General features: G+C 35.1%; 2 long non-coding RNA genes and 1 other non-coding gene across 4 annotated transcripts; 2 read left to right on the plus strand and 1 right to left on the minus strand.

Moving 5' to 3' along the window:
* Positions 1-13,450: 13,450 nt before the first annotated feature.
* LOC134757096 (uncharacterized) lies at positions 13,451-32,648 on the minus strand. The gene is made up of 4 exons (XR_010130707.1): positions 32,456-32,648; positions 21,999-22,271; positions 19,192-19,276; positions 13,451-13,880 (listed from the first exon to the last, which is right to left on the minus strand). It is a non-coding gene; the product is annotated as an uncharacterized lncRNA (long non-coding RNA).
* LOC134757094 (uncharacterized) lies at positions 32,566-100,347 on the plus strand. 2 transcript variants are annotated; one of them, XR_010130706.1, is made up of 6 exons: positions 32,566-32,668; positions 38,986-39,053; positions 40,973-41,000; positions 48,270-48,380; positions 96,731-96,854; positions 99,993-100,347. It is a non-coding gene; the product is annotated as an uncharacterized lncRNA (long non-coding RNA). The 2 variants fall into 2 exon arrangements; XR_010130705.1 differs by lacking the exon at positions 40,973-41,000.
* On the plus strand, positions 80,013-80,119 carry LOC115932239 (U6 spliceosomal RNA). Its single transcript, XR_004068555.2, has one exon. It is a non-coding gene; the product is annotated as a U6 spliceosomal RNA (small nuclear RNA).
* Positions 100,348-144,179: the final 43,832 nt, after the last annotated feature.

A 144,179-nucleotide genomic window follows, 5' to 3' on the forward strand; every position in this document is an offset into this window, starting at 1 on the left:
CAATAAATATATATATAATGCATGCATGAATGCATATATATACACACAAGAAATACACAAAATATTAATTATGGTTATCTTTAAGTCATTGATGAATCAACAATTTTTTATATCATACCTTATATTTCAAATGTTCTTCAAAAAATATAATTCTGACCTCTAATTACACTGTAGAGCTATAGTAACCCAAACAGCATTGTACTGGCATGAAAACAGACACATAGACCAACAGAACAAATAAGGAACTTAGACACAAATCCATACTTCAAGAGTGAATTTATTTTTGACACAAGTGTTAAGAATGTACACTGAAGAAACTACAGTCTCTTCAATAAATGGTGCTGGGAAAACTGGATATCCACATGCAGAAAATGAAACTAGACCCCTAGATCTCTCACCATACATAAATGTCAAATCAAAATGGATTAAAGACTTAAATCTGAGACCTGAAATTATGAAACTTCTAAAAGAAAAATTAGAGAAATTCTTCAGGACATTGGTCTAGGCAAAGATTCTTGAATAATACCCCAAAAGCATAGACAATTAAAGAAAAAAATGGATAAATGGAATCACATCGAGTTAAAAATGTTCTGTACAGTAAAATAAACAGTCAACGAATTGAAGAGATAAGCCACAGAATGGGAGAAAATATTTGCAAACTATCCATCTGAATACGTAATAAGCTCAAACTTTACAGGAAGACAACTAATAATCCGATTTAAAAATGGGCAAAAGACCTGAACAGATATTTCTCAAAGAAGACATGCAAATGGCAAACAGATATATAAAAAGGTGCTCAACATTACTGATCGTCAGAAAAATGCAAACCGAAACTACAAAGAGATATCATCTCATGCCAGTTAAAATGGGTTTGAGCCAAAAGATATGTAATAATGAATGTTGGCGAGGGTGTGGATAAAAGGGAACCCTAGGACACTGTTGGTGGAAATGTACATTAGTACACCCACAATAGAAAACAGTATGGAGATTTCTCATGAAACTAAAAATAGAACTGCCATGTGATCCAGCAATCCCATTGCTAGGTATAGACTCAAAATAAAGGAAATCAATATATTAAAGAGATATCTGCCATTCCCATGGTTACTTTAGCACTATTCAAAATAGCCAAGATTTGGAACCAAATTAAGTGCCTTCGACAAATGAATGGATAAAGAAAATGGTGTATTTATACACAACGGAGTGCTACTCAGCCATAAAAAGAAAAAGATCCTGTCATTTGCAACAACAGATGGAACTGGAGGACATCATATTAAGTGAAATAAACATGGCACAGAAAGATAAACTTCTCATGCTCTCACTCATTTGTGGGAGTTAAAAATGAAAACAATTAAACTCATGGAGATAGAGAGTAGAAGGATGGTTACCAGAGTCTGGGAAGGGTAGTAGGGAGAGGGAAGTAAGGGGTATAGTTAATAAATGCAAAAATATAGTTAGATACAATTAATAAAATCTACTATTTGATAGCACAGCATGGTGACTATAGTTGACAAAAATTTACTGTACATTTAGGAATAACTAAAAGTACAATCGAAATGTTTGTAACACAAGGAAATGAATGCTCTTGGAGATACACACTTTATTTACCCTGATGTAATAATTATTATGAATTATATGTCTGTATCCAAATATCCCAAATATCTCATTTTCCCCCAAATATGTACACCCAGTGTGTACCCATGAAAATAAAAAATAAAAAAGTTCACTTTTATAACTAAACAATTTATAATCTTTTCCCTTGCCCACTAACGTTAGCAACTTAATATATAGACAATTGGCATCTCTTCTCTATGTCACTATAATTATCTTCAGACTATTAATAGACTTCTCCCTGACTCCCTGGTGCATATATATATATATTTGTGTGTGTGTGTGTGTGTGTGTGTTTGCATGTATACATACATGTATGTGTGTATATATGTGTGTGTATATATATGTGTGTGTGTGTGTGTGTGCGCGTGTGTGTGTGTATATATTCTCCCAAGTTTTGCCAGAGTTATTTTCCTAAAACATATCGGGTAATACTTCCAAATACTTCCATATTTTAAAATCTTCATTAGTTTTCTGAAAGGATCACTAATCTCTGTAATATTGTACAAAAGGTCCTTTAGAGTCTTCCTTTAGTGACCTATCCAGTTGCATATCCTGTTCCTGTCCATGTATGTACTCATAACTATGGTGCCAGTGCTTGTGCAAGACCCCACTTGCTTGGAAAATTATACCATCCTTCATAACTCTGGATATTGGCTTATACCATTCTAGACACTAAAATGTCTTTTAACCCCTTCCCAGCTTCCAAAACCTTAATAAAATATTTTCCACTCTAGGATGCTTTCCCCCAGTTCTCTGCCCCCTGGCAGACTTGGTCTTTCTTCTGCAATTTCTATGGAATTGCAGGTACTATAATCCTTATCCTGTATCCCACATGCACAACAGAGCAAAACACTATTAAATATTTGAGAGTGAATGATTAAAAGAGTACCTATAGTTTGAATGAAGTCACAAAATGCTTTGGGGACTCAAAGGAATTATATTATTAATTCCTTCTGAGAACTTAAACTACCATTAGATTATAGTACTTCTTAGGTACATCACCATTTGTTTCTTTTACTTTTGGCTTGTGCAACACCTATTCTCTCAGTTATTTACCTCCCTTTCTGTTGATTCCTATTTAGTGTTCTTCTATGTATTCCACACTTCCATTTGCAGACACATCCCAAAATCTACTTGTATTCTTCTTTACCCATCTTTTTCTCTGAAAGAATAATACAGTCCACAGTTTATTAGTAAACTCATATCATGATGGTTTACTAATTCCATTTTGACTCCAGATCCATATTTAACATTTTTCTGACAAATATGTATTAATTCAGAAGGTAAAACTCTCTTTGCCCACTGCTGAACTTATCATCATTATTCTTTTTGGTATGACCATCACCTTATTTAGCAATAAAGTATATCACTATCACAAATATTTTTCCCTAAATCTTTATTCCATACCAATAATTTTCATTTTCATTGATATCACTCCCATATTTTCATGTTTTGCACATCCTTTCAAATCCCTTTATCTAGTGCCTAATTCAAGTCTTATTTCTCTAAATGATACTATTAAAATATAACTGTCTTGCTCTTGTTTACTACTTTTTTTAAAAAAACCCACTTATTTATATATATGATTTTATCTACAGAAAGATGAATTTTATGCTAATGGTTATGCAACATGGGTTTGAATCTGATAATCCTCATTTTGTTTTTTTCCCAATCCATTTATAGTGACTTTGGGACATACTTAACTTCTCTAAGGTTCCTTTTTGCCGACTTTCAAACGCAGTAAATAAAACTTATCTCTTAGTTTGTAGAGAGGATTTAATTAAATGAGATATTAGATGTAAAGGCTTAATATTTTGCATCAAATATATAAAGGCATTTCTGTATGCATTGTGAAACTGATAAATGATGGGGCATTTGAAGAGGAAATACTCTTATTTCTCTCCCATGTTCAGGATCAATTCTTAAATTGTAAACACTTTAGTAGAAATATCATTATTATTATTATTTAGCTGATATTGTAAATTGTGGCTTATGTCAGTGGTCAAGTGGGCTTTCTAATCTTGAATCACAGAATTAAACAAATTCAGACTCTTGGTCACAAGAAATGCTGACTGAGAAAGCCCTCCTCATCAGGGCATAGTGCACTGCTATAGAAGGCATGGCTTGGAAGAGAGGAGAGAAATGTGTGCTCCCAGTAGGTGAGCATCTCCCTTCTGGGAAAGCATAGAGAGAACTGTAATTGGGCTACATTTGCCTAGTTTATTTGTAAACTCATCAATCAGATCAGGTATTTCCCATGAGAGAAGTGAGTGAATGAGAAAAGGGAAGATACTGTAGTAGAGCTGCATCCACATAAATGAAAACACTTGGACGGGGAGAGAAAGTTCCTCTATAAGGATGACAAAGCCATTAGTGTATGCTGGACCTAACAGACACCCATTTAATGGTAACTAATTTTAATACCATACACTTATCTTCCAAAAATAAGTTTTATATTACCATCAAACATTTCCAGATATCCCCAATAGCCTTAGAGGAAAAAAATTAAAACATAAAGATGCCCTCATATATTCAATTTCTTCTAGGCTAAACTCTTCTCACTTTTTCCCACACATACTCTGTCACTCCAAAGTATTTTCTAGAAATCCATATTTTATGGCCTTTTCTTACATTATTTCTTCAGCCTAAAATGTTCTTTGCTCTTCAGATCCTAAGTTAAATACCAATTCTTTTTTCCTCTTGTCCACCTTATGAGCCTACACTTTTACACAGCATTTACTCCATTCTTTAGGATATTAATTATTCAGCAAATCTCCACTATCTACTAGATTTTTACATTGCTCAAGGATTCTAAATTCTAAATTCTAAATTCCATATGTACTTCCATTCCCATCCCATCAACCAGATCTCATCACAATATATAGCATATAGGAAATGCTTAATATCTGTTCAATGAACATGAATTAGTTCACCTGTATTTCTATTTCCAGACAATGTATTAAAATTATTAAACAGGACTGATCCTAGTGCTTGCTATATTATATATTGCTAATTCATCTGGGATTCAAAAATGAAAGATTGGCAACTATTTTGCACTCCAACAAATAGTATTAGAATTTTAAAATCAGCTATCTTTGCTCTGTTATGACAATTCCCATGACTTTGACCTATAAAAGGAGTGTTGAGACAACTGCAGTTCAGAAAGTCAAAGGGTAGATTTTTATGAATTTGTAGCTCCTTCCCCGGAGAAATGCTGTAGAACTTTTATTAGCTCTATTCCCTCAAGCCTCAAGGAGTTAATAAAATCTGAATTCCTTATTCCCTCTATGGAATAATATTATCATAGACTTAACAGCCACTATAAATGAGAGCCTAGATAATGTACTGTATTTAGAAGTTACTTCTAACGGTAATAGAAACCACCTGGCCATCCACTACCTCATTCAGTTATGGCAGCCAGATTTATGAGCTTGTAGGCACAAGATCGCCTACATCTTGTGAGTAATTAGGGTTGGGGTGGGAGAGGACATGAGGAAACATACTTTAATTAATGGGGTACTTTCATCAGACACTGCTTCTTTAATCTTTGCAGTAGGCTTAAAATATAGGTAACTGTGAATCCCTCACAGGAACATTCCCTGAATGGGATGATGCAAATGTACTTAATTGTCTCTCATCCTTGGCCAAGCCCATTTTTTCAAAAAGAGAGGGTTAAAATTTTGTCTTCTGTTGGGACAAGTTTAAAATTGATGAATTCATAATGCATTGTGAATTTCTCAGTTTATAAACTGTTGGGAGCAGGCCCCCCAAAATCTGGCCATAAACTGGCCATAAACAAAATCTCTGCAGCACTGTAACATGTTCATAATGGCCCTAATGCCCATGCTGGAAAGTTGAGGGTTTACGGGAATGAGGGCAAGAAATACCTGGCCTGCCCAGGGTGGAGAACTGCTTAAAGGCATTCTTAAGCCACAAACAATAGCATGAGCTATCTGTGCCTTAAGGACATGCTCTTGCTGCAGTTAACTAGCACAACCTATTCCTTTAATTCGGCCCATCCCTTTGTTTCCCATAAGGGATATTTTTAGTTAATTTAATATCTATAGAAACAATGCTAATGACTGGCTCACTGTTAATAAATATGTGGGTAAATCTCTTTTCAGGGCTCTCAGCTCTGAAGGCTGTGAGTCCCCTGATTTCCCACTTCACATCTCTGTATTTCTGTGTGTGTGTCTTTAATTCTTCTTGCGCCACCGGGTTAGGGTCTCCTCGACCGAGCTGGTCTTGGCAATCAACAATTGCATGCATGTAGCTTTCACTGTCTTTGTTTTGTTTCTTATGCTATAGTACAGACTGAATGATAAAACTATTATTTGTAATTGATTTGGCAGTAAGAAAACCTTTTCACCTGGTATAAATTTTACATGGTAAAATCTTACTCTACTTTACTTGGTAAAATTTTTGCTATTATATTGTAAAAATCAGTTATTATATTGTGGCAGGGCTTTATTGAATTAAACTATTTGGGTCACCCCCTACAGAAAGAGAAATGTCTTCCCAACCCAAAATTTAATTCAGATGTCAAGACTGATGATGAGATACACACACCTCAAGAGGAAATGGAAAGGTTTATTGCTCCCATAATGAGCTTTTCTGGGAGAACAAGGCAAATCTCAAGCAAGTCCAAAGATGACTCGAGAAACAAGGAAAGAAAACTGGCTTGGGGTTTCTATGGTCAGGGATTGCAGCTGGGGTGACGGTTCCTACATGGTTTGACCTTCCTGTCCAAATGAAGGAAGAAGCAAGCAGGCTTTCTCATCAGCTTGTCTAGATGTGGGGCAGAATGTGAAGAGGGAGAGGTGGAGCATAAATGGTATCAACAGTTTAACATTAAAAATGCAGTCAGTCTACAAGAGAGCCCCATCTTACATATTGGGACATTTTCGATAAAGCTCCAACAGATAACTAGCTCAATATCACAAAATTATTGTCAGAACCAGAACCCATATTAGCAGGTGATTTCAAAGGATTCATTTTTTCCACCGTACCCACACTACCTTCCTCAGAAGAAAGGGACTCAATTACAAATTAATATGAGTTATTTGTGTATTTCCATTTGAAAATATTTCCTAAGACTTGCTCTGATTGGAATGGATCTAATGAACTATTGCAATGTATGTCCATTCCCTAACATAGAAACAATGTGTAAGATCAGAACCCGTTTTTGGAAAACATGGTCCCCTAAATGACAGGATTTTTTGAGATATGATAGTAAGACTCTAATAATCTAATTCCTTTCCTTGCCTGATTAAGTTCCACAGTTTTTATCAGCTGTGTTGCATGTTGTAACAAGGGGGCAAAACATATTTGTCAGGTCAATTTTACTTGTTCAGGAACAACAGGGATTCAAGATAGGGTCCACGTGGGTTCCAATGCCGATTGTTAGTTTACTTGCCTACTTCTCACTCCTGTTGCTTCGGTCCTCATTCTGGTACTTGCCTGTCTAAAATACTTAGCCCTTATCTCATTCCTGCTTTTTCTTTACTATATAATCCAAAATTGATGCTGGAGCACTGAATGCTTCTAGGTCTTTGCTTTTCTCCCACATGCTATCACAGATTATAGCATGGTATACCTAGTCTTCATTTTAGATCCTAGTTACGGCATCAAAGGAACCACTATAGAGTTTCTCTTGCCTGAAATAGTGTTCATTGGAGCTAACAGAGAGAACACCCACTTCTGGATGCCAGGCTCTCCCCTCCCCAAAGCTTGCCTGACTACTTCACAGGAGGCTTTCTTATCTGCCCTAAAAAGCCCATAATTCATTTATTTCATTTATTTTTTACTTAAAAATTTTTTTAGATGTTTCTTGGTATCTTTTAAATAACTCATTTTTTTAATTTTCATTTTTAAATTTTTGATATGGTTTGGCTGTGTCCCCACCCAAATCTCATCTTGAATTCCCACATGTTGTGGGAGGGACCTGGAGGGAGGTAATTGAATCATGGGGGCAGGTCTTCCCCATGCTGTTCTCATGATAGTGAGTACGTCTCATGAGATCTGATGGTTATCATAAGGGGGAGTTGGCCTGCACAGGCTTTCTGCTTGCTGCCATCCGTGTAAGATGTGACTTGCTCCTCCTTGCCTTCTGCCATTATTGGCTTTCCCAGCCATGTAGAACTCTAAGTCCAATTAGACCTCTCTCTCTTATACATAGCCCTAGCTAGGGTATGTCTTTATCAGCAGCTTGAAAACAGGCTAATACAATTTTTTTACCAGCACCTATTTTGTTAGTAACTTTTGTCTTTCATGTCTGCTAATTGATTTCCTTCTTGTCACATAGAATTTAAAATATTGTTTCTTGAGTTTTCAGAGTTCTGAAAGCTGAACCACTTAGAAAAGTTTTAAGAATCTGAAAACCAGCCAATTATAAAATTTCTGTTTTCTAGTATCTCATAACCTGGATTGGTTCTCTCTGATTCACTGTCAACTCACCCAGTAGTGTCTCATAACTAATAAGCACTATTCTTACTGTCTTGCTTTAATTTTAGAAAGTACATTGAGTATGTCCAATTCTACAAATCTTCTCATTTGATAGAAAAACTAAATCCATTTTTAGTCTGTATCGGTGATGGAAAATTTTCCAATTCTCTTTCTGTCCCAGGCCTCTCCTCAATGATAAAATGAATTCTGTTGTTATTATGGGGTTTAGATGCCTGAATGGAATCTATACGTTGTAATCTTGACCAACATAGTGGAAGACAGACAACCAAATATATATTTTTCCACTAAGTAGTGATTCTTTGAAGGTCCATCTATATGACTCTTAGGAGTTAAGGGCCAAGAATCCACCCATGTCAAACAGCACGTTGTTATTTTACTTATCTTCCTAAAAGGCAATGTTGGTTTAATGATATCCGAGTAAGTTCCATTTTAATCTCCCCAAATTTACCAAAAAGTTGACTTCAGAGCCATGAGGAAATCTACATTTTTCCTTGAAGAGAGGACTTTCTCCCAGCCATCATAATTCAAAATATAACACTATAATATAACACTAGGGTTTTTGTAGTATGATTGGTCCCACACCAGGTTACTTAAGGGTGTATATCTGCTGCTTGAACCATAAAGACCTCAGCAGGGCCATGGTGCCCAACTAAGGAGATGACCCTTAGAACCCAAACATCCCAGAGAGTGTCTGAGAACCTATCAAGAAAGACAGTCCCATCACATACACACAGTAGCAAACAATTAGCTTAAAAGTAGCTTAGAGATGGGATGCAGTGCCCATCTCTAAAGTTATCCTGCTGCCATTCAAGAGTGCCTTGTATTTAAGTCTCTTGACTCCCTCCTAGTTTGAGAGATAGTTTATCCTTATGATTCTCAGTTTTTCCCTTTACAGATTTGTGTTTATATCTGCACATTAATTTGAGGTAATCCTATACCAATTAATATGGACAGCAGAAACTGCTTGCCTAGTCGATGAATTTCTAATATAACCTAGTACCAGGACCCTTGAATCCTGGCAGGTCCTTAAGGGACTCAGGACTCTTGTGTCTTAAAAGCCACATCTCTATAAGTGAGGCAGTCTGCCTAGTAAAGAACACAGGATTTGTAATATCTCTGGATTCTAATTCTGGTCCTGACATTTGTAAACTATATGATATTGGACATGTTATTTTACCTTTTTTAAAGTCAGTTTCATCATCTATAAAAAGGGAACAATAATTTCTACCTCATCAAGATAATGCAAATGTTTGAGTGAATAAGGAATACCTCATCTATAGTGGCACCAATAACTTGTAGCTATTATTAGTAAAAGTAAAATATTTGGCCTCATGGTCCATCATTGGAAAGGAATGTTCTATTGCCTTCGGGTTTTTTTTTTCCATAGAAAGAAGCTGGTAAAATACCCCTATGTGTTCTTTTCAAGAGTTGCATGTCAATGACACTGATTCTCAGTTGACATTTAACAAACTATTGCTAAAACTTAGCAATAATTTTAACATCCCTAGTCGATGCTCCTATTCTTTCCTTCTTTTGTAGTGTCTGAACACCTCAGTCTTTATAGTCTCTTAATTAAAAGTATGATCACTTTTTAAATTGTGTGTGCTCTCAACTTTCCTTTCTTCTAACTGAATGTAGTTCTATGCCTTTACTTATGGTTGGCTACTATTCGTTGACCTTTATAGGTTGTATATGTTCACTAGGTTCTTTGAGCTCATCTGCTTTCAGGATCAGGCTCCATCAGTTCAGTCTTTCTTTCCACTGCACTTCCCCTCGTTTCCTTTTCACTAATTTCTTGTTAGTGTACTAGCTTGTACAACTCTACACCAAGAATCGTGATGTTCATTTTACCCCTTATCCTAATGTCCATTATCTATCTCTTTTATCTTCATTAAGCCATGAGTGTGTACTGTTCAGAAATACTTAATGAAAAAAATTGAGTGAAAAATAGTTCTATATGAAATAAAGTTTTAATATTATTGAATCTCAATTTCCTCTATCAAAGACAGAAAAAAAGTTATTTTTAAGTTAAAATATTTTAAATACGTTTTAAAATATATACATATAACAATATTTTAAAAAATATTAATACTGATCCAAAACGAAGGCAAAAAACAAGCATTTTTAAAAAAGGGGGGAATTAACTTTTGCTTTCTATGCATTACCTCTTCTTTTCTTCTTTAGCTGAACTAAAAAAATAATAATAATAAAAGCAATTGTGTTGCCAAAAGTTGTTGCGAATGTGAATGTGGTAAAAGATTTGAGGAGTAGAAATTGCATAAACCTTATTCCTTGGAAAACAGTAGTGATTCATTCAATCTGTGCAAAGGGATGTTCTAACCAAAGTATTTCATTTTGTGCTTTATATTTTATGATGGAAAGAGTAGATGAGAATCTGCTTGAATACCAAATGTTTGTTGTTATGCAAATGTTTCCATTTTCAACTGCCCTGCACATATAAATGTTTAAGAAAAGTAGATTTTACGTGAAGTTTAGATATCGTCTTCCTTTTTTAATTTCAATTTGGACCTCTAAGTGTATAGGCTTATTATTAATTGTGAGTACCTTAGATAATGATAGTGATGATTATCATCATGGTCACATGGTCATATTTATAACATTAAAGGCTCCTTTCATATTCGAGGTTACCTTTCAATGTAATGAAATGAAATCAAAAGTTGTTCCTGTAGGAGATGAACATAAGAATGTGACTACTGTATGCACCTCCAAAGTTTCACTCTAATAAATTATAGCTCTGTTCCACCTGACTTAGAAATTATAGAAATAAATTCGAACGACAGTAATAATCCAGGATCTATGTGGGAAAAAATGATATATCTTGTCTTTACTGAAAAAGGAAAAGATTCAATTAGCTACAGTTATGTAAAACTTATTTATCATCTCAGTCTTTAGAATACTTCTGAAAACATCCATTAAATACCTCAAGGACCAAGAAATTCATTATACATGGGTACCAATTCAGAATACAATATGCTAAACACCTGCTATCTTGTTGTCAACAATAAATGATTACGAACTACTATGTTAACATTTAGAACCTGTTAAAATAGGCCATTGTGAATACAAGTAAACAATGTCAATAGGAGTAAAATTGGTTTAAAAAGATGCTAATATTTTACTTTGGAGTGACATTAGCTACCAAGAATATATACACAAATCAAAACTGTTTAAAATAATTTTTATATGATCTTAGGAGAATATCAAGCTGAAAAATAGTAATATCATCTTAGATTTCACACGTGAAACATGTAGAATTAATATGTATGCATAATTTTTGCATAACATCTTTAATTATGAATATAGAAGTAAAGAATAACTCATACTTTTCTGCAAAAATAAATAAAATAATATTTAACAGAACTCTAGCTACTGAAGTATTATTTGAAAGAGTTTTAAAATCATTGTTGTGTGAGAGGAATATATGATTTTTTGAGTTTTTTTATAGTCTGCACAAGTACAATTGAAAAAGTAATCATAAGTATTTTGGTATTGCAAGGACTCAGTAGCTGAGCTATCTAATTAAAAATAAAAATCACTTATTTTGTTTTAACCTTTTAATGAAAATTATTTTCTCATAAAAGAATCAAAGTATGTTTAATACTTCCTTGGATTTTTAAAGAGGTAATGAGCAGTAAATTCACCAATTATTCATACAGATTACCAAATGTCATTTGCTGATGAGCAGCAAACTATGAAGGAAAGATATCATCTAATAAAGGGAGAGATTTTGGTCCGATTTCATACTCCATGAGTTCTCATTCTTCAATGAAATGCTTGAACAATTTTATGCACAGCATTGCAAATAAAGGTAGAAAATTCTTCAAGTTTGTTTGACTTTGGGCTTAATTGAAATGCCTCTTCTACAATCATGTGTGCTAATTCAACCAGCAAACTTGATGTGTTTTTAAATGATACAAAGCTAGATAGTATATCACATTTTGCAAATGATACATCCTGATGTTAAGAAAAATCTGTGTTGCTCTTACCAATCCACTGACTTGAGTTTCTGTAAATCTCTTTTATCTGCACCAATAATTACCGTACTTCAGCAAGGCAGTTTTAATTAAATGTCATCCTTCAAAATCAAGAAACACTTATAAGGTCAAGTAGGTCTAGGATAAAACAAAAGTGTGCTCTCAAATCATGGACTACTTGATATTCTGCTATAAAGAAAAATTGTAAATGGGGCATACATAATTCTCCTCATACAATTTTAATGAGATTTTGACCAGTTCAGAATTGTTTTTTCTGTATAATTTTGCAATTGTTCATTGAAGGATAATGCTTTCTTACATTAGAATATGAAAAATACTTCTATGGGAAAGCATTTCATGCAATAAGTGTTATGTTTTATATATTTTATGAAAATAATTTTATATGTATAAACTTTTTTGTGAAAAGAAGTGAAAGAACTATCCAGTTTACAATTCTTTAGCTGTATTGTAGAAGTTCAAAGATAATGCTGTTAACTTTTTCATTGTATTCATATGTGTATAATTAAATACATAAGGTATATAATATATGCTGTACTATTTCTAAGCCAGTAAGGGGATGAACTAGATTATATATATTGATTTCAATTGTTTGAGAAAAAAATATTCAGTCTCTAAATACTAGCTTTTCATACCATAAACCACACCTCCATTTTGTATACAATTACATTTTTTTAGTATCTACTACATATATACTGAAGGGAAGGCAAAAAGAAGTAAGCAAATAATTATCAGGAATAGTAAAAAAAACTTCATATAGGACCTGAAGTTTTAAGAAACTGTAATAATAATATTTATTAATTATGTTAATGCAAAAGCTACCTTATAGGATAAATGGACAAAGTGAAAAAAAGAAAATAAACCTGCCCCAGATTATGCAACTTGTTAGTGGCAACACTGGCATTTGAACCCAATGCTAAAAGGGGTCTATAATGTATAATCTTGTCTTTTAGACTCTTCAGCCTCTGATAGGTGAAATTTTACAGTTTGGACAAGAGAGGATTTGACAGACAGCCCAGTAAAACAGGACTATCGGAGCCAAGACTGAGGAATATAATAGCATTGTGTGTTTGGGCAGACAAAACTTTCTCTTATATGCAGTCCTGTCCAGTTCCCCTGCTTCATCTCAAGCTTTGTATTAAGAAACATGAAGAGCTTATGTGCATACTTTCTCATCTCTGTATCTTTGCATGTGCTATCACATCCATTTGGAAGCCCCTCCCAAAACTTCCAAAATGGGAAAAAGCTTCCTGTTTCCTTTAAAATTCAACTCAATGACCACCCCAATTTTAAGTCTATCTTCCATTTCTCCTCTGTCCTTTTATAGTCCCCTAGTATAGCATGTTATTTAATTTTACATGTTTTTAACTTATCTTTTTATTTGTCAGTAGTGTCTCACACAACTACTAGTCCATGGCAAATAATTAAAATTCTATTGAAATAAATTGAACTTGCATATGGATCTTGTCTTTTTATGGTGTTCCTCTCAACCTTTTACGTTATTCCTGATACATATTAGAAATTCAGCCTTCTAAAGACTAAATTGATGAGTTAATAGGCTATACAATATTACATACTTGACATGTGCCCATGACTTTGCATCTGCTAGGCCTGAGCTTAAATACCATTTCTGCCATTTAGTTGTCATTTAATTAGTCCAGATGTTCAGTCTTCTTGAACCTTCATTTCTTCATCTACAGACCAGGGAATATATACTCAGGAGGCCAAGGTTGGAGGATCACTCGAGTCCAGTAATTCAAGGCCAGCCTGAACAACATGGCAAGATCCCATCTACAACAACAACAAACAAACAAACAAGAAACAAAAGACAAGGAAACATAAAAACTACACACTACCTTCCCATGTGATGACCACCAATACAGAGTGAAATAATATATGTAACAAGATCACGACTAACCCAAAGGATAGTCAATGTTCTGTTGAACAGTGTTATACTGAATACGGTAGTTATTTTAATTGGTGTTAATGTTGTTATTATCATAACTATTCTTATTTTTATTCCTTAAATATATTTCAACCTGACCCTTCAACAATATTTTAGATAGGATATTGAATTAGAACATTTATAAACTAATGAATAGAGATAAAATAGGAGATGTGGAGTTGCAAGTTTTGAGTGCTTCAAAGGAAAAAAAAGACATTTTGAAAAACATAAAATTTTTAAAGGAGAGTGCAGAAAATTATATGTTGACCAAATTTTGACAAGTTTCATATGGCTACCAGGCTGCCTATGGATATTCATTTTATAGAGACTGCTGAATTGTTCCACAGTTCTGGAAAAAAAACATTGAAATTTCCATATAATTATGTATACTGCCTTTGAGATACTGGGGGACTTCCTAAAGAGACATAAAATAGGGGACTAAAATCATTTGAACCATTTACAGACTGAACATGAGTTATATTAGTGCAAAGTAAGACATTCTTATAAATGTTAAAGACTTTAAAACAGTTTTAACAATATCTCAAGGTTGCTCATATCTATTCTAGCCATGTAAAACTCCAAATTCAGGACTTTCTTAAGTCAAAGCAATCAATGATATGCTTTAGTTAATCACAGGTGAACTACTAAATTATGTTACTGGAACTGAAAATCAATTCAAATTAAACCTTCTGTGAAACTTCAACACAATTCAGGTCAATATTTTGGGCTACTTCTCTAGTTGCATTTAGTATCATTTGTTCAGGGATATCTTATAGTAAGTTAAAGGTCTATTTCTCAAAGTGCAAAAATTGCATTGCTTTAATAAACTCAGCCAATTCTCATTTTGGAAAACAAATATTCAGTAAAATCAAACAAAGTGTTTTGGACATCAGCTTTAATAAAAATTGTGCATTGTCGATTATATTTGCAAATCCAAGAATAACATTGCTCATGCTCAAAATATTCAAATTCACAAAGCAAACTAAAACTGCATATTCATTTTCTTGACTTTTACAATTAGCTATATTTAAAAATATTGATAACTATGCACAAGGACATTTTGGCAAACCCATTTAAAATCCACAAATATACTTGAATTTGATTCAGCATCTGATCATATTTGACTCAAATATGATTCAACTTTTTTTTACATTGGGAATTTTAATGTCTAAGGAGTATTTTTATTAAGTTTTCTTCAGTAAGAAACTCTTCCCTTCTTGTTTAGAGAACACAGGTAGTGATTTTCCTAATCATATATCTGAATCTCTGCTGAACCTTCTCCCAGCTTTTCTCCAAAAATTACTTTGACACTGTATAGTATGTATTTTTAATAAAGAAATTATTATAAAAACATTCTACTATTATTTGATTCACTATTTCATTTATTCATTCCAACATCTATTAAGATTTTACAATGTGCAAATCAGACTTTCCACTCATTAGGAATATATTATTTTTACAAAGATCAATTGCTTTGTAAATATTAATATAGCAGGGTTTATTATATAAGAACTGCATTAAAAAGTACAGTGAAGGCCGGGCGCGGTGGCTCACGCCTGTATTCCCAGCACTTTGGGAGGCTCAGGCAGGTGGATCACGAGGTCAGGAGATTGAGACCATCCTGGCTAACACAGTGAAACCCCGTCTCTGCTAAAAATACAAAAAATTAGCTGGGCTGGTGGCAGGCACCTGTACTCCCAGCTACTCAGGAGGCTGAGGCAGCAGAATGGCGTGAACCCAGGAGGCAGAGTTTGCAGTGAGTCGAGATGGCGCCACTGTACTCCAGCCTGGGTGATAGAGCGAGACTGGATCTCAAAAAAAAAATAAAAATAAAAATAAAAATACAGTGAAAGCCATTAGAAATTCTTGGAAGAAATAATTTTTAATCATGAGAGCTACAATTTCATAAAAACAGTGGCCTTTTAGCAAGAGCCCAAAAGATAACTGTGGTACCATAGATAGAGCCAGAGGGATGGAACTCTAGACCATAGGAATGACATCAGCCAAAGAAGCGATCTAGGAGAATGCAAAGCACATTTGAGGAACATTATACAGACAAGAGACTTCATTCATGGGAGAAGTGTGACACTAATGCTCAGATGATTGTTAACAATGTTTAGCAATAAAGCACATTTTAATTGAGGTATGTACATTGTTTTTTAGACATACTATTGCACACAATAAACTACAGTATAGTGTAAACATAACTTTTATATGCACTAGGAAATCACAAAGTTTCTGACTCATTTTATTGTGATATTCATTTTACAGTAGTGATGTGGATCCAGATCTGCAATATCTCTGAGGAATTCCTGCATTGAATTTGATAGTTTTATGAGCAGGAATATGATAAAATAATAATTAGTTTAGAGAAAGGAAATCTGGAAGTGGCATGGACAAGGGACAATGGGTCAGTGGAGGAGGATTCTAGGATCCTTGCCTGCCGTCTTCCTGGCTCCTATTTAGAAAGGAATTGATATAGTACATGTACAACTAAGGACCTGGTCAGGTTTTGGGGGCTGATAGCAGTCAGAATAAAAATGAAAAAATATAAATGACAGAGATAGTGAAAAGAATACATCAAAATAACTTAGACATTGAAAGAACTGAAACAAGTAAAGTAGTCAAGGCCAGAGAAATCTCTGCTAAAAATTGCTTAAGAAATATGAGCAAATATGTTGCCTTTCTGAAAAGTATTTTTTCTCTTCAAGTTTTTTTTTGGATATAGACCTGATGCAGGCACAGAGAATGAGGTTAAATATATAGCTTGTTTATTCTTTTTTTCCTTCATATATTGCAGATTGAAAATGGTCACAAATTCTTTATACTCAACCCCTTGTGATACAGTCTATTTTTCCTTGCCTTGAATCTGGGTTGACTTATGACTATTTTGATCAATGGAATATGGCTAAAGTAAAGCTATACAGATCTAGACCTAAAATTCAAAGAGACTGGTAGCCTTTGCTGTGGTTTCTAGGATCCCTGAACCATCCTATAAAAAGTCCAACTAGCCCACTGGAGAGGGCTTGAGTCTACATGGAGATGGAAGCAGCCCAGTTTAGCCCAGCCCAGTTATCAGATGAATATCACTAACTGGATCATAAGAATCACCCAGCTGAGTTCTGTGTAAATTCCTGACCAACAGAAATGCAGTTGTTGCTTTAAGCCACTAAGCGTTGTATAAATTGTTAAATAGAAACAGATGACTGGAATAATCTACTTCCCAATATTTCTTGTAGGAGAGATTATCCTACTTTCCATAGTTTCACATAAAATGAGTTCATGGATTCATTTATTGAACAATAAATATTAATATGTACTGAGACACTATATATGAAGCATTGTAATAGATGCTCAGAATATGCAAATGAAAAAGATACAGCTTCTGCTCTCTAGAGGTCACAATCCTGTAAAAAAGTAAGAGAGATTAGTAAAATAAACCAATAGGATACTTTTTACTATATCAGAAGTTTTCAGGGATTAGCCATGTGTAAAGGGGAAATAGGGGAAATGTAAGAAAAATTAAAAGAAAGAAAAATAAATTGACCTAATGATTTTTAAAAAGCTCATTGTTTAAATAAGCATGCAAACCGTAAATAAGACTTACAAAAGGAAACTTCCATATACATTTAAGGTCATAAGCAAATGAAAATTTTCAGTCCTGTAGAAAAAAGAAAATGATAATTTAGAATTTGAAATACTGGAATCTTTCCTCAAATTCTAGTGGTCACCCAATATCACCTTGGATAGTTCATGTATTGGTTTTATATCAATTATTCTAGAAGAAAGACTTTTTTATGTTGAGAGAATCTTTATTCTTAGTTTAATTTTCTGATGACCAAAAGGAAAAAAAAAATGTTTGCTACAGAGGTAATGGCTATCTTACATAATTTGGTACTAATAGTCTTCCTTCTTCCTGTTATGTTTTGGAGCAGCAGACTCGTGGTGAAATAATCATTCTGCTTTATTTTTAATTTTTTACTAAATCTAAATCTCCTCATTAATATTCCTGGTTCACTCATTAGTCCTCCATAGTTCCTTCCTACATGTTGGCAGAAAAAGTTTCTATTAGACTTCACCTCAGTTTCCCTTCCCCATTTTGCTTATTTTCCAAAAACTGGTCCCATTTCCAGGCTCAGTTCTTCCCCTGTAGAGAGACCATTTATAGCCAATTCTGAAAAACTTAAGCACCAAGAGCCTGACAAGGGGCTTATTTTTGAGTAGCCCTTCTAAGATAATTGGTCTTTGAGCACAAATGGCCAGTAGCTGCCGTTTGGACCCCATCTCTTTTTTCTGATCTTCTTCACTGTTAATCTAACCAAGATATAGCCAATGCTGAGCAGCAGATGTTACAATTTACTGAAGGCCACCTCCCTCCTGCCAAGACTCACAAGGCAGTGGTATCAGGAAATGGGGCCAGTTGGGAGGTAATTAGGTCATAAGGGTACAGCCCTCATGAATGGGGTTAATGCTCTTATAAAAGAGATCTCAGAGAGTTGCCAGTCCTTTCCACAGGCTGTGAGGATGCAGCAAAAAGATTGCCTTCTAGGAATTAGGAAACAATCCCTCACCAGATACCACATCTGTCAGTGCCTTGATCTTGGACTTCTCAGCTCCTAGAACTGTCAGAAATGGATTTCTGTTGTTTGTAAGCCACTTAGTCTATGGTATTTTATTATAGCCAACTTAATGAACTGACATCATAACACTGTGTAGGCAACTGGATGGGCAGGGAACAGCTATATGGACAAATAAGAAAGCACACAAGAGCTCTAATGACTTGTCAAGCATATTTGTCTTTGCTTAACCAAATTTAAGTCACAATTGGCTAGCTTAAATAAACTTGAAAAGTGCAATAAAAAAGGACAAAAAAGACCTTCTTTCAGAAACTGGGCACTAAGCCACCCCTTTTTTTTGAGATGTATATTGTTATCAAGCAGTAAGATACATTTCTCACACTCTTGTCACCAGTTTTTTTCTTTATATTCAGATGTCCTATTATTAAATTATTACTGACTACCTCACAGTAAAACCATATTTGCCACAGTAAGTACCATATTTGCCTCTTGGATTTTATTTAGTTTAAATGCACTGTTCTTTCTATGTTTTGTTCAAAGTGGATGTCAGAGTTAAGTGTAACTTTTAGTTTCAATCTACCTTACTGAAATTTTATAATGCCTTCTTTTCCATCCTGTGTTAAATTTCAGGATTGTGTTAAGTAGAGAAGCCCCATAAAAACATCCTGTAAGTAAAATGGAAAATAAGATAAAATATCAAAAATACAGAAGTTTGACTTGTATTATCACTATTAGGTAAGCAAATAACTGCATCAACCCCTAAGCCACTCAGTTATATTCTTTGCCCTAAATGGCTTCTAGCAGTGAAATCAACATTTCAAGCATAGTTTTCAGCAGCGTTGTCAGACATTTCTCAAGGTCTGAACCCTACACCATGGATGGAAGTTAAGTCTGGTAGGAAACATTTTTTTCCTTTCTCTCTGCTAATGAAGACATTTTCAAACAAAGATTTAACATGATTTTCTAGGTGGTAAAAATCTGATGTGTTTCTCTGCTTTTAAATTAAGGTAGTAATTTGGCAGTCACAAAAGTAATCTTGGCCATGTATCTAAAAACATAAAACCAAAACACTTGTAGCTGCCAGGTGTCTAATTTTCTGCTTGTCACACTCATGTGTATGAACTGAGAAGTCAGGCTGTTTTGTACAACGTCTGAAAGCCCAGTTCGTACTTCAGCTAAAATAAAATTTTACATGGCCCACTCAGCCTTCTGGACTTATAGCTGCTTTCATATTATATTAAAAAAAAGCACCCTTACCCAGAAGGATATAAAATTTCTCAACTTTTAACTGGGGAATGCAAATTATTTGAAAGTAGAGCTTTCCTTATAGGCTTTATCTGTCGATGAATGGATCAGGTGACCAGTGTAATAATGATTTAATGTAATCATTCATATAAAAATTAATAAAATGTGCTTATTTTTACACCAATTCAGTTAGTAATTTGACTAAATCCCTAGCTGAATAGATCAAAATAGTGAACATACTGTGTGTAAATAGCCAGCATACTCTCTGTCATCTCTGAAGGGAAATGATTTGATTTAAAGGGCACACAGTCTGCCTCCCATTCCAACCTAACAGGCACACTGACAAAACAGTTGGCAGAAACTAAGGCCAGGTCCTCTGCTGGGAATTCTATATATGTTATCTTGTTAAATGCTCATTATAAGCCTGTGAAGTAATGTTAAAGAAAAACAAATATTTATGACACTCGTTAAAGAGGATACAGAGGACTTTTATCTCAGTAGATATGGGGACCACTGCAATAGAGTCTTTAGGTAGAGGAGACAGATGGGGATCAATTTTAACTCCAACAACAACAAGTGGGGATTTACAGCTAAGGAGCAGGTTTAGGGGATGGGGGTGGTCACAGGGTGAATATTTACAAAGAGAAAATATCAGAGGTAAGGGATATTCTTGCTAGGCCAACTGAACAGAATTCTTGCTGAAGGGAAGCCAGGGTGAGAAGATGTTGAGTCTAGAGGATGAGGAATTTGATCAGGTGTAGAAGGTGGTCAGATACAAAGAAGGGGATTTTTTTTTTTTTCTAGCTTGACTAAGTAGGATTCTTGCTCAAACTGAATTCTACAAAGACAATAATGAAAGACCAAGGTAAGGCCTAGTCTAACAGAGGGTTCAGAGAAGCTAAAGTTAGGTCAAAGGCTGTGCTCATGTCTATAATCCCAGCACTTTGGGAAGCCAAGGTGGGAGAATCCCTTGAGGAGAACTTGAGTTTGAGATCCCGGTCTACAAAAAGCTTAAAAATAAGCTGGGCATGGTGGCACATACCCATAGTCCTAGTTACTCAGGACACTGAGGTGAGAAGATTGCTTGAGCCCAGGAGTTTGAGGTTACAGTGAACTATGATCGCACCACTGCACTCTAGCCTGGGCAATAGAGCGAGACTCAGTCTCTAAAAACAATTTTTTTAAAAAAAGTTAGATCAAGGGGAGACAGTCTTTGTCAGCAGATATTTTAAAATTTAATAACATAGATAAGGAATGTGATGCTCTTTTAAAATAGTGTGTTTATAACTATTAATTGATTTAATTCAATTTCCAAGCCTTCTTTGTTCTTCAGCACTACCATGATTTGTTAACCTGAGAATAGGATGAAAGCTTTCGTATTATTTGAAGAAGAATGCTGAAAGTTTCTAAAAAAAGGAGTATAAAATATAAAAATAACTAAACAAACAATTCATTTTGAGTAAGTAATTTTAAAATTGAGCAAATGGTAATCCCAAGGCCTTAAAAGTACAGGAATATTTTATTCATCAGGCAAGAGGAAAGTAAGCAAATCAAAAAGTACCTGCTTATTATTGCCTCAGTTCTACTAAAAGTTTGAGCAGACCCTGATTTACTAACATTTGCAGAGCTCTGAACAAAGAAGGACAGATCAGATTAATAATTAATTCACATTTGACAAAAATCATTAGGCTGCGGAGCTGTTCCTATGAATTGCAGATCCCATCTGACATTCACCATATTATTGCTCATACCAATGTAGATATGGGCAAATTAGCTGTGAGTTGCTGAAAACGGGTTAGCTGAAATACAGATCAATGCTGTTATTATAAAGACAAAACTAGCACACAAAAATGCTTTCCTCCCACTGTCTAACATCATCCATATTGATGTTTTCTGTCAATACATAATATACTGTCACACTTGATGGGACAGGAGGAACAGATTACATAGAAATTGCACTGGAACATGTTTTTATACATTGTTTCTCTGGAACAGTATAATCAAAATGATTATTGATACAGGAACTTTGACTGCTTATCCCAACATGGTGCATGAGGTATGGCAGGAGAAGTTACGTATTTTTATTCATTTTACAGTTGTGTTTAAAAGTGTTGGTTTAAAGAAAAAAAATCTGTAACTTACTCTTTATCTTCTTCCCTTGCTTCCACTTGCACAAGACAAAACCCATGGAGTGGTTCATGATTTTTCATGCTCTGTCTGCAAATACATTTCTCTCCTCAACAGTTCCAAATGAGCTTTTCTTAGCCAATTTTTTACCGTCTTAGATAGTGTTGCCATCATTTTTCACTGGCTTCCAGGTTGCTGTAGTATTCTCCTTCCTCGTTTCCATGCGGTCCCAGTAGAGTTAGTTGATATTACTCTTCTGATCAAAATTTGCTGTGGTTTCCCATATCACTGAATGAAACCAAGGTCTCCTTAAGACTCGCAGTTGCTCCTAAAGCTCAATGCTTCCTTACCCCTCGGATCTCTCATCACCCAATCTGCCCTGTTCCCTTTCTGACCCCATCTCCTGCTACTCTCCCTTATCCCTTGCACTGCTCAACAGCCATAGAGTCCAATTTGTTATTGTCAGAACCTGTTGGATACACATCTGACTTTCAGCCTTTTTATTTGTACCTTCCACCACCTAGATAGGTCACTTTCTCAGTGAGTCTTTCTTTGATACCACTGTATTCATAACTGTACCTTAATTCCTTTTTTCTCTTTTCTGCTATGTATTTCCTTTGAAATTATAATTAAAAATATGCTGCACATTTTACATATATTTTCTTCTTCATGAATCATTTAAATATAAGCTTTATCAAGGCACCGATTTTCTGTGAGTGTAGTGTTGATAGCATTTTTTTTTTTCACTATTGGTGTCTTTGGCATCTGGAATAGTTCTTGGCACGTGGTAGCTTTTCAATAAAATATTTCCTCAATGAATAAATGAATTATTCAATCAAGAAAAACATACTTCAGAGTCCTAATAATTTAAAATACTAAATATCTTCCAAAAGTAGGGGTTTATAGACAAAAAATCTAATTTTTATCTTATCAAACCAGTAAACTCCATTTTGTATTAGCCATTAAACAAATAACTACTGCGATGAATATTTTACTAATACTTTTCTATTTGCCAAAGCAAATCACTGTTAATAGACCTCACTGAAATGGTGAAGGGTTTCATTATTCTGAATTGTTTATTCACAGATTTAGTCACCATTTAATATAACTGAATAGAAATATAAAGTGTCTAAAACTTACTGCTAAAAGTCTGAGAGCCATATCCAATTGAAAATCAATGTGAAATACAGAGAAAACATTTTTAACATTACATGGGTAAATATTTGGAACAATTCAATGTATACACAGATCTCCAGAAGCAAGTCTATCAGTAAGTTGAAGTATCCCTGGTCTTAACCCATTTGTCTCATTTATAGAAGATGGCACCTCCCCAATTTAGATTGCTTCATTCTTCCCCAAAGATATGCTTTAGGAGTAACCTGGCATTATGACTCCTAGATAATTTAACAATAATAATTATTTTCTTAGAGATGAAAAAGATTATAGAGCTGGTAGAGTCAAAATCAATCAAAATACAACCGGAGGAAAACAGGCCCAAAACCTTATGCTCAGGATCAAACAGATCATTAATGGATGACCCAGACCAAAAGCCATGTCATCTGATTTGAGTCTTTCTGTTTTGATTATACTTGTATATTAGCATTAATTATATTACTTTATTCAATATAATACAAACATGAGAAAATGGGATACAAGACTTTTTGTTCTTTTAAAAATAAGTACCTCAGCCTGTAATCTCAGCACTTTGGGAGGCTGAGGCAGACGGATCACAATGTCAAGAGATCGAGACAATCCTGGCCACCATAGTTAAACCCCTTCTCTACTAAAAATACAAAAATTAGCCAGGCATGGTGGTGTGCACCTATAGTCCCAACTACTCAGGAGGCTGAGACAGGAGAATTGCTTGAACCAGGGAGGCGGAGGTTGCAGTGAGCTGAGATCACACCACTGCACTCCAGGCTGGTGACAGAGCTAGATCCCGTTTCAAAAATAAATAAATAAATTAAAAAAAAAACAAGTACCTTAGATTACAAAATAAATAGTTGTACATTGCTACAATTTTAGAAATTGGAAATGCACAAATAATAGATTTACCTACAGCCCCACAACCCATGTGTAATGCTCTTCTCATTTAATATATTTAACATTCTTTATTTTATCCATTGAGATGATGCATGTATTATTTGTTCATCCTTTCAATTTAATAATATATTTTAAATTGCATATTGTAAGTTGTTTTTTATTATAATTTTATAGTATCACACACAAAAAAAATCATGTGATATACCTTTGATATTTTCAATATGTATCCTCAGTTTTGAAGGTATTTCCAATTTCAAACTTACAGTGATTCAAATAAATCATTAGAATTGGAAGTATTACCACATTTCCTCCATACCTGTGATGACAACCTCATTGCTAGACATATAGAAGTTACCTGACACAATGTTCATTGAATAGATAGTTTTTGTCTTCACTGAATGAGGATTCATTACAATTACATTATTGCAGACTTTAATTAGCTAACAGAATTAATGATCTTAATATGTAAATAAAGAAATACAATGGAAGCTAATTGCCAACTGGATGTTACTCATTTTTATACTAATTTATATTTAATGATGGAGATCATAATGTTTGGGCACATTTTCTGTTATTAGTTCTTCAATTTTGTCTTTGTCATATGGCAGAACTGGTTTTTTGCAAGTTCCTTTCTTAATGACTTCCAACTAATTCCTTAACAATAGCTATATTTAAGTGATTGAAATATGAAATAAGCATGTTGAAGCATAGCCACTTGTTTCACTGCAGATGTTTTAAGAGTTCCAATCATAGATAATTACTATAATTAATAGAATTTTTTGATGCAACAATGACTTTTTTCACAGTTTTTACGTGTTATTTTATCTCTGGTTTTCTTTCTATAGAAGCCTGGAATTTAAGTATATTATAAGTTTTAGTCAAATGGGTTTTTTGCTTTTAATCAAAATACAGCAAGTGTCCAGATGGTTGGGCTAAAGAAAAGTCTCTATGGATGTTCCATTTATGTTCTTAACCAGTAGATTTAACAAAAATTCAACAGCCAAGCTTTCTGAATTGTGATATTAACATATTTTCTTTCTTTAAAATAAATTCACCAGAACCAATATCAAGCTGCTTTTACCTTAGGATGCAAAACACTGTATTTTCTATAACCTTCCTTTAAAAATTATATTAAAAATAACATACATTAAAATATTAACAATTATTTGTTCTATATGATGTAATTATAGCTTTTTTCTGTTTTTACTTTTGGTTTATTTTCAATTTATTTCTTAAATAAGTATGTGACTTTTACATGTATTCTATATTATGTTTTTATTTGTGTTCATTTTCTTTATGTGCCTCTGAATTTAGTTTCCAACTCTTTAAGAAATATTAAAAAATCATCAATTTATTTTATTAGGCCAGGTGCTAAATAATAGCTTTATTATTAATACAATAACATTTATTCATTATAATATATTTACATTATAGATATTATAATGTTCAAATAGTGAGCTTGTATTTTCTTTTCTGATCCTTCTGATTCCAAAGCCTATGTTCTTTTGAATTTGACAAAACAACTTCCCAGGAGCTGTTCAAACGTGATTTTTTATGATAGCCATGGAGGGTATATTTTGAATGATCCCAAGCAGAATTACTCCTACTCTGTGTGTTGTTACTGTGAATGGTCTGATATTTTATCTTACTTACAAGCTAACAAATTAGTCTGTCATATTTTCATAGATGCTAGTAGAAGACACAAGACTCCTAGGTGAGAGACAAAGGCCTGTATCACTCACTGCACAAAAGGTGGCATACACACTGGCATATTTGCTTGACTTCTTCTCACCCAACCTAAATGACATGGATGGGCACAGATGGATACCTGCTGCACAGGCTCTCAGGCAGCCCTGGGCTTAGGGAACCAGAATCTTCATAATGGTCAACAAGCATGTTTTTCTTTCACTCCACTGGGAAACAACACTATCTTCATCTTCCAAAGCTGTTATACTTACAAACAACTTTGGAAAGATAGTCCTTAACAAAGAGCAATTAGTGCCTAACTTGCTAGATGCACCAAAAAGATAAAAACAAACATGGAAAATTGTCTCTTAATAATATTCATCCTTAGTTTCAACACTCATTTGACTTTTGATGAAGTTTTCCATGATTATATCAATCTGTTGACCACTCTAATCTGACCAACAAAAGCTGAGACCATAACTATTCATTTTTTCTCATACAGTAACTAAGTTTAAAACAAATAGGACCATAATCAGCAAGATGAGGTTAATCTGCAGCATTGATCTCAGCCATGGCCTAGGGACCCAGCATAAGCCCGCTAATCAAATCTCATAATCCAGCAAGGTCTACTTGCAAATGCCAGGTGGCTGTCTCTCTATATTGAAATTACCTCTTGGTCTAAGGAATTAATTCACATGTAACAGGATGTGTTAACGAATGTGTGACTCCTCTTTGGCTTACAAGGAAGAAATCCAGGGCAATTCTATTATCCCTAACAACCCTTGTTCAGTGAGTAGAGTCAGGCCTGAATTATTTCCATGGTTCAAGTGGTGTCATTATTCACTTCAGTGAAAATCAGGAACACATTTTTTACCATCTTTTTATTCATTTGAAAAAAAATATGACCCCAGGGCCTGCAAAAATGTTGAGTCTATTATGCCTCTAGGAGATCTCCACAGTTATCCAGGATTACATGATATATTGTTGTTGTGTTCTTAAACCCTTGAAGGTCTCTTATGACCACCCCTATAGTGAAAGTTACTGTGTTTTGGCAAGAAAATGCCTGACTTCCACATAAGAAGTATAATCCGAGGAGCACACATGGTGTCTCTGGCAAGAAAGTATTGTTTAAAATTGTGAGGTCCCTCCGGGTGTGACTTACATCAGTCTGGGGATGCATTTGACTAGCTGGTTGTCCTTAGGCATCATAGTTACTTCAAATAATTGAGTTAACTTCTTGTTTGTATGAAGTGTCTTAGGTCAGTCTGTACAACCTGTCCTGTTTTTCCATGTCGCAAGCCAAGAAATTCCTCTGCCTCCTGAAATTACTAGCTATAGGAGTGGGAGAAGAAGACATCTGTAGGAGCTGTGGCATGTTTTGCCTGAAGGTACAAGAACTGGGACCACCGCCTCATCTTTTCTATTGACTCTTCAGTAATGTTCAGGAGAATGGCAATTAGAGCATGGTAAGAGGCATCTAGCAGGGGATGGTACACTATATCAGAGGACCTCAAGACCACCCCTGGGTTCAATGATTCACTATGATGACTCATAGAACTAAAGGAAAAGAAAAGAAACTTCTTATACTCAATGTTATTATTTTATTACAGTGAAAAGATAACAGTCAAAATCAGCAATGGGAAAAGGCTCATGGTGCAAGGTACAAAGGAAACAGGGCCAAGTTTTCAGATGTCCCCTCCCAGTAGAGTTTCATGAGGATGATCTTAATTCTTCCAGCAACATTGTCTAATGTTGCAAGTGTTGCCAACCCATGCCCTGCAGTAAAGGGATATTATTGGAGATCAGTCACACAGGCATACAGTGCTGTGCAACTAACCTCAGATACTCATCACCTCCAGAGAAGAAAGAGTCCTTCACTGTAAATCACAACGTTAGGACAACCTCAACTGATTAGGGCATACAAAAGCATTTCTATCAAGCAGAGTATTCCAAGGGCTTAGCAGTTATCGCTCAGGATCCTGCCAAAGGATCCTCTTGGACACAGGCGTTTCTTTGGAATGTGTAAGGTTTTGAGCCACCCAGGCCTTCTAAGTTAACCCTTTCTTGACCAGAAACCTAGCTACATTTAAGATGCTTTCAATAGTTTTGGAGAGCTACACAGTGTTTTATTTCATAAGGAAGGTTCGTAGAGAAGTTTTGAAAGGCAAACATTATAAATGTCTCTTCCCCCAACCCCAACAGCTTCCGGGATCTGAGATGCTCCCTCCTCAGGTTCCTAAGTTGTTATTTCTCCTCCATTACCAAAATCTAGGCACAGCTCTTTATAATAGCTATGACTATACTATATTTTTCAATCAGCCCTTCCTTACACTCAAAATTTACATTTGGATTTATCACATACAAGAGGAAAACAATTTTATAAAATTACAGAAATATATTATATTCCTGACTTTGCTCCATGTGGGTAACTTTGGTGAGCAGTGTACTCAACTAAGTGATTATTAGCCTTATGGCGAAGGACTATGTCAACCCAACTAAAAACTCTAGAAGCCTAAGTCAGAATTAAGCTTATCTGTCCTAGGACACATCTTGGATGGGCTGCCACAGTAAAACTGCATCCATCAGGCAAACCTGGATTTGCCATTAGAAGAAAGAATGAACCATCATACTCAGGAATGGTCAGGACAGAATCCTGAATTTTTAAAATAGGTCCATTTACCACTCTTTTTTATTTTATCATAACCCATGTATCAGCCAAGAGAAAATGATCTTTTTATGGAGGCATACACATTCAGTGAGCAAACTTCCTTACAAAGGAGTATGGACCTGGAATACTAAGTGAGGTGGACTCAGCCAACTTCGGCAAGACTCACAAATCTGGTATGCAATGGTTGCCCCTGCATCAGAAACAGAATCTTTTACTATTTCCCTAGTCTATAATTGTGAAGATATTTCCATGTTCTGTATGATGATGGATCCAGGCAACAATGGTGGCATTCTAGGTGTTGCAGTCTCCATCAGCAGCTTGATTTCAGTTAGTCTCATCAGGGAATGGACACTTACCATGAGCAACTGCATGAGTCATTCAGATAGTTTTACCTGTTTTCAATCTGCTAGTTTGTAGTTTTCTAAATTTAAAACAAAACAGGTTGCAGGAAATATCTCAGGAATAAGTAAAACAAACAAACTCCATCAAGGGAAGCACCAGCCAGAGTTATTAAAAATTACTTGAGTTCTACCCACTGAGTGAAGTTACCACATACCTTTTCAGTTTTGAACAGCAAGTGCTGAGTTACAGCTACAGTAACTTAGTACATGTAATCAGTTTTCAGCTTAGCTAATGCATCAGTGAACCAGCTCCAAACATTTAAGGAGACTTCTGTGAATTGGTGGTTTTACTGAATTGGCACTGTTGCTTCAGATGGCAGAATGGTTTAACGTTGTCCCTCAAAGACCTAACCATTACTTTTTCATGTAATGCTGTCATGCTACTGGAGGCCTGTTTATTCCTGAACTTCCATTTGACATGAGAAGTATTTTTGTCCTGTCTCATCTTGTTAGTCATTGAATTTCAGTTGGCCCACCCTAAATGGAGAACATCAGGTCACAGACTCATAAGACCCCTGTAAGTTAGGGATTCTGCTTTCTTTAATTATTAGCCATATAATATAGTATTATAATTACTGCTTTATTAGTGTTCTCCTTCAGTTCTACTTCAGTAGAAGTAGAACTACTACTTCTACTTCAGTAGAACACTAATAGGTGCTTTTCAGTTGGTGTATACCTTGTAGCCATGTTTAAGCAGTATGAAATTAATGAGTGCTTCCAGATTTGCCTCACTTTGTCATAGGTTCCAATCAGCAAAATCATCCATCACAGAGTCCTATATCTCAAAGCTCATTTGGGATGTGATGTGCTGATATTATTAGTACTATTCTCCATGCAACCTTTCCAGATCAGGATAATCGCCTCTGGGATTTTGAGCATTCATAGTAAAAGTATGCAAGCCAAAGCCAAATGTGCATTTAGCAGTGGAAGTCACAACAATATTACATTAAGTTGGCTGAAAGTTGGCTGTACTGACAACATCATATTTGCTTTCTTCCTGTATTGTGAAATTTGTCCAAATCCTATCAGTTGAATTCAGGTACCTCTGCTCCACAAGATGGGGATGTGTGTGCCTACATCAAACAGAGCCATACATGTTTGAGTGTCTCACCTCCCCCAAATTCCCCAGCTTATTCAGATGGATGTGTATGGCTGTCAGCCCTATTGGGGAAACAGGGATTTTGGCAAAACCCTTGATCTTTTTTCTTCAAGGGGCTAACTTTGGACTAGAGGGAAGAGAGAAATTAGGGGGCAAAGGAGAAACGATTACTCCACACCAGTGAGCAAAGCTTTGCATTCACTTTCAATTTTGAGTAATTGCTTATTTGAGGATCAACAGAATGAACTTCTAATATTTTCAAAACACTATTTCAGCTTTGGAGTTCACTTGACCCAGCAGCTACAGCTACGTTTTTTCTGACTAGGCTGTACTATTTATGCCTCATTGTCAGGACACCCTTGCTTCCTCTGCAGTCATGGATAAAAGTGAGCAAAAAAGTAGTCACCATTTGGACATGTTGTTCTGATACTACTTCTTTCTTTTTTTGTGATATAGACACTTTTACTTTCAAATATTTTCTATCTTGTGATTTAAAGTTTAACTTTACACTTAAACTTGCATACTAAGTTTTATGTTAGTTTATATGATTGTGAATAAAGATAGTTTTACCTCCCAATATGGATAGCTTTTTGATTTTTGAGGCGGATAAGGGTTAGGGGATACATTATTTTGCTGGCAAGAACTACCAGTGCCTTGATGAATAAAGGTAGTGAGGGTGGGCGTTACTGTCCTGTTCCTGGTCTTAAGGGAAAAGCATTCAGTCTTTCACCATTTACCATGATGTTAACTATGGGTTTTTCATGTTTTAGCTGGTTGATGGCGTTCCCTTCTCTTCCTAACTTCTAGAATCTTCTGATCCGTAGTCAGACATGTTATCCATTGAGCCACTGGGCCCCACTCATCTTCCTAAATTCTTGTGAGTTTTTATCATGACAAGATAATGGATTTTGATAATTTTTTTCTTTTGAGATGATTATGTTGTTTTCCTTTCTTCTTTCTCCTAGGATTGGCAAACACAAATCATGTTCCAAGTTCTGCCTTCCACCTGTGAGTAAATACTTTTGTAAACAAATATTTACTGGAACACAGACGTGCCCATTTATTTACTCAGCATAGCTGAATAATTTCTAACAGCTGTCACATGGACTGCAAAGTCTAAAATATTTACTATTTGGCTTATTATAGAAAAACATTTACCAAACATTATTTATTATATTAATATGATGAAGTCATTAATTAGTTTTCAGATGTTAATTAAACATCCATCCCTGAGAAATATCACAGTGTTATAGTGTACAATCTTTTTAACAATTAATTGATATTTTGCTGATATTATATCAAGAATTTTTCTTTTCTTTATTTTTAGTGTTTGTATTTTTTTTAGACAGGGCCTCACATTCTTACAGAGGCTGGAGTGCAGTGGTGCCATCGTAGCTAACTGCAGACAACATCCTGGGCTTAAGCAAATCTCCCACCTCAGCCTCTCAAGTATTTGGGACCACAGGCACACACCACCATGCCTGATTTGTTTTTTAAATGTTTTTGTAGAATAGGATCTTTCTATGTTGGCTAGGCTGGTCTCAAACTCTCGGCCTCAAGCTATCTTCTCACCTCTGTCTTAAAAGTGCTGCAATTACTGGCATGAGGTGCCACCCTAGTCCTTGTTAAGAATTTTCGTGTATTTTTTATGATGCATACTTATCTTTAGTTTCATTTTCTGTCATGTCTTTTGTCTAGATTTGGTCTCAGAATAATACTGACCTCCTAAAATAAGTTGGAAAGTAGTCCCCCCTCTTCAAAACTTTTGAAGACCAATTGTGTATTGTTTATTCTTTAAATATTTTATAAAATTTATGCATGAAACTACCTGAACCTGGGCTTATTTGAAGGGGACTATTTCTAATTACAAGTTTAATTTTGTTACTTATTTTATGAGTCTAACAGATTTTGTGCTTTGTGTTGAGTCATTTTGGTAGTTGGTACCTTCATAGGAATGTGTCTATTTTATCTAGGTTGTCCAATTTATTGTCATAAAGTTGTTAACTATATCCACCTTTATCCTTTTCAGTTGTGTAGGGTTGGTAGTGATGTCTCTAGCTTTATTTCTCCTTTTGGTAATTTGTGTTGTCAATCTTTTCTTCTTAGTCAGTCTAGCTAAGGTTTGTGAGTTTTGTTGACATATTCCAAAAACAATTTTTTTGTTTCATTAATTTTATATATTGTATTTTCTTAATTTCATGGATATCTGCTCTAATCTCTATTATTTCCTCTCTTCACCTTGCTCTGGTTTTACATTCTTTAATTGTTCACCACATAATATAGTATTGTAATTATTGCTTTAATCAGTCATATATTTTAAAGAAGTTAAGAGAAGAAATAAACAAATACATATGTATTGCCTTTTGTTAATCGACAAAATATATTTAACACTTCTGAGATAGTGTTAAATATAATCGACATATATTTAACACTTCTGAGATTTTTTTATTTATTTCTGTGGGTTCAAATTACTATCTGATATCAATTCCTTTTAGTCTCATGGATTTTAGTATTCAAAGGAAGGTCTGCTATGAACAAACTATCTTAGCCTTTGTTTATTTCTAAGTATCCTTACCTTGCCTTCATTTTTAAAGAAGAGTTTTGCTAGAGAGAGAATTCCTTGTTTTCAAAGTGGGTTTGTTTTGCTTTTAGAACTTTGAATATGTCATTTCACTGTTTTGTGTGCTCCATTGTTTCAGATGGTAATCCAATGTGTAAGCAATGGACTGTTTTATTCTTGGTGCTTTCAAGACCTGATGCTTTGTTTTGAACAGGTTGATACATCTAGGTATGTTTCTCTGTGTATTTATTCTACCAAGGATTTAGGGTTTATTTTTTATATTCAAAAGTATACAGAAATGTCTTCATTAATTTGGAAATTTGTCAGCTTTTTTTTTTCAAATTTTTTGTCTCTTTCTCTTCCTTTGTTATTTTCTTTATACATATATTGATATACTTTATGGTGTTTTACTGATTTCTAAGGCTTTGCTCATTTTTCTTTAATTTATTTATCTTCTGTGTTTTTTTCTTCAGTTGAATTGTTTGTATTGATCTACCTTCAAACTCACTAATTATTCTGCCACCTCAAATCTGCTGCTGAGTTCTTCTGAATTTTCTAAATTTCAATTGCATTTTTTTAAACTCCATAATTTCCATTTGGTCCTCTTCAAATAATTTATCTGTCCTTATTTTGTTTTGTGTTTGTTGATTCATTGTTATTACACTATTAACTCTTTAGGAATGATTTTCTTCTATTTTTAAACTTATTTTTCATAGCTTTTCTGAAGTCTTTATTTGATAAAATAAATATGTACTGACTGTTTCTCCCTCCTTAACTGTCCTGTATCTTTGGATGTCTCAATTTTTTTATAGACAGCTTATCATAGCAACTCTGAATTCTATTTTTCTCCTTATAAATTGATGTTTTGTTTTACCTTTTTATAAATTTGCTAGGATTGTTTGTTGGTTGGTTGTATTTTTTGTTTGTTTGTTTTAGGGTTCAGATTTACCTGAGCTAAATCTATGAAATCTGTCTCCTCCATAGTTTGTACTCCCTAATGTCCATGTTAAGTTTTTGTTTGTCTGTCCATGTTTTGTTCTGTTTTTAATTCTTGCTAAATGTAAGTCAAATTTTCTAGCAGTCACTTCTGTTTCTGTATAATTAGGTGGCAAGCTAATGATTTGAGAGAAATTGTGCTCAAGAGCCTTGAGCCAGTAAGGCTTTTGGTATATCTATTTGTATTTAGAGATATACATTCAAACCTCAGGGTATTTTTTTCCAATCTGATATCTCTTTTACTTTCCACTGGTTCTTTTCAAGTATCCTTCATGACTGCACACAGAGTTGAGTTAAGAGTATATGGAGAGCTTGGGCCCTGTATAGTTTCCACCTTGCATGTCTCAAACAAGCATGTCTACACCTCAACAATGACCACAACCTCAAGCAAGTAGAACTACTATTCCTCCCCGCTTCCAAACCACAAAGGTTGTCTATTTCATCAACAATGCCATTTCCTAGGAGAATTCTTTATCACTCCAAATAGAACTGTGAGGAGTAGCCACAGGCATGAACACTACAAATTCACACTGTCACTACCCAAAGTGAAGCAGTTCTAAAGCAGAAGAGCTTCTCAAAAATCGCCTTTGGTCAATTAAAAGAGCATAAAAATAGATGTTTTCATTAACTTTATTCCATTTTATCATTGCTTTTTGGAAGGGAAAATTTGCCAGTCTCCTCATTTGTCCATAGCCAGAAGTCCTGCCTCTTTCTTCTTTACAACATTTCTAAAATTATTTGGTTAATAAGAAAGATCAAGTTAGTTTAGGGTGAACATGCTTGTTTCTTGGATGAAAAAGTTTTCTTTCTTTTCTCTTTCCTTTTTCCTGAAATTTACTAAAGTGACAGCTTTTAGAGTGGCACTATAAAGGGAAGTCAGTTACCATTTTCTTTTGGTACCTATTAGTACTCAAATGAAATGCTCTAGATTTACACTTTTTTTCTCCAATTCTATTGACAAGAATATGAAAAAATCTATTACTACAGAGAACATTCACCCTACTAGACAGAAATTTTAGGACTTCTCTGTTTTATCTCTATTTTTTTTAATCTCTGGATACCTGTTTAGAAATAGAGATTCAATGAAAGTTAATCTGATCTTATCATAAAGAGCCTTTGTTCTTTGAAGCAAATTAAAGAAAATAAATTTATTTTAAATGTTCTTTGGATGAGAATGGAAGGAGACAAAGTGTTTTTCTTTTTAATGAAGTTTAGGAATAAAGATATTTTTTAAAAAGGTCTTTCTAAGTCACATATACTGTTTAAAGGTGGTCAATGATATGAAACAGGTTTCACTCAGGGAGAATAATATGAAAAACTGATAGTACAATATTGTAAAATACTTCATCAAATATACAGTGTTCAGTAAGAGTGTTAAACATAGTTTAAATATAATTTGAAATAAAAATTTTCTTGTTATAGGCAGTTTTTGCTTTCATTATTTTCAGTTATCATTCTTAGAATAAAAAAATACATGTATGCCATAGAAATTCTCATTGATTTGACATTATAACATCTGTAGTCAAGTCTTGGTTGTGCAATTTGAGGCAAATAATTAAATTTCTCTGAGTTTCATTTTACTTATGCGACATAAGGAATAGGAAATACCTCTCTTGTAGAAATGTTATAAAAAATAGAAAATGGCCGGGCGTGGTGGCTCACGCCTGTAATCCCAGCACTTTGGGAGCCTGAGGCGGGCAGATTAGCTGAGATCAGGAGTTCAACACCAGCCTGGCCAAGATGGTGAAAGCCATGTTTACTAAAAATACAAAAAATTAGCTGGTCATGGTGGCAGATGCCTGTAATCCCAGGCACTCAGTGGGCTGAGGCAGTAGACTCACTTGAACCCAGGAGGCGGAGGTTGCAGTAAGCCAAGATTGAGCCATTGCACTTCAGCATGGGCAACAAGAGTGAAACTCTGTCAAAAAAAAAAAAAAAAAAAAACAAGAGAGATGATACAGTACAGAATACAAAACAAATATAACAAAAACTGTTTCTTCCCACCACCACATGGAGAGATGAGCAAGGGAGTAGCTATTTCCTGGAAAGTCTAAAACTTATTTAAGTCTTTGAAAGAAGCCCTTCAAAACTAGCCCCAAAGTCATTATATCCTTTCCTACTGAATATTTGGATCCAATGGGGGCTGAGTTTCCCAGATCAGTTGGTAAGGGTCTTTTGTGGCATGAAAAGGAGAAGGTTTGGAAAATAGGAAGAAGAATAGGTGGAATCAGAAAAGTTTGTGGTATAATCTCTGATTACATTACAATTATAGGTGGCTGAGACTGTTTTGGTCCTGATTCCAGAAAATCCTTTAGCTTAGAATTGAGTGAAGATAAGCACAAAGAACTGTGCTATGATTTGAATATGTCTCCCAAATTTCATGTGCTGAACACTTAATCCCCAAATTCGTATGTTGATTGGAGGTAGGGTCTTCAGGGGATAATTAGGATTTGATAAAATCATTAGAGTGGGGCTTCATAAGAAGAGAAAGAGAGACCTGAGCTGACAGGCTTGTTCTTGCCCTCTCACCATGTGATGCCCTCTGCTATGTTATGATGTAGTGAGGAGGTCCTCACCAGTTGCTGGCACTATGCTCTTGGGAATCCCAGCCCACAGAACTGTGAACTAAATAACTTATTTTCTTCATAAATTATCCAGTCTGTGGTATTCTGCTATCACAATAGAAAATAGACTAAGAAAATTGGTATAGAGAGGTGGAGTTTTTGCTATAACAAATAACCTGAATATGTGGAAGTGGCTTTGAAACTGGCTAATGGGTAAAGGCTGGAGCAATTTGGAGGAACAGACTAGAAAATGACTGTATTTCCACAAACTAAGCATTATGGGCAATTCTGGTAATGGCTCAACAAGAAGACTAAGGGAATTCTGCAACTTCTTTGAAATTACTTATGTGGTTGTGTCTCAAAGAACATGGCTGACATGTGCTCATGCCCAAGGGCTTTATAGAATGCAAAATTTCAGGGCAATAAACCAGGTTATATGGCAGAAGGAAATATCTAAGCAGCAAAGCATTCAGACTACTGCATGGCCACTTTTAAAGACTTACAGTAAGATGAGAAACAAAACAGAGCATGAAAATTTGCAAGATTCACAGCCTGGCCATGTGGTAGAGAAAGAAAACATTTTTCGGCAGAAGAAACCAACAATATGGTCCAGTGACAGTTTTCTAAGAAGATTAGTACTGACAAAAAGAATCAAGACAGTGGGAGAAAGACCCTGCAGTCATTTCAGAGATCTTTAAAACTGCCTTTTCATCACGAGTCCAGAACTCTAAAAGGGCAGAATGATTTTGGAAAATGGGCCTCTGCCCAGAGCTTCCTTGGTTCTCTGCTCCTTGAATTTCAGTGTAGTGCTCCTCAGCTACCACAGCTGTGGCTGAAGGAGCCCCAAGTGTGGCTCCAGTCTTCACTCTGAAAAGTACAGTCATAAAAGTTGGCAGCATCTATCTGGTGATCATTCTGCAGGTATGCAGAATGCAAGAGGAGTCATGGCCTAGATTTCAACACCTAGATTTCGAAGGGTGTTGCAAACAGCCTGGGGGACAAAGTAGAGATTTGTTGCAGACATAGAGCCACCACAGAGTACCTGCTACAGCAATGCTGAGAAGAAATGTGGGGTCACCAAAAGCAAATGCAACAAAAACAAAAATAAATAAATGGGACCTAATTAAACTAAAAAGCTTCTGCACAGCAAAAGAAATAAAATCAACAGAGTAAATAGACAACCCACAGAATGGGAGAAAATATTTTTCCAAATTACAAAACCAACAAAGAACTACTATCCAGAATATACAAGGAATTCAAACAAATCAGCAGGAAAAATACAAATAATCCCATCAAAAAGTGAGCAAAGGACAAAAATAAACATTTCTCAAAAGAAGAGGTACAATAAAGGCCAAGAAGCATATGAAAGAAGAGGCCAAGAAGCATATGAAAAAATGCTTAACATCACTAATCATCAGTGAAATGCAAATAAAAACCACAATGAGATCACCTTACTTCTGCAAGAATGGCCGTTATTAAAAAGCCAGCAAACAATAGACATGGGTGTGGATGTGGAGTAAAAGGAACACTTGTTCACTACTGGTAGGAATGTGAATTAGTACTACCCCTACGGAAAACAGTATGGAGATTCCTTAAAGAACTAAAAGTAAATCTACCATTCGATCTAGCAATCCCACTACTGGGTATCTACCCAAAATAAAATAAGTTGTTACATCAGTAAGACACTGGTGCATGTATGTTTATAGCAGCACAATTCACAACTGCAACAATGTGGAACCAACCTATGTGCCCATCAACTAAAGTTGATTAAAAAAATGTAATATATATATACACACACACCATGGACTATGACTCACCCATTAAAAAGAATGAAATGATGTCTTTTGCAGAAACTTGGATGGAGCTGGAGACCATTATTCTAAGTCAAGTAACACAGGAGTGGTAAACCAAAAACCATATGTTCTCACTTATAAGTGGGAACTAAGTTATGTATACGCAAAGGCATACAGAGTGATATAATGGACATTAAAGACTCAGAATAGGGAGGATGGCAGGGAGGCTCAGGGTAAAAAATTACACATTAGGTATAATGTACACTACTTGGGTGACATGTGCACTATAATCTCAAAATTCAACACTATATAATTCATCCATGTCAAAAAATCCACTTGTACCCCCAAAGCTATTGAAATAAAAAATGTAAACAAAAAAGAAATGTGGGGTCAGAGCTGCCACAGAGAGTGCCCACCAGGCAATGCCTAGTAGATCACTACTGGGACTCCAGAACTGCGCAGCCACCAGTGTGCCGTTGCAGACTGGGAGAACTGAAGTGTGGGTTGAGCTGAGTAAAGCCATGTGTCAGGCTGCCCAAAGCCTTGGGAACACAACTTTCACCTCCATGTATCTGAGAGGTGGCACACGGAGCGAAAGATTATTCTTTAGTTTTTCAACTTAATTTGTGCTCCTTGTTGGGTTTTGAACTTACTTGGGATCAGTTACCCCTTTCTTCTAGCCTCCTTCCCTCTTTTGAAATGGAAATGTCTATCCTATATGCCTGCCCCATCATTGTATTTTGTAAAGTCCGTAACTTGTTTTGATTTCACAGGTTCATAGCTGAAGAAAATTTGCCTCAGGATTAATCATGCCTTAAGCACACCCATATCTGATTTAGATGAAACTCTGGACTTTGGGCTTTTGAGTTGGTGCTGGATTGAGTTAAGACTGGGGTTGTTGGGATGGATTAATATATTTTGCACGTGAGAAGGAGATGAATTTTGGGGGCCAAGGGTGGAATGCTATGGTTTGAATGTGTCCCCCAAACTTTATGTGTTGGAAACTTAATCTCCAAATTAATATGTTGACTGGAATTTCAGCCTTTGAGAGGTAATTAGAATTAGATAAAGTCATTGGGATGGGGCACTCATGATGCGACTTGGGGCTTTATAAAAAGAAGAAGAGACCTAAGGTGACAAACACACTTTTTCTTCTTACTATGTGATACCCTTTTGCCATGCTATGGTGCAGTAAGAAGACTTTCACCAGGTGCTGGTACCATGTTCTTGGACTTCCCAGTCTCCCAAACCATAAGCCAAGTAAGTTTATTTACAAGTTATCCAGTCTGTGGTATTCTTTTATAGTAACAGAAAACAGACTAAGGCAGAATACTACGGCATGTAGTGTGCATTACTGTGGCAGCAACTCTAATGGCATACCCAGATGCGAAGTGCTGAAACCTTACTACCCTTGGCAAAATTTCTAAACTAGTTTCCATTGTCAGAGCTTCTACATGAGTTAAAGACAGTCAATAACTTCCTTCCTCACCCACAAATCTAAGGATGCACATATTGTACCATAGTCTCCCACAGTCCATTTGCTGGCATTTTTCAATAATTTTACCATGACACTTGACTTTGAAGAAGTGGACTTTTTTATCAGTGAATGTATATTTTTGGTTAGGGTTCACAAGAAACATGTTGGATAGACTTTGGAGAAGAATCTTTTCACAAACCACCGATAAGACTCAGAATAAAATAAAGCCTGGTCAGCATTTTGCTACAAGTCAGTTCCCTGTTCAAGCACCCAGAGCCTCACCTCTAAAATAAGACGTGAAAATTATGCCCCTGCATTTGCATATGGCTGTACAACTGGGTATCCACATAAAAGGATCTTCAATTCAAATATCTTTTCCATGATTTTTATCCAGCACCCTTGATTGAGCTCTTATGATATTAAATCTTTCTATCCTGATATCTAAAATTTTCTGAAGCATGTTTTCAGATGATAATCTTATAGTGTATATGTACTATCAATTCCTGCTGAGAAACAATTAAAATTTTGTGTAATATAGTTTTCAAGATTATTTCATTTTTGTAATAAATTTATGAGGTAGGTCGTGCCAGTACTATTATTACTAAATGAAAGGTGAGCAGTGGCACAAACACAAAAAAGTATTCTAGCTATAAAATAAAATAATTTCATGAAAACAATGGGGATAGAACATTGTTTTATAATGCTCCTTATAATGCTGGTGATTGGAAACTGATCTAACACTTGTAAACCAACTGTTTTGCATTTCTTTGGATAACAGGACTTAAGAGGAAAAAAAAATAAAAGTTAAAATTTCTCAACATATATAAAAATGAACAGTGTTTTCATAGGTTTTTCTCTTTAATTACATTTCCTCTGGGCATACATGCATAATTTTTCAGTAGACATTAGGGATTTTAAAATGGTTTGTAGCCCACATCCTTGAGGGAGAAAACACAAAACGAAACTTATTCTCCAAGTTAGGTGTAATTTGCTAGCATTGCATATTCAGGTTACTTATGGTGGAATGATGTGGCATATTTGCCTCTTATACTCTGTTTTCTGAATACTTACTTACTAAGCAATAACACACTAATTGAAGTCCATTTTAAATGCATGTACAGTGTAAAGTATTTAAATAAGAGACTGAATTTATAAAAGGGAAGATACCCTAGTGTAGAATAAGTGGCACCGTTCTGAAGCGAAATTTTTATTTTTTATTTTTATTTATTAATTTTTTTTGAGACGCAGTCTTGCTCTGTCGCCCAGGCTGGAGTGCAGTGGTGCGATCTCGGCTCACTACAAGCTCCGCCTCCCGGGTTCATGCCATTCTCCTGCCTCAGCCTCCCGAGTAGCTGGGACCACAGGCGCCCGCCACCACACCCGGCAAATTTTTTTTTATTTTTTATTTTTAGTAGAGACGGGGTTTCGCCGTGATAGCCAGGATGGTCTCTATCTCCTGATCTCGTGATCCGCCTGTCTCGGCCTCCCAAAGGGCTGGGATTACAGGCGTGAATCACCACACCTGGCCTTGAAGTCAAATTTTTAATAAAGAAATTACTCAAATATATATTTTACTTGTGCGATGTGTTTCTAATAAGATATTTTAGGAGAATTTAGAAAGCTTTAAATAGGAAGATGAGATGACTAGATTTTCATTCTATGTAACTCAGTGGTAATCTGACCCAATACTCTTCATTTTCAGCCTGCAACATCCGACAGCTTCAGTTACTGTGAGTAATTGTAACCAAGGCAACATGACAGGGAATAATTAATGACTGGAACTTATCTTCAAAATATGAAAAACATTCCCAATAATAAATATTGGAATAATAATAATACCTCATACCTCTCTCTACCTTCAACGCTCTTGAAACATCTCCACAAATTAATAATAGTGATTTTGCATACAGGAGGATATGATTGACATGCATATAATATTAAAAAGAGAATTAATTATAGTAAAATTGACATATTATTAAATTTATATCAAAAGCTTTCCTAAATCTCTACAAATATATAACAGCAGATGTTCTCCCTCTTTCTGTCTCTTTCATGCCCATCTAAGTTGAAAGTTGTGTGAAGGTATTCCATATAAATAAGATATCCGAGAGGAAGTAGATTTAGCAGTCACATTATCTTGGCTACAAATCATATACTAGCCTTTTGACCTTGGGCATTCATGACATTCATTAATCTTTTTCGCTCTCAGTTTCTTTTAATAGGAAAGTAAGGTTGATGTTAAAAACATCAACATATTAATGTAGTTGTTGAGAAAATTATATGAAAGTGTGTAAGTAAAGTGTGTATCTTAGTACCTTCCAACCAAAGAATAAACATTCAATAGATTAGTTTGTAGGCCCATTAACACATAAATGTATCATATATCGGGCATTCTTCTAGATTCTGTGATATAGCAGCCCATGATGCAAAAGGAAGATAATTTTGAATGCGGCCTCTCCCGATGGGAGAGGGTGGGAGCCCGGAGTTAACAACTGAGTTGTCTCACCAACTCAGAGTGAGCAATCATAGCCACTAATTTTTTACTTTGTTTTTATTCTATATTTTTTATTTTCAATTTGATGCATAGGGCTTTGTTATTTCTCTGTGTGTGTGTGTGCGTGTGTGTGTGTGTGTGTGTGTGTGTAAAACAGAACCCGGATTAATTCTTGCTTTTTTTTTGTTTTCAAATCTATCACTACCCTCATATTTGATGAATGTTGCTTTCCTTAGATCAGTTGGGTTTTGATTTTTCTTTATTTTAATTGAATTTTTTTAATATTTAGTTAACTGTTGGTTCACATGCAGTTGTAAGAAATAATACAGAGAGATATTCCATGCCCTTTACCCAGTTTTCTTCTAGTTGTAACATCTTTCAAATTTGTAGGACAATATTACAACCCGGATATTGACGTTGATACAGTCAAGGTACGTTTCCTCCCCACAAGGAAGCTTCACTGTGTTCTTATATAGCTGCCTCTACTCCCCGACAACTTCATAACCCTAAACCCCTGACAACCACTAATCTTCCATTTTGTAATTTTGTCAATTCAAGAATATTACATAAATGGAACCATACAGTATATAACCTTTGGAGATTGGCTTTGTTGTTGTTGTTGTTGTTTTAACTCAAGATACTACCCTGGAAATTCATTCAGGTTGTTGTGTTTATAAGTTTATTCTTTTTTTAATCACCAAGTAGTATTTCTTGACATGGGTGTACCATGATTTGTTTAGACACACACATGGTGAAGGACATCTGGGTTGTTGCCAGATTTTGGCTATCATGATTAAAACAGCTATATAAACATTTGTGCACAGGTTTTCATGTGAGAATAAGTTTGCATACCTCTAGGTAAATATCCAGGAGTGCAATTGCTGGGTTGTATGCTAGTTGTATGTTTAGTTCTGAAGAAACTGCTGAACTGTTTTTTGAAAGTGGTTGTACCATTTTACATTCATATCAGCAATGTATGAGTGATCCAGTTTTTCTACTTCCTTGCCCAGCATTTGGTGTCATCAGTGTTTTTCATTTTAGCCGTTCTTATAGGTGTACAGCAGTATCTTACTGTGGTTTTAATTTGCATTTTCCTAAAGAGTAGCAGTGTTGAATGTCTTTTTCTGCCTTTTTTAAATTTGAAGGATGAGTTACTATTTTTTTCTTAATAATAAAGCTATTGATGTTCTACATTTTCTACGATTTTATAGAATGACTTTATTTTTACATTTTTCTAAATATACTATAACAGTAATTTTCATTCTTTCCTTGATCTTATAGTTTGTTTTTGTTGTTGCTTTGTTTACCAGAACTATTAACACTCATTTTTTTAAGAATGATTTTCTTTATAGTCATATTGTCAAACAGGAATTGAAAAATGTCATCTTATGCTATTATAAAACTTTGTTAAAAAATTGCATACACACCCAAAATCTGTCAAAACTTGATGCATTCTAAGTTAGCTCATATTTTCCCTTTTTTTCTTTTTTTATTATACTTTAAGTAACAATCATTTTTTTAGAACTACTCCTTCTCATGCAATTTATTCTTATCTGAACTTGACTAAATTAAGTGATACCTAGAGAGTTGGTAAAGCATTATTTCTGGATGTGTTTGTGAGGATGTTTCAGCAGAAGATTGGTGTGTGAGTTGGTGGACTGAATGGCCAAGTTCCACTCTTAATATAGGAGGGCATGGAGCGAACAAAAAGTCAGGAGAAAGGCAAATTTGTTTTAGCTGGTCCTGAAACTTTCAGGCTTGATCAGCCATGCTGCTGGGTTCCAGGTTCTTCTGCTTGCTGACAGCCTATGAGGGGCCTTCTCAGCCTCCATAACCATGTGAGCCAATTCACCTAATAAGTCCCATCTCATCTATCGATCTATCTATCTATCTATCTATCTATCTATCTATCTATCTGTCAATCATCTATGATTTATCCTTTATGTTGGTTCTGTCTCTCTGGAGAACTCTGACAAACACAAACACAAAAAGAGAAAACTGCATATAGGATGACAACCCAAGGAAATGTCTTATTTATTTGGATAGTTAATACAGAGTACAATCTACAACCAAAATCGTCCCACTGTTCTTCGACTTGATAAGGTAGATGAGACATACCTAGAAGAAATAACAAAGGAAAACATCAGAGAAAAGAAATTTTTTTCAGGATCATTCAAACAGTTTTTTATGTTATGCTAAAAACATTTTAATGTTAAATACTATGCCATGGGGGTAAGGGTGGAGGGACTGGGGGCATTAACTTTTCATTCTGGAATTTTTTGTTGTTTAATATTGGAGTTCACTGGTTGTTTTTAAACTATATCTTGGGTGACAAAATATATAAGTATTTTGCCTATTTAATTGACTTCTTTGCATATAAATCAAAATATTTACTTTGAATGCACAGTTGACTTCTGAGCAATGCAAGGGTTAAGAGTGCCAACCCCGCTTGCAGTAAGAAGTCCACTTATAACTTTTCACTTTCAAAAAATGTAGCTACTAATAGCCTACTATTAACCAGAAACCTTACTGATAACATGTATGACTGATTAAAGACTATTTAGTATGTCATATATATATTATACCCTGTATACTTACAATAAAGTAAGCTAGAGAAATGAAAATATTATTAAGAAAATCATAAGGGAGGGAAAATACATATACATCCTCATCATCTTAACATGAGTAAACTGAAGAGGAGGAGGAAGTGGAGGGATTGTTCTTGCTGCCTCAGGGGTGACAAAGGTGGAAAAGATGGAGAGAGTGGAAGGAGAGGCAGACAAATTTGGTGTAATTTTCCTCTGAAATATGTCTGAATTATCCTTAATTCCATCATTTGCTTTACTTTCAGTGCCCACATCATAAAAGAGTCCACATTATAATAAAAAAAAATCAAGAGTAATTTTGGGTTATCAGAATCCTTCTGGCAAATTATCTAATATCAATCTGTTTTCCAGCATTACTTCTTCTACAGCTCTTTCTTCATCATCTGACACTAGTTCAGAAGGACTCATCTCCACTAAATCATCTTTTGTTAATTGCTCTGCTGTGGTATCTGTTAGGTCTTGAATTTTTCCAAGATCCATATCTCAAAACGCTTCACTTGTCCCCCTTTTTGCCATATTCACCATCTCTTTCATGATTTTCCTTATTGGCTTTGTCACAAATCTTGTGAAGTTATGCACAGCTTCTGGAAACAGTTTTCTCTGGCAGGAATTTATTATTTGGAGCTTAATGCCTTTCACAGCATTTTTTGTAACATCAATGACATCCATGGTGTAATTCCGCCAAACTTTCATGGTACTCTCTCCATTGGGGTTCTCTTCCATAACATTGACAATTCTTTCAATTAAGGTCATGTGTAATAACCCTTAAAGGTCTTTATGATCAGGTCTCAAGACCCTGATCTAGAGGCCAACTTAGAGACATTGTGTTTTGGGGCAAGTAGACCACTTTGAACTCATGAGGTTCTGGGTTACCAGGGTCATTGTCCAATAACAAAAGGACTTTAAAAGCCGGTTCCTTACTAGCAAGCTTCTTCTTGACTTCAGGGACAAAGCATCATTTAAATCAACCCAGAAAAATAATTTTCATCGTCCAGATCTCCCATTTTACAACTAAAAAACTGGCAGCTGGTGTTTGTCTTTTTCCTACAAAGCTCCAAGTTTTGCAGACCAATCCTGATTATAAACCCAATTTCATTTGCACAAAACAGTAGAGTTAGCCTATCTCTTCCTGCCTAAAATTCTGGTGCTTGCTTCTATTTCTTACTAATAAATATCCTTCACAGCATATTTTTCCAGAATAGGGCACATTTGTCTTCACTAAAAACCTTTTTATACAGATTTTCTTTCTCCTTAATGATTTTCTTTATGGTATGTGAGAAATTATTTTCATACTTTTGGCCTGCAGAAGGCTCTTCTGTATTCTTAAAATTTTTTAACCTAACCTCTTTCTAAAATTATCAAACCATCCTTTACTGCCATTAAATTCTCCAGCACTAGATCTTTCATCTTTGTTTTGCTTTCAGTTGTCATATAATGATTTTGCTTTTTCTCTAATCTATTAGAATTGTTAGGTATGCCTTTCTTATAGCAATTTTGCACTCACGTGAAAGCTGTATTTTCCACTATGAAATGAAAGGCATTTTGCAAAAAGTGCAAGGTTATCATGCCTGCTGGCATAAGCTACAATGATGATTTCACAAATTTTCTTTTTTTTAAAAAAATGGTCTTTAGGCTTGGTATGTTTTAACCTGAAATGGTGAAAAACCTCAGCTGCAGACCTTACTCTGTGGTACATATCAAGGAATTGAATTTTTTCTTGTAATGTCATGATTTTTCTCTGTTTCTTGGGGGTACATCCAGCATCACAAGTGGCACTTCATGTGGGTCTCATCCTGTTATTGGCAATTTACCATATTGCACTAAACACAACAAAAAATATGTGAGAAACTTGAGGGATTACTTTTACTGTGATATGTATTTTACTAAAGAGAGGAACTATGAACATGAAGATAATTACCTTCACAAAATGTTTTAACCAGATTCAACACTTGAACTCACCACAATAGCAATAGAAGGTGGCTACAAATTTAGTACAATAGTATAGCATGTATTAAAGCTACTTTTATGCAGTTATGATTTAACAGTGCATCTTTACATTTCTTTGGACTGAAATAACACCATGTATGGTCTGTAAGTGTTTGTGTGCATAAGTTTTTATAAATTTTAACTGTAATAGATTTATGTATATTTAATCATGGTAAATAATGTTACAGACTAGTATATAAACATTTTATGCATTCAGGACATAACTATTTTTTTTCAATATTTCTAGGCTACACAGTTCATCTGAAAAATTTTTAAAATTGTTACAAATCTCCAAAACAAGTTTCCAATATATTTACTGAAAAAAAAAATCCACACATAAGTGGATCCATGTAGCCCAAACCTGTGTTGTTCAAGGGTCAAATGTACTGTGGTGTTTTAGATCATCTTAAGTTCCCTTGCTCTATCTTAAAAGTACACAGATCATTTGAACAACAAAATCAGGGATTTGAAGAGAAGTTACTTTTTCTTACTTGTATATTCTTGTGTTGTGACACATAAGCAATCATGAGGTTGAAGCAGGTGGGAGTGGTTAGAAAAAATAGCTTTAGATTGTTGTTAATGTAATCATAACAAGAAATGGTGCTTAGATGACAATGCTGCTTAATACCAAGATTCTGTATTTGCATTTTGACTTAAAAAATATCTGTAGAGACTGAGCACGGCGGCTCACGCCTGTAATCCCAGCACTTAGGGAGGCCGAGGCAGGTGGATCACGAGGTCAAGAGATCGAGACCATCCTGGCCAACATGGTGAAATCCAGTCTCTACTAAAAATCCAAAAAAAAAAAAAAAAAATAGCCGGGTGTGGTGGCATGCACCTGTAGTCCCAGCTACTCAGGAGGCTGAGGCCGGAGAATCGCTTGAACCCGGGAGACAGAGGTTGCAGTGAACCGAGATTGCGCCACTGCACTACAGCTGGGGGGCAGAGCAAGACACCATCAAAAAAAAAAATCTATGGAATAGCTTCCTTCCTATGTGTGTTTGTGCACACACACCCATGCACACATGCACATATGTTATACATGAGTATTAGTATTGGCATTAGTAATAGAGTTCCATCTAGTGTTTACAGATATTCTAAATCATAGGTAAATTTGTGTTTTCTTATTTAATTAAAAAATCATTTCAGGATAAATGTTATTAATTAAACATATTTACTTACCCATTCAGCCCTATTAAAACAGAAAAGTGAAACATTTTAAAGGATTATCAAATCATGATAAAAATCTTGCTATTGCTATTACAAAATAGAACAGGTTTATAAATGCTCAGGTAATTATAACTAATATGTACAATTAATGCATAATTAATATTATAAAACTACGATTTTATTAACAGGAGAAACTAAATTATTTGCTTATTATTTAGTGTTCAGAAATCTCTACATTTTTGCAGTGTTGCTCAACTTCAATTTGTCTATGAAATTCTCAGTTTCTAAGTTTCCACTGAAGTTAATTACAATGGCATTCAAAATGCTAAACACAAAATGCCTACAAGCTATGAAGTGTTATATAATTTTAAAACCAGGTTATTCACACAATATACAATTAGTTTTACTAACCCTTTTGGTTTTGAGAGATCTTATTGTACAGCAATAAAGTTTTGGTGGTAAAAATGAGTCCCAGTGTAATGGATCATAATAATAATTGTGTTCAGCTAAAATATTGAAAACCCTAAGCAATAGAACTGCAGTCTGCTCATGTGTTAACAGTTCTCTAAATATCTGGAAAATATGATTTCCTTTTTATGCCAATTTCTATATAAATTTCATTGATTCCCTCATTCAATACTGTTCATTAGCCCCCCAGAACTGTTCCAAATTCTCTATATATGTACAATGGGAGAAACTGTTAATCATTTCCCTATATCCATTATTCTTATTTTCTTTTTAAGGAGTGAAATACATCACCGCTTTCCGTGCTCCCGCCGCCATTGAAATTGTGTTTGGCATCTGACCACCAAGATAGAGATATTTCCTAGACTGTTTTGCAGCTAGGTACTTAGGTAAGTACTACCCTGAGATTGAATTTAAACCAACGTATGTAAGCATAAATATTGTGTCCAAATTGTGTACAACTTCTTGGTCATCCCTTTAAAACTAAACCTATTTTCCCAGCACTGCCTCTTTTTCCATTCTGCAGATAGTAATGAAGAGAGGGGCCACCATTCCCTGTGAAAATCAAGTGGGAAAGTCCTGAGTCCTTTAATGACTTTACAGAGGACAGAATAAACTCCTATCATATTCATGCAATTGTGCCTATGGGTCTCCTGTCTTGTTGTTAGAATGGATTTATTTGAACACTAACCAATATTGATAAGTATAAAATAAAAATAAAATATAGTCTTTGGCCTAAAGGATACTCTAATCTGATGAACCAGCCAAAAAAATGGGCAACTGTATATAATGCAAAATCTCTATCATGATAGATGTCTGCAGAAAAGATGTGGTCACCGAAGAAATTCTGCCTTGAGAAATTAAATAAGGCTTCAGATAAGTAGTGGCATTTAAATTGATCTTGAAATATTGGTTTAAGATCATTACATGAAGAAACGGAATAACAGGTAGAAAAGATTCTACAGATAAAAAGAACACCATCAACAAAAGCATGGGGGAAGGAGTGCAGAGTTGATGAGGCATTTGGTGGATAGAAAGAAAATGATGGGTCAGCGAAGGGAGTAAGTGGCTGATAAGATCCTGGAAAAAGAACTGTGATAGGTTGGATTATCTTGTGAATAGAGCTTTAATGTCATAAAGAGAATTTGTACTTTACCTGACAGAAAATGAGCTTTTAGCAAACAAGTGAAATGAACATGCAATCTATGAAATCATCTAGGGTTGATATATTCTACATGGTATCAGCCGTGGTCAAAGGGAGTGCTTCTTGATTTTTTATTATATGTGATTTTCCTTTATCATGAGAAATATTCTGTGGTGTGGAAAGAGCTTCCTTCTTTCAAAATAAAATGTAAGCAGCCACTCAGCTATGAAGGGACAACACAAAGAGATAACAGACACCGTTCTTCTCTCTTATAATAGATGTAATTAATCTACCATTTACATTTTAAATAGTAGGAAATATGGACAGTAATTGGAGAACTTTTGAGCTAATATTTCTCCTGCATTCATCCCCAGCAGTCATTGCAGCTGAAATATTTGAAAAATCAAATGTAGCATTGCCTTTCATAATTTCAGGGTCACCAGCAATTGATATTTTGAATATATTTGCATATGATTTGCTTCATCTGTATAAACAGCGACAACAACAACAAAAAACGCAAGATAGAAGCAACTGGTAAAATAATCCTAAAAAGTACCAATCACTATGTAGTTTCAGCCACACAAAAGACATACTGTGTTATAATGTTGAGGAAATGTTTGCTATATCCTTTTCTCCACTGAACTACCTAAATGTTAAAAGAGGACTGTTTCTACTACTTTCTCTTTTTTTTCACATTTTTCACATCATAATCATGTACTACCATTAAATGTCAACTGATAGCATCCTGAGTCCTAGGTTTTGTGGGTTAGTTAGGCTCCTCCAAATTTGAAAACTGAGTCTGCAGCCAGAGGGAATTTAATCATATATGGAATTAATGATTGTCAATCAATGAGAAACTGAAATAAATCAGGGAATAAGCTCGATGGTATAATACAAGTTAGTCAAATCAATGAGTTTTCATAGTTGGAAATTTAATTGACTATTAAGCCAACTTTTTCAAAACTGTCACACTATCAAAGATAATATCAAGCACAGCAAAGCTGTACATGAAGGCCAGACTGCAATCTCACACACAGTAATTGGCAAATAGTGCAAGGCAGCTGTCTATGCATTCTTGATATGTTTCTGCTTCTTTGTGGTATAACTTTACAATCGTTGAAAGAACTAACAGCCCTATAGGTCACAGAGTTTTTGAAAGTAGGTCTCCATCTCCTCAGACAAAGCTTCTGAAAATATAGAGATACTTTTGGGAGTAGATATGAATATTTTGCCTAAGATTTAACATTCTAAAAGCACTCAGATATTTTTGTTCTCACTTAGAAACAATTTAATGTTACAGATGCAAGCTTTATTTAAGCAGAGAATTACAAAAGGTCCAACATTTTTTCTCATTCTCTAGAGGATATTTCTAGTGCATAATTTAGAAATGGATATATTATTCATATTTGGGATATAAATTCAGAAACATGATTACAAAAATTTTTTTGGATTAAGGGAAATTAGTCTGTTAGAAATAACAGATACTAATAAAAACATTTGTTAAACATGAATAAAGTCAATTAGCTATCCTGAATGGGATCCTCATAGAGAATAATTACATTTCATTTCAAGAAGCAAGATCAACACTTTTGGCTCAATATGAACATAGTTGTATCCATATGTCTACAACTTCCCAATTTTCCAATTTTATACTGAGTAAATATTTACAATAATACAACTCATATGCTGTTTTGCGAGGAAAAAGTGTAATATAATATTTACATAATAATGTCAGAATAATAACATTTCTAAGGTTACCAAATGTCGGACTTTTTACACAAAGGCAAGATACCCAATATTCAAATTACATTCAAGTATAGTATTTCCTATAACAGATAATCAACATCCCTCTCTCATCCCAAAACTCTTGAAGAGTTTGAATGTCCAGTCATGGGGGAAAGCTCTACAAAGTCAGCTGTGAGCATAGCCGGTTTCTATGTGGAGATATAAGGGGAACTGGCCCCATTTCATTGCATAAATATGGGAATTCTCATGGGTAAATTGATTTATTTATGGCTGCATAAGCTGACTCGGTCTGTTAAAGGTGTCTGTTACCAAGATTGTGTGGTTAACTACACGAATAGAAATATAGATGGAGAAAAACACGATGCAATTTTTTAAAGGAAGCACAAAGGATATTAAAATGTTTAACATACATACTTGTTATACACTTAAAGAAATAGAAACTCTAATTGGAAGGCTACAGGAGACATATGGGAATTTTACAGGATTGCATTAAAGACCCCAGCACAAGGATAGAATAGAATATAGGACTACGCAGTCGGAAAATTAGCAGCAGCCTTATCCAAAACTGGATTCTAAATACAATAATATATACCCTGTTGATGTTCTATTAATAATGACAATAACCTTTGCATTAGATTTTACTCTCCAGGAAGCATTTTCCTTCAACTTATTCAAGTAACAGAAAAAGCGTACATGTATTATAATTACTTCCATTGGTAATTGGTAGAGGATGAAACTGACTTCCAGAACTTCTAATTTAATTGAATAAAGTTGCTTGATGTATTAGTTTTCTACTGTTGCATAACAAATTACCACAGACTTATTGGCATAAGACAACATCTATTTATTAACTCTAAGTTGTGTAGGTCAGAGCCTGGCATGATATGGGTGGATAACCTGCTTCTGATATCAAGGTATTTGCTGGTATGTGTCTTAACTGTAAGGCTCTGATGGAGAATCCACTTCTAAGCTTATTTAAATTGTTGACAGAATTCAGTTGTTTGCAGTTGTCACCTGAGGTCTTTGTTTTCTTGCTAGCTGTCAGCTCAGGGCAGCTCTCAACTCCTAGAGCTGCTACATTTATTGGCATATAGACTCCTCCATTTTTGAAGTTAACAATTACATGGCTGAATGCCTCTCGTGCTTCAAATATCTGTGATTTCCTCTGTTGCCAGCAGCCAGATAAAACTCTTGGCTTTTAATGGGCTCACTTGATTGGGTCAGGCCTACAAAGTAAATCTTTGTATCTTAAGGTTCAGTTCTATTGGTACCTTAATAATCTCAGCAAAATTTATTTACAGTAATGCTTAGATGAGTGTCTGAATTAATAACTACGGGATGGGAATCTAGCAGGTGCCATCTTTAGATATCTTCCCATCACATTTGGTTTATGAGGAGTCAAGCCAGAATCATAATTCAGGGATTTTTAATTAAAAATTCAAAAACTCTTTCAACCACAGTTAATTTGTTAACTTATAATAAATTGATTAATCTTTAGCTACCTTATCTATATATTACTCTCACATCATTCATAAGTTACTAGGGCATTCAAGAAGATGTCTCAAGCTGACTTGTTTTGAGAGCACAGAAAATACTCAAAAGGCAGCAGACCCAGGGAAGAATGCCAGTTACTTGATTAGTGGAAGCAGAGAAAAGACAAGACCTAGTAAACCTTTGCCTGTTGTTCCATAATAGAGAGGCCTTTATAATCACTCCCTCTTCCCACCTCTCTATCCATTGACTGTCTTGTAATTTATAGCACTTCTATTAGGAAAGAAGCACATTTTAGAATGGAAGCCCCTTAAGGAGGAAAGCTTTTATCTTTGGACCTTTAGTGCCTTGCATAAGTTCTGGCACATATTTTAATATAGCATTTATGCTATCAGACAACTCGCACTTAGGAGATTCTTACATAGGTTGAGCTGAGTCATATTATTGAATTAATTAGAAATGAAAAAGGGTGTCATTGCAAAATAAATACCTTGAAAATAATTTCTAAAATAGACAAAAAGTGAAATCAACCCTTGAAACAAAAATGATGCTAACTGTAGTACCTGATACTCATGGGAATATAAGTGGATGTGAATATGTGTTTAATTCATATAAGTGGATATAAATAAATATTTAATTCCTCCAGTGGGTGTTTGTTTATAGATTCAGTTATCTTTAATCAAAATACAGAAACTTGGGTTTATCTGATTGGCAGAAGTGCTGCTGGGTAATGGCATTTTCTCTTTGAGTCTGTATGGGTCAGGAATCCCAGCAAAAGGACAGGAAAGGAGATATGCATTCCATGCTAACTAAGGTATGCAAAACATAAAACTTTTTTTCATAAACCTTAATTTATATGTCAAATACTAACTTCTGGGAGAACTCAGTCATTTGCATTATTTATTGGGCATTTCAGTTAAAAACAATCCCATTCAGGATTTCTCTCCTGTCCGTATTGTTTACTCAGGATGTGGCATTTGGGCCAATGAAGGCTCATGGTGATGGATAGGGTGTCTGGCATTAATCTGGTCTTTGAGGATAGTTACTCTGTATTGGTGAGTTCACTGCTGACAAACCTCTTCTAACTGATGCTTCTCAGCCTCCTCTGTTATGATGTAAACTTATCCTCACACTGGGGCTCCTGAATGTCCCATGACCTATCTTTCTGTCATCTAACTTTGGCATGGAACCCAGTAAAGCTTCTTTGAAATTATTCTGCCTACATACATCTGGGTCTAATATTGCCTTTCCAAAACGTATCCTTTTATCCATATTTGAAGAGTTTTGGAAGGGAAGTCTTGGAAGACTTGGAAGCAGTTTCAAAACAAATGATATCTAAGCAAATTCTCCTTTACACAAATTATTTAGCATTTGACTTTAATTTAGATCTAGTTTTTTTTGTTGTTTTTTTGTTTTGTTTTGTTTTGTTTTTACATTAAGAGCCAAGTATTAGACCTCATTCTGTTCTGTTCCTTAATATCTTCATCCCAGTCCTCCAGCCCCATCTTGGAGTAGAGTTTGGGCAACTTTTTTAAGCTCTCCTTACTCTCAATTTGAGGTGAATGCCAGCTTCAAGTCTAAACAGTGTTTTCAGTAGTAGGATTGACACAGGACTAATTTATTAAATCCTAGCTCTCCAGAGTGATACATTGTGATTGTCTGCTGAGGGATCATCTCTGCATTTAAACTTATTGGGTCAGTGCCTATTTGCATGTGAACTGACTGGTGCTAAGCATCTCTGGTTAGTTCTGTTCTCAGTATTGTACAAGTGTTCAGTCTAACAAAGCTAACATGAAAATAGGCACAGGGACATTTGTGTAAAGACCTCTTCCTAACCATCAAGTTGGTTCTTAAACTTCTTTGTCCATAGTATCTCTAGGCTGCAATAGCTTAACTGGGCAATAGACCAAAAAATGCCTTACAGCTAAGCCATGCTGGTGATTGTCTGTGGCTTCATTCCCTCCCAGACAGAATCCTAGTATGTCTCAAAATAATTCACCTTTTATGAACCAAATATAAACAGATGTATTAATTTTAAGTAATAGATTTTGTTTTTATTGTAATTATATGTGACCTAAAAACATGAACCCAAATCCCATTTTTCACTGAAAATATTGTTCAGACGTTCACTTATCTTTTTGAAAACTAGGCTTGAAATTATAAATACCACTGCACCTAAATCTAATTATGTTATTTGGCTTAAGATATTCTAAAGAGGACAAAACTGTGTTTACTATCTTCTTATGTGACTAAGCTCTTTGAAGGAAATAGCTGCAATATTTATGTACATCTCTGGATGGACTGATGTGGGGAAATTTTTCTTATAAAAACCCATATTCATGCATATTACTATTAAAGTATTCCAGTCAATCACTGCAACCTGGTTACCGTCACATAAATTAAAATTACTTCTGTGAACCTACATGTTCTTATATCTTTGGGCTTAGGTCAAGGCTCTTTTCTTTGTGAAATTTTCTCTGATCCTCACAGAAAGGGGTGACTTTGGGAGAGTTGGTTTGTGGATAAGTGAAAACCACTTTTTTCTCCTGCAGGATAATATAGTTTGTGGGTTATACATTTATTATGGAGCTTATTCTTTTTAATACTACATTATTAATTTTCTCCTTGAGTAAAGAAACTGTTTATCTAGTTCAAATTGTTATCTTTCATTTCAGTACATAGCAGAGAATTTTCCCATAGCAGATGCTTCTGGAGGTTGAGTTTAATGTATTGATGAATTATAATTTCTGAAATTTTTGCATTAAAAATTTTGTCAGTGGTCTTTTACTATTCCTATCCTGATATAAAAATAAAAAGGCCTACTTGCCTGGAATCAATCTAGAAAATTAACTGTCTAAGAAAATCATTTGGAAGCTGCAACTAGTCAAAGATAACCAGTTATTTTTCAAGAATAGCCCCTTTAAGTTAGATATATAAAATCTCATTGCATAGGTTTGCTGAGCAATGACACTCAAGCCGTCAACAGAAACCAAGGGATCACTTTCATTGAATTCAATTCTCATGATCTTAGATCGTATTCCATTAACTTGACTTGAGTCAAATCAATTGAATTGCCATAGACATTACTACTAAATTCTGCATTTCTCCATCTTAGGTCAAAATATTTGTTAGCTCTGCCAGTGGCTAAAAGCACTTAAGCAGAAGCAAAAATAGACTGAAGAACAGGGGTTGGGGTTGACATAAGATCTGTTGTCAATCCTACCCTGCTTATCTGTGTGTTAAAATATGTCTGACCTATTTTCTTCTGTAAAAAGTCATTAAGGACAATATTTATTCCAGCAGGTATCAGGTAGAGTTTGAGCAAGTACTTGAAGCTTTCTTTCCATATCTCTCAGAATGCACTTGATTTATAATGGGCCTCTCATTTGGATCATCCATCACTCTGAAACTAAAGCTGCCATTCAATATTTGGCACTTAGGGTGCCAAATTAGAAGATTTTTATATGTCCAAATCGGGATAGAATGGAGCTTCCAAAATTGTACTCACTTGTGACCTAAATATCCAAGAAAGGGAAAGCCAATGCCATTAAAAAGTGTGTCATCTCCTCTCTATGATTCAGTAATGAAAACCTGTCAGTTGCATTCTGTTTAATCATTGGAAGTGGTGTGCACTGTATCTGTGAAGTCTAAATGGAAAAATTGCCACTGCAATTGCCAGCTTCCTCCTACCAATAAATCAATGTAGAAGAGGAGGGGAGAAAGAAGGCCATCCGACAGCTCTCCATCAGAACGCCAATCATAAATTAGTACCTACAGAGAACATATCATATGAGACTGTCTTTTCAGGGACTCAGAGTTAAATAATGAACAGAGACACTTTAATTCAAAAAGGTTGCAATTCCGGAGCTATCAGAGATGCATTTAATTAAAGCAAAGGGAACCACACAGTGAGAAAGTTCATCCTGTCTCTGAAAGGAAAGCTGTCTACCTGCTCTTGATTTTTGACACTTCGAATGGTTAAGATGCTGATGAGTTTTATAACTGCAACTAGAACAGATCCTGACTTCTTTCACTGATAGTATTTCTTAAGACTCTCCCCATAATGTAAGGCAAATTTATTGTTTTCTCGTTTTTTGAAGGAAAGCACCATTGTGTAAAATATGATTTTCAACTTGACAGCAGCATGCCCAAGTGATTTAGGTGATATTGGATTATTGCATAGGTTCACTGCATAAACCTAGAAAAAGAATGCTGGTTTTGACAGCAGGAGAAGGCACGTTTCCTTCCTAAATCATTAAGTTAGAAATGTACTTGTTCAAAACATATGTTGTATTCTATGTTTCTTGGATTTGGCATATAAATTTTAAAAGAGTTGATAAAAGACCAAGTAACTTCATATTTTAAAGAGAAGAAGAACTACATATAATTAAAATCCAAATTATATTAAATTACTATTAACCTGATAAATACATTAAAATGATATATGAAGTTACTGACTTTGTAATAGTGTAACAAAAATATCAGTTGCTTTTCTCTCTTCTCCCATAATACCTGCAAAGTTTAGAGTATCTTCTACCTTGTGGCCTTTATTATCTTTCAATAAAGTGTGCTATAATTTACTTATTTGTTTTGAAAAAATAAAAATGGTACTAAAAATAGGTAGTACACTATCTCTAAATTTTGCAAATGTCTTCCCTGAGAATGAGATTTTTATTCTCAAAAGGCTCAATTTATATCATGCCATGATTAGGATTATCACAGGCATTTCCTAACATTTTAGTAACCTGTTCTAGAAAGACATGCAAATAGTATCTTAAAATAATCAAAAGAGAGCAAGAAGAGACCTGAGAACAAATGAAGTTCAAATTCTACCAAGTATTGCGATAGTCCTCAGAAAGCCTTGATGATGTTGATTGGGCCTCTGCTTGAACATTTCCAACAAAAAGGTATGCATTATCTCAAAAGGATGCTATTTTACCCCTGGATAATTATAGTCATTAAAAACATTTCACTTTATATTGAGTGAAATACAAATAAAAATAGTAAAATTTTGCCTGTCTTTTGATGTGTCAGTTAGGGGCTCTGGGGTCCATGTTTTTACCCCCATTCTATACTTCATTCCTGTTGAAATCAACCCCAGAGCCAAATAATTATCTCAGCTACGTCAGGTGGTTTAACCATGGTCAGTAAAGCAGGACTGTTATCTCATTTAATTTGAAAGGAAAACTTACATTCAAATATTAACATTTGGATATTTTGTATATCAGATTGTTTTCTAAAAAGAGGTGTCACCCTCAAATGGGTAATTTAGGAGAGTTTAGTAAAGAAACTGTTAAAAAGTGTGGGCAAAAGTACAGATGACCAACAATTGGTGAAGCGCCCTGGGGCTTGCAGCAAAAGAGATCTTGCCTCCTCTAGGCCTGAAGGGGAAAGAGGAAGGAGAAATGACTGTCACCCAGTGATCACAGTTGTAGTTTCTCGATAATGTAGCTTGACAGGAGCTGTGGCTTTGGTAAAGACCAAAATGGCCCAGCTGGAAGGAACTAAAAACTAAATGCCCTGTTTGTACTATCAGATTTCTGTCTTTTGATCTCCTGTTGATGGCTTTTATTAGAAACACAACCACAAGCCAGAAGCAAAAATGCTCACTGATGCAGTCCGTTCATATCAGCCTCCCTGGCCACAGAGCAAGGTAGAGAGAGGTGAAGAGTGGGAAAAAAAAGTGCAAATGAAATATTAGCATACTATGTACTGGAAACGATGATACATTGTTATAATTGCTTCATGGACTATGTAAAAAGGTGAACATATATCACCAAACATAAACAAAAAGGGTGCCTATTTAAACAGTTACAAGGAAAAAAAAATCTATGGGCTGGAAGAGGTGTGTGTATCTACTGACGCTGTGGGCATTATTTCATTGTTTTACGAATAATTCAAAGTTTTACATTTCTTTAAACCAATTTAGTTTCAATGCATTGTTGCAACATTATTTTAATCCCCCATCCCTACACTAATTAATACACACACACACACAAACACCCCTAAATGCATACGTATATGTAACTAATCTCAGCAATGAAAAGAACTTAAGTCCTCCCTGTCTTTCATGACAACCTGTTCTACTTTGTTTTAATCCTAAACAAAATAATCCTAGCCTTTTGTTTACAAACTCAGTATTGAAGCTTTCCTTCTTCAATTATCATATTGCTGTTGTTCCTTCTCTAATCTTCTTACACCAGTTCACCAATGACTAGAATTCTAGCTTAAATTCTAGGTCCTAAATTTTTGCGTTTGTAACAATAGCTCCCCTTGTAATTGGGATCTCTAGCTCCTAACACAAATTTATCAAACCAGATATTGTTATTTGTGCCAGTAATTCAGTAACTAGGCTATTGTCTTATTTTTCGTCTCCTAAGGAGCATGTTTTCTGAAAGGCAACACAATTTATGCCCCTGAAAAATCACAGGATCTATGTGGCCATTTCCTCAATATCTTAGTACAGGACCTGGCATTATTTTGGATATATAGTAAACATTTTAGATATATCTTCTGATAGCAAATGAAATGCTGCCACATAATGCAATGTCTGCTCATTAGTTCCCTAAATTGCCCCCAATTACTTGCCACTAGCACAGCGGTAATTGTAGAGCTATTCTTATTTTATTATCTGATTGGTTTAGCTATGTCCCCACCCAAATCTCAGCTTTAATAGTGTCTCCCAGGATTCCCATGTGTTGTGGGAGGGACTCATGGGGAGGTAGTTGAATCATGGGGGCCATTTTTTCAGGTGCTGTTCTCTTGAGAGTGAGTGGGTTTCACAAGATCTGATGGGTTTATCAGGGGTTTCCGCTTTTGCTTCTTCCTCATTTTTTTCTCTTGCCACCACCATGTAAGAAGTGCCTTTCACCTCCTGCCATGATTCTGAGGGCTCCCCAGCCATGTGGAACTGTAAGTCCAATTAAACCTCTTTTTGTTCCCAGTTTCGGGTATATCTGTATCAGCAGCTTAAAAACAAACTAATATATTTTTATTGGGGATATATGACTCAACTTGAACAATGGACATTGATGTTTCTGCCTCACTTGGGCATTTCAATGATTCCATTCTCTCAAATTCTGACCTACATTTAGATGTGCTTTTTCATGAAGATATCCTCAGAATAAGAATCTCCAAGCCTGAAAACTTTTTGTCAAGCTCCCAATTTCACCCAAGTATGCTACTTCTGCCTACATTTCTTTGGCTTGGTCTTTCTCAGCCCAAAACTGCCCACTACCCACCTAATTATTTCAAATCCCATTGAAATGTGTTGATTGTTTCAATTAAATATTTAACATCTAAGATATTTAAAACATGTCTCTAAGCCTTATGAAATAACAACAAAATAAACACAAATACTTTTGAAGTTTCCTTTGTTCATTTCTATGATTCTATTCTCCTTTCCCCACCAACTCTACAACCACTATCCTGAATTTTGTGATAATCATTTTCATTTCCATGGTCTATTCACAAACACACACACACACACACAGCCTATATTTTGAAATTTATATAAATGGAATCATACTTTTTACAAACTTCAACAACTTCCTCTTAATGGTAAACATCTTCTTCATTATGTTTATGTAGAGGAATGCAGCTATAATTTATTTATTTTCATTGGTATATAGCAAAATGCATCTTAACATTGAATCTGATCTTCTTTCAATTAGCTTTGTATCTGCATTTTTTCTAGTCTTCATGCTTGTTATGGATAAAAGGATTGCCTAGGTTAAGGCAAGTTAAGGCTGTTACACACTTCAGTTCTGTGTGAGTGAAGAGAATCTAAATCTAAATGAAGCTTAACATAATCAATGGTTAACTTGATCAGATGCAAAACAAATCATAACCACTGACATGCTCTGAAGTCAATTTCCCCCATGCAATTAAAAATGCCTGGCAGAGATAAGACAATAGATTTCAGAATCAAATTGCCAGGGTTCTAGCTATAATTGTGAAAGTCACGCAGTTTCTCTCTCTCTTTCTCAATATGCTTGTTTATAACACTAAAGCAGTTTATCCTCAAAAAATGTGTATGAGGATTAGACAAAATACTCTGTGTGGAATATGTAGAATATATTCTATGTGGAATATATGAAAATACTCTATGTGAACTATAAATAGGGTAACTTTATCATGAAAATAATATATATTTCAAGTGCCCTAGAGAGGTCCTGGAAAAGTGTTAGGATTTTTGCAAAATCTGAAAATAAGCAAGTGGGTTATTTAGAGTTAAGGAAGACCTATCACTTTTTCACACATTCTTCTCATTCATTATACTTTCCCTTTTCTATGATACCATTGGAGTGATATCTACTATATGGGAAATTTTGCTAAGGGAATTTGGGTTAGAACAATAATTTGTCTGGATTTCATGGGATATACTCTTGTGATTAGAAGTCATTTTCTTTATGGCTAGATATAGTTAGTCAAGGAATTCATGGTAGATATATAAGCCATGAAAGTATAGAAATGGCTTCCAGAAAAATTCTTGCTACTGCTCACTCTGCAAACTAACCCAGAATTTTGACCTCTAGAAGAGGGGCCAGAGGTTGACTCATAATATGAGAAAGTGTCCTCTGGCCCATGGCAACAGAAGTATGTGTATAGTGAAGAAAAAACAAAGTTAGGAAACCAAAAGCAAACCAGTAAGCAATTCTTTTAATAACATGTAAAATGGTAAGCAAAAAATTTACTTTTCCTAAACGCCAAGCGAAAATAGATTTTTTTCTTCTGCCAGAAATATTTGATAAAGCAAGATATACAATTATAAGTGAAATATAAAATAAAATAATGTTTGCATGTGTTGTTATATAAATTCAGTAGAAATTACTGTAGCAATAAGAAGTGAATTAAAATAATTTTCAGGTCATTCCAAAGTCAGCAATTCATTAAGCAAAAGATTTTACTACAAATAATATATAGGCTTGACTAATTTAAGAGTCCAATTAATTAATGAAGATTTTTTTCATAGCGGAAAAGTTTTTTTTTTTTATGAATTCAACACAAAATACTGATGTAAGCCACTGCAGTAAGGAAACAGAAATGACAAATTATTTAATAGGTATTGTTAATTCAAAGAATATTGAAGATGAGTAACTGCACAAAGATACCTAAACTACTCTGAAATCTTACAGTAATATATGAAAGAAATTTTGTGAAAGTTTTTCCAAAGTTGACAACAATCCAAAAAATTACATGGCATTACCAAGGATGAATTATTAGGCTGAGAGAATCTTTTGTAAACTATCATTAAATAAAACCAGTCATCCTAATGGAAGGATGGAATTACCTTTCTCTTCTCCCTCTGAGGAAAAAAAGAATGTAAAACCAAAAAAAGTAGATTTTAGAGCTATTGTAATAAAATGTATTACTTTTCTGGAATCGTCCATGTTTTAGATTTGTTAGATTTTTGAAACTATGTAACTGGAAATGATTTATATTCTTATTCCAAGTAAATATTCATATTCATACTTAATTTTGTATTTCTCATTTTGTATTTTATTTTTACCTACAGAAGTTTTTCTAAGTTATTTAAACTTCTCACCACACAAAATCTGGATTTGTATCTGTCATGTAGTAATTGCTTGATAAATGTGAGTATTCATAGCTATTATATATATAAGGTATTATATTACATATATATACACATATATATACACATGTATGGACATGCAAATATATAGATGATCTCACATTTTTATGTATTTAGAGATATTAATGAAAAAACGTACATTTTTGTAAGTATCCATTTTTAATTAATGTAGCCTCTACTTAAGTTCTAGAGGCATAGATGATGTGTTTTAACTTTCTGTCTTTTCACTCTGTGAAAAATTTCTATGCCTTTTTTATGTGAAAAGACATAGAGTTAAAAACATTATCATACACTTAAAAAAATTAAAAGTTTTTAGCAAATACTTTAATCAGGAATCACAATATTTAAAAACCAGAAACACAAACAAGAAAATACACATTTAAAATATGAATGCATTTGTGAATACATAGTATCACTGTTTACAACTGAAATCTAACATGTTTGCCAAACTATCAAGGCATTCCACAAGCTTCTGAGTTATGAGTGGAGACAAAGTTTATATTTGAACTCTATCACCTAGAATTTTACTCGATAATATAAGAAGAAAAAGTATTTTTACCTCATTGTGTTGAACACATTGTCTTGAAAAGAACTGGTATCAATTTTTGAAGCTTCAAGAATAAAGCATAAAGTAAAAATACAGCTTGTCAAAAAAACATAGTGTAGCTGTTTGTGATACTGATATGAAATAAGAATTTCATGTTATTAAAGCAGATGACAGTTCAATCTAGTGAAAACAATGGCATTTGAAAAGTATTCGATCTATGTATATAAAATAAGCTTATATTAATATGCACACATCATGAGTATACACACAAGTTAACATTTCAAGAGTTAACATTCTTGGCATTATTCACAATTGAAATTATAAAAGGCATTTTTGTGGTGGCTTTACAAATATTTTTAAATGACTGTGTCACAGTTATGTCATGTTGTTTTATATATTGCAAAGATAGTCATTTGGCACAGCATGAAACAAAGTGTTATTGCTGGGTCTACTACAATATGGTATCATTTGTTCAAAGTCCTTCATATAAGTGGTGTTTTAGAAGAAAGAGTCATAAACTTCAGATTTAAAAGGCTTGACTCTGAACCCTAATTCTGCTCTTCAAAGCTGCGTGACTTTAAGCAACAGGACTAACTTCTCTGTACCACTTTCCCTGCTATAAAATGGTCAATAATATTTGTCTTTCAGATTTATTGTGAGGGTTGAAGCAAATATGATGGCACATTACTGGCCACATACTGGCACATTACTGGCCACATACTGGCACATTACTGGCCATATACTGTCACATTTGGTGGAATTTCAGGTCCACTACTTATTTTCCCTCCCACACAAGCTCATGGGAGGAGAAAACTATCAGAAAACAAGGCAATAATAGTGATTTTTGAGATGCACAATTGGTTTACAATGTTAAATTATAGGTTATTTTTCCAGAGTAGGAACAGAAATACTAAAATCTCTTTCAAATGCTTTGGAGCTTTGAGGAATCTTGGAGAAAATTACCAATGACATTGTGTCTGTTAATAATGTAATTAAGCATGTCACTGACAAACCATAAACACATATGTTCAATCTTCGATAACTAGTATAAGGACAAGAAGTGTGCTATAGAGTCTGTATTTTTTCTGCAATGAGTTCACTATACATATACTTTAAAGAACTTCTGCAATAGTAGATACCTGGCAGATAATTTGGGATCCTTGTGTTTCCCATACATCAACATGACATTGCTGAGAGTTTAACGTTTCTCTTTTTCTATGCCTGGGACATAGAAACATGATCAGCACTGAATTGCAGAAAACAGTTCAAATTAAACAGCACCAATCATGTCCCTGGCATATATAGTGAACACTGTATATGATATTTCCATGATTGTTACAAAAATTCTGTGAGGTATCAATTTTCCATTTTGGGTGAAGAAAGTAAAGTACAAAAAATAAGTAACATGCATGAAGTTATACGATTAATAATAGAGAGAAATGGGAAGTAAACATGAGTATACATGGATCCAAAGGACAGAGGGAAAGATCATCCAGAAAAAGCATTTCAATAATTTACTCAAAACCATATAGTTATTAGTTTTAAAGAAAAGATGGCTACTGAAATGTCCTTTGTAAGATGCCAGGAATTAGTTGTATGTAACCATAAATTCTGCAATCATATATTAAATGCATATGATGTACAAGTCACATGTCCCTCTACATTGAATTATCTACATTATTAATGGTTAAATGCAGACAATAGGTAACCATAATAGTAATTACAATGAGGAATGAAATCTGCTAAAACAGACAAAAATGGATTTCTATGAAAATCCAGATGAAGAGCCAAGTAAATATTTCTAAGGAAATACAGTAAGTCTTCCCAGAAGAAGCAACATAAATCACATATAAATATGCTTTATTTTAAAGGATAGATAATATAAAGCATATATGGTTTTGCTTTTTAAAAAATATTTTGTAGAGAAAAAATATTTTTTAAAAAGCAAAACTGATGTTTTCTGCTAAAGATTAGAGAAAGGCAAGTGCAGAGATGTAGAGGTAGTTTAATTAAAATATTACATTGGTTATGGCCACATGAAAAGATGTTGTCATTAATCTCAGCATAAAACTTATGTAAGATGGGATAAAATTGTTAAAATAAAAACATGAATTTTAGGCCACTAGAAAATCAACCCGAGCAGGCAACAATTTTATAACTGTTTATTCATAGAACATTGCTGCATCAGATCAGAGAGTGAGTTTGTGATCTTCTTGCCCAAGGATACTCTCACCCCTTAGAAAATAGGCAACAAAGACCTACAGTTTTAGTGGTAGAGGTAGGGGACTTAGTTCAGAGAGGAGAAGAACAGCTAGAAATTTAAAGGGACAATTTTGGAAGAAAAAAGGCACAGATAGGCTGAGTTAAGAAACTCCCCACACATTTCTCTCTGCTAAAATATATATGCCACCAGAAGATCCTAGACAGCCTGAAAAAATTAAAACACTAGCGATATTTTTGAATTTTTAACAACTTTAAAAGTTTCCCTCAACCTAAACACAAGTCATGCAGTAAAGAATAAGCTTTACTGGATTCTAATATCTAACTATAATCTCCACTCAAACAAAGCATTGACTTACTGATAAACTGAGAACAAGAGATATTTCCAGAGAACCACACTAAACTGTGCATCCCATGATGGAGATACTGTTCACAGTTTGAGTTGAGACAAGCTGATTCCCTTCTAAAGCAAAAAATAAACAAACTTCTGAAGAACAAAACAAAATCAAGAGTTGCTACAATGTATTATCTACAATGCTCAAATTTAATGACTAGTAATTTTATGACTAGTAATTTTACCAAGAAATTACTAGACAATAAAAAAATTGATACATATGCAAGGGTTTTAAAAAGTCAATCAAAATTGATTCCAACTCAGAGTTAGCAGAAAAATACTTTGAAGCAGCTTTTATTAATACTTCAAAGAACTAACGGTAAATATACAAAAAATAATCACGTTAGGAATCTCAATATAAAAAGACAAACAGAAGTTGTGGATATAAAAATGATGTCAGCAAGATGGCCAAATAGAGGAGTGACCCAGCATTACTAACCTCAAAAAAATACAGCTAGAAACGATTCAAAAACAAGAATACCAGCCTAAATACACCAGAACTTTAAAGAGATGCCTAATTGAGAGAAGTTACAACCAGTACAAAAAAAAAATCATTTCAGTCTGTGCCAACCCCTCCTGTAACCTTGCATAATGCCATTCACAGATAATTTTCTTAGACTTATGGTTGCCAAGGTGAGAGGAGGAAATTGGAGTAGATGTTCCATCTCCCTGCTTGTTTAGGAACCTTCATGGGAAGGTCACTCCCATACCATCCCACAGGAGCCACTGGGAATGCAAGGAGGTCTAGACTACCTGGGATGAATTGGGGACAAAGAGAAGGATGCTGATCACAGTGACCGGTATGTAGATCTTGGTGGTTACTCAACACTTCAATCAGCAGGGAAACCAGGTTGAAAATACCAGCTGATATCAAGGCACTTCAGGGGGCACAATTTAAATGGAGGCCCAAACTGCTAGCTAGATTTTTCACAAATCTCAGAAGCTCTGGTGGAGCCTTCCCTTGATTTGGAAACAAAATTGTGGAATTAAGTTCTGGTGTCTGCTTAACGCTTCTCCAGACTGGGAAAAATAGCGGGGAAGCAATATAGTTCAGGACAGTAATTAAGCTCTGGTGCTCACTTTAAGTCTTCCCTGGACAAAGATATGATGACAAGACAATGATTTAGCTCCAGTGCAGTGATTTAGTTCTGGTGATCACTGTTAAGTTTTTTCCAGAATGGAAAACAGTAAAGGCCAGTATTTATGCTCTGATACTAGAAAGTAAACGTCTAACATCACCAAAGGACACTTGCAAAAACTCAAAGAGATGGCTGTCTCCACAAATGGGCTGTCATCAATGTAAAAATGTAAGAATTGTGAAAAGTCAGGGAAACATGACACCACCAAAGGAAACAACAAACACCACCAAGAGCTCCAGTAATGAACTCAGAAGAACTGAAGATCTGTGAAATTTCTAACAGTGAAATCAGAATCATCCTCTGAAGGAAGATCAGAGAATCATTTTTAAAAATGGAAGAAAAAGTAAATAAAATTTGAAAGTCAATTCAGGATGAAAATGAGAAATTCAACAGAGAAATAAATTAAAAACAAATCCCAAGGAAAATATTAGAAATAAGTAATACAACAGCTTAAATAAAAGCCTCATTAGAAAGCTTCAACAGGAGACTTGATCAAACAGGAATTAATTAGCAAGCTTATAGACAAAACATGTAAAATTATCTAATCAGAGGAGAAAAAAAGAATTAAAAACAATGAAAAAGGCATACAAAATTTATGGGACACCATCAAGTAAACTAATTTCCATGTAATTGGAATTCCTTAAGAAGATTAAAATAGAAAAAGCTTAAAAAGCATATTTAAGGAAATAACGAACATATTTTAAATCTAGAAAAAGAAGAGGAAGACAAGATCATCCACGTATAGGGATCTCAGAAATCACCAATTACTTTCAACACAAAGAGGAATTACCCAAGTTATATCATAATCAAATTAGCAAATCCAAACACTAAAAAAAAAAATTCAGTGCAGCAGGAGAAAAGAAACATAACACAAGAAATGGAGTCATTATATGGCTTTCAACAGATTACTTAGCAGAAGACTTGCAGACCAGAGGAGAGTAAGATGCTGTATTCAAACTACTGAAGGAAAATAAAACCTGCTTACCAAGAATACTGTAGCCCAGCAAAGCTGTTATTTAAACATGAAGGACAGATACTTTTCCAGATAAACAAAACCGAAGGAATTGATCAAACTAGATATATCATACAATAAATTTAAAGGGACTTCTTCAATCTAAAAAAAAAAAAAGGATGCTACCAGGTAACACATAAAAAATCTGAAGGTATAAAACTCACTAGTAAAATAAGAAAGCAGAGATATTCATAATATTCTAATACTGTAATTTTGGTAAGTAAAACACATATCAGACTCTAAAGACCAAAAGCAAAACCATTGAAAACAACATAACTACAATAATTTGTTAAGAGGTAGGCAACATAAAAAAAGTAAAATGAAGCATCAAAAGTCAAAATATAGGGCTGTAGTATTAAAAGTGTAAGATTTGCTTTTGATACTTTTCTTTGAGATCAAAGTTGTTGATAGTTTCAAATAACCTGTTATAAGATATTCTTTGTAAGCCACATGGTAACCACAAAAAAAACTATAATAGATAAAGTAAACATAAATAGCATGGAATCAAACATATTCCTAGAGAAAATCACTTAACCTTAACCACAAAGGAGGATAATAATAGAGAAAAAAATGAATTAAGAATCTACCAAAAAATTCCCACAGAAAACAAATTACAAGATGGCAATAGTAAACTCTTATCTATCAATAAGAACCTTGAATAGAAGTGGATGATATTAGCCAATTAAAAGTTATAGAGTGGCTGAAAGGATTAAAAAAATAAGACTCAACAGGTTGCTGTCTTCAAGAATATCACTCCATCTATAAAGACATGCAAAGCCAAAAAAATGTAGGGATGGCAAAAGCTATTCAATGCAAATGGAAAGGGAAAAAGAGCAGGAGTGGCTCTACTTATATCAGCTAAAATAGACTTTAAGTCAAGAAAGGTGAAATCACAAACTACTTCAGCCATCGTGGAAAACGGTTTGGCGATTTCTCAAAGAATTTAAAACAGAACTAATATTTGATCAAAAAATGTCACTACTGGGTATATAACCCCCAAAAATAATTCATTATATCAAAGAGACACACACACACGGCATATGTGTTCATTGCAGTGCTCTTCACAATAGCAAAGATGTGAGATAAACCAAGATGCCCATCAGCAGTGGACTGGATAAAGAAAATGAGTTACATATACACCATAAAATACTAGGTAGCCATTAAAACAAACAAACAAACCACAACAACAATAAAAAACAAAAATCATGTCCCTTGCAGCAACATGGATATAGATGGAGATTGTTCTCAGCTTTTTTGGTTGGTTGGCCATTTGTAACTGATTCCATTTTGAAGCTTGTTATTGGTTTGTTCAAGGAATCCATTTCTTCCTGGCTCAGTCTTGAGAGGGGGTTTGTGTCCAGAAATTTATTCATTTTTCTAGAATTTCCAGTTTATGTGCATAGCAGTGTTCATAATATTCCCTGATAGTTATTTATATTTCTGTGAGGTCAGTGGTAGTATCCTTTGCTGTTTCTAATTGTGTTTATTTTCTTTTATTCTTTATTAGTCTAGTTAACAGTCTATTTCATTAATCTTTTCAAAAAACTAACTCCTGGATCCATTGATCTTTTGAATGGTATTTTGTTTTCCAGTCTCCTTCAGTTCAGCTCTGATTTTGATTATTTCTTGTCTTCTGCTAGGTTTGTGTTCTTTTAGTTGTGATGTTAGGTTTTTAAATTGAGATATTTCTACTTTTTTTTTTTTTTTTTTTTTTTTTGAGATGGAGTCTCGCTGTACCACCCAGGCTGGAGTTCAGTGGTGCAATCTCGGCTCACTGCAATTTCTGCCTCCTGGGTTCAAGTGATTCTCGTGCCTCAGCCTCCTGAGTAGCTGAGATTACAGGTGAATGCCACCATGCCTGGCTAATTTTTGTATTTTTAGTAGAGACAGGGTTTCACCATGTTGGCCAGCCTGGTTTCGAACTCATGACCTCAGGTGATCCACCCGCCTCAGCCTCCCAAATTGCTGGGATTAATATACAATTATGTTATTCCTGAGTATAATCACCCTATTGTGCTATCAAATAGTAGGTCTTATTCATTCTTTCTATTTTTTTGCACCCGTTAACTATCCCTTTGTCCCTCCCAACAAACCATTACCCTTCCCAGCCTCTTATAACCATCCTTCTACTCTCTATGATCATAAGTTTAATTGATTTTATTTTTAGATCCCACAAATATATGAGATCATTCAATGTTTGTCCTTTTGTGTTTGGTTTATTTCACTTAACATAATGATCTCCAGTTCCATCCATGTTGTTGCTAATGACTGGATCTCATTCTTTTTTTATCGCTGAATAGTACTCCATTGTGTATATGAACCACATTTCCTTTAGTCATTCATCTGTCAATGGACACTTAGGTTGTTTCTAAATCTTCTCTATTGTTAACAGTGCTGCAACATACATAGAAGTGTATCCATCTCTTTGATAAACTGATTTTTAAAAATTATTTGGGATATATACCCAGTAGTGGGATTGGTAGATAGTTTAAGTTTTAATTTTTTGAGGAACCTCTGAACTGTTCTCCATAGTGGTTGTACTAGTTTATATTCCCATTAACAGTGTAGAAGAGTTCTCTTTTCTCCACATCCTCACCAGCATTTGTTAATGCCCGTCTTTTGGATAAAATCATTTTAACTAGGGTGAGAGGATAACTCACTGTAGTTTTGATTTGCGTTTCTCTCATTATCCATGATGTTGAGCACCTTTTCATATGCCTGTTTGGCTTTTGTATGTCTTCTTTTGAGAAATATCTATGTAAACCTTTTGACAATGTTTTTATCAGATTATTAGATTTTTTTTTCCAGTAGAGTTGTTTGAGCTTCTTACACATCTTCTTGTTATTAACCCGTTGTCAGAGGGTAGTTGTAGTTTGCAAATATTTTCTCCCATTTTGTGGGTTGTCTCTCCACTTTGTTGATTGTATCCTTTGTTGTGCAAAAGTGTCTTAACTAGATGTGATCCCATTTGTCCATGTTTGCTTTTGTTGCCTGTGCTTGTGCAGTATTACCCCAAAAATATTTGCCCAGACCAATATCATGAATATTTTCCCAATGTTTTCTGGTGGTAGTTTCATACTTTGAGGTCTTAGAATTAAGTCTCAGGAGCTCTTGTAAGACATATCTGGGGGTAATGAATTCCCTCAGTATTTGCTTATCTAAAATATATCTTATTTCTCCTTCATTTATGCAGCTTAGTTTGTCCAGACATGAAATTTTGGGTTGGAATTTCTTTTTAATAAGAATGTTGAATATTGGCCCCAATCTTTTCTGGCTTGTAGGGTTTCTGCTGAGGGACTTGCTGTTAGCCAGGTGGGCTTCCCTTTGTAGGTGACCTGACCTTTCTTTCTAGCTGCCTTTAACATTTTTTCTTTCATTTCAACATTGAAGAATCTGATGTATGTGTCTTGGGATTGATCTTCTTATAAACTGTCTTACTGGTGTTCTCTGAATTTCCTGAATTTGAATGTTGGCCTCTCTAGCTAGTTTGGGGAAGTTCTCATGAATGATATTCTAAAATATGTTTTCCAAGTTGCTTACAATCTCCCTGTCTCAGGTACATTAGTGAGTCATAGATTTGTTCTCTACGTAATCCCATATTTATCAGAAGTTTTATTCACTCATTTTCATTACTTTTTTCTGTATGCTTGTCTGATGGTCTTATTACAGTAAGCCAGTCTTCAAGCTCTGAGATTCTTTCCTTCATGTGGTGTATTCTGCTGTTAATAATTGTGATTGTATTATGAAACTCTTGTAGTTTGTTTTTCAGTTCTATCAGGTTGGTTGCATTATTTTCTATGCTGGCTATTTTGTCCGTCAGCTCCTGCATTGTTTTATTGTGATTTTTAGTGTCCTTGGATTGGCTTTCAACATACTCCTTCATCTCAATGATCTTTGTTCCTAAACATATTCTGAATTCTAGTTCTGTCATTTCAGCCATCTCAGCCTGGTTCAGAGCCCTTGCTGGAGAGGTGATGCAGTTTTTTGCAGTACGGAAGGCATTCTGGCTTTTTGAGTTGTCAGGGTTCTTGTGGTCATTCTTTCTCATCTTCGTGGGCTTATGTTCCTTCCATCTTTACAGTTGCTGACCTTTGCTCTCTCTCTCTCTATATATATACACATACATATATATATCTCCTATTTGATGACCTCACAGGTTTGATTGTGGTATAAGGTGGATTTAGTCAAATGGCTTTGTTTCTGGAAGATTCCAGGTGGCCGGCGCTCAATTCCTATCTCCTGAACTGCGTGGTCTAACTCTGGGACTTGTATTGTGCCTCGACTTTGTTCTCTGGCTTCTCAAGGTTAGGAATCCACGGTACTAGGGGCGCTGATGTGCTCCTGAACTACTGGTCACTACACTCCAATGGGTGGTCTCAGCCAAAGCATTAATAGTGTGGGGACAGCGGGACTCCTCCTCATTTGCATGTGCCAGCAGCAGCCTTTGCGCATGGCAGGGTGCATGCTCCTTGGCTGTGGCAGGGTGCTAGCGGGGGCTGGGGAGCCCTGTCTCCACAGAGGCATTCACCACAGCAGAAGCAATGTGGCTTTAGGGGAGATGGCGGGTGGGGGCCCCTCCCGGGAACTGCGTGCATGGTCACGCTGGTGATGGTTTTGGCACCCGGCGGGCCACTGAAGAGTGCAGGAATGTGTGCTTTTTCTGTGTGCCACAGGCAGGGGTGGTTACTCAAGGCAGGGGAAGGTCTGCTGTTCTCTGTGCATAGTTTCACTCCCATGGCTGGGAGGGGCACTGGCAGGAACGGAACAGGGCTGGCTGGCTCTGTGCCTGCCAAAGCTCTGAGTGTAATGGTGTGGTGCTGGGGCGGGTAAGTGGACTACACTCCCACTACAGCAGTGGCAACGCAGAGTGCTCACACACGTGCGCTGGCAGGGCAAAGAATGCAAAACCCACTCCTGTGCACATGCCCCGGCAAAGCTATATGATAGCTGCCGTGGGCTGGGGGAAGCTGCTGTGTAGGGAGGGAGTGGGTGGGCTGGTGCATGGCTGTGAGGGCCGCTTGCTGAAGCTCTCTGCTGGTCAGGCATGGTCCCCTGGCACAGAAGCTATGATGCAAGCTCCCAGGGCACCCGAGGCTGCTCTGCAAGCAGGCAACCAGGCTGGGGCCACCAGAGAGGCCAGCAGACCAAGGGGTCCTCAGGTCAGACTGGCCCCATCTGATGGGCAAGACTGCCCTCCAGAGTTCAGTTGCAATAGCTCCTCTAGAGCTAAAGTTTCTTAAGGGAGCCAGGGGAGCACAGGGGAATCGCCATCCCTGGCTGTGCTCCACTACAGAGGCTCTGGCTCCAAACCCGCTGGGCTCCACATCAGCTGCCTTGCTGCCCCTTCCATTCCTCTAAGTAATATTCTCTTCCGACTCTATGTCCCTGGTGGCATAGGGGTCTCCTACTTCCTGAATTCCAGAGGCCTGTAGAGAGAGCAGGTAGCTCCTTGCCAGTTCTCCTTGCTAGAATTCATCCATTCTTTTAGACTCATTGGGATATTTATGACTTAATCTTATATTTAGAAAAACCTAAAGATTCCACCAAAGTCTGGTAGAAATAATTTTTAGGCCGGGAGAGATGGCTCACGCCTGTAGTCCCAGCACTCTAGGAGGCCGAGGCGGGCGGATCACGAGGTCAGGAGTTCCAGAGCAGCCTAACTAAATGGGGTGAAACCGTGTCTCTACTAAAAATACAAAATTAGCCGGGCGTGGTGGTGCGCACCTATAGTCCCAGCTACTCAGGAGGCTGAGGCGGGAGATTCGCTTGAACCCGGGAGTCGGAGATCACAGAGCGGAGATCACACCATTGCACTCCAGCCTGGGTGACAGAACTAGAATCTGTCTCAGAATAATAATAATAATAATAATAATAATAATAATAATAATAATTTTTAAAAAGTAAACGTTCCGATTATAAAATCAACTTACAAAATCAGTAACATTTGTATACACCAACAGCAATTAATCTGAAAAAAAATCAAGAAAGAAATTCAATTTACAAATAGCTGCAAAAATAACTAAATAAACTACCTAGGAATAAATGTAATAAAAGAAGTGAAAATCTATACAATAAAACTATTAAATACTGATAAAAAAATGAAAAGAACACAAAAAAAGGAGAGCTATCCCATGTTCATGGTTTGGAAGAATTAATATTGTTAATAAGTTTCATACTACCCAAAGTGGTCTACAGATCGAATGCAATACCTATGAAAATACCAATGACAATCTTCACAGAAATAGAAAAGCAATACTAAAATTTATATGAAGTCACAGAGAACCCTGAATAGCCTAGGAATTTTCAGCAAAAATAACAAAACTAAAGGCATCACATAATCTGATTTCAAGGTATACTACAAACTATAGTAACCAAAGCAGCATGATACTTGCAAAAAAACAGACACATAACCCAACTGAACTGAACAGAGAACACAGAAATAAATTCACACACTTACAACCAACTAATATTTGACAACAGTGCCAAGAAAATACACTGGGGAAAGAATAGCCTCTTCAATAAATGGCGCTAAAAAAGCTGGATATCCACATGTAGAAGAATGAAACGACTCCTATCTCTTACCATATACAAAAATCACATCAAAACTTATGTAAAGTTATCAAAACTTAAACGTAAGACCTGGAATTATGAAAATAGTAGAATAAAACATTGGAAATGTAGAAGAAATATTGGAAATGGAATGGAATAATGGAAATATTGGAAGTAGTATAAGAAAATTGGAAATGGTTCAGGACATTGATTTACACAAGGATATTTTGAGTAAGGCAACAAAAATCAAACAATAGATAAATAGAATTTCATCATGCCAAAATATTTCTGAACTTCATCAGAAACTTCTGAATTTCATCATGCCAAAAATATTCTGAACAGCAAAGAAACAGTGAATAGAATAAAGATACAGCCTACAGAATGAAAGAAAAGATTTATCTGACAATAGATTAATGACCAAAATGTATTTTAAAAAATCAAAGAACTCAATAGAAAAAAACCCCACATAATCTGTTTTAAAAAATGGACAGAGTATCCGAATAGATATTTATCAAAAGAAGACATGCAAATGGCTAATAGGCACTTGAAAGAATTCTTAACATAATTAACCATCAGCAAAATGCAAATCTATACTACAAAACTATAAAATCAACAAATCAAAATCACACTGAGATATCAAAGGATAGTAAAGATATCAAATGAGATAGTAAAATGACTATTATCAAAAAGACAAAAAAAAGCAGATGCTTATGAGTTTATGGAGAAAGGAGAACTCAGGTACACAGTTGGTGGAAATGAAAATTAGTACAGCCACTATAGAAAGAAGTGTGGAGTTTTCATTAAAAAATTAAAAATATACCTGCCATGTGAACCAGAACTCACGCTGCCATATATATGTATATATCTCAAATGCGTGTGTATATATACACAAATGCGTGTGTATATATACACAATGTGTGTGTATATACACAATTGTGTGTGTATATATATACACAATGTGTGTGTATATATATACACAATGTGTGTGTATATATATACACAATGTGTGTGTATATATATATACACAATGTGTGTGTATATATACACAATGTGTGTGTATATATATACACAATTGTGTGTGTATATATATACACAATGTGTGTGTATATACACAATTGTGTGTGTATATATATATACACAATGTGTGTGTATATACACAATTGTGTGTATATATATACACACACAAATATTTATATCTCAAGTGTATATATATATATATACACACACAAATAAAAAATCAGTATGTTAAACAGATATCTGTATTTTGATGTTTATAGTAATACTTTTCACAATAACAAAGACATGAAATTAACATAAGTGCCCATTAACAGAAAAATGAATAAAGCTAATGTATTATACATGGAATATAATTCAACCACAAAAAAAGAATGAAATTCTGTCATTTGCAGCAACATGGATGGAACTGGGAGTCACCATGTTAAGTGAAATAAGCCAGGCATAAAATGACAAATTTCACATGTTATCATTGATATGTAGGAGCTAAAGAGTTGATTTCATGGAAGTAGAGAATATAGTGATGATTACCAGAGGCTGGGAAAGTTTCAGGGAGGAGAGGGATGAAAAGAGGTTGGTTAATGAGTAAAAAACAGAATTAGATAGAGGTAATAAATTTTAGCGTTCAGTAGCACAGTAAGATAACTATAGCTAACAATAATTTATTGTATATTTCAAAATAGCTAGAAGAATTGAAGTGTTCACATCACAAAGAAATAACAAATGTTGGAGGCAGTGAATATCTCAATTACCCTGATTTGATCATTACACATTTTATACATGCATCAATATAACACATGTAACTCATAAATACATATACTCATTGTGTATCAACTTTTTTTAAATTCTGAGATAAAATATACAGTAATTGAAATGAAAATTTCACTAAATGACTCAAAAGCAGAATTGATACGGCAAAATAAATCAGTAATTGATTAAAATAGATCAGTAGATATTCATTTCAAATTATAAAAAGAAAAAGAATTGACTTAAAATTAAGTCATAGATGTGTGGGAAAATATCAGATATTTTAGCACGCATTTTATAGCTTTCCAGAAAAAGATGGGGCGGGCAGAAGGCAGAAAATCATTTGAAAAGAAGTTTAATTAAAAATACAAACCGAAAACCATACTGATCCCAAGAAACTTATCCAACCTGAAATATGATAAACACACCAAAAACAAGAAGAAGAAAAAAAAACCACAGAGCTAGACATACTAACATAAAAATGAAAAGCTTGGTCAAAGGAAAAGAAAAATTAAACCTCAGTTGCAGAAAACAATGATATGATTAACAGTTAACTTCTTATCAGAAATGACAGAAGCCAGAAAACCTTGCAATGACTTATTCAGGTTGCTAAAAAGTGAGGAAACAAACAAAAACATAAAAGCTGTCAGTAAAAATCCCATATTTAGCAGAACTCTTTTTTTACAAGTAGTAGTGGAATAAAGACACTTCAAATAAAAAAATACTGATATAATTCATTTGTGGTATAATTCTACTTAATAAAAAACTAAACGAACTTCAGTGTGAAAAAGATCACATTAGATGGTAATTCATATATAGAGGAAGAAACTAAAAGTACTGGAAATGGCAAATATGGGGGTACAATTTTTAAAACATGTGTTATTATTCATATATACCTATATGAATATAGGTGTATATATATAGGTATACATATGTATATATATAGGTATAGGTATACATATATAGGTGTACATATAGGTATATATATATATATACTCATATATCTATTATATATATAATAGTTTTATGTTTAAAACATGTGTAATTACCTTAGTGGGCATTGAATTATTTTACCAAACTGATTCAAAAAACAACAGAAAAATGTAAATGTCTGTATATCAAGTAAAGTATTTCATTACTAATTAAAAACCTTCCCTGAAAGAAAAGTCTAGGCCTGGTGACTTCATTGTTGAATTTTATAAAACTATGATGAAAGTACTAATGTCAAACCTGGACACTCTTTTTTACAAAATAGAGGAGAAAAGATTACTTTCTGACTAATTTTGTTAGGTCAGTACCACTTTGTCACCAAAGGCAGAAAAAGACATCACACAACAATAGAACAAGCAAAAAATAACAAAATAACTATGAAACAATATCACAGACTCTCAAAGATGTGAAAATCTTTAACAAAATGTCAGTAAATCTAACTCAGCAAGAATTAAAGTATTACCAAGTATATGCAAGCTTGGTTTAAAATCTGAAAAGCAATATAATACAGTATGTAAACTGAATAAATTAAATATTAGATAATATCAATAGACACAAAAACGTTTGACAAATCACATATTTAGCATGGAAACTCTTAAAAACAATAGAAATCACCCTCTTCATCCTGACAAAGGACATATTAAAAACCTAAGCTGTCATTTTACTTAATGGTAAGACTGATGCCCTCTACTGTCTTCCCTTCTGAAAAAGCAAAGTTGTCTGCTTACACCAATTCCACTTAACAATATTGGACATTCTAGACAGTGTAATAAGAACAGATAAAAAAATATATTCACTCATATTTGAGTAAAGGATGTAGAACATAATCATGCATGTAGCTATGGAAATTAATACATGATTTTAACAAGATCAATATAAAAATCAGTTTTATTTCTATCAGCAACAACAAGCTGAAAATTAAATTAGAAAATTAAATTGATTTTATTGAAAATAGCTTCAGAAAAAATGGAAATAATAATAAGTTTAAGAAAATATATTCAAGACCTACACACTAAAAATCATAAAATATAGCTGAGATCAATTACAGAAGACTTAAATAAATGGAGCAATACACCATGATCATGAATTTGAAGACTCAATATAGATAAAATGTCAGATTTCCCAAAGTGATGTAGAGATTTGACACAATACCAGTAAAATTCCTGGCATTGTTTTGTGGAAATTAACACAATTATTCTAAAATGTATATTTAAACTCTTTAAATTCCTTTTTATTTTACATACATTTTAAAATAACTTAATATATTTATTTTATGCAAAAATCATAAAAACAATTTAAAAATGAGATTTTAGAAGAAATAAAAAACTGTCACTTACAAAAAGATATAAGATAATGAAAAAGCAGCCACAGAGTGGTTTAAAATATTTGCAAAGCATACATCTAACAATATATTGCATCCAGTATAAAGAAAGAATGCTTACAACTTAACAATAAGAAAAATGGCTCAATAAATAATGGTCAAATATTTAAAGAAACATTTCCCAAAAGAAGATATATGAATGACCAACACACATAAAAAGGAGGTCTACGTCATCAATCAGTTGCCAATTCGGAAAATGGCAACTATAACCACAATGAGATTTTATTACACATTCCCTAAAATAACTAAAAATGAAGAAAACTGATAATACCATGAATATGTAGAGAAACTAGAATCTTCATATATTGGCTGGTGGGAATGCAAAATGGTACAGGCACTTTAAAAGTGATTTATAACTTCTTAAAAAGGTACACCACTGACCAAGCACCTCCCATTTTAGTTATCTGCTAAGAAAAATTAAAACAGATGTCAAACACAGATGTGTGTTTGAATGTCTTAAAAGTATTATCTAACATAGCTATAAACTGTAAACCATTCAAATATCCTTCATCTGGCTAATGAGTAAAGAAAATGTAGTATACCTATACATTGGAATGCTATTCAGCAATAATAAGAAATCAACTACTGATACAAATAGCATCCACCATGAGTGAATCTCAAAAATAGCACACCAAGTGAATGAAGCCATACACAAGAGTACATACTGTATGATTATATGAAATCCTAGAAAAAGGGGAAACAGTAAAAGAAAGTTAGCAGTCAATGGGTGTTGGGGGATTGGGGCACAGATGTAATGCAAAGGAGCATGAGAAATTTCTTTGAGGTGATGGAGGTGTACCAAAACTTGATTGTGATGGTTCTCATATCATTCCATTCATTTGCCAGAAATAATTAAATCCTGCACTTAAAATATGTGAATTTTATTTATAGAAATTTTATACATAAAGATATAAAAAATCAGAAAAAATATCATGGATGAACTTTTTATTCCTTAAAATGTCTAATGTTTGACCATTTAAGTATGGTGCTAGCTCGAGGTTTTTCTCAGATGCCTCTTATTAGAGATGCCCATTTTGTCTATTTTGCTAAGTATTCCTATTCTATGTACCGAATTGTGTTAAATGATTATTTTGCATAAATTGAAAAGTTTACAAGAAAAGTTGATTTTTTTTCTATTTTTAATGTGATGAATTGCATTCATGATTTGAGTAGGAATCAACCCACAGAGTCATGATGTATACATATTTATTTTTTGCTGTTTACAACTCGTTAATATTTTGTGATAAGATTTATACATCTTTTCATTTGGGCTATTAGTCTTTAATTTGAGAGATCTTTTAGCATCATGATTATCTCAGCTTTTTAAAATCAGAAGAAAAGTGTTAGCTTCTCCATTATCTGGAAGTTTTTATTGAATTGATATTCTTGCATCTTAAAATGCTTAGTAGAATGCATTCTCAAAATCAGCAGGATCTCTAATCTTCTCTGTGAAAATATTTTAATAACATTTAATTCTTTTTTAATAGATTACACATGTAGTTTTTTTTTGTCAGTTTCACTAATTTGTATTTTCCAAAGAATCGCCTTTGTATAATTGTCAAACCTATTGGCATTGAGTTATTTATACTTCTTTATCATTTTTTATATCCATAGGAACTTTAGTGATATTCTGTTTTTTATTCTAGTTACTGGTAGTTTGTGTTTTGTCTTTTTTGTCTTAATCTTGCTGATGACAAGATTTGTCAGCATTATTAATTTTTTCACATAATCAACTGTAGGCTTTGTTATTTCTCTCTATTTTTTCTATTTTGTTGATTTCTGATCTTATCCTTAATGTATGCATTCTTCTACTTAATTTGTATTTAATTTCCCCTTTTTTTCTTAGCTTCTCAAATGGAATTGTAGATTACTAATTTTTGACCTTTTTATTTTTAAATTATATAGATTTGAAATTATGAATTTCTTTTTAAACCCTGCTTTAGATACATTACACAAATTTTGATACTTTGTTTTACCGTTTTTAGAAATGTTTTCTAATTTCCCTTGTGAATTCTTATTTGACCCAGGAGTTATTTAGAAGTATGTAGTTTACTGCCCACTTGGGCAGCACATATACTAAAACTGCACTGATACAGAGAGCATTAGTATGACCCCTGTGAAATGATGGCATACAAATTCATGAAACATTTCAAATTTTTCACAATAAAATGATATAGGAGCTTAAGGATGAAATAGCCGGTATAAAAAAAAGAACCTAATAGATCTGACAGAGCTGAATAACACAATGCAAGAATTTCACAGTGTAATCACAAGTATTAACAGCAGAATAGACCAAGCAAAGGAAATAATCTCAGAACATGAATAATGGCAATCTGAAATAAGATAGTCAGACAAAAATAAAGGAAACTAATGATAAGGAATGAATAAAACCTCTGAGAAATATGGGATTATGTAAAGAGGCCAAATCTATGTGAATCATTGGCATTGCTGAAAAGGAGGGGAAGAAAGCAAACAACTTGGAGAACATATTTCAATGTTTTGTCTATGATATCAGTTATCGATACAGGAAATCCAGGATATAGGATATTGTCCATGAAAATTTATCAAACCTTGCTAGAGAAGCCAACAGTCAAATTCAAGAAATACAGAGAACACCTACAAGATTCTACACAAGAAGATTCTTTGTAAGACGCATAATCATCAGATATTCCAAAGTCAAAATGAAAGAAAGAAAGTGAAAGGCAGATAGAAAGGGTAGGCCACTGACAAGGGGAAGCCCATCAGGCTAATAGTGGACCTCTCAGGTGAAACCCAGGAAGCCAGAAAAGATTGAGGACCTATATTCAACATTCTTAAATAAAAAAATCTTCAACAAAGAATTTCATATCCAGCCAAACTAAGATTTCTGTGCAAAGGGGAAACAAGATTCTTTTCAGATCAGCAAATGTTGAGAGTTTGCTATGACCAGACCTGCCTTACAAGAGATCTTGAAAGAAGAAGTAAATATAGAAAGATCACTACCAGCTAATACAAAAGCACACTTAATTATACATACCAGTGACACTACAATGCAACCGTGCAAACAAGCCAGCATAACTTAAAAGGCATAGAGTGGCAAGCTGGATGAAAAATCAAGAACTTTTGTTATCGTGTCTTCAGGGGACCCATCTCACATGTAATGACACCCAGAGGCTCAAAATAAAAGGATGGAGAAAAATCTACCAAGCAAATGGGAAACAAAAACACAGGGATTGCAATCTTAATGTCAGACAAAACAGATATTAAACCAATAAAGATTAAAAAAAAAAGACAAAGGAGGGCATTACATAATGGTAAAAGGTTCAATTCAACAAGAAGACCTAACTATCCTAAATATGTGTGCACCCAACACAGGAGCACCCAGAGTCATAAAACAAGTTCTTAGATAACCTGCAAAGAGACACAGACTGTCACACAATAATAGTGCAAGACTCCAACACTTCACTGACAGTATTAGACAGATAGTAGGGGCAGAAAATAAAGATATTCAGGAACTGAAGTCAACATTGGACCAAATGGATTGGGCAGACCTCTACAGAACTTTCTACTGCAAACCAACAGACTATACATTCTTCTCATTGCCACATGGCACATGCTCTAAAATTGGTCACATAATTGGACATAAAACTATCCTCAGCAAATGCAAAAAAAAAAACCTGAAATCATACCAAACGCACTCTCAAACCACAGCACAATAAAAATATAAGTCAAAACTAAGACTATTGCTCAAAACCATGCAATTACATGGAAATTAAACAACATACTCTTGAATGACTTTTGGGTAAATAATGAAGTTAAAGAAGAAATCGAGAGGTTCTTTGAAACTAATGAGAACAAAGGTATAGCATATCAGAATCTCTGTGACACAGAGCTAAGGCAGCGTTAAGAGGAAAATTCATAGCATTAAATACCTGCTTCATAAAGTTAGAAAGATCTCACGTTAACAACGTAACATCACAATGGAAAGAATTAGAGAAGAACAAATCAAGCCCAAAGCTAACAGAAGACAAAAAATAACCCAAATCAGAGCTGAACGGAAGTAAACTGAGAAATTAAAAAACCATTTAAAAGATCAACAAATATAGTAGTTGTGTTTTTTTTGAAAAAATAATAAAATAGGCTGCTAAACAGATGAATGATGAAGAATAGAGAGAAAATCCAAATAAACACAGTTAGAAATGATGCAGGGGATGTTACCATTGAACTCCCAGAAATACAAACAACCATCAGAAACTACTATGAACACCTACCTCTATGCACACAAACTAGAAAACCTAGAAGAGATTGATAAATTCCTAGACACATATACCCTCCCAAGACTGAACCGGGGGGAACTGATTCCCTGAACAGACCAACAATGAGCTCTGAAATTGAATCAGTAATAACCTACCAACCAAAACAAGCCCAGGACCTGATGGCTTCACAGGCAAATTCTACGAGATGTACAAAGAAGAGCTGGTACCATTCCTACAGACACTATTCCAAAAAATTGAGGAGAGATTCCTCCCCAATTCATTTCGCAAGGCCAGCATCATCCTGGTACCAAAACCTTGCAGAGATATAAGAAGAAAAGACAATTTCACACCCGTATCCTTGAAGAACATGGATTCAAAAATCTTCAACAAACTACTTGATAAGTGAATCCAGCAACACATAAAAAATTAATCTACCACAATTAAGTAGGCTTCATCTCCAGGATGCAAGGTTGATTAAAAATATGCAAATCAATAAATGTGATTCATCACATAAACAAAACTAAAGACAAAAACCACACAATTCTCTCAATAAATGCAGAAAAGACTTCTGATCAAATTTAAAACCGATTCATGTTAAAAACTCTCAATAAACTAGGTATTGAAGGACCATACCTCAAAATAATAAGATCCATCTATGACAAACTCACAGCCAACATCATACCGAATGGGCAAAAGCTGAACACATTCACCTTGAAAACTGGCGCAAGACAAGGATGCCCTCTCTCACTACTCCTATTCAACATAATATTGGAAGTCCTAGCCAAAGCAATCAGGCAATAAAAAAGATAAAGGGCATCCAAATAGAAAGGGAGGAAGTCAAACTATCTCTGTTTGCAGACATAATTCTATATCTAGAAAACCCCATAGTCTTAACCTCAAAAGTTCCTTCAGCTGATAAAGTCTTCAGCAAAGTTTCAGGATACAAAAATCAGTGTATGAAAATCATTAGCATTTGTATACACCAACAACAGCCAAGCTGAGAGCCAAATCAGTAACACAATCCCATTACAATTGCCACAAAAAGAATAAAATAGAATACAGTTAACCAGGGAGGTGAAAGATCTCTACAGTGACAATTACAAAATACTGCTCAAAGAAATTAGGGAAGACACAAGCAAATGGAAAAACATCCCATGCTCATGAATAGAATCAATATGATTAAAATGGCCATATTGACTAAAGCAATTTACAGATTCAGTGTGACTCTATCAAACTACCAATGGTATTCTTCACAGAACTAAATAAAATAAAATAATAAAAAATAAAATAAACTATTTTAAAATTCACATGGAACCAAAAAAGAGCCAGAATAACTAAAGCAATCCTAATCAAAAAGAACAAAGCTGGAGGCATCATGCTACCTGACTTCACACTATACTACAGAGATACAGTAACCAATACAGCATAGTACTGGTACAAAAACAGACACCTAGACCAATGGAACAGAATAAAGAGTGCAGAAATAAGACCATGTATCTATGACCATCTGATCTTTGACGGAGCTGACAAAAACAAGCAATGGGGAGAAGACTCCCAATTCAATAAATGTTGTTGGGATAATTGGCTAGCCATATGCTGAAGATTGAAGCTGGACCTGTTCCTTACACCATATACAAAAATCAAGTCAAGATGGCGTAAAGACTCAAATGTAAAACCCAAAACTATAAAATCCTGAAAGACAGCCAAGGTAATACCTTCCTGGACATAGCAACGGGCAAAGATTTTATGACAAAAAATACCAAAAGCAATCACAACAAAAGCAAAAAATTGACAAATGAGATCTAATTAAACTTCTAATTAGAGCTTCTGCACAGCAAAAGGAACTATCAACAGAATAAACAGACAACCTACAGAATGGGATAAAATTTTTGCAAATACCTAACAAAGGTCTAATATCCAACATCTATAAGGAACCAAAACAAATTTACAAGAGAAAAACAAACAACCCCACTAAAAAGTGGGCAAAGTACATGAACAGACACTTCTTGAAAGAAGACATACATGCAGCCAACAAGCATATGGAAAAAAAAGCTCAATATCACTGATGATTAGAGAAATGCAAATCAAAACCACAATGATATACCATCTCACACCACTCAGAATGGCTATTACTAAAAAATTGAAAAAATAACAGATACCTGAAAGATTATGGAGAAAAGGGAACATTTTCACTCTCACTGTTGGTGAGAGTGTAAATTAGTTCAACCATTGTAGAAAGCTGTGTGATTATTCCTTAAAGACCTAAAAGCAGAACTGCCATTTGACCCAGCAATCCCATTACTGGGTATAAACTCAGAAGAATATAAATAATTCTACCATAAAGACAAACACACGAATGTTCACTGCAGCATCAGTAACAATAGCAAGACATGGAATCAACGTAAATCCCTATCAATGGTAGAGTGAATGAAGAAAACGTGGTATGTATTCACTGTGAAATGCTATGCAGCCATAAAAAAAAATCTTGTCTTTCATGGAAACATGGATGGAGCTGGAGACTATTATCCTTAGCAAACTAATACAGAAACTGAAAACCAAATACCACATGTTCTCTCTTATAAGTGGGTGCTAAAGGATGATAACTCATCAACACAGAGAAGGAAATAACAGACACTGGGATCTACTTGCGAGGAGGAAGGGGAGCAGAAAAAATAACTATTGGATACTAGGCTTAATACCTGGGTGATCAAATAATCTCTGTACAACAAACCCCTGTGACATGAGTTTACTATATAACAAACGTTCACATGTACCCCCAACCCTAAATAAAATTTGTAAAACAAAAACAAAAACAAAAAACAAAAAAATGTATTTTTTTAAATTTCCAAATATTTGGGGATTTTCCAGATATCTTAATTACTTGATTTTTAATTAATTCCATGGTGCTCAAAACATATTCTATAACGTTGATTTTTGTTTTTGTTTTTGTAATAGCTATTCCAAATGAGGTGAGGTGGTAACTCGCTGTGGTTTTGATTTGCATTTCCACAATGATTCGGGATGTTGAGTATTTTTCGTGCACATATTAGCCATTTGTATGTCTTCTTTTGAGAAATGTCTAATCATATATTTTGCTCGTTTTTAAATCAAATATCAGTTGTATGGCTACTGATTTTTTTGAGTTCCTTACATATTCTGAATGTTAACGCATCGTCAGATTCAGTTTGTGCATATTTTCTTCCATTTTGTAGGTAGTCTCTTCACTCTGTTGTTTTCTTTGCTCTGCAGAAGCTTTTTAGTTTGATGTAATCTCATTTGTCTATTTTTACTTTGATTGTCTGTGTTTTTGAGGTCTTATTCAAAAAATCTTTGCCCAAATCAATGTCATGAAGCATTCACCCTACATTTTCTTCTAATAGTTTTAATATTTTGAGTCTTACATTTAAGTCTTTAATCCATTGAAATGCTGATGAGGATGTGAAGAAAGGGGAAATCTTACACATTGCTGGCAGGAATGTAAATTAGTACAGCCATTATGGATAACAGTAGGGAAGTTCCTTTAAAAAGTAAAATAACATGGGACTACCATATGATCCAACAATACTACTACTGGGTATATATCAAAGAAAATAAAATCAATATGCCAAAGAAATATCTCCACTCTCAGGTTTACTGCAGCGCTATTCACAACAGCTCAGACATGGAATCAACACGTAAGTGTTCATCAATAGATGAATGGATTTTTAAAATGTGGCACATATACACAATGGAATACTATTCAGCCATAAAAAGAAATGAAAACCTGTCATTTGTGACAACGTGGATGAAACTTATAGACAATGTTAAGTGAATTAAGCCAAGCACAGAAGGACAAATACTGCATGATCTCACTCCTACTGGAAATTTTTAAAAAATTGATTTTTAGAAGGAGAATAGTAATTGCTACAGGCAGGGGAGGGGAGGGAGAAAGGACTGTTAAAGGGACGGGTTAGTCAACAGGCATACAGTTATAGTAAGATAGGAGAAATAAGTTCTTGTTCTATTGCACAGCAGGATGACTGCAGTTAACAATAATGTATCATATATTGCCAAATGGCTGAAAGCGAGGATTTGGCACGTCCTCACCACAAAGAAAGGACGTGTTTGAGGTGATGAATATGCTAACTTCCCTGATTTGATTATTACAATAGGTATCAAAGCATCACACTGTACCCCATAAATATATGCAATTATCATGTCAATTTAAAACAAAACTTTAAACATTTATTTTGAAATATTTTGAGACTTACTGAGTGTTATATATTGAGGCTAAACATATAAGCTATCTCAGTTTTGATTTTATGTAAGACAATACATATACAAAATGTACATTCTTTATCTGTTGGTTTCTTTAATTGAAATATTATTACTTGAACCTCATTAATGAAGGACATCTTCATGGGATACAGAATTTTTGGCTGACTTTTAATTTTTTTTTGCCATTTAATGATGAGGTTTTCTTGTCTTCTGATTTCTACTGTATCTGTTAAAAAATTCAGCCATCAATTCTTATAGTTGTGCCATTGTACATAATGATTCATACTTTCTTTTTATTTTTCTGGCTTCTTTATCTGTTATACATGGCTCTCTTCTCTCCAGGACTGTGCCCTGCATTCTCAGCTACCTCAGCATTCCCTAACTCCTCTATTCATTTGAGGGCTCCTACCTCCTGGACTGTTCAGGAAAAGGCCTTGCAGAAAAAAAAAAAAAAAGTGAGGAAAATAATACACACTTCCTTTCTATGTTTTCTTTCTTTCACAATCCTGTGCTGCCCCGTATCCAATGCCTGAAGCTCATTGCTCATAAATATATTCTTCAGTTTTATAATTGTGAGTAAGGTAGGGTAACTCCAATACCAATTATTCCTTTATGCATATGAAAATCACACTTTAATGGGGAAATAGATAGTAAACAAGATAATTAATTTTAAAACTTCTATGTTAGGTACCAAAGACTAAGAAGAAAATAAATCAGAAGCATGGATAAGGAAGGTTGTGTAGGTATGGCGGGGGAGCAAAGAACATGGTAAAAGAAGCATTTGATATTTTTGAAAAATCATGCAATGAAAGATGCACTGTGAAAATGTTCTTAGAAGAAAGTTAAGAGAGAGAGCCATGCAGATATTGGCAGGAAGGGCCTTCTAAGACAGAGGAGTAGCCAGTACAAAAGGGTATGTGGCAGGAATACATATGGCATGTTGGTAGGAAAGTGAGGTGGCCATTGAGACTAGACCTAAATGAAGGAGACAGTGCTAGGAAATGAATTTACAGGTATAAGTGAGGATCAGATTGGGTAACATTTCCATCACTTGCAAGAATCTATTGCTTTCTTTGAGCATAATAGGAAGCCAGCAGAGGGCCTTGAGCACAGATATTTTACTATCTCTGGCTTTCATGTGACACGAAAAGTACTTGGGAACCAGATTTAGGACTCTGAAACAAACTTGAGTCCTGTGAATGTGGTGGAGTTGCAAAGCCTTTGTGTTTGGAGGAAACTTACCTGACTGGTTGTATACCACAAGGTTGTCTTGATGTACTATGCCTCGCTAATCTCAGAGCCGTTTGGGCCTGCCACTGGACATCTCTGGATCTCAATCAAGGAATATTCTGTACAATCATTGGCCAGCTGCCTAAGCTAAATTGTACCAGTTAGCTTTTACTTTAGTAAAATAACTTCTACATTCTCAGGTATGAGAATATTTCCCATAGGGGGGATTCCACAGTTATTTAGTTTTTTAATTTAAAGGACAGTGACTGTGCTGTGATCTTGAGTGAAGAGTTTATTCACAAATCACTCAATGAAAGCACATCAGTTTGATTGCTTGGATTATAAAGTACACCTCTATTCCAAGTGGCTTAAACAATAAAGGGGAATCATTGGCTCCTGTAACTTGAAGTTCCAGTGGTTCAGTAATGTCATCAAGGACTCAATTTCTTTCAGACTCTGTTGTGCCATACAAAAATCTGGCTTCACGCTACATCTGGCTTCCCTGTAAATGCTAATGTGGCTGCCAGCAGTTGGGCAACATGGTACATTCCCATCCAGCAGCACAGAGTACATCAAATAAATATCTGACTTTCCTACTAATTGAAACACTGTGAACAGGTCCCTGTGTTCAGGGGAGTGTCATGTTATGACTGGTCAAGACTTAAGCTACATGAAACATTGTGGAAAGAGAGATAGGATAGCCCTTATTGATTTAAACAACAAGAAGCCCACCTATTGTGACAGAAGTGAAACTAATATCACCCTAATCAAAGCTGATACAGCATGGGAAAGAATGGAATGGGTGCTGAGAAGAAGACGAAAATAAAGAAATAAAATTCGCCAGTGCCAGGATGTCTTCATTCGGTCTACTCATATCTAGAAAGCAGACTCAGCAGACTCCAGTTTTCATCCTCACAAGTGGAAGACAGGATGAAGATCACTAGCATCTGAGTCCTCCTTGGAATGAATGGGCTCTACCACTGTTGTGGGAGCTGTCAGTTATAATGGTATAGGATTGAGCTATATTAGGAGAAAGTAGAGATAAAGTAAAACAGAGTATTTTAGAGCTGCTAAAAGTTCTGATTATGGCCACAGAACAGAAAAACAGGTTTCAACATGTGAATTTTCAAAGCAGTTTGGAAAAGAAGGCAACCTCCATTAATCACTGGGTATCTCTGATTGCTTTTGAAGACCTCTCATTTTAAAAACATTAATATTCATCCAAGAATATGAGAGCACAATTGTTAAGTTGTAGCTTAGGAATTTTCTTTTGGAGATAGAAGTATATCTTGCAAGTGTGATTACAGTTGGCTACAAAATTTGCTTAAGCACAAAGAGAATAGAAAATGAATATATCAATAATATTTTGTAACAATAAAAAGAAAAATAGTAATGGTAAATGCTCACATTTAATCGAGTACTTGCTGTGTAGTAGCAAAGAAATTTACATGTGTTTACATATTTGATCCCCATAATTCTATGAAGCAACTGAGATATAGAGAACTTAAACACCTTACTTAGACTCCGGGCCAGCAAGCAAAAAGCATAGCTGAGAGATGCTCGCAGGCACTCTAACACTCATCCTCATAAGTATTCACCTCCGTCTAGGAAGTCATGTAAGATCTTTTTCATTAGTTGTTACAAAATATATACATAAACTGATGAGATTTGACTGAAAATATGTTTCTGTATTCATCATCTTTTTTGATCCTTCCTGTAACCCTGAAAACTTGGATTTTATAGGATTGGCACAAAATATGGGAGGCTGAACACAGTTAATTAACATAGATCACATATACTGGGGTTCTGGAAAAGATCCACATACTGAGTTTATTTCACAGGAATCTAGGCCCCAAGCTATAATAGCATAATTTAATTACATACCATCTTCAGAGATACCTCCCCAAAGTTACAAATGAGTTGCACATTTACTGAAACCAAAAGAATGGGAAGAAAATGTAAGATAAGCTAGAATAGGGTGGGAGTAGAATGAGAAGCAAATTCAGGAAGCTTAAAAAAGATATTAAAATAATCACTAAAAGAAGGATATAGGCTTGAATAAAGTATAGAGTTGAGTACAGAGTCAGAAGAATAGAAAGAACCATGGGAGAAAGCATAAAATGCTAGGTCGAACATGTATGTGGATAGACATTCTTGAAGTACTAAAAAGAAAGGAAGGCTGACCTTTGCTGACTGTAATTGTTCTATGTGTTCATAATGGAACATCCATTTAAGAATACAGATAATAAGTAGGCAACTTCAATAACCCAAAACAATATTTATCTTTTCTATGGATTTTTCCAAACCAACAATATGTAAGTACCAATTCATTATTTGTTTCCTTTAATTTATTTACTTCCCACCCATTAAGTTTCCAGTTCTGCACTGATGTTCTGTTATTGTTTACTCCTTCAATCAAAAGCTCCTGAGTGTTTAGAGTGTGTTCAGTTCTGTGCTTAGACTCTGGTTCTAGAGATGACAAAAACACAATTCTTGGCTAACAATCCCTTAAAGGAGACAAGTATGTTAATCATGAGATCACAATTTAATGAGTGCCATGAATGTAACACAGAAACTGATTCCTGATTTACTGACTGGAAACATTTGATACATAAGTATTTAAAATTAACATGAGATGAGATTAAAAAGAGCATCTGCTCAGAAATCAGGTATCCACACAAAAGAAACAAAGAAAGAAAAAAGATTGGCAAGAAAGGAACCCAGCAGAGGAGAGCAGCCTCAAGAATAACTGACTGCAGACATAAACAACCAGAGGGCCTGAACCAGTTTTCTTATCATTGCCACAAAGAGAGAATAATAACAATAAAGACAAATGGCAGGGTCACCAACTCAGATATGAAAATTGCCAATAAAAACCAATACATCAGACATATTAGAAAAGAAACTTTGCTTTGAGAATGAATCATAGACCCTTGTGATCACTGAAGCCTGTAATATAGCTCTAGAATATTTCAGCTACTTATTATTCCATCCTATCAGATTTAGAAAAACGACAGGCTGAATGCTCAGCCTGTCTAAGCTATTTCAGAAATTAATTCCAAATATTAAACCAAAGAGAACTGCTGCAAAATGTAAGGAGCATACAAGCTTGCTAAGCCTGAATGGTGATAATAAAACTTGCACGGGTGCTACAGTGTTCTAATCAATGTCTAATTGACTCACTAATTAAAAAATTCTGTCATATAGTTTTTCTATAGCTAAAAAGCCTACTAAAATCTTGGAATTTATTTTTGAGCTAGAGTTTATAGTCAGACATTTGTTACAAGTCAAAAAGTTCAACAGCTACTTTAAAAATATATTTATATTTTAGATGGGTTCTCATTGACTGGTAGTCAGCCAGCTGCCAAATTTTTAGGTATTCTTTTTCTAATATAAGTCCATATTAATTCTCAACTAACATAGCACAGCTACTTGACCAATATAGTAGGCAGAAAAATAATGAAGGATATGGATACTTTCCCAAGTAAATTAATGAAAAATACTAAGCCTTATTGTATCTTGAATAGGTGATAAGCAATGTTATTCTGATATTTAAAAAACTGTATAGAAATACATGCACACACATATGTATAAATGTATACATTTATACATTTATAAATGTATACATTTATAATATATACATATATACATATATAATATAAATAAATATATACTCACACAATTTTTTTCTTGGAAAGCAGGCCTTCTCCAGTTGCAAGCCCAGTATATTGAAGCAAATCATATAAATCAGCTAATCTTCTTGATTTTATAAAGAAACATGTTTAAATCATCCCAAATGCATGGGAATTTACCTTATTTTATAATAACATATATCTAAAATGTTTTCCTTTTAGTTACTTCCATTTTACAACACACACACACACACACACACACACACACACCCTTGATATTTGCCTATGTACACTAAGTAAAATAGTGTCCCTATTTGCCGAGTAGTAGTAAACAGAAGAATTGATCGCTAAGACAGAGCCTTCCATTGCCCACAAGAAAGCTTCTCCATGAGCTTAACATGATCCCGCCCACCTGCTACCCTTATTTAATCTAGAAATAGACACTTTACTGAATCTGAGTCAGTCGCAATTTCTCCCAATGAATACAGATTTGAGAGTAAGAAATATTATGTTGAGTCACAGCCAAATTGCATTAATGGCTTTTCTCTTGAGTGAAAGTTAAAATTCTATAGAAACCTTGAAAGATGCTGTGTGATTGATTTTCCAACTCCTTTTTGGATTATGGTGATAGGTTTTAAACAAGTATCTTTCTAATAAATTCCCTTTTTCTCTTTATGTTACCAAAACACTGTAACCAAATACATTCAAATCAAACAGTTGGGTTTCTGGTTTGTTCCATTATTTTGCTGTAGGCACGCACCACCTACCTTATTCTTACTAAAGTTCCACCTGTTATTAAACAAAAATCAAACAATTTATCCTTTCTGCACATAAAAAGGATGACACATCTCTGTCCTCCAACCCTACAAAAAGTTTCTTCTCTGGGCTAAATAATGATAGTTCCTTTTTAAAAATTAATTATTTACTTACCCCCAAGTTTACTATTTACTTTAGAAGTTCCATTTTAGTTGAGTCTTGCTTATCTGTCAATACCAAGAGCTTTAGATGCCTAATATGAGAAAGAATAAAGAAAGAGAAAGAAAGATGAAAGAAAAAGAAAGAAAGAAAGAGAGAGAGGAAGGAAAGAAGGAAGGAAGGAAGGAAGGAAAGAAGGAAGGAAGGAAGGTAGGAAGGAAGGAAGGAAGGAAATATCCCCTGTTGGATATAGTGCATATCACTATATCCAATCCCAGTACATACAAGAGGCATAGCAAATTGTCAAAGGGCTTTCATGAATTCTGTGACATCTCCTACTAGCAAACTTCCCTTTTATTAATTGACTTCAAAAGAACAGCCATTGATAGTTATTAAATATAAAACAAAAAAGCAAATTTAGCTTCTGAACAGACTCCAGAAAAGATAACTTAAGAGGAAGTATGTAATTGTTGTATTTGGCTGCTTAGATTCCCCTGCAGGACAGAAGAACCTGTGCTCCCATCTGCGAGGAGTGCTCCTGGAAGATAATGCTCAACTATATGTTTCAGGAAATCTCAGAAAATTGCCCTTAGTTGAAGAGCCCTGCATTGCTCAAGGTCATACCTCCTTCCTGAAGAAGCCTACATCCAATGACTGGTTGATATAAAAGTATGGACACCCGGGCTCCTCCCAACAACCAAAGGCCACTGAAGGGCCATCTATTAACAGCTCCAGAGCTCCCATGTAATTGGTTGAAACCTTGTTGAGACTGATGCCTGCAAGAGCTTCTCTCACCTCCCAGTCCTATCTCTATCTCTTTCTTCTACAGGTGCTGACTCTGACTGCACTTCCTAATAAACTCCTAGCAGTTTAATCTCTTTCTCAGAGTTGGCTTTCACAGAATCCAACCTGCAACACATACCTAGAAGAAAAAGATTAATTGAGAAAAACATGGCCAGGCACCGGTGGCTCATGCCTGTAATCCCCACACTTTGGGAGGCCAAGGCAGGAAGATCACCTGAAGTCAGGAGTTCAAGACCAGCCTGGTCAACATGTTGAAACCCCATCTCCACTAAGAATACAAAAAATTAGCCAGGTGTGGTGGCACATGCCTATAATTCCAGCTACTTGTGAGGCTGAGGCTGGAGAATTGCTTGAACCCGGGAGGCAGAGGTTGCAGTGAGCCAAGAAAAGCATATATACATTTAGGTAAACAAAAACATAATATATAAATTGTAGCTACTTGATTCTATTAGCTTTTCAATTTATGATGTGCATCATACTAAATATTTTTCCTGTTAACACTAAATGCTTTACGTATTAATACTAAACACCTTAATTGCATTACTTCTGAGCTTTTGTATGTGCATTATACTGGACCGTTTAGTTGCATTACCTTACTTAACCCACATAGCAACCTTATACGTAGGCATCATTATTTATCAGTTTTGCAGATGAAGAAAATTAATGCTTAGGAAGTTGAAACAACTTGTTCAAGATCAAATAGCCAGTAAGTGGCAGAATCAAGAGTAAAACCAATTAAGTTTAATTGCAAACCCACTTATTTCACCACTTCTATAGGTACTATCCCAGATCTCAAATCAGAAGCAGAATCTACAGTTCTGCTTTTTTCTTTTTTTTTTTCTTGGAAAGCAGGCTTTCTCCAATTGCAAGCCCAGAATCTACAATTTTCCTTCTGATTTGAGAAATGAACCTATAACATGGATACTTCCTGTGCTACATTCCTTTCTTAAGTTGTTGGCTGAAAGTCCAGAGTTGATTAGAACAATTCTGGTCACACATCTGACCAGCGGCAGAAGATACTTGCTAATAAGTTTTCATATGTAGTCTATTATTTGGGTTCTTGAGCACTTTGCTTGTTTGATGAAGAAAATATTTTGCAATACACAGTTCAATGTGTTGAATTATGAGTGGTCACTCTTCAGAGAGTTAAAGTTTTAGAGACAGAGAATATTATTGGTTGAAGACATATAAATAAATGATTAATGTTGGAGAATACATTGATCAAGTTAATCACAAGTGAAAAGAGACAAAATTTTCTCCTTAACATTTTCAGATACCATTCAAGCTAATTTTGAAAAGTTCTAAGAAAATATGCATAAGGTTTGTATGTCTGAGCAATGTAATCAAGATTTAATCAATAAAAATAAGCTTAGACTCAGATCATTTTTCATGTTTCTTTGATGTATCTTTTCCAATTAAAAGACAACTAACTTATAATGTGTACCACTAATACAGAAAGACAGAGTGAACAATATTTCATTTTCTTTGTCTCAGTGCTTTTGGTTTATTTGAAACAAATATATCTATCTAAACATTATGGGTTTCCATTTAATATATAAAACTTTACTATTATCTATAGCAAGTACTTGAAAGAATAGAAAAAAATTATAACTATAAAAGAGTTAATTAAGCAACATTTGTTTTGTTAGATAGTACAATTTCTCAATTGTAGAGTACAGTTTATTTGAATAAAGTCAATATACATCTCAACCAAAATAAAAAATAAAACCAGCATTGCAAATTATGTTTTTAGAGATACAATCATACAATATTGCTTAAATAATAAAATATTGAGATACGAAGTATTTTCACATTGAGCCGTTCCTTTAGAGCACCTGGATAACAGATTTCATGCCTTCTTAAAGAATTCTAGCAATTAGAATAGAAGATATATTTTGTTTCTTTCATTTAGAAGGAAATGATATTTCATTTCGGGTTATCAATGTAGAGAAACTGTATTTGCAATATAATCAAATATATCATCTATCAAGCAGAATCATCAAGCCATACAAGCCATGAAGTTGGAGTAAATCTGTCTTCTGAAATAGAAAAAGAAATATAGAACTATTCTTATATGTTACCTATTTATATTGGCACATGTGCAATGTAGAGAAGGTATTGTTAATTCTGGGCTTTTCTACATATTTCAGTGCACTTTAATCTTAGTTCACCCTGTCAAGAGATCTGAAACTATGGTCACTGAATCTACAGAAATGTACTGAGTTAACCATTTTTATTCAACTGAAAGAAATGCATAGAAATTAGGTTGCCTTGGATATGCAATCTAGGTCAATACACTGGAATAAGTTTTGTACTTGAAGCTTGCTAGCAATCTATAAATGGAAGCATTTCTCTAGATGTCCAATTGACATATGCACAGGGTTTGGGCATCCCAATATTTTTAAAAAATATGATTCACTGTATTAACCAAATAGAGGAAGAGGTTAAATAAGTCCCCTGAAAATTCATAGCTAACAAACATCATGATGAGGTTTCAAATCTCATGTACTTTCCAAAAGAAGGTATTTGTGTTTGAGGTTTTTACTTTGTGTTAAAAGAGTTATTTTTGATCGTAAGAAAATTCAGATTATAGGAGGGAGGCACAAGTGTATTGAATTTTTCTGAGAATTTGATGATTTTATTTGAAAAATTATGGCATAGAAAATCATTTGGGCTCTATTTCCAGGTGCCCTTCAATAAAATAAAATAAAAACAAGAACCTGGAGATGTGGAAGTAAGGTATAGACAAAGGATGAAGATGACTTCCACAAGTTTAAAGGGATTTGTTAGTGGGGTAATCTTAGTAGGCCAGGTAAACACATGCTGTAATGGATACAAAATGTCCACGAAATCAATGAAAGCCATTGACCAAAATATTGTATAGCTAACGTATTGATTTCTTTTGTGTAATAATTATAAAGTGCCTTATATGCATTATCACATTTAAAACACTGAAAACATTCTTAGGAGGTGTTTATTGTCCTACTATTATCGTTATAGATGAGGTAAACTACACTAAAAGAGATTAAATGTAACAGGACACAAAATAGGTAAACATTTACATTGCCCTCTTCTGTTTTCTAAGGAAGATGGTTTCCTTGCTTCTTTAACATGTCTCATGAGGTGCTTGACTCAGCTTTGCTCTGCTGAGTGCTGAGGCGAAGTCTGAGGAAGAGAATTTGGGAAGCCAAAAGAACGATAAGTTGCTATACATGAGATCAGAGAAGCATAGATGACTGGGAAAGAGGGAATACAGAGGGTTGGAAAGAATAGTGTTGCAATCCTTTGAAAAAGAGATCCATTGAGGGAAACTGAGAGAGGTGTGAGAATACCCATCAACGTGTGAGTAACCATAAAGGCTGGAAGTTTTGACTAAAGGGTAGTCATACTCCAACAGGATTTTTAGGATGTTTTGTGATAGAATATATCTATCAGTGTCTCCCAAATATTACAGGAAAGGGTTGTCATTTTCTTCAATTCTTTGCTGTAAGTTAGGATTATCATTTATACATTAACTTGATGAGATTTTATTTAAAGAGAATTCAGTAGTCTCAAAAGGTAAATTCATTGTCAATTTTATCAGGAAATTATCCAAATTCACACAACTAGTAAGTAGTAAAGCTAGAATTCCATCCCATCTATCTAACTTCCAGCCTCTGCCATTAATCACCTCCTTTTATTGCTTTTGTCTCCCAAGCATTTCTCTTTCCTCTGGCGAAAAATATCTGCTTTGTTTAAAATAAATGTTCCATCCATGCAGCTAAGCAGCTAAGGACACGAACAGCCACTGATACAGGCCAACTCATCAGTAGATTATTGAGGTATTAAAATATATTAAATTATTACATTATTATTTATTTATTTTTAGAGACAGGATCTCACTCTGTCACCCAGGCTGGAGTTTAGGGGTCTAATTATAGCACACTGCAGCCTCAACCTCCTGGGCTCAAGCAATTGTACCGCCTCAGCCTTCCAAGTAGCTGGGACTACAGGCCCATGAAACCACACCTGGCTTTTTTTTTTTTTTTTTTTTTGAGATGGGGGGGTCTCCTTATGTTGCCCAGGCTGATCTTGAACTCCTGGCCTCAAGCAATCCTCTTGTCTGGCCTCCCAAAGCCTTGGTATTACAGGCATAACCCACCATGCCTGGCCTTTGTCATTAAATTATATGCTACTTAAAACATCACTTCTTGTGGCATTGCTACATCCAACCAGTTATTTGAAATTACAGATTTTAAATTACAGTCTTATTAGCTGGGACAAGACTTTTGGTATAGAAGATTGGGATTCCTCCCTCTGCCCCCAAGGGAAAAAACTTTCAAATCTGGGTAAACAAAATATATAATAAAAAGTAGGTGAAATAGGTGATTTCACTAGGTGAAAATAGATAGATGTCAAATGAATAAATGTTGAAAATCTATACCAGTGGAGGCAAAGGTACTTTAGAAAACCATTAGAGAATCAATATACATGAGCACAGTTTTAAAGAATAATCAGGATTTTTCCATACGAAAGGGTAGTTTTACAATATTAGAGGGATAGAGACAAATATATAAAGAGAAAGACACTTGTAAAAATTGCAACATTTTTGAAGACTAATGATAAATTCAATTCTATTTCTCTGTTGATAAACTCCTTTGTGTTTGAACTATAGGTTTTAGCTAAGGTTATTTTACTTAGCTTTCTTGCTTCCTTATAAATGTTGCTGACATTTGGAATAACTGTGGCTACTTATTCAAAGAATCTGTGTCCACCAGGATATATGGAGCTTCAGCTAAATCCAAAATGCTAAAGCATGTTTATTTTCATTTATTTTTAATCAAATAAAACAACTAATAAATAAATAAATAATCTTAGGTAAGGATTACTAGTAATTTAACAATTTTGTGAAACTTTTTCTGGAGTTTTAACCTTTCCAACATTTTGCTATCTTGTATTCAACCTTATGACTCAAACGAAGATTTGTTTCATCAGAAATTTGTTTAATTTTCTTTATGTGAATGCAAACCTGAGTTTTGAAGTCATATCAGCATTCTCAGACCATATTTTCTCTTGATTGCTCTGCCTGGGTTTGCTAGAGTATTAAGTTTCTCAAACTAAAATAATTTGACATGTTTTCTTCTAAAATCAATTTTCTTTAGAAATAAGCCCCTTGAAGTTCCTATTAGTAACAGCGATTCTTTCTATGTTAGTCTGTGCATGCCTGCCCTAACAGCCAGGGAATACAAGATGGCTGCTTTTGCATTGTTTAGTCCACCAAAATAGCTGTTTATGATCATGCTGTATGTTCATACTTAACAGCTCTTCTCAATCCATTTAGCTATTTCTACATGTATTTCAAAAAGAACCCTGCTTTTCATAAAATCTTTTGAACTTTCTTCTTTCAAAAATACGTAGTGCAACACTAGAAACATGTAATATTCCCCCACCTATATCAAATGGTTTCTAGCACATTTTCTTGAAAAGGCAGATATCCAATAAATTTGTGTTGATTTATTACTCTTTTCAGTTGAACAATGTTTGTAATAACTAATCTCTATAGTTCTTTGAGAGCAAAAGGGAAAATTGTGCCTCTATGATTTTCTTAGGAATCATTCTCTTCAGTCAGATCACGATTTGAGTTTGAACCAACCAGAGAGTAGCAGAAGGAACGTTTTCTCATTTCCATGTCCAGAAAGATATATTCCTGCTACCCTCCTGAAGTCAGAGGATGAAATCATAGTCAATACATCTTTGCAGATAAACTGTTAGGTACATTTTTCTTTGTCTATAGAAATCAATGGAACACAGAAAACTACAGCTTGCTATCCCCTCAACCCCTTGGAAAAAAAAAAGTTGGGTAGAGGGTGTTTTTGAGTGTATGTGTGTTTCAAGCTTCATTTGGGTCCATTTGTTTTTTGCTACCACCAGTATATTAAGTAGCATTTGTATAAATCAAAATCATATGAGGGTATGAGTTTATCAGGGGCAACAAACTTTCAGTCTTTGGAAAATCCATCACATTGTTCTCAGTGAAGAATCAAACTGTATAGCTAAGGAGCATAGATATACTGAAATGTAGCCCACTTTGAAGAGAAGGAAGGGAAACTAAGCTCTACTTCCTGGGAAAAAAAAAAGAGTATCTGTCTATATTATGTGGGATTTTTCTCCAAAGATTTCTTTCTACTCTCTTATTGATTTAATCTTTTATTTATATTAATATGTATTTATGAATATTAATTTTTTACTTTGGATTATAATTCAATACTATGTTATTTGTGTATTCTGTTGCTAAATTGTTCTACCATGTCCTTGTGGGAGCTCTCTCAGGTTGGAGCTTTGTGTCCCTTTGACATGCCCTCATCTTTTTGTTTCTTGAACACTTTCTTACTTTCTGGTATTACAAGATGCTCAAGACTCATTGTTCAATTTTCCCACCACAGACCTAGGATTGACTTTACTTTTAATTTCTGAAAATAATTTAGTAGACCTCTAGGCTCCATCTCCTCAAGAAGCTGTGGTGTCCTATTATCTTGAGGTCACCAAGAGAATTTCTCACTGAATCTTAAGAGTCACACCATATATGCACCATTCTAAGCCTGACTCAAAGTTCTTGTAACTGTAATATCATTTTATTATATCTAATTTCCTCCCAGTTCAAATGTCTGTTGTCTCATGAGAACCTTTTCTATCAGTCAGGATCTTGGAATGAAACATATATCATGCTCAATCTTGTCATTTGAAGAGATTTTGATAGTGGAGTTATTTATAAAGTACATACAGGGTTTAGTAAGGTATAATGCAGTGCTCTAGACCTAGTAAAAATAGGAAGCTATTATTCTAAGCCTTTAAGGCCACTGGAGGGAATGATCACCAAAACCTGGAGAAAATAGCTGTAGGTGGAAAGGTTCTGAAGAAGAATGCAGCAAGCTCAATAAAGCCAACCCATTCTTTTGATCACCGTCTCCTTCCACTTTCAGATTTCATACTAGGACCTTTCAGTGGCTGAACAAAGACAAAGACAGAAATCAAGGAAGGTCAAAGAAGCAGTCAATTTTCTGGCACCCAAAGTTGTTGGAGAAGGGTACAGAGTCGGTAAATAAGCCATATGACAGACAGGCAGTATTTTCTTATTTTAATAACAAGTTTAAAAATCCCACTTCTTGTACTTACCTTCTGTCTGATGTCATCAGTATCTTAAGATGCCAACTGGGAACAAGTTCAACACTGCATTACTGAAGAATCCAGATTATCTACATCTCACGTGCCAAATGAAAGAAAGAACCCAGAAAATAAAACAATATGATGATAACAGTAAAATTTTTTAAAATGAAATATATGGTCTAAATCCTGATCATTAATGGTTATTTCATATTGAAGCAATGAGGCCTGTTCTTCATTCTGAACATAGGGTAAAGGTGATATCTTTTCACATATTTATTTATTTAGCCAATTTATACATATAGTGAATTTTAATTATAACTTAATAGTATGCCTCCTTATTATGAATATAATTGGGGCTATCTGAATTTTCTTTGGAATTGTGCCTCCAATTTACCATACTTTTTTAGGCAACTCTATTTTAATTACTAGTTGAATATGATGGGTAAATTTTATTGTTCTCTTTTGATTTTGAAAAAAAGAGGGAAACCTTAACTTCTCAGATTGCTGAGAAAAATAGAGCTCATGAAAACACACACACAATCACACACATGTCTTCAATATCTTTGCAAAGATACTGGAAAGGGGAAAAGTTCTGTTTCCTTCTTTCATGAGTATCATAAATTTCAGTAAAAGAGAAAATTTGAGCATTTCCCAAGGTAATCATCTTTCTGCCAGCCATCATACTATTACTTCGTAAAATCTTTGCCATCCCACTCTATTTTATACCTTCTCATTCTTAAAATTTCCAAAGCTTCACCAAATCCTCATTCTCTGTTGATGGCCTACCCCCATGGTTCACTAAGAAAACAAGCACTATTTTGCTAATGTATCTGGGGGGGATAAAAAATACAAAATAATATTATGCCACCATACCAGACTGGAATCATAGCTTTGTTTACCTGTGTACTTAATTTTAAAGATAGAAAATAGTGGAACATAATTGTTTGCTAAAGATCACACTTGAATAGAAAAGAGATGATAAAAGAAGAAACTTGATTCTATCAAGATTAGTTTTTAAAAGAATGATAAACATTCCATCCATTGCAATAGTTAAAACATAAAGAGTGTGCAGATGTAGCCTAAGGTAGTTTTATGTATTTAGGGTTTTACATTAATGATTTACCTCCTAATGACCTCTATGTGACCACAGTCAATGGTTACATCTGTATTATTATCTTACTCAACTTCAAGCATCTTTGACCAACTTGGTTTCTCCCAACTTCTTTATTCTTCTTTACTTGTGTTCTTTATGTGCCTTTCCTTATACCAGTCTCCTGATCAGGGAGGATATTTAGAAAGAGTGGAAAAGTGAGGGAATGGACAAGAGATACAGTTTCCCTACCAAATCTACCTAAATTAGGAATCCATGTCCTAAACTAACAGTATTATTTCTTCACAGAGCATTTTATTTCTCTCATACCTTTTTTCAAGTTCACATGTATTTGTTAGTTATTGTCTGTGTGTTCAACTAAATTTTATCAAGAGGGTCCAAGAATAGTGTTCAAAGCTATATTCAAGTATACAATACAGTGTCTGGCAAGAGTGGATGCTCAACCAATAATTCTAAAGTAAATCAATGAATGTAACATGGTTCAGACCAAGGAATGAAAATAAACCAGAAGAAATGGATGGGTAGAACAGGAGCAGGTATAGTAAGTTAAACTTGAAAAAAACAGTTAAATTACAAGTTGAACATGAAAAAACCAGTTAAATCCATGATAAGAAGAGAGGGTCAGACAAGTCTCATTAAACTCTCCTCTCTTTGGAATTCAGACACAACTAACCAGCATTAACATTAAAAAAGATATAACAGACAAAACAAACTCCTTGTAGCAATAAGATATCAAATTCCAACCTGCCTCTAGTATAACATCATATGACAGAGACCAAGCCCTGAAAGAAAATGAAGTATTTTACCCCAAGATATATTTTATGACATATTTTGATATGGCCTCACAAAGCTGTCTCTTGTAGGGAAAATCTACATTCTGTAGAAAAATCAGATTCGTTTTCCTGGTCTTTTCCTTGTCCAGGAGAGATTTAATTAAGAGTCTGGCACCTTTTAGAGTCTGATAAGAGACATTTATCATTTATTCTATCTAATGCCTGCTACCTGGAGGCTTCATCTACACAACAAGACCCCTGGCTTCCACAAGCCCCCTTATCTTAACAATAAACATTTCTTTCTGTTAACTTCACTCCTTCAGGTGGAGTTTAACCCTTTCAACCAATTATAATTCAGGAAATCTTTAAATCCATCTATGAGGTGGAAGCCCCCCACATCACCACTTTGAGATGTCCTGCCTTTATGGGATGAACCAATGTATATCTTACATACATTCATTTATGTCTCTGCCTGTAACTTCTGTCCCCCTAAAATGTTTAAAACAAAAATGTAACCCAACTACCTTGGGCACATGTTCTCAGGGTCTCCTGGGGCTATATCATGGGTCATGGATCTTACATTTATCTCAGAATAAATCTCTTCAAATATTTTACAGAATGTGACTCTTTTGTTGACATAAGTTACATTCCCTGAAGAACTAAAATTGTCACCGCATAGGAACTCTTTCATTTAGCTTATATAAATCAGGCAAAGTCTAGAAATCATAACCAGGTGAAAATTATACAATTGCACTGCTCTACCTTTGTTAGCTAATACTGACTTTGCCTCTTTTTTTTTTCCTTTTATCATTTTGCTGTTTCTCACACTCTACCCTGGTTCTGTGCTTAATTACTCATTCTTGGACATTCATAGGAGCTCATTCTTTCTACATTTTTCATCTGATATTGTTACAGTGGGTAGAGCAGGAAAGGGATCCCCAGCCCCCAACCAGAAATGTCAACTGACCATCAGGTGATGATCAGGTGGTTGTTACATTGTTTCTCAAAATAATAATCAGTCACAGCCAGTGCCAGGGAAAGGCAATCTCCCAATAGATAGAATAAAACTGAAACTGGTAATCAGCAGCTTCCCAATAAGACTTCAAGAATTAGGCAAGTAGGGCCAAGCACGAACATTAAAAAGGCAAAATGGCAGACTGGTATATGGCCTTCTAGGGCTATTCAACTGCTAAGGGAAGAATGCCTCAAGTAAGCATGCGTACAACTCCAATAAACACACTGTGCATGCTTGCATGCTCCCCTACCAGGTGCTCGCAGTCCTCTGTGCATATGGACAGCTCACCCCAAGAGAAGAATCAGGGAAGAAGGGACAGAAGGCTCAGAAGTATGCCAACTTCTAAAATCCTAAGTTAAAGATCATACCATGCACTCGATCTCTTAAGTCACCGGTTTGGCCCTCTTCCAAGTGTACTTTATTTTCTTTAATTCTGGCACTAAAGCTTTGTAATAAACTTTCACTTCTGCTCTAAAACTTGCCTTGGTCTCCTCTGCCTTATGCCCCTTAGCCAAATTCTTTCTTCTGAGGAGGCAAGAACTGAGGTTGCTTGTAGCCCTATATGGATTCACCAGCAGTAACATACTTTGGTGCCACATGACTCATATATGTTCCACTGCTAACACACTTTGATCCACATGACTCTGATATGTTCCCTAAGTGGTAAGACATGTCCACATCTCACCTTCTTTGTTCCAGAGGCATTAAACCCCTTTATGTGGTTTTCTTCTCACCTTTCACTCTCCTGCTTACTAACCAACTCTCAGAAAGATTCTTCTTGGCCAAAAGTAGCTCTGCTCACCCAGGCTGATCTTTCAGCTCACCCTGACAGGTGGCTCAAGGGGGGTGGGAAGGACCTTGGAGTCTGCACCTAGTAGAACTGAGGTATTTAATGGCCCTCCTGACAGGAGACTCATGAGAGTGGTAGGACTAAAGCCTAACACCCTGCAATGTCTGGGGTTTCTTCTGCTTTTTCAACTAAAATCAGCTCTTTCCCAAGAACTTGCACTGCCTATTATTCTGTTTTTTCTGTATGTGTTCTGAAATGGCCTTGCATACCTGCCAAATTGTCTGCCTCAGGGGTAAGTCTGCCTCTTCTCTGGCTGCACTTTGCATTCCACATGACTTCTTAAACATACACTCCTTAAACATACACTACCTGTTATTCAGGCTCTTGCTGCATTTGCTGGGCTGCAAAGACACGGGTTGTCTTGATGATACCCTCTGAGATTTATACTTGCTTTCACCTTACCAGCTTGGATACCTCTAACCCTCCCCCTATCTGCTGACACATTTCCAGGACAGACACTAACTGGAATCCTGACTTTGCCAGCTTCTTATGACTTACCTACACTTTTTTTTCCTTATCATGCTCTAGGGTTAAGATTTTCATAGGCTTTTGAAGCTGTTTTTCTGCCTGCATAATGCCTCACCCTGTGGCCCTTTACGGACCTCACCTGCTTGCTTTTTTGAGTTAATACCACATTTGGAGGAGGGGAAATTCTCTTTGCCATTTGCAATTTTTTATCCCCACATCCTCTAGAGGTTACTACTCTATGTCAAGAGTGCAAAGGAATGCTCACTTAAATCTCAGGGCTGCTGTTTTTGTGAGCATATGAAGGCTTTACATGAGTATTCCTCTAGCTTCCTCCCACTTCCTCCCGCAGCCTGAATTTCTCTAATCACTTCCACACCTTCTCAACATGCATCAACACCTTCAAGGTCATATTTTAAGGGAGGGAAGTCCAAGCCTATTGTGACAGTTAGCTGAAAAACAGGCTTCTCATCTACTACTACTTTTCATCTTTAAAGAATATGGGAAATGGGAATCTAAGAAAAAAGATAATCAGTTTGTTGCTAAAATGCTCTGAGCAAGAGTCACTATAAGGACCTGGAGAAAAGGACATAGGCCAACCCAAGCCTTCAGGTGCAAGAGATACACAGGACAGAGAAGATGGCTGACCTTAGACAAACATATTACCATTATAACAGAGATGAAAGCAAGGTTAAGGGTACACGGTAAGACTGGTTCATTCCAGCACCATAAGGATGAACAGGGGCTCACTGTTCACTATGTTATCTCCTCTGATCCCAAGTGGGTAATTGTGACAAGATGAGACCAAGGTTAAGGGTACATAGTAAGACTGGTTAATTCCAGAACCCTAAGGACAAATGGGGAATGCCCTATTCAGGATAATAGAAAAGTAAGAGGTGATGCCTTCTTTTTTCTTTTTATGTTTTCTCCTCTGTCCTCTCTTTGCATATGCAAAACCAAGTCTTCATGCCACAGGACATGCCACTTGGATGCATTCCCTCAAAACCAAAAAGTTTGAATCTTCCAAACCTTAAACACACACACACACACACACACACACAAACTAGCTTTCCTTTGTAAAGCTGTTTGACATAAAAATAAACTGAGAGTAAATTACAAAAGTCAGCCTTGGAACCCAATGCCCCTGTACAGGAGTGTACAGGAGGTCCTCATATTAGTCTTCTGTTTTTTTTTTTTTTGTTGTTGTTGTTGTTGTTTTATAACTGACAGTAGAATAAGGAGGACAGAGCACAGAGGTAATAAAAAGGAGAAATGCTGGGACAAGAGGCAGGCTCAATTATTGGCTGTTTTATAAACCCTCCAACCCCCTCTTCAGGTTGCCATGAGAATACCCTCTCAGGTAACTGCCTTTGGTGTGGGAAGTCAGGCCACTAGAAGGCAAACTGCCCCAATGGTGTAAATGGGAAAAACCCTGAATGGCTCACCCCCTCTGCCACAAGCTAGGCCACTGGAAACAAGACTGCCCTGAGTGCCAAAGAACCCCCAGGACAAAATCTCAACGTCTATTATTCTTGAGTTGAAGGGGCTCTCTGTTCTGGCTGGCTTCCAAATCAGACATCATAATCAACAGGACAAGGGAAACTTTGGAGGTGTCAAATAAAATTATAAATTTCCCTTTGGGGTTCAGGAGCTGCCTACTCTATGCTTATCTTCTTCTCTGTGCAACTCTCCTACAAATCCTGTTGGGTAATAGGGAAAAACGCCACCTCCTCCCTCCAAAAGAAAAGATTCACACCTCCTTGGTGCAAAAATATACTTTTCCAAGATGGGTGCTTGCTTAATATTTACCCAACCTCTAAATTCATCTTTTTCTTGAATAGCTCTATTTCTCCTGGAAAAGCTACCTAAAACTTTAACCAGTAAGTTGAACCTTGACACTCCTGCCTCAGGGGTTTAGAAATAGCCCACACTTACCCAGAGAAGCTTCAGCAAAAATTTAACAGAGCAACCTCTTAAGAAGGGATAATTTCTATAGTATGTAGACAATTTGTACAGTATTTCTACAGCATCTTTATCTGCTCCTCTTTCACAGGAGTCACAGAGCAATATGTTGTATAATCCATAACTTGTAAACAAGGAAAATTACTTTTGACTAATTCAAAGGTTGTAAAATATAGGTATTTCTGGGACAGAAAGTTGTAAGGAAAAAAGATTTTTTGTATAAGAAAAGAATCTTGTATGATAAATTCTTGTCCTAAAGTAAAATGACTCATTGTTTAAAAAGAAAGATGTTTAGGACAAGTCAGAAAGTCCAAGCATGTCATAATTGCACTGTGTAAGTTGTAAAAAAAACTCATGAAAGGGAATTTATAAAAGAAATGTTATAAAATTTTAAATGTTATTAAGCCTACTAAATGCTTCATAAACTGTTATTATGAATTTAACTGTACAACTTCCCTGCTTTAAAGCTAGGTAAACCCTGGAGACATACAGAGTTATCCATGCCTTCTAGCTATGCTGGAATATGTCAGATCTTATCTGCACTTTTGTCTGGTGTCTTGGCTCCACACGTAGTACATAATTAAAATAACTTACTTACAGGCTTTTCACCAAAATAATAGTTGCTAAGAGTTAACAGTGTAACATGTATATGGGACTACTGGAACAATAGTTTTACATGCAAGGCATGTAAGGAAACTAGAATGATATGCTTTCAGTAAAAAACTATAAGAAGGCATGAGATTGTGGATTTTTTTGCCTGGTTTAGAGGGTTAAAAGATTGTTTTAGAAGGTGTTTTTTTAATCCACTATAGGAATCTAACAGGTGCTCTTAAATGCAGGTTTCTGATAACTTTGGAGATTCTGACATTAGAATAGAGAAAAAAATCTTTCAGGACTTTCATGGAGAGCTAAAATGTTCATGAATATCAAGCAGAACAGGAGTTAACTGCCTGGACTGTACTAATTGAAGACGAAAATAATCCTTTCATGACTTTTTATTTAGAATGTCATTAATCCTTTGTTATTAAAAGCTGAGAAAACTTTACTTTTTAGCATCTGCAGGCTTGGGTTGGCCTATGTCCTTTTCTCCAGGTCCTTATAATGACTCTTGCTCAGAGCATTTTAGCAACAAACTGATTATCTTTTTTCTTAGATTCCCATTTCCCATATTCTTTAAAGATGAAAAGTAGTAGTAGATGAGAAGCCTGTTTTTCAGCTAACTGTCACAATAGGCTTGGACTTCCCTCCCTTAAAATATGACCTTGAAGGTGTTGATGCATGTTGAGAAGGTGTGGAAGTGATTTTATAACTTTTAAAAATTGTGTAAAGTATACTTCTATATATAAACAAAATTTGTAGCATATTTTTCTCTATTGGATTTCCCCCAAATTTGGAAACTATATGTGAGTATTCTTAAATTATGGCAATACAATTATTTGCATAAGTACAATAAGAATCTGTTTTGTTTTGCAACAAGAAATGATTGGGGAAACTGGTTATTTTAACAAGGCTTTGACTGGAATGGCAAGCTTTCCTTGAAGGTAACCAATTTGGCTTATAGAGCCAATAAAAGCCCTTTGGGAACTGGCCTTATACCTTATCCACACAGATCCTGTACAAGGTTCCTTACTGTGGTAAGTAAAGAATATTACTTTCTGACAGACCCAGGAGCCCCAAGGTATTTTGGAACCTCAGGAGGAGAGAAATTTACCCAATGCATACAGATATTTGATGGCACAAACTCATGCACAGGCTCAAGGCTTAAAAAAAGTCTTATCTGAGATTCCTTATGGAACAAAGTTCCATCAAAGCCAATTTAAAAAGGAGCCTATTTGACAAATAATTATTCTTGCTGTGCTTTATGCAATAATCAGGCCAAATATAATAAGACTAAAGTTTATTTTGCAAACAAATCAGTCCTATAATGATTTGTTTTTAACAAAAATCAGGAATAGAGAGATAAAAATATTTTTCAAGAACTATGGTATACCTGTCATTAGATTTTAGTGTCATCAGTGGTTTTGAGTTTTTGTCTGCAATTTAGACTATCCCTGTTTATTCCTGTGAACCAATAAGTAATCTCTGGCTGCAGCTCAGTAAAAAACAAAGGGATGGGTAATGTAAAAATCTGGATCAAAATTCTAATTCTGGGCACATATTGAATTTGGCTAGGAACACCATAAGCCCGAGTCTTAGCAGGCATTACTGTAACCACCAGCTATGTGAGCATGTCAGCAGCCTTGGGATTTTTTAAAGCTTTCCTCACTCCTATTTTGTTTTGACATTCTTCTAAATCTGATAACCTGATTTGTCTCCTCTAGTCTTCAAGCCGTCAAGCTCCAATTGATCCTCACTGAGGAATACTGTCCTCTAAATATTAAGAATCAGCTTTCTACAGGGGACCCTCAGACTGCCCAACTGTGGGACATGAGAAAGGCAAGATCTTGTCATGGTCTCCCTTGGACCTGGCTGGATACCACTTTCACCAAGTCATGGAGCCAATTCTTCCCTGACAGCTAGCAAGAGGCCGAGACCCACAGAACCACCACCACCACTTCTCTATCAGCAGGAAGCAATTGCAGAAAGCTGACTTTCATTCACTTTCCCCCAAATATTGTGGTATTGGACTCTTGAGTGGGGAAATATTACAGTAGGTAGCTAGTTAGACATAAAGAGAGCAGGAAAAGTATTTCCCCATCCCCAGTCAAGAATGTCAGACAAACCATTAAGTGATGGTCAGTTGGTTGTTACACTGTTTCTCAAAATAATAATTGGTCACGGGTGTCACCAGGGAAAAGCAGTCTTCTAATAGATAGTATAAATCTGAAGCTGGTGATTAGTAGCTACCTGATAAGACCTCAGGAGTTAGGCAAGTGGACTCAAGCATGCACATTAAGAGGCAAAATGGCAGCATTTAACTGGTATATGACTGTATTAGTTTCTTTTCATGCTGCTGATAAAGACATACCAAAGACTGGGCAACTTACAAAAGAAAGAGTTTTAATAGACTTTACAGTTCCAAATGGTTGGGGAGGCCTCACAATCATGCAGAAGGCAAGGAGGAGCAAGCTACTTCTTACATGGATAGCATCAGGCAAAAAAAAGAGAGCTTGTGCAAAGGAACTCCTCTTCATAAAACCACCAGATCTTATGAGACTTATTAACTATCATGAGAACAGCATGGGAAAGATTCACCCCTTCCCACAACACATGGGAATTATGGGAGCTACAATTCAAGATGAGATTTGAGTGAGAACACAGCCAAACCATATCATTCCAGCACTGTCCCCTCCCAAATTTCACATCCTCACATTTCAAAGCCAATCATTCCTTCCCAACAGTCCTCCAGTCTTATTTCAGCATTAACTCAAAAGTCTCACAGTCCAAAGTCTCATCTGAGACATGGCAAGTCCCTTCTGCCTATGAGCCAGTAAAATCAAAAGCAAACTAGTTACTTCCTAGATACAATGGGAATATAGGAATTGGGTAAATAAACCCATTCCAAATAGGAGAAATTGGCCAAAACAAAGGGGCCACAGGCTCCATGCAAGTCCAAAATCCATCAGGGCAGTCAAATCTTAAAGCTCCAAAATGAGGCCTAGAAGGGAAAAACGGTTTCATGAGACAGGCACAGGGGTCTCCTATGTTGTGTAGCCTAGGGACTTGGTGCCTTGTGTCCTAGCCACTCTAGCCTTGGCTGAAAGGGACCAACATAGAGTTCAGGCTGTGGTTTGAGGTGGGACAAGCCCAAAGCCTTGGCGGCTTCCACATGGTTCTGAGTCTGCTAGTGCAGAGAAGTCAAGAATTGAGGTTTGGGAACCTCTGCCTAGATTTCAAAAGATGTATGGAAATGCCTGGATGTCCAAGAAGAAGTTTGCTGAAGGGGCTGGGCCCTCATGGAGAACCTCCGCTAGGGCAGTGCAGAAAAGAAATGTAGGGTTGGAGGACCCACAGACAGTCCCTGTTGGGGTGCCACCTAATGGAGCTGTGAGAAGAGGGCCACCATACTCCAGACCCCAGAATGGTAGATTCACCAACAGCTTGCAGCATATGCCTGAAAAACCCAGAGACATTCAATGCCTGCCCATGAAAGCAGTGGGGAAGGAGGCTGTACTGTGCAAAGCCACAGGGACAGAGCTGCCCAAGACATGGGAACCCACCTATGACCTAGAGGTGAAGAAGGGAATCAAAGGAGATCATTTTGGAGCTTTAAGATTTGACTGCCTTGCTGGAGTGTGATCTTGCATGGGGCCTGTAGCCCCTTTGTTTTGGCCCAGTTCTCCAATTTTGAATGGCTGCATTTACCCAATTCCTGTACCCCCACTGTATCTAGAAAGTAACTAATCTGCTTTTTATTTTACAGGCTCATAGGTAGAAGGGACTTGCCTTGTTTTGGATAAGACTTTGCACTCGGAACTTCTGAATTAATGCTGAAATGAGTTAAGACTTTGGGGGATTGTTGGGAAGGCATGATTGGCTTCGAAATGTGAGGACAAGGTCGTGAGATTTGGCAGGGGCCACTGGTGTAATGATATAATTTGGCTGTGTCCCCCTCCCAAATCTCATCTTGAATTCCCACCTGTTGTGTGAGGGACCTGGTGGAAGGTAAATCAATCAGGGTGGCAAGTCTTTCCCATGCTATTCTCATGATAGTGAATAAGTCTCACAAGATCTGATGGTTTTAAAAAGAGGAGTTCTCTGCACAAGTTCTCTCTCTCTTTGCCTGCCGCCATCCATGTAAGATGTGACTTGCTCTTCCTTGCTTTCCACCACGATTGTGAGGCATCCCCGGCCACATGGAACTGTAAGTCCAATTAAACATTTTTCTTTTGTAAACTGCCCAATCTTGAGTATGACCTTATCAGTAGCATGAAAATGGACTAATACAACATGTGTATAACTCCCCAAGGGAAAAATCAGGGACAGACACAAGATTCCAAAATTATGCTAACATATAAAACCCTACACCAAAGTTCAAATCATGCACTTGCTTTCACAAGTCACCTGCTTGGCCTTCCTGCAAGAGTACTTTATTTCTTTTTCCTTCTCCAAAGCTTTTTAATGAACCATATTAGCCCATGTTTGCATTGCTATAAAGAACTACCTGAGACTGGGTAATTTATAAAGAAAATGGTTTAATTGGCTCATGGTTCTACGGGTGCATGGTTTTCGGGAGACCTCAGAAACACTGCAATTATGGCAGAAGAGGAAGCAGGTATGACTTACCTGGCTAGAGCAGGAAGAAAAGAGTGAAGGGGAAGGTGCCACACACTGCTAAAGAAGCAGGTCTCATGAGAACTCATTCACTATCACGAAAACAGCCAAGGGGAAATCTGCCCCCATAATCCAATCGCCTACTAGCAGGCCAATCCTCCAACACTGGGGATTATAATTTGACATGAGATTTGCATGGGGACACAAATCCAAACCATATTATTGACTGTATTAGTCTGTTCTTATGCTGCTAATAAGGATATACCTGAGGCCAGGCGCCGTGGCTCACGCCCATAATCCCAGCACTTTGGGAGGCCAGGGCAGGCAGATCATGAGGTTAGGAGATCGAGACCATCCTGGCTAACACGGTGAAACCCTGTCTCTACTAAAAATACAAAAAAAATAGCCAGGTATGGTGGTGGGTGCCTGTAGTCTCAGGTACTCAGGAGGCTGAGGCAGGAGAATGGTGTGAACCCAGGAGGCGGAGCTTGCAGTGAGCTGAGATCACACCACTGTACTCCAGCCTGAGTGACAGAGTGAGACTCTGTCTCAAAAAAAAAAAAAAAAAAAAAAAAAAAAAAAGATATACCTGCAACAGGGTAATTTATAAAGGAAAAAGTTTTAATTGACTCACAGTTCAGCAAGGGGAACAGGGGAGACTTCAGGAAATGTAATTATGACAGAAAGGAAAGCAAACACTCCCTTCTTCACATGGTGTCAGCAAGGAGAATTTCAGAGCAAAAGGGGGCAAAGCCTCTTATGAAACCATCCAATCTCGTGAGAACTCATTCAGAACAGCAGTATGGGGGTAACCACCCCCGTGATTCAATTATCTTCCATGGGTCCCTCCCATGACATATGGGGATTATGGGAACCACAATTCAAGATGAAATTTGGGTGGTGACACAGCCAAACCATGTCATAAACTTTCACTCCTGCTTTAAAACTTGCCTTGGTCTCTCCTTCTGCCTTATGTCCCTTAGTTGAATTCTTTCTTCTGAGGAGGCAAAAATTGAGGTTGCTGCTGACTCATACAGATTTGCTGCTGGTAACAGTATGTCTTATATTTTGAACACTAAAACATATTCCTAAATAAAAATTTGCATATGTAACCCATGCTTTTAATGAAACCTTCGATTGTTCACCAAGACATATGGAATAAGTATAAATACTGACATTCAAAACCCTACATAATATGGTTTTGGCTCAGTTCCACCTTACGTCTCTTTCCACAAATTCTTGACATGTTACGCCCTTGCTGAATATGTACTGTTCCCTGGTAATACCCTGCAATTTCCAACCTGCATACCACTGTTCAAATTTTATTTCTGGAAGAAATCCCTTTCTACTCAAATTCTTCTATCAGTGTCTTTCCACATTGTCAGTTCCAGCTTAAATACCAAAGGCACAAATCTCTCTGGTGGTATCAGCTCCTTTAAACCTTAAGGCCTGCCCCTGATCCACACAACATTATTTTCTCTGAAACTCAGGCACATGGTCTTTGCATTAACTAAGCTGCTTACCTTGAACTACCTCATGTTCTGCTTTAAATCAGTTCCTGATTGGCAGAGCATCTGACTTTGTGTTCCATCTTGCCCTTTGGGTCTGGTATTTGATACTGCTCCTCTGGATTTGACTTTTTGTTGTTCTCTGCAGCCACCTTTCAGAATCTTTTTCAAAGCTATACTACTTGATACTCTCCTGCGTAAATATTCCAATCAGCCTATCCATCTCTATGACTTTATACAACAGGGAAACAACTCTTGAATCTTAGTCCATGAACCATTCTCAAGATCTATATAACCTTAGTCATCTTTGAATTGCTAAAACACACAGTCTCTGACAAAATCAATAGTTATAGAATGAATGGATGCATGAATTAATGAATCTGTCTGTTTAATTTAATCATCTCCTTGTTTGTTTCTTCATTTTACCTTGATTTGCCCATCCTGACAACACTTCACCAGTGTCTGACTTTTTCCCTACAAATTTGTGCTGGTAACTGTACCTTCCTGACTACATCATAAGCCTCTGGACAGGGAACAAGAAAGGAGACAGGAGGCATGTGAATTGTTTTCTTCTCAGCTTGGCACAATGCACTGTGACAAAGAACATTGAAAGAACATTGTGAAAGAACAATTTATTGAATTTCAATTTGGAAATTTGTACATAATACCACATAGAAAACTAAATTTGCATGATATGAATAGACTTGCCCTATGGATAGAACAGTTTATCCAATAATGGTTTTAACTGAAAGTAAAACAAAGCTATTGGCATTATGTATTTAATAGGTGATTTTGATTTTCATTTAGATCATATGCTGCCTTTAACGTCCTGGGCCAAGACTACCCAGCACGTCATCTGGGCTGTCCCTGCTTCTGCTCATCTCCTGCTACTATCGCTTTGCCACACAACAACACAGATAAATATACTTTCAGTAACTATTATAGAAAGCATCACATCCTTTCTCTGCTCATGTCCCTCCATTGGTTTCCCAGCTGTCTCAGAAACAACATCCGAACTTCTTACCTGGCATCATATCCCAACAAGATCCACCTCAATAGCTATTCTCCAGTCATACTGGCTTTCACATTGTTGCTTGTATCTATTAATCTCCATATTTTAAGTTCTCTTCTGAAAGTCTCTTGGCACTCTCTCTCTCCAGAATTCTTTCTCTCCAGAATCCTCTTGGTTCATAGCCTCCCTTGATTCAGGTTTTTGCTTTTATTCTACCTCATTAAGGGGCCATTTCTCTATCTTCTATCTTTAATAGAATAGCCTTCTGACCACTCTAAAGTACCACTCAAGAATTCCACCTCCTCACTGTTACTCTGTTTATTTTTCTTCACAGCAAATATCACCAGCTGATGATAAATATTTGTTTACTTTTTATTATCTGTCTGCCCCTACTAAAATTTAAGCTTGATAAGCAGAAATTTAATTTTGCTTCATGTTATTTCCTCAGAGACTAAAAGACTTCCTACACTCTTTGGGCTAATGGTTTTCCTAGAAACTGTCTACTGTGGAAAGGTTAAGCATTTTCATTTTCACTGCACATTCAGAAATATAATAGGTAACAAATATTTGTCAAATGTAAGAATAAATAAAAAATTAATGCAAGTTTAATACAGTAGTCAATGATCATGTCATCATGAGAGTGTGTGCTTATTAATGTCTATAACATTGTCATGCCAGTTCATCCATATCTGCGCTCATGTTTCAAAGTCAATTATTTATGTCCATGTGGAGTTAATGTTGAGCCATGCTATCTAACATGGCATACTATCACAATATTGTTAAGAATTTAAAATGTGCCTAATACAAATGCAGATGTGCTGTAAGTGTAAAATGCACAACAAATTTTGAAGATTTATTATAGAAAATAAACCAAAATATTTTATTAATAATCTTTTAATTGATTATACACAAAAATACCAATATTTTGAATATATCAGATCAAATAAAATGTATCATAAAATTAAATTTACTTTTTTATTTTAACCTTAATGTATGTATTGGAAAATTTTAAATGACATATGTGGCTCACATTATATTTCCATTGGACAGTGCTTTGTACAAATGAAACTTTGCACAAAGTCAAACTCCTAAAATCAAAATTGCTTGCTAGGTACTAGAGAGCACAGTTGCATTAAAGTTGATAAATATATTAGATTTTATGAAACCATGTTTGATTCTACTAATAATCTGACATGTTTATCAGACAAGAAAAACTGTTTAAACTTCTCTTGTTTCTATATTTTTTTCCATGTTTCCATTTGTTTGCCTTTGCTGCTTGAAAAATTGAAAATCAAATTTAACTGTCAGTCCTGAGTTTCTGATGTCATAATTTCCCTCTTTCTGTGGTTTCTAATTATTTTCTCATATCTTTAAAAATACTTTATGTATACCATCTGTGCATCTAACAATATAAGGAAATAAATAGAAATTATAACTCATTACTAATTTCAAAACTTATAATCAATGTTACTATATGTCATCTATTATACATTTCATATGCTATATATATTTAATAAGTTAATCTCATTTAATTATGACAACAACCATTCTGAAATAGAGAATAAACTGAAGCTTTGGTATGTTTAATATATTTCTGCACACTTATGATAAGTTATAGATTGGATAAATGGTAAATCACTATCCCTAACAGAGTCAGCTCTGTCATTACAATGTAGCGACAGGCTGATTCAACTTCTCTGTCTGGCTACATTCAAGGATTCACCCAAATCCAAACTTTCAACACCAACATAAAAACTATATCAAAGGGCTACATGTACTCCCATGTTTATTGTAGCGCTATTCACAATAGCAAAGATATGGAATCAACTTCAGTGTCTATCATCAGATGAGTGAATTAAGAAACTGGTATGTATATATATATATATATATATATACACACACACACACACAATGGAATACTATCCAGCTATAAAACAGAATAAAATTGGCTGGGCGCGGTGGCTCACACCTCTAATCCCAGCACTTTGGGAGGCTGAGGCTGGCAGATCACAAGGTCAGGAGATCGAAATCATCCTGGCCAACATGGTGAAACCTCATCTCTACTAAAATACCAAAAAAAAAAAAAAATTAGCTGGGCATGGTGGCATGCACCTGTAGTCCCAGCTACTCGGGAGGCTGAGGCAGGGGAATCGCTTGAACCCGGGAGGCGGAGGTTGCACTGAGCCGAGATCATGCCACTGCACTCCAGCCTGGTGACAGAGCAAGATTCCATCTCAAAAAAGTAAAATAAAAGAAAATAATGTTGTTTGAAGCAACGTAGGTAGAACTGGAGGTCATTATGCTAAGTGAAATAAGCCAGGCACAGAAAGATAAATGTCACATTTTCTCACTCATATGTGGGAGCCAGAAAAGTTGAGCACATTGAAGGTAGGGAGTGGAATCATAGATACCAGAAACTAGGAACAGCATGCAGGGATTAAAGATAAAGAGAGATTGTTAGATAGGTACAAACATATAGTTAGATAGAAGGAATAGCAGAGTATGGTGATTATAGTTAAAAATGTATAGTATTTTTCAAAATAGCTACAAGAGAGGACTTAAAATGTATTCAATATGTAGAAATAATAAAAAATAAGTACTCAGATGGTGGATACTCTAAATACTCTGACTTGATCATTACACATTCTATGCATGTAACAATATTTCACCTATACTTCATAAATATGTACAAATATAACGTATCAAAAATTTTTTAAAATCCAGTTGTTACACTTTAAGAGACTTCTATTGTTATTTAATTTGCTAATAACTATAAGAAGTATTTTCATGTGTTTACTGTAAGGAGCTTCTGCACCAGAGATTTTTCTTAACTCAGCAGAAGAAGTTTAAAATAATTCCCTATTCACTGGTTGTATCACCTCAATTACCGTCTACACGTAAAATCTGCAAAGGAAAGCACAAAGTTCGGTGGCATCTTGACATTCTCAAGCAAAGGTACATTTGAGGTCCTAAGTATTGGTATTATATGGTATTTGAACAATCAGAGATGATACACTTTGAAATTTCCTCTTAAAGCAAAACCAAGTCCTGATAATAGAGTGAGTTTACCAGGCTGTTTTACCGATTAGTATTACATGTCAATGTTAACTGAGCCTCCCACCCCAAAGGAGATGAGCGACGCTTCATATGTATATTACACCTTTCACACAGAAGACCTTCAAATGTCTTCCTGGTTTTATCTACAGATTGCTCACCCACCACTGATATGCAAGCACCTGTGGGGTTGAATATGACAGCAGCTCCACAGCACAACAGCATTCAGGAAGGGAGCTGGAAAAATAACTTCTCAAGTGAGAGTGGCATGAACAATTTTATGTAGGCAGAAGTTAATTGCACCATTGGAATTTAGACAAGATGTGTGTGTTTGTATTCCTCTTTTTACTGGTTCCTGAGTTTGGCTAGATTAGGTCAAAAACCTTTCATGCAGGGGTGGTGACTTCTTCTGGGCTCCATATGTAGCCTCTATTTGCTTAGACAATGTAAATGCTAATGAAATAATATGCAAATAAAATGAATCCTGTGATCTTGTCCTTATAATGCTGGCCAGGGTCTGGGCATTGCATTGTCAGTAAATGCTATGCTTGTCCTTTGTTCCAGAATTGACCACTTGTTTGAAAATTATCATTTTGCTGTTAATAAAGGGCCTGTCACAGCCTCCTCAGGTTTCCTTAGCAGCCATCCAAAGAGGTCCATGCCAGAGGCAAAACTGCTTTGTAAATAATCATCCCTTCATTCAAGGGGTGCAGATGAAAGCCAGCTCGTAGTCATTTTAAATAACGTGTTTGCACAGCTAACCTCCCTCCTGCTGTAAAAAGGTTACATATTTTCCCCTGTAATTTTGGATTTCTTTTTATTCCTTCACTTTCTTTCTCATGGAAAAAATAGTTTTTGATGAAGCCCAAAAGAAAAGAGAGCTCAATTATTGATCAGTGTTGCTGATTGCAGAATAGAGAAGTATATTTCGTAGATTGCATTTGAGGTGTTTTTAATTGATTTATTCATTATTTTTTCAAACACAAAGGAGAATTCTGAGAAAGTTCTTTTTGAAGCCAGGGAAGTCGTGAGAAGCTGTTTTCAACTATTCTGTTGTAGACTAGTTGAAAAGCACAGTGGAAATGTTTTCTTTCAAACTATGTATTTGTTTTTAGCTTTTCCTAAAAATGTTTTTAAACACATGCTAAGGCCCCTTTACCGAATTAATTTATTACAAAGAGCAACGTACAACTCCAAAGCAGAGGTTTGAATGCTGAACTTTAATATTTATAGAGGGCAAAACTATACACACATGTTCTTACACACAAATGCATATTTACACATATACATAGACTAACAACCAGCCTTGAAACATGTTCTACCTGAATTTGCTTAAGAAGATTGTTTCTTATATTTCCAAATTGATATTAATTGTACTACCTTTATAATTTTCCCTATTTCAGTGAATATCAACAGAGGCAAAGGAAAAGTTAAAATATTTGGCTTTACTTACAAGTTTACATTGTGCTTGATCATAAATAATTCATATGTGTACAAGTATGTGTATTTATTGTGGTTGTATATGTATCTGACATTAAAATATCCATTTATATTTATTTCTATAATTGGTTTTGTTGCTGCAGCTTAGACTCGGAGTTCTTGGCTCTTGGGTAAATAGAAATTAACACCAGGCCAAATGGAAATTTTTCTTAGGCAAGGTTTAATAGGCTTGCAGCTCGAGAAAAGCAAGGGAGTAGCTCTCTCAAGGGCTTGGCTCTTGTCATTTTAAGGGAGCTGAGGTGAGAAATGGTGTGACATGTAGACACGTAGAGGTGGGGAACGTTTAGCACCTACTTAGTTTGATAACATGTTTCTTCAAGCCTGTGTGTTTCATTAGCATGCTAAATCTCCACCCCTGGGTCTGTGATTTCTAGTATTATAATGAAATTATAATGAGGGAAAAACTCAGTGAAAAGTTAGCACTGGAGTCCATCTTGTCTTTAGCTAGCTAGATCTGCTCAGGTTTTTAATCAGGAATGCCACATTCCCACTTCAGCAATCTTTGAAGAAGTAACTTAAGAAGATTAATAGATAGTTCGATTTTTCCTTTTATGGTTGGGAATTCATCTTGGTCAGCTATGTTGGAAGGGGGAAGCTTTCTGCTACATGAATTGGGTCAACTTGTTAAGGGAGGCAAGAAGGTAGGGGAGGAAATATGCCCGGACATGTGAAGACCACTAGGATCTCAATCACCATGTCTCTTGTCTACCAGGACTGAATCTCTTCCCTGTACTGTCTCAGTTTTGCCCATAGGCCCTCAATTGTCTTTTCCATCTATATTTTCTTCTTCAGTTTCACTGAGATCACTCAGATCATTTTGCATACACACACACACACACGTACATAAAACAGTATGTCTCTAAAAGTCTTAAGACAGATTTACAGTTAACTTCAGAAGCAGATGCTACAAATTTTTTTAAAATACATATTTTGAAAGTTTAACCATTTGAAATTCTTTACATCATTTCGTTTTGTGAATTCTTAATAATCAACTTTTAATTTAAATTTCTATTTCAGTCAGTTTGCCATTTTCAATCAGATAGACAGAAACAAAATGTCAAATATATGTTATATATGTATACATTGTAGTTACTATCTACTTCTTCCCCTTAACACCTTCTGTCTAGATTGATTTTCCTCTGCACAACTCCCATCACATTGATATGGGGTGGAATTTTAATTCGGGGCTATCATGTGTAGTACATACATTAATTGTTTCCTTTTGTAAATGTTTTGTTTTTCTAAAATGAAAGGCCTGTTTGCTTCTTTTTTTTTGTTTTAGATAATGTAGACCAAAAATAAAATTCTAAGCCCCCTAACCAACTGAATGGACCACTCCTTTTAGCCTAGGGCTTTCCACAGTTAACCTGAAATCTAGTTCAGGCCATGATAGGAAGGAAAGGTCAGAAATGCCTCATTATACCCTCCTCCCATTGAAATTTATGCACAACTGACCAGTATTAACATTAACATTAAAACAGAGAAGACCAAGAAACAGACTCTTTGTAGCAATAAGAAACCAAATTCCAACCTGACTCTAGCATAGCATCACATGACATATAACAGGCCCTGAATAAAATGGAATTATTTTATCCCAAAATATATTTTTGACATATTTTGAAGTAGCCTTGTAAAGCTGTCTCTTGTGGGTAAAATCTACATTCTGTACAGAATCCCCTTCCCTTTCCAGGTGTTTTCCCTGAGCCAGGAGATAATTAATAAGAGTCTGGCACCTTTTTTATGTCTGATAAGAAACATTTACAATCTATTGTCTCTGAAGCCTGCTTTCTGGAGGCTTCATCTGCATAATAAGAACCTGGGTCTCCACAATCCCCAATCTTAACTCAGATATTCTCTTCTATTGACTGTATGTCTTCAGATAATAACTATTTCAACCAATTACTAATTAGAAAATCTTCGAATCCACCTATGACCTGGAACGCCCTGCCCCCTTGCTTCCAGTTGTCCCACTTTCTGGATGGAACCAATGTACACCTTATGGGTACTGATTGACATCTTATGTCTTCTAAAATGTATAAAACCAAGCTGTAGCCCAAGCACCTTGGCAACATATTCTCAGGACCTCCTGGGGTTGTGTCAGAGGTCACTGGTCATCATATTTGGCTCAAAATTAATCTCTTCAAATATTATACAGAGTGTGACTCTTTTTGTGGACAATAACAAATTTTTAAAGATATTTTATTATATTTAACTCACATGTATCTTACACATCTTTTGTATTTTTTAAGTAATTTTCTATTATCATTATTATTATTCTTATTATTAAGACAAGGTCTCAGTCTGTTGGCCAGGCTGAATGCAGTGGTGCAATCACGGCTCACTGCAACCTTGCCTTCCCAGGCTCAAGTGATTGTTGTGCCTCAGCCTCCCGAGTAGCTGGGATTCTACAGGCATGCACCACCATACCCAGCTAATTTTTGATATTTTTGCAGAGATGAGGTCCCATTATGTTGCCCAGGCTGATGATCTTGAACTTTGGGCTCAAGCAATCCTCACACTTTGGCTTCTCAAAGTGCTAGGATTACAGGAGTGAAGACCGTGCCTGGCAGAGTACAGTTTTCAAAAGCTTTATTGTGGGATTTCTGTGTGGCTAAGCTTCTGAGGTATTTTAAGCCAAGAATATTATGGGACTGCTGTTTTGGTGTTTTTTGCTAGTTATAAAAGCTAGACTCAGTTATTTTTCTTCAATATGTTAAAAAGTCTACTCCTTTGTTTCTTGTATCTAAATATTGCTCTTGACGCATCTGCTGTTAGTTAAATACTAATTATTGTGTATCCTCTTTTTCTCTAAAAACGCTAAGAATTTTTTCTGTTTTTTAAATAGTTCTCTGGGCGTCCTTTCAGTCTGATGTATTTCATCTTCTTTTCATTCTGATAAATTTATCTCTATTATTTCTTTAAAGAATTAATTCTTTACATTTTAACATTTTCCCTTCATTGGGACACCTGATGGTGCTTTTTACCTTTCATATCTTTCAACTTTTAAAATTATTTACTTACTTCTTTATTCCTCCCTGCTTTCTTCTTGGAGAATTACTCAAATTGATCTTAAAATTCATGAATTCATTATGTTATTTTTCCAAAATATTTTCATTTTTTAAATGTAAACTTGTATGTTTTCATACTTAAATTGTATAATTGATCTCTTTTATTACTTGTTTTTCTTTAATAACTTTCCTTGACTCTTTGCATGTGTATTATGCTTATTCAAAAACCATTGTCCACATTTGACTGTCTGGTGCATCTGATGATATTCCTTTTCTCATTTATTAGGATTTTTTGAAGTGGATGCTTTCCTCAGATATTTGCCATCTTTATCTCTGAAGAGATCAAGAGATTTTAGGTCCTAAGTGATTCTCTGACTTCCTACCATTTCTTCTGATTTTAGCTCCATCTTTATCCTCTTTTCAAAAGTATCTTGTGCAGATAGATTTTTCATCTTTTAGGGCATCTCCAGTATAAATCAGGCTTGCCTCTCAACTTTCTGCTTTGCTAGCTTAAGATGGAGTGTTCTTGGTTTGGCTAAGTGATTTATAACCATCCATCTGCTTTCCAACATACAAAATTTTGTTGCCATGGTCTCTTTTCCTATTTTTTTCTGATAGTGTATGTTTATTTCTCTAAAAAAATCCTCATTTTAATAGGTGTTTGGAATGTAGCAGAGATGAATTACTGGTTCAGTCTACTATCGTTATTTGGAATTCTCTGGCCTTCAGATACCTTTCTTCTAGTTCCCATTCATGAAGTTTTCTTTGTCTTTCCATTAGAAGGATGATTACATTATCTCCTGAGGATGTTTAATATTTGTATTTGAAAGTTATTACAATGTCTTCTGTCATAGGTCTTATATCCCCTAGTCAAATGTATTATTATTTATCTCTATGCCTTTAAACAAAATTTAATTAATGCACATTGCTTTATTAATACAAATTTACATGTCAGTCCTAAAGAGACCATGATAAACTAATGTTATTTACACTTTTACCTCTAGCGCCAGTTGAATATTTTCAACAACAACAACAAAATGAAGGAAATAACAACTACCTTCTTATGCTCTCTACTCTCTGGCCTTTATGCTTACCAACATCACTGTGTTTGCAAAAATCATTGGTTCTATTGTTAGAGAGATACTGCATATCTAGGCCCTTGCTTATCATGAAAAAATTCACAAATTCATCCTGCAATGCAGGGACATAATCTTTCTGTTGTGTGCACAGATATGACTGTGATTATATCATAGTGGTAATAGTGATGTCCATCAAACAAAGAAATGTGTTTTTCTATATAGAAAAATAATCCACCTAGAAATAAAGCTACTCTTTCTTCAGTGCGATATCTAATTCCCATTCTGTATAATGATATTTGTGCACATTGACCTACAGCAGAGAAATCCTCTCAAATGTGAGTGCCTGGTAGGCTTATGTCTCTATTAGGTTAACCTGGTGTCCTCTTTTGCTATATATTTGGTCATTTTGCAAACCTAATTTCCTTTGCTTTATCTCAGGATAAGAAATAGTGACTTCTCTAGTAAGAAAGATATGGAAACCAAGAGTGACTTGGAAAAAAATTAAATATAGGAGGGTTTTAAAAGTGTTATTCACAAGCCTTCTGTCCCTACGGCATTCATTAATGGCAGTTGCTGTATTTAATACTGACAGTTATTAATGCTATTATTTAAAAGTTGTAATCACAAGCAATAAACTTCAAATTTATCTCTCATTAGACATTAAAAGCAACTGCCCAATGTTAAACAGTAAAATCCTACTTAAGGTAACCAGAGCTATTGGAGGAATTGGGCTAATATCTAAGCAAGTTTTCTTTGAAAAGATGCCCATTGATAGGCATAATGGTCTTTTAAGCAAACATTTAGCTTAAAATTTGGTAAAATTTGTTTTAGATCTTTGTTTAGATGTGTTTTATAAATCACATCATTATATATTCTTTAAGGGCAAATACTGTATGTTCGGTACGCTTGTATCCTCAAAGAGCTAGCAGGCTATCTTACATGGCATGGCTGTGGTTTACTAATGAGAATACTGCACATGATGGGGGTGATACAGCCTTCAGAAAACAGCATGGAGCACCAATGTCTACACTAATGATAACTACAATAGCTGTGATTCCACACTCATGTATTCCAACAAACATTGTTGGGTTACTGATGATGGAAAACAAATCACTAAATTTCTCAAACCCTAACATCTAGGAATCTAAATGCAAATTCAGTTTCCTCTCAAATGTGAGTGCCTGTCAGGCTTATGTCTCTATTAGGTTAACCTGGTGTCCTCTTTTGCTATATATTTGGTCTTTTTGCAAACCTAATTTCCTTTGCTTTATCTCAAGATAAGAAATAGTGACTTCTCTAGTAAAGAAAGATGTGGAAACGAAGAGTGACTTGGAAAACACTTGTATAAGATTTGGAAATGAGGAGTTAGATGGGGTTGCTCCTTGTTACTTTGGCTTGTGCTGTTTGAAAGAAGATTGGTAGAGACCTGGAGTTTTTCTGGAATGTCCAGTGATTCATTTCATAACAGCTGAAGGGTAGTAATGTCTTCAGGTCCTTCAATTGCTGTAACTATCCTTTGATCTTGTGACTCATCTGATGCAGTAGTGGTTTCCTGACTCCACACCTTCCTGGCTGCAGAGTGTGAGTAGCAATCTTGATGTATTAGTTTGAGTTGTGGCTCTGCAAGATTTGAGCATGCTCTCCCAATCCTTCATGAAATTTTGTAAGCACCTAATCTCTTGTATTAAATATGCTCCTGCTTAAAATATTTCTATTGCTTTTTATTACCTGCTACTGATCCCTGACTGTTACAACAGCTAATGCTTTCTAAATGGTTACTATGAGGCAGACGTTACAAAAAGTAAATTATGTAGATTATCTCTGAAATTATTAATATTTTGTAGTTGAGAAAACTTAGGTCCATAGGCCATATTTGCTAGTGGAGGGAAAAACCATGACCGGAACCAGGGCTCAGTCAGGAACAGGCCTCTTATGAGACTCATTACAAAAAGTGCTGTAAGTAATTGATTATTAATCATTAGTTATTAAGATAACTAAACTTTTGAGTAATATACTTAAAAATGTAAAAATAAGTGATTTATTGGATTAGAACATTTCAGAGGCCATTGGTCTGTCAGGCTGACTTATATGCTTTCTGGAAAGGAAGGCAAATGGATGGAATTACAGCTATAGAAATGTGCGTAACCCACAGTCTATCTCAGTTATGCCACAACCATTAGGAACATAAGATTTATGTGGATTTTATTTGACATGTATGTTCCATTTAAAAGTGTAAGAATTGCTGTTTGATATAAGTGCTTATATATCGACTCATGCACAAGAAGTACAGTATCTTCAATTCGTTTTATAATTATGTGATGAACAACAGAATCAGTTTTGTGCAAGTGTGCATGTGTGTACATGTGTGTTTGTGTGTGTATGTGTGTGCGTGTGTATTGTGTGGGGATAAATATATATGTGTTCCCCAGAAATATAAACTGAGATAACATTTGTAACTAAAAATATAATGTCATTTTGGTAACACGCACTCAGATACTAGAATGTTCCCAAGAAAAATTTAGAAATGGAAACCTAATAAAATTTAATGCCAGAAAGCCTCTGAGAAAGCTATTTGAAGGAATAGACATATGATTTTAAGTGACACGGTTTGAGACTAATAAGATTTATTAATAATCACCTAAATAATATAAAAATAATAAATTAGTTAAGATAATAACTAATATTAATGATAGCAAAATAATTCAAAGTCTTAAGGACATGAGACCATAAAAGTTATCTTCTTATTCACATACGAGAAAAATGCAAGCATTCTTGGTGAGAATCTCTCCAAATCCATGATTCAAGAAGCCTGGGTGTGTTTGCTGGTTGGTTGGTTTGTGAGCGAGATCTAAAGGTGGCATTCATTATCTCCTTCATCACATTCTTTGCAACTTAATATGTTCATAACTAACCAAAAGAGAGTCTGGGGTACATGTTAAAGTTCTATGTCCAGGAATGAGCTCAGCTTATATTCTCTGGCACATAATCCTAAACATTATGTGGAAAATAAATCAATGTTGCTTCTCAGAAATGTCCTGAAAGAGTGAACACAGTAATACAGTTGTTTCATTGTTAAATATCCAAATAGAGACAGCAAAATTATAATTCACCTAAAGCATAAAAATATATCAAAAATTGCCTTTCACATAAATAAGTTGATGAGAGTTGTATTTCTTTCCATGATTTTCTGTGTTCCAAAGCTTGGTAGTTCTGTCAATGCAATTCCCAAACTATGGAGCAGTTTAATTCTGCAAAATGTACTAGGCTTACTAGTTATTCTTAGACAAAAGTTGTTTGAGCAATAGTTAGAACTTTTCTTCAGGAAAAAGATTCTCCCGTGGCACACCTCAAACGAATTACTTTCAGAACCCTAGCACTTACATTTGGAAAATCACTTCAGATGATTATGTGCACACATCTTAACCACGTCTTAACAACCCCTCCCTTCTCCTCAAGAAACACCATAGTTGTTATAATATCAACCATTTTGAAACTTCTAATATCCCAGCTTATTTTTTTTTCAGGAAAGATAAACACAAGTAGATATTTATCTAGTGACCACTACAGTTTGGAAAATGAATAACACTTTCCAAAAAATAAATTTCAAAATATCAGCAAGTTGAGTACCTACCACATATCTCTTACTATTCTCTTATACTAGGAAATATATAAAATGAGGTGCTGTATTTTGCCCTCGATGCTTGTAATCTCTCTGCAAAGACATTTCTGAAACCATTATAGAAAAAGACTGTGCCAGAGAAAATGTGTGGTCACTGAATATTACTTCAGTGCTCTGTAATTCCTAACCTCCCTTGCAGTGAGATTGACATTCTATGATTGGTACTTCCCAATGAAACATGAACTGAAGTAATTAAAGGCAGTTTAGGAGCCCCCATGGCTCTTCTTTGTCTCTCTCTTCCCTTGGGACCAAATACCTTAAATGGCTTTACTGAAAGACGTGGCAGAGGGGCGTTCAATACAATGAGACGGTAGCTTAAGCATATAATACATATGTGTGTGCATGAGTGTAGGATTCTTCACTGAGAATCCCCACTGAGATTTTGGGATTCGTCTTTTTGGATGACAATATTGATTATGTTGATTAATTAAAAAGCCTCATATAATCATGTGCTAACTTGTGTGGGACAGAAACAAGTAACTTACATTTAAAACACAGATTAATTTATTAATGCAACAAACTTGTTGAATGGGTTCTGTGTGCCACGATTTTTCTGAAACTAGTGATACCAAAAAAGTAATATGTAATGCTATCCTCAAGGACAGATGGAGACATAAGAAAAATGAGTTGAAATAAGATGTTAAAGGTGTTTTATTGAAATGCATTCAGCATACAATGGGGCCCTAAGTAGGTAGTATTCATTTCAGCCTGGGATTGTGTGAATTGTCCTCTAGTACAGAAAAATAATCTCTTAAATTTTTTAAAAAACATTTTTTTCACCAAAACATTAATTGCCTTTGTGGTTTCATTCATCCAATATTTTGAATAAGTATTAATGACTTTCAACTTAACTGATGCTATTTTTATTGTCCTCCCCTAATTTGTATGTGTTTGGCCAGGTGAAACCAGCAGAATCAGTATCTAATAGAACTACTGTTTGTACAGGAATACCTTTAGAATTGGAGCACAGGCAGAGTAACCACATTGATGACATTCTTACCTAGCATGGACTCTCCTGTTAATGGAGCTTCTATTTCTAATTTTATTATATGCATTTGAAAAGCATAAAAGGAGAACATTTTGCAAAATGAAAGAAAAAGACACCTAATTTAAGTGTGCTGGGGGTGGATCCAATTTTCATTTTGAATAGAATATTGCTTCAGTAATTATCTTACTATTTAAGAACAAGAATAATTAGTGTAGTAATCTCTAGTCTTATAGTACTCACAGTGCAGAGGTGAAAACATTATAATCTCGAGTAAATTATAGAGGTTTAATTATAAAGTTTACATGTAGATGAGACAGCCAAGTATAAGGGGGTCACTGGAGAACGTCCAACCAGCCTGTGTACTTGGAGAATGGGGTGGAGCCATGAAAGTTTGCACCCTTTGTCCGGGGAGGGTTGGGGAGGGAGAGCCTGGCCTCTCCTGATCCAGTGTAGTATCTGGGATTCAAGCTATGAGGTGGGAAAACCAGCTAGCAGGACTCTCACTTTGCTGAGAGTTCCTGTTTCCCTTTTTTTTTCCTTTTCCCCCAATAAATTCCATTTTTCTCACCCTTCAAAGTGTCTGTGAGACTAATCTTTCATGGCCATGTGACAAGGACCCCATCCTTAGGTGAACTGAGAAAGTCCTAAAACACAGAGATGTATGTACATGTAAGTGACATTTTTGTAGCACATAAGTATATATGTATATGAAATAAGTAGATACATATTTGTTTTCTATTTTTTTCTGAAGGGAAAGGGTAACTTGTGGCAAAGAAATATTACTTTTGTATTTGAGGAAATCTATCAAGTATAAAGAAACTCTGAAATGACAATATTCCCAAGTCATCTTAACATTATCTAATTTCATAGAAAAAGCTTTTTCATGTGTTCTATAATTTAACATCTAATATTATAAAGTTGAATTAAACTTACCGAGGAATTTATCTGTTTTTATAAATATATAATTTCTATTAATATCTATGTACAGGAAAATGACTAAATTTGTCCCAGGAATTTTGCCATTATAGGAATATTTTATATTTAGACAAAAAATGATATTTTCACACATCAGAATAATCTGTTTCAATTCACCAAATACATATACATATATAACCAGTTCTCTTTTTCCCTAGTCATGGTGGGCACTGGATATACATCTAGTAATGGAAAAAGACATTTTCCCATTTTCTTTGGGAGCATAAAATATTGGTGATGATTGAGGACTATAACAAACTGGACTTTTTTTTTGTTACATCATTTTTACAAATCCACTTGAAGATGAAAAACAGGTTATTGTAAATAAGTTTCTAAGTTCTCAGAATTCAGAAACTTTGAAAATGACACAACAAAACACCATATATACGTTACCAACTGACAAAATACCTCTCTTTTCTCTCTCTCTACTTCATAGGAATTTTTTTCTCTATTGCTTCAGCCAAGCTGTATCTGAGATATTTCCTATAAAAATAACAAAGATGTAGCTATCGACATGTACAAAAAGAACTTATAAATTGAACAAAATATTATATGTTTTAGCTTATCAGTTTTCGAAATAATATCTTTTTTGTTTGGTACAAAAAATGCATAATCAGTTCCAATGGATTACTTCAACAAAGTTTTATGTCACCTACTCTATGGCAGATGCAACTGGGAATACAGCAATGAATAGGGACTACCCTAAAGAGAAGCAAAATTTTTAGCTTATATAATGAATACTGTGATACTGATTACAGTATTCAGTATGCATCCAGTTTCTTTTTGTTTCTTTTCTAAGTCATTTGATTTGGAATTTTACAAAGATAACTGAACATAACATTAAAATCATAAAACTAAATTTATTAATTTATTCATTTGTTCAATAGATAGGTATTGGGGCTTCTGTATATCAATGTATCAAGAATTAGCTATACAAAGATTTAAAAATACAACATATTCTACAGTTCTATGGAACTTACATCAAAAGGAAAGATAAGCTTTAAATAAATCACTACACAATTAAATTGTAAATAGTCACAAAGGCTAAGTTACTTTACCATTGAGTAAGCCAGGAATTTAATATGTTTATACCACATTGGGTGACATAAAAACACCATATGATTTTTTTTTTTTTTTTGAGATGGTGTCTCACTCCGTCGCTCAGGCTGGAGTGCAGTGGCACGATCTCAGCTCACTGCAACCTCCGCCTCCCGGGTTCAAGCGATTCTCCTGCCTCAGCCTCCCAAGTAACTGTGACTATAGGTGCCCAACACCATGCCCAGCTAGTTTTTGTATTTTTAGTAGAGACAGGGTTTCACCATGTTGGCCAAGATGGTCTTGATCTCTTGACCTCCTGATCTGCCCTTGTCGGTCTCACAAAGTGATGGGATTACAGGCATGAGCCACGATACCCAGCCATGATTTAATCATCATATCCTATTAGGCAAATAGATATTTTCCTCATTATTCATGTGAATTGACTAGTGCTTAGGGAGGCTATGTAGCTGAGCTGGAAACAATGTGGTAAGCATCAGAACAGGTATTCAAACTCACAGCTGTCTGAGTCCAAACGTCCATCTTAATTATTATGCAATAGTAAAACATAAAAGGCATTTTCAATTTTCAGAGAAACTCCATAGGCATAACCTCATATTTGATTGGAAAGTTGTTATTCAAACTCATAACTCTCTGAATTCTGCCAAAAATTTCACTGATGTTCACTATTAATTTGGTGAGTAGGTGAGAGCACATGTGTGTGCAACAATATGACATCCAGGCTCTATGCAGCCAGAATCTACAGGTCAAAGTGCAAGAAGCTATCTTTCTACTTTGTCAGATCAGATGCACCATTAGCCTACCCCAAGAGAGTAGTACATTTCTACAGAAATCTGTTTGCCATATTATCAGCCATGCTACATTAAACATTGAAATAAAAGGAATTTTACTCCTACTTTCTACTTCTTATTTGTTCCAAGAGATAATAGCAACTAGAGTATCAGCTTTGAAAATGTGTGTTGGGAGTCATATTACATAACCCAATCTAAAACAATGATCTTCAATAATTACTAAAGATTAATCTTCTTTAGTAAAAATAATCTACGTATAACAACTTGGATTTATCAGTATGCTCTGGTTTGAGGTTTTTAAAAATATAACACACAAGAAAAAATTCAAAGTAAATGAAAACTTAAAAACCATTAGATAAAGCAAAATTGTTTTTTATTTGTGGTAATGACACAATGAACTACTTTTTGATACCTCAAACATATCAATATCAGTCTTTTATGGCATAACATCCATTACTCTAAATCCTATGCAATTTTATGCTACAGAATATATAGAATGAAACCTGGACCTTGAAGTCAGAGAGAGATGAGTTCAAATCAAAATCTGCCATGTACTACCAGTACAATTTTGACAAGTATTATAGACTGAATTGCATTCCCTCAAAATTTGTATGTTGAAGCCTTAGCTGCTAGTCTTATAGAGGGTGACTGTATTTGGAGATAGGGCCTTCAAAGAGTCAGTTAATGTAAATGAGGTCACAGAATAGAACCCTAATCCAATAGGACTTGTGTCTTTCTAAGAAGAAGCCAGGGGTTGTGGCTAATGCCTGTAATCCCAACAGTTTAGGAGACTGAGGGAGGAAGATTTCTTGAGCCCAGGAGTTTGAGACCAGCCTAGACAACATGGAGAGACTCCATCTCTACAAAAATAATAAATTAGCCAGGCATAGTGGCATGTGCCTGTAGTCCCAGCTACTTGGGAAGCTGAGGTGGGAGGATTGTTTGAGCCCGGGAGGTAAGGGCTACAGTAAGCCATGAATCATGCCACTGCACTCTAGCCTGGGAGACAGAGCAACAGCTTATCGTAAAAGAAGAAGAAGAAGAGGATATACCAGGGAAGTTCACTCATTGAGAGAAGGTCATAGGAGGACATAGAGAAAAGGCAGCCACCCGCAGTCTAAGAAGAGGGACCTCAAAAGCAACCAAACCGACTGTCACCTTGATTTTGGACTTCCAGCCTCTAGAACTGAGAAAATAAATTTCTGTTGTTTATGAGACACAGTCTGTGGTATTTTGTTACAGCCCTAGCAAACTAACACAGCAAGTAACTTAAACACTTCATATATTGGTTTTCTTATTCGTAATGTGAAAATAACAGTTCCAACTTTCAGAGTTTTTATTAGAAGGAAAATACTATATGTAAATTCCCTGCCACCCACATCTGAACATATAAATGTAAGTATTTCACAATGCCATATTCTGTATAAAATACCAAGCAATGTCAACTCAAGTTTGGAATCATTTAACTTTTTCTCCTTATTGTCTATTTTCTGTGAATTGAATCATAACATGCCAATTTATTAACATAATAGAGAATGGCCTTAAAATACTTACAAAGGCTTTCTATGAATTCTACCATTTCATTGACTTGTCACAGCAAACAACAAGTTTGCCATTTCAAACCATAGTTCTGAATGTGTATCTGTGGTGTGGCAAGTAAGGAACTAATTAAGTATGAAATTACCTTGTATATCTAAAGCTATGTCTGCTCACCTTTAGGCATTTTGGGAATCCACCTAATGAGATTTGAGTTTTGCTCCACAGGACAATCACAAAGCTCATTAATGCTCATTAAAACATAAGTAGTATTCAATGGATTCAGCGAAATCTCACTGTACTTTAATGAACATCTGAATTATGCAATGGAGCAAAACCTTGTCAAGGAGAAATTCTTGTTAGTGCAAAAGGAAAGTGCAGGCCAATACAGATAGTAAATATTGTAAGTTTAACTACATGTAGACACATCTGTGATGAATAGAAAATATATTCCCAGAAGTTCATCTCTTAACAATTAAAAATAAATCTGTCTAGGCTGATTTGACAAGCATCTGAAATACTAGAGAGAAGTATTTAATGCAATCACTAGATTATTCGTCAATAAGAATGTTTTGAGTTGTTCTTCGCACATTGGATTTAAGAAAGTTGAAAATCTTCTGTTTTATAACTCATTTTGAAAACGTAGGTAAATGATGAATAATTATTAACTGAGTAGATAAGTGACTTTAATATTAAAGTCTATATATTCATTTACATACGTATAGTTTTTTCTGCACAAATATTTGAATTTCCACTGTGTGTTAGACACATACTAGCACTGAAAGTAAGAGTGATCAAAATAGAATCTTAATGTCACAAAGCTTATATTCCTAAGAGAGAAAGAGGTGATAAATAAACATGTAAATATGGAACTAGTTAATAAGAAATATAGAAAACATAAAAACCTGGTAAGTGCATACATAGTAGAGAGAGAAGAACAAGCACTGTTATAGATAGGGTGGATGGAAAAGGTCTCTAAGAAGTTGTTATTTGAGCAGAAACAGGAATGAAGAGTAAGCCTTGGGCATATGTGAGGGATGAGCTTTAGGGACAGAAGTAACTGCAAGTATAAATGCCTAGAGGCAATAACAGACTTAGAGAAATACTCGTAAGGCCAGTGTGCCTGAAATGCAGCAAGCCATGAAGAAAGTCACAGGTGGTGAAATTAGAGCCATAATCAGGAACAGCAGCACCAATTTTCAGGCTTCCAAAAGAATCTAGATTTTATCTAAGTGTGATGGGATCATTCGAGAACTTTGAGTAAAAGAGTAACTTGATTTTACTTCTATTCTAAAAGACTCTCTCTGATTTCTACTTGGAGAAAAGGTCATAGTAGTTTGGACAAGGGTGACAGTGAAGCCATTGAAATGAGGATGACAGGAGACTTGGCAGAATTGAATGATGGATAGAATATGGTGTGTGATAGAAAGGAAAGGGCCAGAGGATGACTTGAAGGGTTTTAGTCTAATATATTTATTGGCCAAATAAATTTTTGACATTTTTCAAATAAGAGCTTTTATTTTTTTGTTTCAAATAAATTGATATTAAAACGAAATAGGCCAAGTACAGTGGCTCACACCTATAATCCCAGCACTTTGGGAGGCTGAGGTGGGAGGATCACTTGAGCTCAAGAGTTGAAGGCTAACCTGGGAAACATAGTGGGACCCTGCCTCTACAAAAAAATTTAAAAATTAGCTGGGCTTGCTGGCACCTGCCTGTGGTCCCAGCTGTTCCTGAGGCCGAACTGGGAGGATTGCTTGAGCCCAGGAGTTCGAGGCTGCAGTGAGCCGTGATCACAACACTGTACTCCAGCCTAGTGATAGACTGAGACCTTGTCTCAAAAACCAAACTAGAAAGACAAAACTCACAAAATAAATATAAAACTGAAATAAATAAATATTACCTCAAGAACATAAATTATAAATGAAGCAGTTCTCATGAACCAGTGCCAGGACCAATTCTGTTCTCACTCAGGATGTTCTGCCTTAAGAAGCCATTCTGTTTCCAAGATTTAAGAACCATATTAATCCTCACATCTCCCAAATGTATGAGGAGACTTCAAGAAGTTCTTGGCAAATAGAATTTAAAAATGTAAATAAATAATATAAACTTTCTCAACATAAGCTCCATCAGGCTTAACACGGCTAAGCGATGATACAAGCCATTCGGTTCATCCTTAAAAACCCAAGGTTCCTGAGAATTTAACCATGTCAATGCAATCTTTTCATATTATTGAATGAAGAAAATTGAGTGCTCTTTAAAGATTTTTTAAGATTAGGAAACAAAAAGAAGTCAGTGGGGGCCAAACCAGGACAGTAAGGTGGATGCCTGGTGATTTTCTATCAAAATATTAACAAAATTGTCCTTGTTTGATGAGAGAAATGAGCATGAGCATTGTTGTGGTAAAGAACGACTCTCTGGTAAAGCTTTTCCAGGCACTTTTTTTTTGGAGTGTTAGTTAACTTTCTCAAAACAGTCTCACAATAAGTAGATGTTATCTTTCTTTGGTTCTCCAGAAACACAAAAAGCAAAATGCCATGAGCATCCCCCAAAAAACTGTTGACATGACCTTTGCTTTTGCTTTGACTGGACCACTTCCACCTCTTGATAGCCATTGCTTTGATTGTGCTTTGTCTTCAGGATTGTCCTGGCAAATCCGTGTTTCATCTTCTGTTACAAATTTTTGGAGAAATGGTTCAGGATCTTGATCCCCCTTGTTTAAAATTTCCATTGAAAGCCCTGCTCTTGTCTGCAGCTGATCTGGGTGTAATGATTTTGGTACCCATTAAGTGGAAAGTTTGCTTGACTTTATTTTTTCAGCCAGAACAGTGTAAGCTGAACAAACTGAGATGTCTATGGTGTTGGTTATTGTTTGTGCTATTAATCATCATTCCTTTTCAGTGAGGTCATGAAAAAGATGAATTTTTTCCTTGTAAATTGATGTGGATGGCCTGCTGCTGTGCACTTCATCTTCAAGATTGTCTAGTCCTTTCTTAAAATGAGTTATCCACTTGTATTGTTTCAGGTTGCTTTAAGGCATTTTCTGCATAAACCTTTCATAAAGCATCAGTGATTTCACCATTCTTCTACCCAAGCTTCACTACACATTTCATGTTTGTCTTGCTTCAATTTTAGCAGAATTCATGTTGCTCTAATAGGGGCTCCTTTAAAACTGATATCTTATGCTTTTGAGTGCCTCAAACTAGATCTTATTCAGACATGTTATGACAAGTTATTACAAGTTAATCGTGATGCAAAAAAAACTGGAACTTCATTCATACTTTTTCCATAATGCACATTTCCATGAACTATGACCCCCATATGATTTCTTTTCTGAGCTTCAGAATGTGAGTCTTCTTGAAGTTGTCTTAGATATCTTAAAATTATAATGACCAAAGGCAAATTCTTAATATTCTACCACAAATGTGCTCTCCTGAGACTTTATTAATAAAAGTCACTTTCATCCTCCTAGTACTAGTACATTAGAAGTCCTTCTTGGTATCTTTCTTCCACATCACCGAGTTCTGTTGATCCTATTTCTAAAATATATCCCAAATGGAAACATTTTTTTCTCTCTCTCTCTGCTTACACTAGCTTTCTCAAAGCCATCATCACCCCATCTCTAGATTACTTTTCTCCCTGCTCCACACTAACCCTCTGAATAACTTCTCCCTACAGTAATTGGAACAGTCTATTAAATTTTGATCAACATAGTTTTGATATGGAAGATGAAGTTTCATATATTAGTAACAAATGGTAGTAAAAAATATTCTTCTGCACGTCTGATGTTTCTTCCTATGAAAGGTCATCAATTAATGCAACTCTAGAATTCTCTTCACTGCCTTTGGGAGTGAAATATATTTGAGAAGTTTTGTAAATTTTGAGTAATATCCATCTATGTGCAGCCAAAATCTGTGTTTCTGGAGAGTCAATATACCTATAGAAATCAAAGTTCTCTTTTGCTCTTCCATGCCTTATATCATATGTGGACAGATCATTCCACCTGCTCTAATTCTCTGTGTCCTGGACTGGGTAGAATTCAGTATTAGCAAGCTCATTTGTTTAGTCAACCTAAAGTTATATCTTCAATTTGACCTCTAAGGGTAATTAAGTGTTGTTTTAGCTTACACGCTTTTTAACTTGTTCACAACCTGAGTCAGGAAGAGGACTTCTACAGGCAATAAAATCATTGATTGTTTATTTTACTTTGTAGCACATTCCTTGTACTAAGATGATCTTGAGGAGTTCATCATATAAAGCCTTTGATATGCCCATAGATGGTAGCATTGACAAACAACATGAGGAAGAGAAAAGCAAATCTAGATGCAGAATAAATGTCTATTTCATTTAGAACAAATTATTGCCCCTCACCTATGATGCAAAGGATCCCATGTAATCAGTTTGCTAGAATATTCTATAGTGGTTAATTTGAGCTATAATGCTAATTTGGGGAATATTCTTAGCAAATTAAGAATTCAGAAAGATAACTCAGGTCATCTGTGTGGAGTAACATGCCATTTTTTTAAGCCTACCATAGTCTATATTCCTGCCCCATGACCATTTTGATGATATATGCATTAGTCAAGCACTAGGCCCTTAGAGGAAGAACCACAACTGAAATTAACAGTAAGTCATCCTCTATATATAAGACTATCACCAACAGTGGCAATTTTTACATGGGAAATAATAATATTCAGGTGTTGGTCTATTCAGAGTAATCTATCCAGAAACTACCTACCCCAACTTATTTCACCAAATGTGCTCCATTCTGCCAGATACTAAACATTGACTATGAATCCACATAAATTCTAAGTTAAAGCCTCTTCTCTTTTTAGCAAAGTGCCAACAATTGGGAAAATATACAGGTATCTTCAGGGATAACAATGTGAAAGCAAGGGAATGTCTAATTTCTCTGGTAAACAAGATTTTACTTGTATTCACTGTGAGCAGGTCTATGCAAACATACCCAAAATCCAAGAAAGCTGAGAGGCCAGAGAAAAAGGCTAACAAATCCAGGTCTTTCTAAAGAAACATTTATAGGGGCTTTCTTTAGCCTCCACACTAGTTTTACTTCTCAAACAATTGCTTATAAACTTCTCATGTTATTTGTCCTACATGAGACTTAGTCATTTGGAACTCCATTCTATGAAGTAATTGAGTATCCTTCTAATTTATTTATTTTTTAACCAAAGTTAGGCAAAATCTGCTGCTGTTTGTACTAAAAAAATTGACATGGCAACAAAAGGTACCCCAAATAGGGTATTCATGAATTTAATTGAGATATTAGAATCTTTTGAAGACTTCATCTTTATAAATCGTGTCCACTGAATAATAAAATTTTGTTAAGCTTGCTTGCCTTTGTGTCAGACAGCCAGGTAGCATTAAGGTTAGAATTAGCAAATCTAGGATCTTAGAAATAGCTTTTGGTAATTCTCTGGATATTGTCTAACACAAGTAATGACAGTGAAGATATAATGAAGAGTTAAAATTTATTAAAGGCACAATTATATGTCTGTCTAAGCACTTTAATTCATTATTTAAATGTTTGTGACAACCCAACATAATTGGTACCATCATTATTCTCAATGTACAGATGATAAAACTAAGACTTGTAGAGATTAAGTAACTTGTCCAAAGTGGTAGTTGTCTTTTAGCAGTATCATTACTATTTCTTTTAATATCAATATGTCCTAAAGCCAGTTTATAATTTATTTCCAAATCTAATGCATTCCCTGTGTTGGTCACTTATATCACACTTCTGTTATTAAGAATTTCATTCTGTATTTAGAGAACTAGTAGAGTATAGTAGTTAAAAGCATATCATAGACACCTTATTACCTTTTTTGAAATACAAGCTCTGACATTTTTGAGCTGTGTATCCATTACTTCACATCTCTGACCTCAGTTTTCTTATCTCCTAACTGGAATAACAATAATATCTATCTTATAATGTTGTTGTGAGGATAAAATGGATTAGTGTATGTAAATAAAGTCAGCTTTGCAAGTAAAATCTTATAAATATCGGTTTTGTCATTGCTGTTTATTATTATTATCAGTATTAACTGTGACAAGAAGTATAGCTAAGACATAAATAAGACTGGTTTCTACTTCAAGTAACTTCTATTCTTATGGAGGAAACAGACAGGAAAATATGTCATTACTAAGTATTATTGTACTTAGTAATATACATATTAGAGGCATATCCAATAATATTGAATAATGAAAGAATGGCAGCAGGTGTGGAGGAGAAGAACTAAAGCTACACTTGAGGTTCACACAATACTTATTAGGAGATATAATACCTGAGTGACTTCTTCTAAGAACACATATATTTAGTCAGGTAAAATTTAGTTTAGGATGCTGATAAAAGCAGAGAGGGTAACATTTGCAAAGGCATGGTGATAAGAGAGTAAAATGTACACGGAGAAAATGCAAGTCCTTAAAAAGGCTTGAAAATACATTATGAGGGAGATGAGATGAGAATTCAGGTCAGAGATAAGCTGAAGTGTTATCATTAAAAAGTCACATTGAGAAAGGTAAACTATTTCCTAAATGCTAGCTGTCCAAGGGATTGGGGGTGGGGATTGTATTAAAAGATTTTAAGTAGAAGACTGACATGATGCACTAAAATTACTTTGAAAAAAGATCATACTGAAAACAATATAAATAATGGATTGAGGGGAGAGGATGTGGTACAAAATTTAGAAAAACAGATGCTATTTAGGAGTCTTTCGATGCCAAAAAATAAAATAAGAAAATAAATAAAATTATGTAATCTTTAAGAAATTAACAGTGGGAATGGAAATAAGAGCCAGATTCAGGTGAAACTAAGGAATTCGATCTAATAAAATTTCATGGTCAAACTGGTAAGGGAAAAAGAAGTGGCAAGGATGATTTATAAATTCATGTTTATGCTACTGGATGGATTTTAATTTTATTTATAGAGATAGAAACATAGAAAGAATAGAAAGATCTGGTGGGAGATATATAGGAGTTTTTTATATATACATATATATGTATGTATATATATGTATATATACACATACATATATATGTAGATATACACATACATATATATATATATATATATATATATATGTATGTATATATAAAACATTTGGGCCAAGTGCGGTGGCTCACACCTGTAATCCCAGTACTTTGCGAAACAGAGGTGAGTGGATCACCTGAGGTCAGGAGTTCAAACCAGCCTGACCAACATGGTGAAACCCCATCTCTACTAAAAAATACAAAAATTAGCCTGACTTGATGGCATGCGCCTGTAATTCCAGCTACTCTGGAGGCTGAGGCAGAAGAATCTCTTGAACCCCAGAGGCAGAAGTTGCAGTGAACCAAGATCGCACCACTGCACTCCAGCCTGGGCAACAGAGTGAGACTCTGTCTCACAAAAGAAAAGAAAGGACAGGAGAGGAGAGGGTAGGGGAGTGGAGGGGAGGGGAGGGGAGGGGAGGGGAGGGGAGAAGAAAAATCTAACATCATATATGTGTATATCAAGATGTCCAATAGAAATATTGGGATAAGTCTATGGGTCTGCAATTCAGAAGGAATATTTGGCCTGGAAATCCATTTGGTAGCTAACAGCCCATAGGTGGTAGTTGAAACTATGGAACACATAGAATTTCCTCAGTGGGACTCTGAGGAGTAGGAAGAGGGCCAAGGACAGGACTTTGGGAAGTGTGAATGAAAAAGCAGGCAGAAGTTAAGGGAGCCAATATAGGACACAAAAGGAAAGCAACAGAAATGGGAAATGAAGAAAATGTGGAACAAAGGAAAGAAAAAGAGACATTTTTAATAATAAAGCAATTAAGCAATATGAAATATTTAGTAACTAAATTGTCATTGGTGAATCTATGGAGCATATTTTCAATGGAGTGTTATAGGTGGAAGATGGGTAGTAGAAGTAGACAGAAAATATAAAAAATAGAGGAAGAGATTGTAAATTATGCATGGCATTTTAAGAGGTTAGACCATTAAGCATAGAAAAAGATAGGGGAGGTATATAGAAGGAAATAGGAGAACTGACAATGGAAAAAAAGCCTAGAGATAGGGTAATATCTAGAAAGAGATATAAAGTGGACATAGAGATTTTTCTGTATTTGTTACTTCATTTTTAAATTATTTGCACTTCACTGAAGTATAGCTGATAAATTAAAAATTATATCTTAAGTGAAATAAGCCAGACACAGAAAGACAAACACTGCATGATGTAAGTTTTATGTGAAATCTAAAAATGTTGAACTCAGAAATGAGTAAAATGGTGGCTTCCGGAAACTAGGGCATGGGAGCATGGAGAGCTGTTGGTCAAAGGGCACATAGTTCCAGTTATGCTGAATGAATGAGTTCTGGAGATCTAATGTACGGCATGGGGACTGTAGTTAATAATACTGTATTGTATAATTGAAATTTTCTATAAGAGTAGACTTGGTGTGTTTATTACTTCAAATGAGGAAATAGGTTGTATATTGAAGAGAAAACAAAAATAGACAGGTAGAGTTTAAGGATTCAGTTGTCAGAGAAAATAATTGATGGATCCAAGTCCCTGAGATAGAGGAAGGGTTGAGATGTGGAACACTGGTGGAAGTATTTTGTTTATGCGGAAGAAACAACGTTTCCACCAAAATTGGAGGAAAAATACTAAGAATGAGGGTGTATATAGATAATTTATAGCCTCTTGATGTTGATAATATCGCAGGTACAAAAGCTAATTTTGATGAGATTTCAGAAAGTCAGGAATGCATAATTGGAAGTGTCTGTAGGTTATGTGTACAGGAATATACACCAAAGCATAAAATGAAATAATGCATGTATCCAAATGACTAAAAAATCTACAGTTAATTTATTATGAAAAAAATGTGTGAAGAAATTTTGAGTGGTCTATAAAAAGTGAATACATTAATAAGTTACATTAGCATAGATGACTCATGTTCAAAAGATCTTTTTTATGGAAGAGATACTTATCATATTGCTCACTGACTGTATAATAGAATTTAAATAAATTAGGCCTCAGCTGTTATCTTCATTTCACAAAAAAAGCATAATATTATAGCAGAAAGGGGCAAATTATATTTCAATAACTGGGAGTTCTTAATATGACCAAAATTATGTAAATTCTACCAACCATCAATTTTCTAGGAATTTTAGTTTTCACGCTAATTCACAAAAATCAAGCACAATATATTTGCAGCTGGCTCAATTCTCCACTAATCTTTCACAAGGGGAGTTAGTTAAGAAATGTACTTGAACTACAGAAAAATATGGCTCATTGAACCAGGTAGTGCCATATTGACACAGTCCCTTTAAGAAAAGATAAATATATTTGGCAAATTTCAGGACTATCTTAGAAAAACAAGCTCCTTGGCATGTTATGTTATGATTTATATGATCAGTAGGACAGTACTGCATTTAAGAGAGACAATGTGCCATGTTACATACTAGAAAGAACATGGTCTCTGCATGCCTAGGGTTTCAATGGCAGTGATGCCACTTGTGACTTTGTGCATTTACCATCTCTGAGTCTTGTTGACCTTGTTGACAAAAATGTTAATGATAATGCATATCATCAGGAATTTAGTGAAACTTTTTAGATATGTTTGTTTCATTTTTTTTTGTTTTGTATTGTTTTGTCTTGCTTTTTGGACAAGTTCTTGCTGTACCCAGTCTGGAGTGCAGTGGCATGATTCTGGCTTCCTGCAGACTCAAATTCTTGGGCACAAGCCATACTCCTGCCTCTGCCTCCAGAGTAGCTGGGACTACAGGCATGTGCCATTATGCCTGGCTATTTTTTAATTTTTTGTAGAGATGAGGTATTCCTATATTGTCCAGGCTGGTCTCAAATTTGTGGGCTCAAGTAATCCTCCTGCCTTGACCTCCCAAAGTGCTGGGATTATAGGCATGAGCCACCTCTTCCAGCCTCTTATTTTTTTAGATGGTAGAAATTTGTATATTATGTTTGAATGATTGCAGAAGAGAGATTAGAGAATGGAAAATTTAAGATTAAAGAGAGAAAATGTGCATTTCAGTGTAAAATCTATATCTTAGTCTGCTATAATGAAATACCGTAGACTGGGTAACTTATAAAGACCATAAATGTATTTCTCATAGTTTTGGAGGCTGGAAAGTCCAAGAACAAGACACTAGTACATTGGGTGAGGAACAGCTTTCTCATAGATGGTGCCTACTTGCTGTGTTCTCACATGGTGGAAGGGGAAAGGCATCTCACTGGGGTCCCTTTAATAAAGGCATTCATCCTATTCATGAGGGCTCCTCCCTCATGACATAATTACACCCCAAAGGCCCTATCCCCTGTAATCATTACATTGGAGATTAGGATTTCAAAATATGAATTTTTGGAGCATACAAACATTTAGACCATAGTAATCTATGAGAAGACAGGAAAAGATTAGATATCTAGAGTAAAGATAAGATAATACTCAAAGAAGAAATGATGTGTAAAACATCCCAGGTGTATGTTGACCAAATAATGATATATTCTATTTAAAAAAGGCTATCAAAACAACAGTGGCAATGTACATGAATTCATTAGGGTCTCTAAATGCCTACGAATATGCTATTTTTATTCCCAATAATTGATTTACTTCTTCTTTTCCTTTACCATATTTGTCACTTTCAGCATTTGTCAGTAGTAGTGAAATTACTGCCACATTTTCTCCCACATACATGTTGTTTTAATAAATATATAGCCCATAAAATGCCTTCTTATTTTTCTAGCTATAATTCAAATATTCATGCACATTCTCTTTATTCTGATGTATCCAAAGAACAAATGTATGACACGATACATCTGACTCTAATCAGCCCAGCATCCTGACCTAACCTGCTGAGCCTCCACTGTGGACTTGACAAAATCAAATACAGTCTTCTTATGAAAATGGAGGCTAAGAACCAATTCCAGTCAGAGGTGAATTTGGTTTGGGCATATAATCTTACCAGTTTTCTGTTTCTGACCTAGCAGCAGCAAGTAGTGTTTCTGAAAAGAAGCATAAAACAATAATTAATATTTTAGCATTTAGAGAATCACCAATAAAAACCAATAAAATGTTTAAAAATAATTTTTATACAAATAAAAATTAATATTTTAACATTTAGAGAATCACCAATATACAAGGTATGGAAATAAAAGGAAAGCCACAAGAAACAGAACAAAGCAAACAAAATACATAGGATATTAAATAGAATGCAAAATAAATTAAAACTGAAAATCAGAAACCTTTAACACACACAATTAAAAGATTATATTAAACCCATATTTGTAAATTCTAGATTATCAAATGACACTGACTTTCTTGAGAAACTGGAGAAGCTCTTTATATGCATCCATATTACCACCTAGCTAGATCAGCTTTTAAATATCTTAATCATCGTTACAGCTATGATAGAATCATTGGGCATTTTCATACACAGCTGGAGTGTTGGTATAAATGGGTATGATGTTTCTAGATGGTATTGTGAAGTATCTATCAAGCTTATAGAAATCGCTTTTTCAAAATATAGTAATTCCATGGAGATAATTAAAATTTTTAAAAAGTTTGGCTGTATGTTTCTGAGAGTATCACTTAACAAAATGAATATTAGAAGTAACTTAAATATCCGAAATAATACACTGGCTAACTAAATAGTAGAATACTTATTCAATGAACACTTAATTAAAAAATCATTTAAAATGTAGCACTAAATCTTTTCATTTGGCATGAAAACTTTTCAAACTATACAGTTAATTAAAAATGACAAATGTCCAATATCTGTAAATAAACGTATGATATTTTCAATAAAGGAAATACATAGGTACAAATACATTTGTTACATCTATAACAAATAATAATAGCAAAAGCTAATGATAATAGCAATAGCTATGTTTTCTTATTTTTGTCTTCACAGAAAACAATGCTAGTTGTCATTTTATTATTCAGATAATGAAAGTGAGCCTTAGCCTGGTAAATAAATTAACCATAAGTCATAGAGTTTATAAGTTGTTAAGCCAGGTTTTAAATCTGGATTTCTATGACTGTAAACTACAACTGTATGTTACTTCTGCAAATTCACCAACCTTTTAATAGTGAATATCTTTGAAGTTTATTGACATTTTATTTTTATTTTGCTTGTTAGTGTTGTCTAACTTTTTAGCAGATATATAATACTTCTGAAGAATAAAAAAATTAAAAGCAAACAATAAGTACATTGGTGATCAGTAAGTTAAGAACCAAAGAATCAGTGATTTTACAATATGTAAATTGTATGGTGATCAATGATGTAAGATAGAGATATATTTAGGTGTGTGTGTCTGTGTGTGTCTACGTGTGCATGCACACACATGCACACAGAAATGCACCATCCCTGTCTATTTTAATGAAAAGCAGTCAGTGGAATTTAAGCTAGAGAAATAAACCAGTCC

Source organism: Gorilla gorilla, chromosome 1 (genome assembly GCF_029281585.2).
Source record: "Gorilla gorilla gorilla isolate KB3781 chromosome 1, NHGRI_mGorGor1-v2.1_pri, whole genome shotgun sequence".
Lineage (NCBI taxonomy): Eukaryota > Metazoa > Chordata > Mammalia > Primates > Hominidae > Gorilla > Gorilla gorilla.